Here is a 144,179-nt window from a genome sequence, read left to right as displayed (position 1 = left end):
GGATTTCCCCGAACTTGTCCTCTTTTTGAGGACATGTCCGGGGGTCCGGATGGCCTTTCTTTTTTTTTTTTTTTCTTTATCTTTATTCATTTTAAAACTTTCAATAAGTGTAATACAATATACAATATACAATCAATTTTCATTTAACATCACTTAAAGCTCTTACAATATTCCTTCAAAACAATTACCCTCCCTTCCCTCAGTTTCTCACTCAAAAGACCTTAAGTATCCTCCCTCCCCCTCCCTCTCCCCCCCGGATGTGTACAATCAACAGATGAAAAGAAAAATATTATCAATCTTTACAGTATTTTTCTAATGGTTCCCAAACCTTCCTAAATTTCTTTAAATGCCCCTGCTGTATGGCCAGGACACATTCCATTTTGTAAATGTGACAAAAAGAATTCCACCAAAAGATATCATTTAAACGATCCCAATTTTTCCAATTTTTCGTAATATGTTGTATGGCAACCCCTGTCATGATGAGTAAGAGTTTATTATTATTAGATGATATTTGACTCTTAACTCCCATTGACATCCCAAATAAAACAGTATCATATGACAATGCCACCGGATTTTCTAATAGATTATTAACTCTTTTTGAGGACATGTCACTTTGGGTTTTGAAAAGCTTCAAACAAATCACTGTTGGGCAGGAGGGCATCCGCGTATGTACGGATGCCACGTGTGACGGGATTGTGTTGCTTCTGCGCATGCGTGGATGCCCTCTTGCCCGACGAGAGCAGGCAGCGGGGAGCGCAGCTGGGGGCGGGGCTAGAGCGTAACGGAGCAGGGATGGGTGGAACTGGGCGGGCCTGGGGGTAGATCTAGGGGTCCGGATTTTCCTAATTATTACATCCTTTTTCCAAATGATCCTTTCTCTCCCTATGCATCACTTCCGATACAACAGAGGAAAGGCCCTGGTGAGGTTGGCAGCAAGCAGCCTGTTTACAATGTTTCCTCTGCTGGCTAGCTGCCCTCGCTGCTTTGGGAGGGTCCGCAGATAAGAAATACTGACTTAATTTGGGGAGGAGGGTCAATCAGAGGCAAGACCCACACAGGGGAGGGAGAAGGTTGTTGGGATCAGGAGCAGGATGACAGGGAGATGTCATGGGGGGGAGGGTCAGAGAGTGAGAGAGGGCAAACCCGGAAAAAGGGAGAGGGAGGGGAAGCGGACAGATGGCAAATTGCAATTGGGTGTGGGGAGAGCAGAAGACATGGATGATGCACCCACAGGATAAAGGGGAGGGAAGGGGACAGAGATGGATGCTGGACCCATAAGTGGGGGTGGATGACAGTGACCCAGACCAGAAAAGAGGGTTGGAAGGGACATGCTCTTCTCATTTCTTTTTCCAACCATATACTCCAAGTACTATTGAGTACACGTTTAGTGCCTTGCACAGAGTGAAAACTTGGTTGTTCTCAACAATGACAAAGGAGCACTTGAATGGTTTGTGTACGTTAAGTGTGCATCAAAAGCTGGTTCAGGAAAGAAGGATAGAAATAGAAAAGGAAGTTCTGGAAATCCAAAATGATGTGTTAAACATGAATAGAAACAGAATGCCTAGCGTTAAACCTACACCTTACCCTTATATCTTTCCCTTGTCAAATTCAGCATTCTTTGTATTTAAACCGCTGCTCTATCTTGCATCATATATTAATCACCTGCAAATGAAACCACACTCCACTAAATGTTCTAATTATGCAATTTTGTGTAACATGTTCTGTATTATGTATGCAATCTTGTAAACTGTTCTGAGCTCTTCTAGGAAGACAGGCTATAAAACTGAATAAATACATTAAAAAAAAGTTTAGCACAGACAAGAAAAATTGTTTTACTGAAAGTTGAAGACTAAGTTTAAAATAAAAACATTTTTTCAATAGACCAATTTTGTCACGTCCTCCAGCCTTACACCCATGTATTCAAGCTCGAGTCCATTCCTAGTGTAGTTCTCTCAAAGATCATTTGGCTCGTATCCTGTCTATGCCCATGTCAACCTATATCCAACACTATGGGCTCCTTTTACGAAAGTGCGCCAGCGTTTTTAGCGCACGCACCGGATTAGTGCGCGCTAGAGCACGCGCAAGCCAAAAACTCCCGCCTGCTCATGAGTAGGCGGTAGCGGCTAGCGCGCGGGGCATTTTAGTGCACGCTATTCCATGCGTTCGGGCCCTAATGCGCCTTTGTAAAAGGAACCCTATGTAGTAGTCAGGCTGGATGCACTAAAACACAGTCGGTAACACAGTGTGGATCGCTGTGGCTGATTTTTTTGGGCTGATTCTGAAACAGAGACTGATGCTCAAACAAGTTTGCATGCACATGACTTGCACAGAGGTTCGCCGTAATCTCCATCCCGTCCGATTGATCATTCTGAGAGCGGCTCTCACCCGTGTGCAGAATAGTCCAGTTGATATAGCGGCAATGTAAGCCTGTGCCAGATTTGCTACATCAGCCGTAAGCGTGGATTATTGTAGATGTTTTGGGCGTGCATTTAAGGTGTCGGCCGCATTCTTGTCGCAAAGCATTATATACACACGACCATCGAGGCCGTACGGAGGGTGCGGAGAGGTAGCAGCATGCTACGCAAATGCAGGGCATTAATGAAGATGATGCAATATAAAATTCTAGCCCAACTTGTACATATTTTAATCACGAGGAATGAAAATTTTAGCCTTCTCCTATTGGCCCCATCTTTTCATTGCCCTTTCTTCTATATTATATGCTGTATTATACGTATTAGACGCGCCTTCAACATTCATGCTCACAACGCGCATATGACACATACATACGTCCCTGCTATTGTAAAAACTGTATTTATGGCATCAGTGTCATAAATATTATATTAATCTCAGGACTGAACTATCAGTAATGCATGTAAGCGACTGGTCTTGACTAGCCACTTTTTTCGGGTCGTTAAAAGTGATCACTTTTTTTTGTGCATCGGGAAGCCATGTCAGAGCTTCAATCTCTGCTAATTTACATGGCATTTCAATATTAATCAGCTTATTTGCATGGCTGGATCGGAAAATGAGCGATTATGCTGAAAACCACGCAGTGAGCCATTTTGTGCACTGGGTCGGCAAATGCGAGAGAGAGGATGTGCAGGAACCTGGCATATGATAGAAGTATGTGGCTAGGTCAAGCTCTGAATACCAGAGACATCCTGCTGCCAGATGTAAAACCCTCTAGTGGTGATGCAATTATATTACAATTAAATGTATGTGATGTTATAACCATGGTCAGATGTTTCAATAGGTTACCCCCTTCAATTCGCACCAACATAGAAGTTAAACATTTAAATATTTGTATTTATTTGTAGCAACAACAACAAAAAAAACCAAATAAGTGAGGATGCAAGAAAACTAAATAAGTATGTCCAACAATTGTTGTTATCAGATGTTTAAACAAGGAGAGTGTGGTGTAGTAGTTAGAGCTACAGTCTCAGCACCCTGAGGTTGTGAGTTCAAACTCCACTCAGCTCCTTGTGACCCTGGGCAAGTCACCTAATCCTCCACTGCCCCAGGTACATTAGACAGATTGTGAGCCCACCAGGACAGATAGGGAAAATGCTTGAAGTACCAGTATATATAACTGCTTTGTCTATGGTTTTAAAACTACAAAAAGGCGGTGTACAAGTTCCAAACCCTTTCACTAAACAAGGTAAATTAAATTTAATACAAATGAATAGTAAGGCTAATTTACCATTCATGCGTGATCAAATTTACACTGATTATACCATTATAATTAGTGTTCAAAACTCAAACAAACATGTCATGCCTTTGAGCTTACTTTGTTCCAGGACAGGGGTGGGAAAACCTTTTGACTTGTAAGCCACAACGGGTTCTTAAATTTGACAGAGGGGCCGTACCAAGAGCATCTTTCTATCCCTCCATCCACCCCATCCCCCTGTGCAGCAGAACCCTTGCCCAGTTTCCATCCTTCCCTCCCTCCCATCCCTTGTGCAGTAGAACCCTTGAGCACCTGCCCCCGCTGCGCAACCGAACCCCCGCTGACCCTCCATCCTTCCCTCCCATCTGAATCCCGCCGACCGTGAGCCCTACATACCTCCCTCCAGAGCAGTGTCGGGCAGCATTCTAAGCAGGCTGCTTCACGGCCTTCTCTCATCGGGGCCTTCCGTGTACCGAGTTACTGATGACATCATCAGTGATGCAACAGAGGGAATTCTCCAAAGAGAGTAGGCTGTGAAGCAGCTTGTTTAAAGTGCTGCCGGCCTGACGCTGCTCTGGAGGGAGGTATGTAGGGCTCGTGGTTGGTGGGGTTCGGATGTTCGGTAGGCTGGATTAAAAAACTAAATGGGCCGGATATGGCCTGCAAGCTGTTGTTTGCCCATGTCTGAAGGATATCCCAAAACCACAGGTAAGTACTTGACTAGGTGACACAAAACCAGAGAGCAGCGGTAGCATCCCTCCCCTGGCCTCTTCTCCGCCTCCCACTTCCCTTCCCCCGTACTTCTAGTTGTTCACCGCCGCAACCAACAACTTCATCGTACTCCTCATGACCACTCTCCCCGTCACTTCCTATACATGGCATCTGGAAGTGATGTCAGCGGGAACCGACGTAGTCGTGAGGAGCTCGTTGACAATGTTGCTCGCAGTGGTGAGCAACTAGCGGTGAGGGGAAGAGAAGTGGGCATGCATGTGGCAGGGAGAAAAGTGGGACGAGGCAGGGATGGAAAGGAGGAGGGGTGCCACAACATCAATGTGTTCCTCATGACCACATTGGCTCGCCCTCTGATGTATTTCTTATGTGCAACACCTGGGAGTGACATCAGTGGGAGCCGACGTGGTCATGAGGAGCACATTGAAGTTATTGCTCACGGCAGTGAACAACTAGAGGTATGGGGAAAGGGGACGAGAGTGTGGCAGGGAGGAGTGAGAAGAGGCAGGAGGATAGAGGGGAAGAGGAATGCCATTGCCCCCACAATGATGGCACATGAGGTGGACTTCCCCCCACCTTCCCCCTTAGTATGCTACTGCCAGAAAGTGTTTTTCAGTCCCAAAGTTCAATAAAATACAAAAAAGTATGTATATATATGTGTACACAAAAATAAAGTATTAAAAAATCCCTGTCTTCACTGGTATCACCACTTTCTTGTGCTAGGTACTGCTGAGTTGTTGTCCTGCCACCTGTCTGGAACCAGTAGCTTATCTGTGAACAAATGAAAGGAAGCAAAACCCTAATCTCCCTAGATGAATTCAGACTAATCAGTGTCTTCCTAGGCTAATATCATGTATTTCTAACTACATGTACAAAAGAACAAATAATTCTTTTATCCCTAAGCTGACCCTCCCAGGAACTCCCTTCCCATAAAATGCTTCTGTTATGAAATCAGCTCACAGAGTATCAACTCACACATTATCTGAACCACCTCAGCTTTATCTGACTATCCAACTATCTTTGTTTCAGAAATAATGAAACTCCTCAGAAATTACCTCACAGCCCACACTTCCTCACACATAACCTGACAGTGCTGTATATCAGAAATACTGACTGGAAACAGCTCTGCACCACAGAACCTCAGAATTTCAAGAGAAGAGACCACTCTTAAAGTTTTAGACCTTTCAGTTCTCAGAAGAACATTTAGCTTTCAAAAAATAGTTTCAGATCCTCCAAAAAAGGTTCAGTAGATTTGTAATCAGAAAAGACTGCAGGAATGAAATCCAGCAGAAAAACAGCTAAACACCAAATTAAATACAAAACAGTTTGCCTTAAACACCAATAATACTACGCAATCTGAGTTGAATCAGTGGTCTTACACAGTGAAGGGATTAAAACTCTCTATTTCCCAGTACTTAGGCCTAGATTCACTAACCTTAATGACTGTGACCACTTTGCGACCCCCAACCCGATTCACTACCCTTCCTCCCGATCTGATCCGCACCAGATCCGATCCGCGCATGCAAATGAGGTGAAATGTAGGAAGGCAGCAATTACTAAATTACTAAACAATTACTACAGCAATTACTGTGATTACTAAACAATTCAGGAACACCGACTGGGCTGGCCGATCCAAAAAGAAGCGACTGCTGAGGACCAGTCGCTCACATCCTTTGACTGAAATAACATCTCCCTTATGCAAAAACCAACACCACCCTTTGAGCCTGTGGTTTAAACCCGTGGGTTAGAAGCATGTTCTGTTCCTGGCTGCAGTGCGTGTTCTGTTTGCCCCCCCCCCCTTGTTTTGACTTGCGCATGTGTCGGGATCGCTCTGCAGTGATCCGTGGGGTCATTGTGTGGGACATGCCTCCGATCGCGTTCATTTGCATAAGGACTGGTAGTGAATCAGTCGGCCTGCCACGGATAGGATAGGATCGGTGAGCTAAGTGAATCCAGTCCTTAATACTTCTTTTTAGCAACAGGAGTCATAAAAATCCAGTTTAAATTCTGAAATACACTTTAAAGTTCTTGTCACTTTTCCTTTGAAATATAACTCCAAATTTAATTTAGAAATCTCAATAAATCATGAGAACCAGCAGGTATCAGATAAATACTTGATCGACAACTCACATAAACTCGGCTACGTGTATTTTTTTCTACAGCTTTCTCAATACACACCTTAGTTCAACAGCTCATAAGCAGGTTTAATTTGACATGAAATATTTTTTGAAAAATATCCATTCCTTCCACACACAGACAAACTCCAGAGCAGACCTAGAAACTTTCACTCAGCAGCCTCGCCATTTTGCTGCCTAAGCTCTCTACTTTCCTCTCACAGTAATGGTTCTGGTACTCTTAATAATAGAGACTATTATGTGCAGAGCTTCCTGTTGGAGACTGTTTCTCAGCTCTATAATCTCCCTGCAGCTCACAGGCTCTGTGCATGGACTCATCCCCCGGGCAGCCATCCTGCCTCTCCTCTGTGCTTTCAATTTATTATTTTCTTTTTTCCTGATACACTGACATACATGTTGCTCTCCCAGAAGATATTACTGTGATACTGAACATCCACACATGCTCCGAAAGGCACTGCCACCACTATTATTTCAAGTCTTCAGGGTGGGCCCTGCAAGATAGTAAAAGAGACTATCCCAGCTCACCAGTGTGATTCTCTCTCTGAAGAAGCAGGCCGGACATATGCATCTGCACCAAACATGCTCGCTGGAGGAGGTCTGGGTTCAAATGCAGAAGAAAGCAGGGGGCATTAAATACGTCATGAGTTTATCTTGGGCAGACTGGATGGACCATACAGGTCTTTTATTTGCTGCCATGTATCAAGCCCTCACATATGCTGCCACAATGAATAATTGTTTAGCCACATGAATGCATACACTGCAGACTCGGCCTCAGCAGTTAGTAGCCCATCTAGTACCAAGCTGCCAGAGTAAGATCTGCCTTCCCTCATATGCTAGAAGGTGCAGTGTGGACATTATCAGCAGCTAGTGACCGATTCATGACACCTCACTGCTGATCTCTAAACAATCTCTAAGCAATTTGCAACACTGATTCTCTCCACTCACTCCAGGAGTAGATAAACATCTCACTGGTTGTATGGGCCAAATAAGTCAATCCTCTGACTCACTGTTTTGGCTGCTGGCCATTCCAAAGACCTCCCCCAGGGCAGCTACCAAACCACTACCCTCTATAAACCCTCTCTCAAGCAGCTAAATGTGAATAGGGCAAGGTACTCGGGCCGCTGCTGTTCAATGTGTTTATAATTGATCAAGAAACAGGGATGAAGTGCGAAGTAATAAAATTCGCAGACAACACCAAACTATTTAGTGGAGTTGGGACTAAAGAAGACTGCGAGGAATTACAAAGGGACCTGAACAAACTAGAAGAGTGGGCAATGAGATGGCAGATGGAGTTTAATGTAGAGAAATGTAAAGTCTTGCATATAGGGAACAGAAACCCGAGGGAGGGCTGGTAATGGGTGAAAGTACCCAAGAAAAGGACTTGGGGTAATAGTGGACAACACAATGAAGCTGTCGGCACAGTGCACAGCAGCCTCTATGAAGACGAATAGAATGCTAGGTATTATCAAGAAAGGCATTACAACCAGATCGAAAGAGGTAATCCTGCCGTTGTATCGGACAATGGTGTGCCCGCATCTGGAGTACTGCGTCCAATATTGGTCGCCATACCTTAAGAAGGATATGGCGATACTCGAGAGGGTTCAGAAAAGAGCGACGCGATTGATAAAAGGTATGGAAAACCTTTCATATGCTGAAACATTAGCGAAACTGGGGCTCTTTTCCCTGGAAAAGCGGAGACTTAGAGGGGACATGACAGAGACTTACAAGATCATGAAGGGCATAGAGAAAGTGGAGAGGAACAGATTCTTCAAACTTCTGAAAACTACAAGAACGAGAGGGCATTCGGAAAAATTAAGAGGGGACGGATTCAGAACCAATACTAGGAAGTTCTTCACCCAAAGGGTGGAGGACACCTGGAATGCACTTCCAGAGGGTGTGATAGGACAGAGTATTGGGGTTCAAGAAGGGACTGGATGATTTCCTGAAGGAAAAGGGTATAGAAGGGTTAAGATAGAGGATTACTATACAAGTCCTGGACCTGATGGGCCGCCGCGTGAGCGAACTGCTGGGCATGATGGACCTCTGGTCTGACCCAGCAGAAGCACTGCTTATGTTCTTAACCATAGCAGCCATTGGGCCCTGTCACACCAATGGCCTTGCCATCTTTGGACTGGACTGTCCATACTCCACTCGGGAGCTGCCTCCTCCATCTGGCACTCCCAGATTCTCCACAATCTTTGTTGCAGGCCACCCCGTCTGCTGCAGCGCCGCTCTGGCCTGTGACACTGCAACTCCTTCTGGTAACTCTTGGCAATCTTTGTTCTTTTCACCATTGGAAGGCCCAGCCTACCACTGCTCTTATTCGCATTGCAGTTTTCAGTATCAGTCGGGATGCACTCCCTCTGATTTGAGGCTTCCAGTCCCAGCCTCATCTGTTCTCTGGTTTTCCCCTCACAGGGCTCCTGAAATGGTTCTGGGTGAAACCCCAATTCAAGACTCATAGATTTCCCTTTTTCCGAGTACTTTACTGTAATGCCCGTTATCTGTTTTGGGGTGGCACCCTCACAGGCTCAGGGTATTGGTATTCTTGTTGACAGTTCTACAGAACTTTGGGATCCAGGCCTGGCCATTTTCTACCTGCTGGTCAGGTCACCCTTTATTGGTTGTGGCCCTTTGCATTCCAGTCGTTCCCTTGACGCACACCTGCTTGTCCCTGAGCCACCTCAAAAACAGCTCTCACGAATGCTCCATGGCAGTCATTCCTGGCCCATGGCTCTGGCCGGACCCAAATTCTTTCCAGTTTTCGACTGGCCATGCGCAAGGCCTCCCTCTTACCTTCAGCTTGTTCTTCCAGTTATCTCTTTAAGTCTTCTATTTGCAAAGCCATCTCCCTGGTTTGAGCCAGGGCATGAACTCTTTGCATTTGCTACTTCTGGGTAACTTTTCTTTTTCTTATCCAGAAGCTGGATCTCCAGCTGAGCGCTTATCTGCACATTCCTCTTCTGCTGGATAGCCATACACTCTAGTTCTTTTAGGCCCTCTCCCTTAAAGACTTCTGCCTTTGTTAGTTTGCTTTGAAATGTATGCACTAGACTAGAGAATGACAGAGGGACAAATTTGTCCCCGTAGGAACTCATTTTCCTATCCTTTCCCGGTGAGTTCTTTTCCTGTCCCTGCCTCATTCCTGCAAGCTCTGTTCTCATCTGCACAAGTCTCAAACATTTTAAAATCACAAGTGTACGAGGCTTGTGCGGTTAAGGCAGAGCTTACAGGAACGAGACAGGGGGAGCGACAAAACTCACAGGGACGGGATGGGGCAATTGAGTTCCTGCGGAGACAGGGACAAATTTGTCCCCATGTCATTCACTAGTATGCACTACGTTCTCTAGTATTGGCAGCTTTTCTTGGTGCTCCTGCATATTGACACTATCTGCTCTTATCTACACCTGTAGATTCGCCAGTTGCTGGGCCAGCAACCAACACTTCCCCCTCCGTATTTGTGGGGTTTAAGGACAGAGCCGGCCTGCGAATACGGAAAAACCAGGAATAATATGTGGGCCGGTTCTGCCCTTATCACCGGCTTCCCACGGCTATTTTTAGCCCTGTAAGCCCCCCCCCCTTAAGTCATACCTGATGGTCTAGCGGGTTTTCAGGTAGGAGCGATCTTCCCACGCTCCTGCCCCGTGCAGATCACTCACAGGAAATGGCTGCCTTGAGCTCCCGTAGTCTCTCGAGCCATTTCCTGTGAGTGATCTGCATGGAGCAGGAGCATGGGAAGATTGCTCCTGCCTGAAAAGCCGCTAGACCACCAGGTAAGACTTAAGGAGGGGAGGGGGGGGGGGGCTTACAGGGCTAAAAAAAAGCTTGAAAAATTAAAATTTATTTTTTGGTCAAAAATCTCGAATAACTGGATCTGTAGATACGGAATTCGCAAATACGGAGGGGGAAGTGTATTCACTTCTGCCAGCCATGCGCACTGCAGATGGGATACATTTTCTTTTTCACAGGCCCCCTCCATCTGGAGGCACAACTCATGTATTGTATTCTGAAGCTTGGCATTCATGTCTTCTAGATCCTGTATCCTTGCTTTCAGTGTTTCACAATAGAGAATGACACAGTGACAAAATTCATCACCGTTCCCGTTCCCGTCCCCGCGGATAACCGCGGGAAACCATCTTCATGTCATTCGTTAAAGAGAGAGGGAAGAATCAAGAGTATGAATGGCCACAACCACTGACCCACAAGCTTTGCTTTGAAGAATGCTGGTATAGAAGGATTGAGATTGAAATAGACACTAGAAAATGACATGGGATTATTTCCTGCGGTTATCCGCGGGGACAGGAACGGTGATGAATTTTGTCACCGTGTCATTCTCCATTTCACAACTTGCCTATTCTTCAGTCATTTGCTCCTGCAGTTCTTTCTCACATTTTTTTCATATACTGTGTACTCGTCAGTGCATGATATAAATTTCTACTTTTATTTTTTTTTATCATTTTGGATATTTTGAATTTATAGATGCTGTACCCCTGACATGGGCACATTTTTTTTTTTTTTTTCTCGAAACAATGGCCGTGTTGGGTTGTTCATTCAATAAACTACTTTGATCCTGCATTGTGCTGCCTCTTCATGCTCTTCTGTTGGCTTTGCTGTGAAATTTATTTGTAATTCTTCTTTACGGAGAGGGTGGTGGATGCCTGGCATGCGCTCCCGAGAGAGGTGGTGTAGATGAAAACGGTGACGGAGTTCAAAAAAGCGTGGGATGAACACAGAGGATCTAGAATCAGAAAATAGTTTCAAGTTTATTAGGATTTGATATACCGCTTATCAAGGTTATCTAAGCGGTTTTTACAATCAGGTACTCAAGCATTTTCCCTATCTGTCCCGGTGGGCTCACAATCTATCTAACGTACCTGGGGCTATAGAGGACTGAGTGACTTGCCCAGGGTCACAAGGAGCAGCGCAGGGTTTGAACCCACAACCCCAGGGTGCTGAGGCTGTAGATCCAACCACTGCGCCACACACTCCTCCAGACTTGCACGGTCTGTGTCTGTATATGGCCGTTCGGTGGAGGATGGGCTGGGGAGGACTTCAATGGCTGGGAGGGTGAAGATGGACTGGAGTGAGCTTTGACAGAGACTTCAGTAGTTGGAACCTAAGAACAGTACTGGGCAGAGCTTTGGATTCTTGCCCAGAAATAGCTAAGAAGAAAAAAACAACAACAAATTTTTAGATTGAATCAGGTTGGGCAGACTAGATGGACTATTCAGTAACATCTGCTATGTTACTATGTTGCACCAGCAATTTCTTTGTGCTTTGTAAACATGAATTGCTAGCAGCTCGTTTTGTTTGCAGTGAAACTTACCTGCTGATGAAAGCAGAAACTTGTCACATAATACCACAGGAATAGGAATAACATCTTTATAAATACATACTCCATGTCAACAAAGCACTGCTATTTTGAGCCCTGTCAATCTGACAGGCACTGGGTTTAAATGTTTTCTTTTTTCAATGACAAGGGATATTGAAGTCTTCACCAGCCCATAGTGATTTGTCAAGTGAAGGGGTGACACAAAATCAATGGATTAACTCAAGCTTTCACCTTTTACATTTGTACATTTTTATTGACAAAGAAAATATTGAGGAGTAAATATTTAGCTGGCAGTGGTTAGGTTTTTTTTTTGTTGTTGTTGGTTTTTTTGGGGGTTGGTGGGGGGGGGGGGTTGCATCCACACCATTATTGTTCAGATAGATACTCAATGCCGGGTCACATCCAGGCACTGGCACTGAATAGAGTAGCCCAAGAGCCCGTCTCGAAGGGCGTAGGATAACACGGGGCTGGGAGCCCCGTGTTGCCTTCGAGTCAGGCGAAGGGTTAGAGGGGGAGAAAAATGATCGGGTTGCTAGGAGCACATCGGGAAACATGGTGCGTGATAGGTTAGGGGTGGAAGGGGCGGAGACATAGGAGGTTACAAAGCCGGGACTCTGGAGGACTGGGTTCTTTTCTGGTCCTCCAGGGCGGTTTTTCGGTCTTTCTGGCAGTTGTTGAGGCGATTTTTGGTGGTTGGAGGACGGGATGGAGTTGGAAGGTGGTGTCGCTGATGGAGACGCAGGGGTTTTGGCAGAAATTTCGTTACTGGCCGGAGACTCATTTTCGGAGGACACAGACGAGCAGGTGGGTCGGGATCCAGGGGTAGAGCGGGTTCGTCCGTCGCGCCGCTCCAAGGAAGTTGCACTGTCGGCGCTTGCGGGTGCAGGTGTCTTGGGGACGCGAGGGGGGAAGTCTGGAGTGTCAGTTCCGTCGGTTAAGGCAGGGCGCAAGTCGGGAACGTCGAGCAGCTCTGTAAGAGCTGTTTCGGCAGGCCGCAGCTCGGGTACCTCGTGTGTGGGCGGGGCGTCAGTGACGGTTGCTTTGCCTATTACAACCAGTCCTGCTACTGTTTTGCTGCGACTTTCGGGCAGGGGGGGGGCTGAGGCAGCGGAGAGTCGGTCCTCTGCTTTTCCGAGTTTGGAAGTGGGGTCTGAGCAGTTGAGGGTTGAGCCTGGGGCTGGGATGCAGCAGGTTTCTGGCGGGTTGCCGACTAGTGGGTCCCCTAGTATGGTTGGTTTGGGCAGGGGGGCGGATTGCATGGGTTTTGGGTCGGTTCCGGTAGCGGGGCCCTCTGGAGCGTGGTCTGGGGTTTTTCCTGGAGGATGGGGTCCTGGATGGGGTTCTCCGGGATGGGGGCAGGGTTCTTCGGTTAGTGGAGTAGGACCTTCTGCTTCTCATTGGGGAGGGAGTCCAGGTCCGGTAGCCCTGGGCTTTATGCCCGCGGGCACCTATGGCTCGGGTTGGGGAGTTCCTGTGGGTATGACGGGAGGTGTTTTGCCTGGTCCTGCCTCTCTTTTTACTTGGTCTCCACAGGTGCCTTCCTTTTTCCCTGGTGGTCGGGAAGTTGGAGCCTTGGATGTCGGCGGAGCTGGAGTGGCGGAGCGACCTAGTGTATCCGGTTCGGAGCGCAGTTCGGCGCTCGGTGGAGTTGTGGCTGCTGGCGGCGGCGGCACCGGTTCTCCTCTTCTCTCCTCTATTTTACCTGGGGTTGATGTTCACGGCGTCTCGGCTTCCACTTCTGGTATTGCAGCACCGGCGGGGGCTGCTGCCAGTGGCGTCTCAGCGGTCCGAAGTACTGATCCTGGATCGTCTTCTTCTCAGGGTAATGTGGCGCCTGGGCAGGTTGCTCTTGCGGGGAGGGCGAGGGGTAAGAAAGGAAAACGTCGGCGCCAGCACCGTGCGTCGTCTTCCTCGTCGTCGGGGTCCTCTTCGTCCGATTCGTCCACTTCATCGTCTTCGTCCGCTGGTCGTGCTGGCGGGTGTGAGGCTTCAGCAGGCGGGGAGGGTGGCGTTTCTGCGGGTGGTGTTCGGGGTACACCTGCGTTAGTGGCTCTTACCGAACTTTGGGAGAAGGTGCCTAGGGTATTGCGTCGAAAAATCCGTCGACGGTCTTGTTTGGATATATTTCGCCTCATGGAAGGCAGGGCGCAGAGGCGGGGTCATAAAAAATCCAAAAAGGATCGTAAGGAGGTAAAATCTTTTCCGGTTGCCCGGTCTATTCTTAATTGGATGAGGGCCTTTTTGAGACTGGCGAGCGTGTGGGGGCGCGCTAATCCGCAGGAGTATGGCTTATTATTGTCTTATGCGGATACAGTTCTTGATGCATATCAGCGGTTCGGTGGCTGGGCTTGGTTAAATTATGATGAGGCGTTTCGGGACAAAATGGAGGAAAACAAGTTCATGTCCTGGGGCACTCAGGACGTGAACTTGTGGCTTACTCATATGGCTTCCAAACCTCAGGCGGGTCCGTCGGGACGAGTGGGTGCGGGGACAGTTGGCGGTGGGCGGCCCTTTCGCGGGGGGGGGGGGGGAGGATCTATGCCGAGTTCCGACGTGTGTTGGAAATTTAACAAGTCCTCCTGCCCCTTTTCGGACTGTAAGTTTCGACATGCATGTTCCGTCTGTAGTCAGTCCCATTCAGCCCTTAAATGTCCTAAGCGGAGTGGTATCCCAGCGGGACCGGTTGGGAAGTAATGGTGGTCAGTGGTTGCCGACTCCTATACGGGTGGCGGACATGCGTTTTTGGCTTGAGAGGTATCGTCCGCGGGAATCGGCTGTCTTCTTGGAATCGGGTTTTACGTCTGGTTTTGTTATCCCTTTTCAAGGTTCTATGGTTGGGGGGAGAGTTCAAAATGCTTCTTCGGTTTCCCAGTTACGGGAGGTGGTGCGGGTCAAATTGTTGGAGGAATTGCACTTGGGTCGTATTGCGGGGCCATTTTGTGACCCCCCTTTTTCTCAGATGATCATATCTCCGTTGGCGGTCATTCCTAAGAAGGTACCGGGTCAGTTTCGTCTCATACACAATTTGTCTCGACCACTAGGTCTTTCGGTTAATGACGGTATTCCGCGAGATATTTGTTCAGTCCGTTATGCGTCCTTGGATATTGCATTGAGGCACATAGTTGCGGCTGGGCGCGGAGCTCTTTTGGCGAAGGTGGATATCGAATCGGCTTTTCGGTTGTTGCCGATTCATCCCCAGTCTTTTCCTTTATTGGGTTTTCGTTTTGAAGGTTCTTATTTTTATGATCGCTGTTTGCCGATGGGTTGCTCAATTTCTTGTGCATATTTCGAGAAGTTTAGTACTTTTCTGCATTGGGTGTTGGTACAGCAGGTGGGTTTACACTCGGTAGTTCATTATTTGGATGATTTTTTGTTTGTGGGAGCTGGTCATAGTAATGATTGTGAGCGTTTGAAAAGGACTTTCGAGGATATAGCAGCGTCTTTTGGTGTTCCTTTGGCACGGGATAAGTCCGAGGGTCCTGTTTCTTCTCTAGTGTTTTTAGGGATTGAATTGGATACTGATGCTATGGTGACTCGGCTTCCAGCGGAAAAGGTACAGCAATTGCTTTCGCGTATTGAACAAGTGCTTTCAGCCCCAAAATCGACATTACAGGCGGTTCAATCGTTGTTGGGTTCCCTTAACTTCGCATGTCGAGTTTTGCCTATGGGTCGGCCTTTTTCTCGTCGTTTGGCCGCTGCTACTTCGGGCGTGCGTGACCGGAGGCATTTTTTACGGCTCTCGGGTGGTGTGCGTGCGGATCTTCGTATGTGGGCTCTTTTTCTCCGAGATTTCAATGGAACGCTTCCCATGCAAATGCCTGAGGTGAGCAGTAAGGATTTGGCTTTGTATTCAGATGCGGCAGGTGGGGTAGGTTTCGGGTTATTCTGTGGTGGGGATTGGTGTGCAGAGCGTTGGCCCGACGCGTGGGTGGCTTCTGGTATTACGAGAAACATTACCTTATTGGAATTGTTCCCACTGGTTGTGGCATGCGAATTGTGGGCAGAAGTTTTTCGCAATCGGCGTGTAGTTTTTTGGTGCGACAATTTGGGGGTAGTGGAGGTTGTGAATCGGCAGGCTGCGCGTTGTTTGGCAGTGAATTCTTTGATACGTGAGTTAGTGCTGCGCTGCTTGCGCTTAAATTTATATGTGCGGGCGCGTCATGTTCCGGGTTTACAAAATGGTATTGCTGACTCCTTGTCTCGTTTTAATTTTTTGCAGTTTCGGCGGTTGGCGCCAGAAGCTCGAGCGGAGGGTTTGCCGATGCCAGCTCATTTATGGACCCTGGTCAAGAAGGAATCTGGGAGATGCTCCGCTTGTCAGTAGCTGCGTCCACATGGTCACATTATAACTTGGGATTTCGGACAGTAGCGGCTTTTCTGGCCGCTCGTGGTTGGTGCCCGGGTGACGTGTCGGAATCGTTATTGGCGGACTTTGTGTTGTCGTCTTTTCGGGCTCAGGTGTCTTGTGGAGTCGTGCGTGGCCGTTTAGCCGGCTTTGCCTTCTTTTGTAGGGCTTTAGGGTGGGCTTGCCCGATGTCTTGTTTTCTAGTACAGCGTATGCTGAGAGCCATGCATCGCGTTCACCCTTCTCCTCCTGATTCCCACTTGCCTATCACCCATGAGCTTTTGCTGCGGTTGCTAGAGGCTTTGTCAGTTGTTGCCAGTTCGGCCTATGAGGCTGGCTTGTTCCGGGCCGCTTTTGTCACAGCCTTTTTTGGCGCTCTGCGAGTGAGCGAGTTATTGGTGTGTCCCTCGGCGCGTTTGGGTTTTCGTGGGCTTTTGGTTTCTCATGTAAGTTTTCACGAAACGACTGTGCGGCTTCACATTGTCAGTTCTAAGACAGATCAGTTGGCCGTTGGTCATTGGGTGGTTTTGCATGCGGTAGCAGGTTGTAGTTCTTGTCCCGTTACTTGTTTACGGGCTTATCTTGCGGTGCGTCCGCTAGAGGGTGACATTTTGTTTGTACATGAAAATGGCTCTCCTCTTACGCGCTATCAATTTCAGGCGGTGTTGCATTTGGCTTTGGGGCGCTGTGGTGAGGACCCGAGTTCTTACGGGACTCATTCCTTTCGAATTGGTGCGGCCACGAGTGCTAGCATTGCAGGCATGTCTGGGGAGGGTATTCAGCATTTAGGACGTTGGGTTTCAGACGCATTTCGGGGTTATATTCGTCGCGGGGGTCCCGGATCGATGTTGGGCAGTAGGAGGGGAGCTCGTTCATTGTTTTAGGGGAGGCTTGCTCTTTCTGTTTCGGTGTGTAGTCATTTTGTTTTTTGTATTGCAGATTCCAGTGGCCGCAATTTCTCCTTGTGGATCGTTGGTCACTCCTTCGTTCACTGGGCGGCAGAGCGGGCGTTGATTCGCCCCGGTGGTCGTCATCTTGGTCTGGGTCAGCGGGGCCTTCGTGTTTCCTGGTGGGGCCAACGCGGGATGCGATGGAGTCAACTGCTGTTGCTGATGGAGCGTCTCAGAGCCCGACCCAGTCATCCGGACATGTTACTTATTCATTTAGGGGGAAATGATGTGGATTCTTGCTCGGGGAAAGATTTGATTAACACCATTAAGGACGATTTACGGGTTGTATTGGATTGGTTCCCTAGTGTTTTGTTAATTTGGTCGGATATTATACCGCGCCCTCGTTGTCTAGCGTCACGTCGTTGGACACGAGGGTTGGCGAAGCTTAACAGACAGGTGGGTAAATGGGTTATGTGTCAGGGAGGGTTGCAGTTGTTGCATGACTGGGTGGATGTTTCGTGTACCGGGTTGTTTCATAGAGATGGGGTTCATCTGTCGGTGGTTGGTTGGGATCTCCTACTTGATGACTTTGCATCGGGTTGTGAGCGAGTTTTGGCTTCGCGGTGAGAGTCGCAGCTCCCTTGGGGGGGGGGGGGGGCCTGTAAGTATACAGTCCTGTGGCGGATCTCCCGAGCTACTGGGTGCTGGGGCTCATCCGGCGATGAGTGGAGGACCGGCTGGGAGCCGTGTCTTGGGGGATATTGACATGGTTAAAGGGGCATGAGGTAATGCCACCCCTCGGACTCTTGCTGTTTATGGCGGGGTTGGGGGCCATTTATGGATGGTTACACCGGGTAGCTCGGGAGGAGCTGGCAGATTTTGTTATATGAAGTTACTGTGTTAAAGATGTTAATTTATGCAAATAAATTTGGTTTATATTTTATATTTTACTAATAAATGGAGCTGCGGCTAAATTCCAAACTGGTGTGGTTTCAGTTATTGTTTCTTAGGATAAGGGGAAGTAGGGTTGGGGGGGGGGAAAGACAATAGGGGCTCTCCAGATCCCGCTGTTAAGAGTAGCCCAAGAGCCCGTCTCGAAGGGCGTAGGATAACACGGGGCTGGGAGCCCCGTGTTGCCTTCGAGTCAGGCGAAGGGTTAGAGGGGGAGAAAAATGATCGGGTTGCTAGGAGCACATCGGGAAACATGGTGCGTGATAGGTTAGGGGTGGAAGGGGCGGAGACATAGGAGGTTACAAAGCCGGGACTCTGGAGGACTGGGTTCTTTTCTGGTCCTCCAGGGCGGTTTTTCCCCGCCCACCCACCCTCTGGTAGTGGCTTTTGTAGCTCGGGTAGGCGGATCTCCCGAGCTACTGGGTGCTGGGGCTCATCCGGCGATGAGTGGAGGACCGGCTGGGAGCCGTGTCTTGGGGGATATTGACATGGTTAAAGGGGCATGAGGTAATGCCACCCCTCAGACTCTTGCTGTTTATGGCGGGGTTGGGGGCCATTTATGGATGGTTACACCGGGTAGCTCGGGAGGAGCTGGCAGATTTTGTTATATGAAGTTACTGTGTTAAAGATGTTAATTTATGCAAATAAATTTGGTTTATATTTTATATTTTACTAATAAATGGAGCTGCGGCTAAATTCCAAACTGGTGTGGTTTCAGTTATTGTGTCTTAGGATAAGGGGAAGTAGGGTTGGGGGGGGGAAAGACAATAGGGGCTCTCCAGATCCCGCTGTTAATCCAGGTTTTTGCAGCTGGCTACTTTTTATCTAGTTATTTCCAAGAATAACAGCTCATCCTTAGCCTGTCTTTAACAGGAGGACAATCAATCCATCTCCCTTGGAAGGAGCAATGGTGGCTATGGCAGTCTCATCCATGAGCCTAGCTGGCCAGATACTGGGAGGGGGGAGAGTCAGAGCAGCTTGAAGACACTGGAAAGCACCAAAGAAAGGGACCTTTGACCTGCCTGAGCAATCTTCTTTAAAAATACATCAGTGGGAAATCTGATGGGGAGAATTTCCCTTTTCCCTGGGGAGGAGTTTCGGGCAGACATATTTATGTGGGCGCTTCCGAGGCTCAGGATCTTTCCTGCTTCTTGGAGATGGCTTGGTTACGTTCATTCATTGTTAGCTGAGTTTCCAAAATGAGCATGGTGGAAGGAAGCTTACTGGCCTAAGATGATCCACTCCCTGCAGAGATTTCCTTGTGCACTGGTGACTCTTTGGGTTAACAAACACACACACCTTGTACTCTTTGGCCCTGATACTGTATACGACACCTAAGTCCCGCCTACAGATGTGCGGGACTTAGGCATCCAAATTAAGTAGTTAATAAGCAATTGAATGGCCTTAACAAACAATAATTGGCACTTGGACATCCAAAGGATGTGGATGCCAGTTCAGAGACGCGTCCACAATTTTGTGGATGCCCATCGGGAAAAGCTGTGCCTAAGGAATTAGGCGTGGTGTAGGCGTGGCATAGGAGAGGCTCTGATGTGGATGTCTCTTGACTGATTTACATATCACTGAGCGCCCTAGTGCATCCATAATACATTGTAGGAAAATGAAAAGCAGGTCTACTTTCGAGCGAGATTTGGGCTGCAGATAGACATGAGTTCTGTGGACGGGACATAGGAAGGCTTTTGATGTCTCCAATGCGATCTGCTAAATAGGTTTCTGGGATTTTATTTTTGCTTTATTAAGCTCAAAATACATTTAATATCGCAGCACATAAACAGGGCATATGAATACAAAGAAATTGCATACAAAACCTTCTATTTTTGCTAATTATAGGAAAAGATCCATTTACTGAAGCATAGTACATAAAAAAATAGCTTTATATTTCTTGCTAAAAAACTACCCTTTTTTCTGATTACAAAGTGCTGCAATGAGCTCATTCTTGAAAGAGGTGCATTAAGCAAGCAAAGCACTTGAAATATCTATCTATCTTTCTATCTATATATATCTATAATAATAAAACCCTAGAGCGCACATGCGCTTTTGAAACTCTGTGATTCCTGGCACCGTGAGGTGTGCCTCCGTGCAGAATTCAATTTTCAAACACGGAGGCAGGCCAGAACACGAAGCAACTCCTCCCTCGCCGTCACAAACCGCCAGAGGAGGTGGAGGATCCTCTGCGAACTCCAGCCGTCTCCCTCTCGAGCGCTCGGTCCTGTGAGCACTGCGGTTCCACTCACGCTCCTCACCTCCTCCCGCCTCTCGATTCCTGGAACGCCAAGATGACGATGGGGCTGCGGCTGCGGGCACTGGGCCGGCAGCGGCAGCCACCTTCACTCACAGAGAGCTGGGACATGGGGAGCCATGACGGAGGAGGGGAGGAGGAGGGAGGCGCCATTGGTCAGGCCAAACGAAACTGGTGCGAGGCTTACAAGTCCATGGGCGAGAAAAGCCCCCGACTGATGCCTCTGAATGTTGGAACCTGGCATCCGGCAGCAACTTCCAGTGGCCGCAGCACTCTAAACACGCTGCTTCACGGCCTTCTACTGCCCTGATTTGCTCTGCCCAACACGGCAGAGCAAATCAGGGCAGTAGAAGGCCGCGAAGCAGCGTGTTTAGAGTGCTGCGGCCGCTGCTAGAGTCTGCACGTTTGTCGGGACTGCGGGAAGGGAAGGGGGCGGGGGGGCGGCAAGGGATTAGAGACAGTTAGGGAGGAACTGGAGGGGGAGAGGGAAAGGGGGCTGCTTTGGGGGAGGGATGTGCTGGGAAGCAGACAGCTTGGCTTGGGGGGAAGACAGAAGGGGGCCATGGAGAGACAGTCAGAGAGGAACTGGAGGGGGAGAGGGAAAGGGGCCTGCTGTGGGGGAGGGGAGTGCTGAGAGCCAGACAGTTTTGCTTGGGGGGGGGAGAAGACAGAAGGGGGGCCACAGAGAGACAGTCAGGGAGGAACTGGAGAGGGAAAGGAGGCTGCTTTGGGGGGAGGGGTGTGTTGGGAGGCAGACAGCTTTGCTTGGGGGGGGGAAGACAGAAGGGGGGCCACAGAGAGACAGTCAGGGAAGAACTGGAGGGGGAGAGGGAAAGGGGCCTGCTGTGGGGGAGGGGAGTGCTGAGAGCCAGACAGTTTTGCTTGGGGGGGGGAGAAGACAGAAGGGGGGCCACAGAGAGACAGTCAGGGAGGAACTGGAGAGGGAAAGGAGGCTGCTTTGGGGGGAGGGGTGTGTTGGGAGGCAGACAGCTTTGCTTGGGGGGGAAGACAGAAGGGGGGCTACGGAGAGACAATCAGGGAGGAACTGGAGGGAGAGAGGGAAAGGGGGCTGCTTTGGGGGAGGGGTGTGCTGGGAGGCAGACAGCTTTGCTTGGGGGGAAGACAGAAGGGGGCTACGGAGAGACAATCAGGGAGGAACTGGAGGGGGAGAGGGAAAAGAGGCTGCTTTGTGGGGAGGGGTGTGTTGGGAGGCAGACAGCTTTGCTTGGGGGAGGGGAGACAGAAGGGGGCCACGGAGAGACAGTCAGGGAGGAACTGGAGGGGGAGAGGGAAAGGGGGCTGCTTTCTAGCACCCGTTAATGTAACAGGCTTATATATATCATAGATAACTTCATTTTCAAAAGGTTTAAAACAGAAAAAAGAAATACAGACCTCCTCAGCATGGCTTGTAGCTCATTGCAAATGGAGGTGTGCTGCACAAATTAGCTGCACAATAGTGACCTCATTGTGAGATCATCAAGGTGCACCTGGAAGGTAGAATGCCACAAGTAAAATAGGAATATGCTGGGGGAGCTGGTTTGGATTTAACCTATGACTTTTGGAAGATGGGAATAGGGTTTTTACCCATTGAGCCACAGCAGTTTCCATAAAGGTGTTTCTTCCTCACATGCTATATGATACCTTAGGGATCTGCTAAGGTATGATGTCCTCAAGTATATCACAGGCACCTGAAAGCAGAATTATACTTTATTTTAAAAAATTTCTTTCATAAGTATATACTAGAATAGATGACGTGTACATCACGTATGCAGGTCTGTCAATCTTATGAGCGTCTGTGTGTGTAAGGATACAACCGCCCAAACAAGCATCATTCTTTGAAGTGACTGGTCCTTGAAAACTAACAGCAAGTAATTTTACTTTTATTTTTTAAACCGTAGTTAACCTAACTTGAGCAACAAAGCAATCAAGGCTTTGTTACCATTTGGATCTTCTTTTCTTTTCGAACTTGGATTTTCAGCTTTGACAGAAATTAAATCGAAAAAAAGAGAATGACTGCAGATGGTGGATGATGAAATGTGTGTTTGCTTGTTGATTATTGAGCCGTGTTTTGAGTTAATTTGCAGTTAAAAACAAGCACATCGCATTGATTAGCAATTCTATTCTATCTACTTTAGTTTCACTGTTGTTACAATTACCCATACATAACTTAAAGAACTTTAAATAAATAACTGTCATATTTAAATTTTTTGTTGTCAATTATAATATGCCACGAAAAACATTTGCTGCGTCTAGTGTGCCGGAGCTAAAAAGGTTTGAGAGACACTGCTTTAACCCATCTTTCTCCTCCCCCACCTCTTCTGTTTTGTCTAGCTGTAACTGTCACAACAAGCCAGTGTCAGTGTTTACCTGTTGTCTCTATTGTAAAATGGAAAACATACACTAGCTTCTTTTATGTTTAAATGATTTTTATTATTCCAGCAGTAAGAAGCACACTAGCTTCTTTTAAAAAAATGAATATAGTATTTATTTACAAAGAAGAAAGATAATACTTCACCGTGGGAAACTGAAACTGCATCCTGCTTCTCAAAGACCGGGAAGCCCTCAATGGCCAGGCACGGAGCTCTCCCACGGGAACCCTCTGGGCGCTAGGCGACACATCCATCCCACAGTTGAACTTCAAAGATAGCAACATTCACATGCAATGTTTGCCTTCCAAACACACTCAGGATGGTACCTAATGTTACTTGTTCCCAAAATATGAGGTTACATCTAGGTTATATAGAATGAACAAAAACAAGATATTTATATGTGCAAGTTCTCAAGCTTCCCCATACCTTCTTTTCTCTATACATAAAATCAATTCCCCCTCCATAGGGCCTGTTTTAGATGAGCAATAGTAAACAAAACTTCCATCAGTTCATGAGGGTAGAAATACCAGTTCTTGTGGCTGTGATTTTCTCTGGCTTGGCTGCTAATCTTTCCTTAACGGTTTGCTTAAATGTCTGTAAAGTATGTTTAGAGCAGTGGTCTCAAACTCAAACCCTTTGCAGGGCCACATTTTGGATTTGTAGGTACTTGGAGGGCCTCAGAAAAAAATAGTTAATGTCTTATTAAAGAAATGACAATTTTGCATGAAGTAAAACTCTTTATAGTTTATAAATCTTTCCTTTCGGCTAAGTCTTAATAATAATATTGTAATTTATAGCTAAAGAGACATATGATTAAGAAACTGTTTTATTTTGCTAGTACCTGTCGGGCCGTGAGTTTGAGAGGATGTTGTACTGCTGCTGTTTGATGTGAGGTGATTTATTCCTTTGATATGCTGGTCCTTGCTATGCATTATGTAGTTTGCAAAATGATAACTAATTCATATATTTTCCTATGGAGGTGAACTCTATAAATATTGCAATTCATGTAAATAAAGCAGACACTTCTGAAACCATGACCCCTGATTCCTATCTAACCCCCTTCTTTTAGCATCAATAGCGGTGGTAACTGTTCCGATGCTCAGAGAATTCCTATGAGTGTCGGAGCAGTTACCGCCGCTGCCAGCGCTAAAACCTGCGCTATGCGTTCGTAAAAGAAGGGGGTAAATTAATTGCTAGCATTGAAAGAAAATAATTATGGTTTCCATTAACACAAATTCCCAGTCTATTCTAAAAAGCATAAAAGGTCTGGTGGACCTTCTCCAGGGAATTATTCCCCCTGCTGTCTACTGCCCCATCAGAATTACTTAGAACCCAGAACCTCATGCATTGTATTCATGTTTGCCCCATTACACAGTTATATTCATGACCGAGAAGAACATAGACAAGTTTCTGTAACTTCTTGTGCAGGTGGTTAAAAATTCGCCTACACAGAACACCCAACAGATTAAAAATCCAAAAATGTGTTAGTGGTCTTTCGTGTACAGCTTCTTAACGTGATCATGCGAGCGCTGAAGCGGAACCCAGACTGAAACCTGCCAGATGTTATTCTTTAATTTGCATACTGCAGCAAGGGAGCTTATTTTAAAAAGTAGAACCTATACAGTGGCACAATAGGAAACATGATGAGAGCAGTACAGTAACAAACAGATATCACGATTTCAAAGCCTCAGGGATTCAGTGTTGAAGACGATTGCGTAGATGTCCATACATAATCAATCTAAGCTCACACTTCTTGAGCACTCACACTGATGTGAATCAAGGGCCTCCAGGGTAACGGAAAAAAGTCAATAAATCATTCCAAAGAAAAATTTTACTCTTCAATACCATTTTGGTAAATGATGCCCCTAAACCAAGCCCCTATCCCTCTGGCATACAGATCCTCACTCACCTAAATGTTGCTCTATTGACTCTCCTCTTGATTCACTTCAGAAAGCATATTAGAGGGACACCGTCCCTCAGTGGCATACAGTGAGGGCTTTCAGGAAATTCAGTGAATTCCCAGCTCTACAGCCCTGCTTTTTTATTTTTTGTTTACTTTATCCTTGTTGCAGTTTGAGTTGGCAGCCTGCTCAACCAGTCAAATTGCATCAAACAAAAAGTAACACCCCTCCCCCACCAAAAAAGCAGGGCTCTTGGCCTGGGGATTCACTGAAGACAGTACTGATCTGAATTTGATTGGCTGAGCAGCATCTATCTGTTGCCTATTCGACCAATCAAATTCAGAGCAGTGCCCTTGGGGCCTTTATGAGGTGGGGCGAATCCCCTGAAAGTCCTGACCACAAGCAACTACTACCCCTCCAAGTAGAAAGGAAGAGATTTTTCTTTTCCACTCCAGCAGAACACTTGAGATCACAGTCACTTTGGCTGTTGCTCCCTGCGGACTCCACATCCTCTCTGGTCCACCATTATTCCTCTAGTCACAATATTCAGGACTCAATAAGCCCCCTACTTTCTATTCATGCCCCCCCTTCAAAATGGGCAGTCTCTTCTCCAAACTTATATCACTTAACAATCAACCTTCTCATGCTTGTAAAATTCCCTGTTTTATATACATAGGACTATTGAAAATAATAACTTATATAATTTCCACTCTAATGTTACCAGTTATAACTTAATGAATTAAATTATGATGCATTAACTTGATGTCCTAACCTTGTGCTGGTTTTAATCTTGTTTAAAATACAGTTGGAAATTTATTTTCTAGCAATCAACCCATTTAGATATATAAAGTAAGATGGAAGCACACGTTACCTTTAGAGCTTTATTTACAATGCTTGCAATCTTTTGTTTCCTGTTCCAATTATTTTATGAAGATATGGTCCAGAGTTCTTGAAGTCAGAAGGACATAAATTGGGCAAATTAGACGGGCCTTACAAAAAACATAGTCGGTTTTTGTGCTTTAGGAATGGGTCAATTAATAGGTTTGTCCGTGGGTGGTAATGGAAGGACTTTTGCTATGCCGAGACATGCTTTATCATGATCATAAATTCTAATGTCTAAGGACGGAGACTGAAATCTTAAAAGTGCTTTTGACTATTATTAAAAATCTCAGTTCATAAAGCACAGCCAAACCTATTCTAAATATCCAATGTTTATAATAATATTTGTTTTACAGTTACAGTTAATTTTATTTGATATACCGACATTTTTAACAAAACAGGGGAAATGTACGCAGACCAATTAACTAAACTAGACACACGAGGATAGACAAAGGTAGGGAAGGTTTACAATGTCGTGAGGGAAAAATAAACAAACAGAATAAAAACAAGAGGGTAAGTTAGGAATGAGGAAAAAAGGGAAAGAAAGAAAGAAATAAGCTTAAGATAATGACTTACTAGTCACAAGCAATTGGGGGGAGGAATTGTGAAGCCGTAGAAAAGAAGATGAAATTACGTTAGAGATGTGTGAGTAACCAAGGATTTTAATCGATGATGAATATAGTAGAGGATTACCCGTAAAACTAAGGGCTCTTTTTATCAAGGTGCGCTATGGGGGTTAGCGCGTCGGACATTTCAGCATGTGCTAATCCCCGCGGCAAGCCAAAAAACTAACGCCTCGTCAATGGAGGCGTTAGCGACTAGCATGGCAGGCGGTTGAACGCGCGGTATTCCGTGCGTTAACCGCCTACCGCACCTTGATAAAAGGAGCCCTAAAAGTATGACCAGGAAGACTCAATGCGCATTTAGTTGAAGAAAAGATCATGGTAGATGTTTTCTGAGAATTGATTTTTAGTCTACTCAAGGTAAGCCAGTCAAAAACCTCATCTGTCTCTTCTCTGTTTTAATGTATAGCGTTGCATGTGTCTAGTAGCGCTATAAACCGCCTAGAAGTCGCAAGATTGTTGGCGGTATATAAGAATAAAGTTATTATTATTATTATTATTATAAAAATGAATAGTAGTAACATAACATAGTAGATGACAGCAGATAAAGACCTGAATGGTCCATCCAGTCTGCCCAACCTGGTTCAATCTAAAAATTTGTTGTGGGGTTTGTTTTTTTCTTCTTCTTAGCTATTTCTGGACAAGAATCCAAAGCTCTGCCCGGTACTGTTCTTAGGTTCCAGCTACTGAAGTCTCCGTCAAAGCTCATTCCAGCCCATCTTCACCATCCCAGCCATTGAAGCCCTCCCCAATTAGTCTCAACCAGTTCTAGAGGCTAAATGAAGGTCAAACCAGTGCTTGAAGGTCAACTTCATCCTCCTCTTCCCTAATCCTGCTGGAATATGCCATGGGGCTAGTGATGTAGAAGGTACAATGGTTGAAGCACCTAGAACAGGGATGCCCACACTTTTTTGGCTTGCGAGTTACTTTTAAAATGACCAAGTCAAAATGATCTACCAACAATAAAATTTTTAAAAACACAAAGCACACTGTATGCAGAGAAAATGTTAATTATCATTTATATTCGGTGGGGTTTTTCAAAGAGGTCAAGGCAGATGACTTTAAAATATGCAATGTCACCTCAGTAACAACTATACAAAAATGGACACATATACCCCCTCCCTTTTTACTAAACCGCGATAGCAGTTTTTAGCGTAGGGAGCTGGGCTGAATGCCCTGCGCTGCTCATGATGCTCATAGGCTCCCTGCACTAAAATACGCTACTGCAGTTTAGTAAAAGGGGGCCATAGTTCAAAATATAGACAGCAGATATAAATTTTCAAAATGGACACATTTTGATCACTAAGGGCTCCTTTTATCAAGCCGTGCTAGCTGGGTTAACACGCACGACGTTTCATCACGTGTTAACTCCTGCTCTGGCCTAAAAATTACCGCCTACTCAAGGGAGGCGGTAGCGGCTAGTGTGGCTGGCAGTTTAGCGCGCTAAACCACTAGCACATCTTGATAAAAGGAGCCCTAAATTTAAAAGAAAATAATTTTTCCTACCTTTGTTGTCTGGTGATTTTATGAGTCTCTAACTTCTTCTGACTGTGCATGCAATATTTCTTCCCTCCTTTCTACCTCCTGCATGCTTCGACTCCTCCAGACCTCATTCCATTCCCCAACCAACATCTCTGTCCTTCCATGAGTCCAACTTTTTCTTCCTCTCTCCCTGCCTGCCCCCTGCCACACTCCATTCCCTCCCCTTTTCCTTCCTCTCTCCCTGCCCCCTCCCTTTCTTTCTTTCTGTTTCCCTGCTCCCCTTTCTTTCTTTATCTCTCTGTCTATCTTTCTGTCTCCCTGCCCCCCTTTCTTACTTTGTTTCTCTCTGCTTTCTTTCTGTCTCCGTGCCCCCCTTTTTTTATCTCCATGCCCCCCTTTCATTCTTTCTGTCTCCATGCCCCCCTTTCTTTCTGTCTCCCTATTCTGCCTCCCTGTCTTTCTGTCTCCCTGTCTTTCTGTCTCCCCATTCTTTCTCCCCAAGCCACCACCGGGGCTATCATCTGGGAACAGGCCCAAAACCACCGCTGCCGTTGCCGGCAAGTTCTCCCTGTTTCCCAACGCCGCAACAGGCCAGCAGCCTTCCCCCCTCCCCCCCCCCGACGTAAATTCTGACGTCGGAGAGGAAGTTCCGGGCCAGCCAGGCAGAGAATGACTGGCCCAGATCTTCCTCTCTGATGTCAGAATTCACGGCTGGGGGGGGAGGAGGCTGGCTTGTCTGGAGCTTCTATAGTCACTGCTGGCCTGTTGTAGCATCGGGGAACAGGGAGAATGCAAAAGCAATGCGAGTCTATCGTGGAGCCCGGGATGGGCTCCGTGATCGACTTGCATTGCCTTTGCGATCGACTGGTCGATCACAATCGACCTTTTGGGCACCCCTGACCTAGAAGGATGATCTCCTCCTAAAGTGAGTGAGGGTTTTGTGGTCACAGCCCAGTTAAGATGAGACAAAGGGAGAGAAGGTGGGTTCACGCAAGGCCATAACTAGACATTTATACAATTTGGTGCAAGATTTAAAAATGTGTCCTTCAGCCATGTGCGGGCAGTGCAGCCACACAGGGTAGAAGGGAGGCAGGGGCTCCAAAATTGAGTCCTGCCCACTGCTTTCCCTGCTTGGTTGTGACTCAGTGGGTGAGAGAGGAGCTCAAGGGGGCATGTCATGGGGCGTGTTTCCAGCTCAGGACAGCCCTGCCCAGTGGCGTAATGGTGGTGGTGGTGGGGGACCAATCCGGGCACCATCTTGATGTGGGCACCAGCACCACTCCTCTCTGTCTCCCCCCCCCCCCCCCGTTCCTTCCCATTTCTTCCCCGAAGCATGCACGCCTTGAATTTCCCGCCACTGCACCTCTAGCTCTTTGCTGGCGTGAGTAGCAGCTCCAACCTGCTGCTTGTGCCAGCCTCTGTGCTCCCCTCTGACATTACTTCCAAGTCACGTGACTAGAAAGTGACATCAGAGAGACAGCCAACGCTAGCGTGGGCAGAAAGTTAGAGATGCTACTCGTGTGGGGGAAAGGGAAGGGGAGCACGCTTGGCAGAGGGGGCAGGGAAGGAGCGGTGGGTGGAGAAGAGGGTGAGGGGGGCACCACCCACCCTTGCTACGCCACTGGCCCTGTCTTCACCCCACTATGAGGGAAATTCTAAAACAGAGCATCTGGGAGGAGCCTATTCTATAAAGGAACAAATAGGTGCCTACTTCTTTTTATAGACTATTAAGTTAAGCATTTGAAAGCAATAATATTTCTATTTTCTGGTAAGATGGATGGTTAAAATTTTCCAATATATTCCACATCTCTGAACTACTAAGTTTTAAACATATCTTATGGAAATCCATATCATTCTCGCAAAAGCCCTTTTATTTGATTTCTTAATTTCTGTTGCATTGAAATTGATTGTTCAAAATTGGAAGCATAACACGTCTTACGATTTATCTATTGTGGAATATTATATTACTCTATAGAAAATATGAAGATATTGTTTATAAATATTTACCTCCATTTTGTTCTCGTGCTAGTAAATGGAAAATTTGAGATGATTTCTTAGCATTGCCCTTAGTTTCTATTTAACTATGTATTGTCGTTATACACTATGGGGCTCCTAATCGAAAGTTAAGTACAACTAAAAATCCGCTGAAGTCAGCACTTGGACGATCTAAAAGACAGGTCGTCCAAGTGCCAGTAATCGAAATGGCTTTTTAGACGCATCCGGTGACTTTTTAGGCCTCTAAATCCTGCTGTGCGCCCAGAACTGAAAGGGGCATTTTAGAGAGTGATTAGGGCGGGATGTGGGTTGAACTAGACTTAGGGCTCCTTTTACGAAGGTGCGCTAGCAGTTTTATCGCATGCACCGGATTAGCGCGTGCTGTAGTGCGCACTAGCCGAAAATCTACCGCCTGCTCAAAAGGAGGCGGTAGCGGCTAGCGCGCGGGGCAATTTAGCGCGCGCTATTCCGCGCGTTAAGCCCCTAGCTCACCGTCGTAAAAGGAGCCCTTAGTCATCCTGCAGGGATAATCAAAGGTTTGACGAGACTGCCTAGACGGAACTAATACATTGTGAGTTAGATGATGTAAAGACACGTATAAGTGCCCAAAAGTTATCCAAAGTGACCAGAGAATCACTGCAGGGACAAAGTAAACACCTCCCCCCCATGTTCACTGACCCTGTTGCACCCCCACAAAGTTCAGAATAAAAACATACATGCTTACCTCTGGAACATCAGCATTTAGCATAGGAATGCCTAGTAGAGCTGCACAGAGGTGGCTTAAGTAGTCTGGGGGTGGGCTAGTGAACCATAGAGAGGAGGACCTAGGCCCATAAGCCACTCTAACCACTACATTCATGATGGAACATGTGAACCCAACAAAAAAAAAACAACCCAAACCCTACTCTACTGCCATATAGGTTGCACCTGCAGCCATAAGGGCTATTGGGGTTGTAGACAGGTGGGTGTAGTGGGTTTTAGGGATGTTTTGGGGGAGTTCTGATGAAGTTCACAGCAGTGCCCTGTAAGGTACCCCACTGCTCTCTTGCCATGTCTGGGTGGCATGTCCATCACAATGCTAGCCCCTCCCACGTCCAAAAGGTCTTGTTCTGGGCATTTGGGATTTGGATGAATTTTTGGTCAAGAATATGGTATATAGATAGATGTAGGGGCAGTCTGGATGATCAAATGCATGAACATATAGATAAGATGATGTTTGAAAAAAAAATACTTGAATGTACTTTTCGAGAATGGACATTGTGCCGCTGCCGACTTTGGGCGACAAGCACCCTACATCCAAATCGGACTTAGACGTTTCTTTTGATTATGTCCCTCCACGTAATTGCTCATGATTTTTCAGGTTATAATTTTCTCTTGTTTACTTTGTTGCTCAATACAGTTGCCAGTTGTACTTAAACCATCTGTTCATCCTATCTGATTGTCATATGTCTTGAATATTACATATCATACACTTTTGTCATACCTTACAATGTAACACATTTGTATTAAGAAAACGTTTCAATAAAAATGATTTTTTAAAAAAAGAATACTAATCTAAATGGGTGTAAGTATATTAAACATATAGGCATGAGCACATACTCCAGCCATAGAGCTAGTGTAAGTAACTGTTAGTGCCCATGCATTGTATACTATATAACAAGAACTATGAGGACCTACTGGATGCTCATTTATCCCACCCCACTCCCTACAATCACAGTTTTGTGTAACTTATACTTGGATCTTACAGAATACTATAAGTTTGAGCCCCACTCATGCACTGCCTAAGCTCAAGCGGAAATCCCTTGCCATTACATGCCAAGGACTAGATTCAATAAACGGCATCCAAATTTGGGCGCCACAAAAAAAAATCTGCAAACGGTAGTCTGACTTGGGCAACATTTATAAAATAGCTTGTAGGGCCGGGATCTGCGCCTAACTGTTGGATGCGAAGATTTACATCAGCGGGAACCTGGTATAAATCCTCATGCATAAATTAGGCGTAGATCCCCTGAATTCTGTAATACTGCGTAAATCTTAGGGAACACCCTGACCCATCCGTGCCCCTCCTGTGGCCATGCCCCCTGTTTAGGCGCATGCGCACATTTATAGAATAGTGGTTAGCAATATGCGCACGCAAATTCAAAAGGTTGCCAATTAACACCAATAATTGTTAGTTGCCAACTATTGCCGCTAATTGACTCATTACTCAATTAAATTATGTATGCAAATTGGGCGCACAACCCAAATATGCCACCTATAGAATCTCAGGGCGAAATGCCATTATTATTCTAAATACTGCACACTATTTTGTTTTTATTTACATGTTTATTTTTTTTTCCAAGTATTTCTTTACAGTCCTTCAATATAGTCTCCCTGCTTTGCCACGACCGAGTCCCAACATCCGGGAAGCTTCAATGATTCCATCCAAGACACCATTTTTGTTCAGTTGCCGAATGGCTCGGGTAACAGCAGAAGAAAGCTCTTCCAGAGATGCAAAACGATGTCCACGCATAGGTTGTTTCAACTTTGGAAAAAGGTCGAAGTCTGGTGGACTCATGTCTGGACTGTAGGGAGCATGAGGTAACACCTCCCAGCCGTATTTGTGTGGTTTTTCAATGATGACATTCCCTAGGTGCGGGCGAGCATTGTCGTGAAGAATGAGTGGCCCAGCCAAAAGCAACTGAAGTTGGGTTTTGTGCGTTTTTTCTGTGCATTCTTTGCAAAAAATCATGATAATACACTGCTGTGACACTTCTTCCACATGGAACTTTGTCTGTGATGATGATGCCTTCATGATCATAAGCAAAAATCATCATTGGTTTGACTTTTGATTGAGCTCGTCGAAAATTTTTTGGGTCGTGAGGAAGATGGAGCTCTCCCCATGCTGAGCCCCTCCCTCGCTGGATGGCTGCCTCAGATCTTGCGGCCAATGGAGCACAAGGCAGGAGTGAGCTTTTCGCGCTCCAACCTGGCCCTGTGCCACTCCCTGAATGGCTGCCCATCAATTCTCACGAGTCCCTGCGCTAATAACTGCTATTGTGGTTTAGTAAAAGGGGGGGTTAAGTATTAAAATATATTTATTTATACTTTTACCTAAGTAGTTTGCTCAAGTGCTTTGAACAAAACTGGTTTTGGGTACCACAGGCATGATTACAAGGAATTTCCAAGTGCACCTGGATAAATTGCCTGTCCAAGTAATATCTTATGAATGCCACTGGGAAGGAAGCTCATTTTTTGGCATGATGCAAGTACCAAGGAAAGCATTAGTAGTAAATTTGAGAGATTGAGACCAAACTCCACTGCCCTCCCTGGTTTAGAAGTAAAGTCCAATACTGTGAAGTCAGAAAAATAACCCATTTGGAAACATTGCCCCTGCAAAAATCTGCCAACTCTCTTAGCTGGTAAAAAAACATGCTTTGGGTTCTTTGAATTTGTGTGGCTGTCAGGTCCTATTGTTTTTGTTTTGACTACAACTTCTGTTTGACACTTCCACCCAGAAATTTCCACGCAAGTGATTAAATTAGTCAGCCTAATGTTAAGCCAGCCATGGGTTATCTTCGGTATGTTAATAGGCACCAGTTGCTCTGAGGTGGACTCAAAAAGAGAAGATTTTTAGGTTGAAAAAGGTAGAGTATTCAAGTACTTCTTGAATGGGCTAAAGGAAAAGATCTATGGTCTTTTCTTCACAGCAGATGGCATATCTCATCCATTTAAAATCACAAGATCTTCTTTTATTTAGATAGATCTGAGACTTCTCAACAGATTAGCCAAAGCAGTGTATTACTTACTGTACATCCTTCCCAGTATCTGGGCTCTTAGGGAGGGACATAGCAATATGCACTGGCCACAAATACTCCGTTTGTTGTTGATCCATTTGGCTTCTTTTTCTACAATTTTCAGACAAATATGGACTATGTGCATAGTTCATAGGTTAACGTGTGCTCTAAATTTGTGAAGGCACATTAACAAAGCAAAAGCATTCTAATGAATGCACAACCCTAGGACAAAATAGAGTAACACTCACTAGTTCTGTTTGCCTGAAGTTGGAGACGTTCCTAATTTGCTTGGTTTCTAATGGGACAAATTTCAAGCACATGGATACACAATCTGTTCTGGCTAAAAGGAATCTAGGAGGGTCACGATTTCCTGAGCATCTGTCTTCGGTCTGGCTCTTCCCTCTCCCACACCTTTGCCTATTACCATCTCTCACTTCCAACTTCACCTCCCAAACATTCCCAATACCATATCTAAACGATTTATGTGTAGTTTTGTAAATACCTGCAAACTTCAGATGAGCTCCGTTTTCTGCAAGTGGCAGTACTCCGCTCTTTTTAGCTGCATCTCCTGCACCATTTGGCAAATCTTGTTTGTGATTTGTGTGTTAAAAAAAAATAAAAATAAAAAATAGCCATGCTACTTTTGCTCCTTCCAGCCTCTTTGACTTCTTCCACGATCCATTCAAACACGGGCTGTTTGCAGCGCTCTTGTGAGAGCCAGGAGGAACCTGCACGGAACTACATTACCCACATTGCAGTGCGTGCTTTCACTTTGCACAGGCTCTGTTCTGGAGCTTATTGTTTGGGCAGGGACGTGGGCTGATGCCATTTCCTCATTCAACCGTGCAGGCTCTGCTTGGAAATTCACGAATTCACGTAGAATTTGCAGGTGGTGGTGATGAGGGGCTCTGCAGTTCCAGAGAACATCACAGAGCTCTGATGGGAGACGTGGAAACATGACCAACCCAGAGAACAGGGGCAGCAGGAGCTGGGAGGAAGAGGAGGACGACGATGAAGAGACAGAAGGAGCTGGGCTGAAGTCTCTGGGGTAAAATCAAACAGAAACTTGGCTTGCTTTAATTTTAGTTCATCTTGGTGTCTTACTAGAGCCCATTTCAGTTTGCTCCATGCTAAATCACAGTGCGAGTTACTGTGCTTTTTTTAAAAAAAAAATCTTTATTCATTTCATATCTTAAAATCAAGTACAGTAAATGATGTTTTAACAATTTAACATTTAAAAACACTTGAATTCTAACATTTGATCGTATCATTCTAAAATATTGTAACCCCCCTCATTATATATATTATCTATTTCTTTAATAATCAAATTTTCCCTCCCCCCACCCGGAATTTGGAGACTCGGTGTATGGCAGGGTGAAGGCAGAGCTCCCTCCTTTGAACTTGTATTAACAGAAATTAATATATGTTATAAGTTCAAATCTTTCAAAATTTGGAGGAAATATTAATAAGATGACTTCAACTCTATACTGTGCTTTTTTGATTGTCTTGACTACTAGGAGATAATATTAAAAAAGAAATAACTATAGCAACACTTATTTTAATAAATGAGAAGGATATTGCTAAGTTCTATTTTATGGTCTGTGGAAAATAATATGACTGAAGCTGAAACTGAAAAACTACATGTGTAACTTGAAGATTTTTCTGTGACATTTTAAACATTTTATAAACCTGATTTTCCTCCTTTATGCAACTTTACATCCTTCTGAATCAGTTATTAAATTTCAAACAAGTGGGTGGATAACAATATGTGATGATTGTTGATCTGTTTAATTATAAAGTATTAACAAGATTAGTAAGCATTACTTTTTCAGTTCAAAAATTTTATTGGTTTTAGTATATAAAAGTCCCATAAATGAATGTTAACATGGCAAGAGACATGCACACTGCATCAATACAGATTCACAAAATATTATCTACATAATATAATACAGCAGGCAGACCCATGCCTATCAAGAAAGAGGAGAGTAGCAGCACAACACGCAGCCAAAAAGGATTGTAAAATCCAAAAAAAAGAGAGACACCGGAGCCATACACCTAGGAATGTGTCTGTTAATCCTCAACAAGTTAAGTATCTACATCTATATATATAAAATCGGAGGTATGTATGTGTATGTATGTATGTATATATGTGTGTGTGTGTGTATGTGCCGCGATCACGCAAAAACGGCTTGACCGATTTGAACGAAACTTGGTATGCAGATCCCTCACTACCTGGGATGATATGTTCTGGGGGTCTCGCGGCCCACCTGCACACGTGGGCGGAGCTACAAACAGAAAATCAGATTTCACCCATTCATGTCAATGGAAAAAATGTAAAAAGCTGCCATTCTCACAGTAATTCAAAAACGGCTTGACCGATTTGAACGAAACTTGGTATGCAGATCCCTCACTACCTGGGGTGATATGTTCTGGGGGTCTCGCGGCCCACCTGCACACGTGGGCGGAGCTACAAACAGAACATCAGATTTCACCCATTCATGTCAATGGAAAAAATGTAAAAAGCTGCCATTCTCACAGTAATTCAAAAACGGCTTGACCGCTTTGAACGAAACTTGGTATGCCGATCCCTCTCTACCTGGGGTGATATGTTCTGGGGGTCTCGCAGCCCACCTGCACTCGTGGGCGGAGCTACAAACAGAAAATCAGATTTCACCCATTCATGTCAATGGAAAAAATGTAAAAAGCTGCCATTTTCACAGTAATTCCAACTACCTGGGGTGCTATGTTCTGGGGGTCTCGTGGCCCACCTGCACACCTGGGTGGAGCTACAAACAGAACATCAGATTTCACCCATTCATGTCAATGGTAAAATTGTAAAAAACTGCCATTCTCACAGTACTTCAAATACGGCTTGACCGAATTGAACGAAACTTGGTATGCAGATCCCTCACTACCTGGGGTGATATGTTCTGGGGGTCTCGCGGCCCACCTGCACACGTGGGCGGAGCTACAAACATAAAATCAGATTTCACCCATTCATGTCAATGGAAAAAATGTAAAAAGCTGCCATTCTCACAATAATTCCAACTACCTGGGGTGATATGTTCTGGGGGTCTCGCGGCCCACCTGCACACCTGGGTGGAGCTACAAACAGAACATCAGATTTCACCCATTCATGTCAATGGTAAAATTGTAAAAAACTGCCATTCTCACAGTACTTCAAATACGGCTTGACCGAATTGAACGAAACTTGGTATGCAGATCCCTCACTACCTGGGGTGATATGTTCTGGGGGTCTCGCGGCCCACCTGCACACGTGGGCGGAGCTACAAACATAAAATCAGATTTCACCCATTCATGTCAATGGAAAAAATGTAAAAAGCTGCCATTCTCACAATAATTCCAACTACCTGGGGTGATATGTTCTGGGGGTCTCGCGGCCCACCTGCACACGTGGGCGGAGCTACAAACAGAACATCAGATTTCACCCATTCATGTCAATGGTAAAATTGTAAAAAGCTGCCATTCTCACAGTACTTCAAATACGGCTTGACTGAATTGAACGAAACTTGGTATGCAGATCCCTCACTACCTGGGGTGATATGTTCTGGGGGTCTCGCGGCCCACCTGCACACGTGGGCGGAGCTACAAACAGAAAATGAGATTTCACCCATTCATGTCAATGGAAAGGATGTAAAAAGCTGCCATTCTCACAGTAATTCCAACTATAAAACACTTTCTATGACACTATAACCACTAGGGACATCGGTTCTATTCTACCACGGACACCATACATATAGAGTTTGTATGTTCTAACTGTGTTTGTAACTGTTTCCTTCATGCACCCCAGTTCATAATGTTATTACATTACATGAGTACTCACATATGCTGAACTAGGAACACAGGTTCCATTCTGAACCGGGAAAAAACTGCATGGAGTTTCTTTTCAACCTGAGTTTCCACATATTGAGTTGTTTAAATCAATACTGAAACTTTTGGATGCCACTTATTCCAACATATCTTCCTTTTCAGTTTAAGAGATTGCAAATTCCAGTGAGACTTGCATTCTCTATCACAATCAACAAATCACAGGGACAGACTATTACATACTGTGGAGTGGATTTAAGATCCCCCTGTTTTTCCCATGGACAACTCAAGGGACTCAAGGGTGGGTTCACCCAAGAATTTATATGTTCTTGCTCCTGGATGTGAAACTAAAAATGTTGTTTATAATCAAGTTTTGTGTTAGTTGTATTGTATTCATTTTGTCAAATATTTCACATTATAATTTGAATATTGTACTTTTTATAAAGCAGTTAAAAAATAATTTCATTCACCACTATAAAGTATCTTTATTTGAATCCATTTACAGTGTTATTGCTATAATTAAATACCCGTGCAACGCCGGGGCATCAGCTAGTGGACTATATAATACAATGCGCTGTTAGTTATTCTGAACTGACATTGTGTTGGGTCTGGTTTCCTTTAGTCCAGTGTTCTTCAACCACCGGTCCTTGGACCGGTGTAGGTCCGCAGAAATTTTCTGCCGGTCTACAGGGACGTCATGTCCATCGGGCAGAAGACAGTGTTCTTCAGCCGCTGGTCCATGGTGCGATCAACACAGCATCTTTGGGCCGGCTCCCTGAGTGCTGCAGTGTACAAAGCCTTGGGAAAAGGCTCCTACGCACGTCCTTCACCTGAACCGGAAGCTTTCTCTCTGATGTCGCAACATCAGAGGGGAGGCTTCCAAATGAGGTGCGGGACGCGTGCGAGGAGCCGCTGCCCACAGCTTTGTGCAATGCAGCACTCAGGGAGCTGGCCCGAAGATGCCGCATTGATTGTGGACCGGCCCGAAGATAACGCCGGGGGGGGGGGGGGACAGGCCAGAAGGCAAGGCATAGCACGGAGGGAGAGAGACAACAACGGTAGGGGGAATGTTTTTATTTTTTTTATTTAGTGATTGATTTACACCTGCTGTCTGTTCAGGAAGAAATGCATTTGTTTCTTTTCCTCTGGGGTTGTACTGCATTCAGAGTCTTGCATCTTAGGGTTGTACTTTTACTTTTTGGTCCTGCATTTGCATGGGGTTGTTTTCTGGTAGGAATGAATGTTGAAAAGCATACAATGTGCTTTGTGTATTTTAATTTTGTGGTTAACCATTATGTGTTGTTAATACGATTATATTGTGTGTGTGTATATGAAAAATGAATGGAAAAAAATGGTGTTACACAATTAGTACTATTATGGGGGCGGGGTCTGGGGCGGAGATTGGGTGGAGATGGGCATGACTTAGCCCAGTGTTCTTCAACTACCGGTCTGCGGACCGCTGCCGGTCCACAAAATAATATTTTTTTCCACCGGTCCATAGGTGTCAAAAGGTTGAAGAACACTGCTTTAGTCTGTAAATACTGAGGCCCTGATTCTACATAGTGCGTCCCGATTTTAGGCAGCTGAAGGCGTCCTACAGCTGTCTAATCAGCCAATTGGGATGCACGTTTTTTTAAAAAAATGCTCCCCAGGCAGGCTTTCTATATTGAAGGCGAGGCCCGCAAGAACCTTGGCGGCCCTACGTGTCTCCCTAGTAGAGGAAGAGACGCTTACAATGTAGGCCAACAAAATGCTGGTCTACATTGTAAGTAGACGCGGCCACTATACTTATTGCGGCAAGGGATCTCTCTGCTGCTATAAGTATACCGACCGCCCCCCCCCCCCCCGACACTACCGATCGCTGGCAGGAGGGTGCCCAATCCCTCCTGCCAGAAGATGCCCCCCCCGACACTACCAACCGCCACCCCGACACTACCGACCGCCCCCTCCGACACTACCAATCGCTGGCAGGAGGGTGCCCAATCCCTCCTGCCAGAAGATGCCCCCCCCCGAAACTACCGACTGCCCCCCCAACACTACCGATCGCTGGCAGGAGGGTGCCCAATCCCTCCTGCCGGAATACGCACCCCCTCCGCACCCCCCCCCCAGCGCTAACAGCCCTCAAACCTCCCCCCAACCAAACTAACCTTTCCTTGTTGGCCAGACGGGACTTGCCTGTCTAGCCGGCAGGCCCGTCTCGTCGAAATGAGGCGGGCCCGCCCCTTCCCGGCCCATCCTTCCGAAGCCTAAGGTCTGATTGGCCCAGGTTCTAGAAGCCTGGACCAATCAAGCCTTAGGCATAGCGGGTCCGCCCATCCCCACTAAGTCTAAGGCCTGATTGGCCCAGGCGCCTTAGAGCTTGGGCCAATCAGGCCTTAGGCTTCGGAAGGATGGGCCGGGAAGGGGTGGGCCCGCCTCATTTCGACGAGACGGGCCTGCCGGCTAGACGGGCCAACAAGGAAAGGTTAGTTTGGTTGGGGGGAGATTTGAGGGCTATTAGCGCGGGGGGGGGTGCGTCTTCCGGCAGGAGGGATTGGGCACCCTCCTGCCAGCGATCGGTAGTGTCGGGGGGGGGCGGTCGGTAGTGTCGGGGGGGCGGTCGGTAGTGTCGGGGGGGCATCTTCTGGCAGGAGGGATTGGGCACCCTCCTGCCAGCAATCGGTAGTGTCGGGGGGGGGGGGGGCGGTCGGTATACTTATAGCAGCAGAGAGATCCCTTGCCGCAATAAGTATAGCGGCCGCGTCTACTTACAATGTAGACCAGCATTTTGTTGGCCTACATTGTAAGCGTCTCTTCCTCTACTAGGGAGACGCGTAGGGCCGCCTAGGTTCGCCTAAGGCCCTTAGGCGAGCTTAGGTGTCTTGCGGGCCTCGCCTTCAATATAGAAAGCCTGCCTGGGGAGCATTTTTTTTTTTAAAACGTGCCTCCCGATTGGCTGATTAGACAGCTGTAGGACGCCTACAGCTGCATAAAATCAGGACGCACTATGTAGAATCAGGGCCTGAGTGCTGGAAATGCATCCATGCACCAGTTTTATTTGTTTATTGACATCTATAAAATCTGATCACCTCTTTTTTTTTTTTTAATCAACTAACCCCACCTGGTGTGCAGTATCAAATACAAAACACATTAAGAGCAATTTGATAAATTAGCACGTGGGGTTAAGTGACTCAACACTATGCGCTTAACAGCAATTCTATAATGGCATCTTATGCTACAGAACAGTGTAAGGCAGTGGTCTCAAACCCGCGGCCCGGGGACCACATGCGGCCCGCCAGGTACTATTTTGAGGCCCTTAGTATGTTTATCATAATCACAAAAGCAAAATAAAACAGTTTCTTGATCATATTTCTCTTTAGCTATAAATTACAATATTATTATTAAGACAGCCAAAAAGAAAGATTTATAAACTATAAAGAGTTTTACCTCATGCAAAATTGTCATTTCTTTAATAAGAGATTAACTATTTTTTCTGAGGCCCTCCAAGTACCTACAAATCCAAAATGTGGCCCTGCAAAGGGTTTGAGTTTGAGACCACTGGTGTAAGGTCACAGTGATGTTCCCATATGTAGACACACCCTTTTATACTATGTCAATCGCAGGTTGTAAGCTGACACCTGTAATTTTTAGTATTCTATAAACTATATGTGTAACTCGGACACACAACCGTGGCTTTCACATGCTCCACCCACATTTACTCCCCTTGCAGTTAAGTACTCCCTTATAGAATAGCATATGCTGCACATAGGTGCCTGTAAAAAAAATGGCACCTTTGATGTGCCTACGTGGCATCTTCCTCAAGGCACCACTTTAAAGATTTGCACTTAAAGCAGTGGTTTCCAAATACTGTGCCACAGCAGTAGCTGCCCTGCCACACCTTTTATTTTTATTTATTCTGTTTTCTATACTGTTCTCCCAGGAGAGCTCAGAATGGCTTACATGAATTTTATTCAAACACTCAAGCATTTTTCCCCAAATTCCCGGGCTATGGGGGGATTAAGTGACTTGACCAGGGTCACAAGTAGCAGCGTGGGTTTGAACCCACAACCTTAGGGACTGAGGCTACAGCTTTAACCACTGTGCCACACTCTCCCTCCCTCCCACTTTGACCCTCACTGCAGCTGTTTCAGACCAGCAGCAGCAATATAAGACAACCATTGAGGAGCCACACTGTGCATATTCATGGCTCCTGGACCTCTTCCCGCTGACATCACTTCCTGTTCTGGGTAGAGCCGGAAGCCATGAATATGTAGAGTGAGGCCCCATGGTGGACTGTCCTTTGTTTTGTGAGGGTGGTGGCAGGAGGGATGTCAGTCAATGGTTGGAAGGATCAGAGTGAAGGGATAGACGCTGGATAGAAGGATTAGGAGAGAAGGGACAGAGTTGGATGGAAGTAGGGAGAAAGGGGAGGACAGATGCATGATGGTGCGGGAATGCTGGCATCAGTGCCTGAAGCATGAAGCCAGGGCAGTAGAGCTCTTCAGATGGTGGGGCTTGGGCATCCCCGCCAGCAAAGGCAAGACTCAATTCTGTCAGGTGGGAGTGTGGGGGAGACCTGAAATGTGTGACAGGGGCATTGTAAACTGAGAAAGTTTGGGAACCACTGCCTTAAAGACTGCAATATTTTTGCTACATCTCCATTGAATGAATCGGCTTCATTCACAGCTATGTTTTCAGTCCAGTGATTTTGTCCTGTTGTTTTTTTGTGTGTCCAGCTCAATCGGAACTAGCCTCAGAGCAGCAGCTGACTGAGTTTCAGAGGTGCCAACTGCCAGGGTTCAAGTTCAGCATTCCTGTTGCCCTGGATAAAGATTTAAATGTTAAGGCCTCTGGGGCAGGGAAATAACCTGAACATAACCCGCCTTGAACTCAGGTTTGCAAAACATGAACCAGTAATTAAATTCGGATCCACCCATAACTCTGCAGCTGTCCCAGGTTTCACCCCATACCTCCACCTTCCACCTGTCCTAAGCTGCTATGGCAGTTTTAAGCTCTGGTTCCCTCCAGATGCTCTGTGGTGGGCATCCTGCCCATGGTCAGTGGGTACTGGCTGGACCTACACCCCTGTTGGTGGGGATGCTGTGAATGTCTGCTTCTGTAGCATGCTGAGTTAGCCTAGAAGTAGAGTATAACCACACTGGTTCAACTAGATTAATTTCATTCATGTGCTGCATCAAATTGTCAGTGGTTGTAGTTGTAGTATCTGTGTTTAAGCTTGCCTCCAACACAGAAACCAGTTTGGCAAGATATAGTTTGGTTTCATGTGGGCTGCAGGTAGATGGAAAAAAATGAAGTTAACAGACTGCAGTTCCTTTTTTAGTGGCTAGTACTAGATGTATCTATGTATCTGTTCAGATCCTCTATGCCTTGCCCAGCCTTTGTGGTCTCAGTAAAAAAATAGAACAATACCCAAACGAGAACATTTTAACCCTCAAATTTCCAGTGTAGAGCCACAGGACATATTGTAGGCTATAATTACCAAGAGGGTCTCCTAATGTTTTGAGGTTAGGCATGGTTGGTAATTTCCCCTTGGTCTCCATTAGTTCTATACTGTATACCTCCATCCCACTACCCTCTGGCTCCTCTCTGCAGCTTGAGTTCTCGAGCAAGGTCTTGGGCATCATCATTGATTCCACATTGTCCTTCAATGACCACCTCCAATCCTTGGTAAAAAAAAAAAATGCTTTTTCAGCCTTCACATGCTGAGGAAAGTTAGATCCTGCTTCCATCAAAAACATTTTACCCTCCTTGTCCAATCCATCATCCTCTCCAGATTGGACTATTGCAACTCTATCTACTTAAGCCTAACTAAGAAAAACCTCCACAGACTCCAATGGATTCAGAATGCCGCGGCCAAGCTCATCTTCACTAAAAGTAAATTTGACCATGTCTCCCCGCTCCTGGCCAAGCTCCACTGGCTTCCGATAATCGCCAGGGTCCACTATAAATGCGCCTGTTTAACTTTCAAAATCCTATATGGTATCCTCCCTCCCTTTATCCCTCTTTCTTGGAATTCCTCAAACCCTAATACCACCAGATCCTCCCACAAATTAAAACTATCCTTCCCCTCGCTAAAAGGCATTTCCCACACAGGAAAGCTAGGGACCTCCCTCCACTTCAAAATCACTGAGCTCTGGAACAACCTTACCTCCCCTCTTCGGAACTTGAGCTCTCTCCAAGTTTTCCGCAAACATCTGAAAACCTGGCTTTTCTCAAAAAATGTTAGTCTCCCTCCAACTTAGGAATCAAGGAAACTCTTATATCTTGGCATCCCAAGTCCTCTAAATTTTCTTCACACTTCTACCTCTAACCCTCTGTTGTAGTTCCTTCCTATTTCTCCTACTGTAAACCGCGTCGAGCTCTACGAACGTGGAGATGATGCGGTATACAAACCTAAGGATTAGATTAGATATATATATTGCCACAACACAATTAATGCACTTTTGAAACCTGAATGATTGCATATCCCAATCCAAATAGTTTAACAGTAACCATGTGACTTCGTCTGATGTTTGCAGCAGGTTAAATAGTTTCAGTAGCTCAAGAGTGGTTAGAAACATACTGGTGTCACTTACAGTGATGTGTTTATGAAGCAGAAAGCAGTGATTTAGGGTAATAGTCATATCTACTAGTAACAGCCAAGTGGGAAGAACATAAGAACATAAGAATTGCCATACTGGGACAGGCTGAAGGTCCATCAAGCCCAGTATCCTATTTTCAACAGTGGCCAATCCACGTCCCAAGTACCTAGCAAGATTCCAAGTAGTAAAACAGATTTTGTGCTGCATATCCTAGGAAAAAAACAGTGGATTTCCCCAAACCAACGCAATGATGGCCTATGGACTTCTGTTTGAGGAAATGATTCAAACCTCTTTAAAACCCTGCTAAGCTAACTGATTTCACTACATTCTCCAGCGACAAATTCCAGAGTTTAATTACACATGTGAAGAACTATTTTCTCCAGTTTGTTTTAAATCTACTACTTAGTAGCTTCATCGCATGCCCTCTAGTCCTAGTATTTTTGGAGAGTGAACAAGCAATTCACATCTACCCTTTCTACTACAGTCAGTATTTTTCAGACTTCGGTAATATCACCCCTGAGCCGTCTCTTATCCAAGCTGAAGAGCTGTAGCCGCTTTAGCCTTTCCTCGTAGGGAAGTTGTCCCATCCCTTTTATTATTTTTGTCACCCTTCTCTGTACCTTTTCTAATTCCACTATATCTTTTTTTGAGATCTGGCAACCAGAAATGCACACAGTATTCAAGGTGCAGCCATACCATAGAGCGATACAAGGGCATTATAATATTTTCGTCTTTGTTTTCCATTCCTTTCCTGATAATTTCCAACATTCTATTTGCCTTCTTAGCTGCCACCCCACATTGATCTGAGGGTTTCAACGTATCCAGAACAATGGCACCTAGATCCTTTTCCTGGGCAGTGACTCCTAACATAGAACCCAGCATCACATAGCTATAGTTTGGTTTCACCTTTCCCACATGCCTCACTTTGCACTTGCTCATATTACATGTCATCTCCCATTTCGACGCACAGTCTCCCAAGATCCTTTTGCAATTTTTCACAATCCTCTTGCGATTTAACATATTTGAACAACTTTGTGTCATCAGCAAATTTAATTATCTCGCTAGTTATTCCCATCTCTAGATCATTGATAAAAATATGTTAAAAAGCAGAGCGTGATTCATGGAATTCTTTCCAATTCACTCTACACTTGTGTATATCCATGTGGGAGCTTCTGCATCCTGTCCCAAGATTCTCCAGAAATGCAAACATATAGTCACTTGGCCCTTACCTGAAGTAGGTGAGCAGGGAGAAGATGGATGACCTTTTTGCACATGGAAAATTTTTATCAAAATGAGGGTTAGTTTTTGTTTCTGAATTGGAGATTTTGGTGCCTTTCTTGGATGGATAGTGACTGCTAGGCTTGGTCTGGCTCTTTCTTTCTCTGCTTTCTATAGAACTATCTCCCTATCTACCTTCGTGAAGAAAAATCCTTTATTACATTTTAAGCCCAATTAAATGCATTTTACTTCTCTCGAGCATTCTGCTCATTTTTTTTGTTGTTGTTTACATCATGGGGACTTTATTTCTTTATTTTTCTCTCTTTCCTTATTTTCCTTGCAATTCTTATTGCAATTTACCATATTGTTTTTCTCTTTAAATGTAATAGTTTGTCTTGTATTGTTTTATTCCCTTATTTTATACTTATTGTAAACCGCTTAGATTTTAACATTTTTTTTGTTTTATATTTGTGGTATATTAAATAAATTGAACTTGAATTTAATGGACTGCATCAGTTTGAGGGACTTTCCATCAGACAGTTTTGTGTTTTTTGAAATGTTGACACTCTTAATCTCTTCCTTCTTCTGGTTTGATTTCCTTGGCTTTGTTCCACAAAAGGTGCTTAGTGTCCCCTCTGAACTTGTTTTGGTCTGTTATAGTTGGAAAAGAGTTTGCTGTTTTTACTTTGATGTAATTTCTGTGACGAGCTATGCCATTTTGTTTCAAACCTAATTTCTCAGTTTTAATCTACCAAAGCCTATCAAGACCCCTGAGGAAGACAAAGTTCTGCCGAAACACAGCCTGTGTAGGGTCCGGTTTCAATTGTCATTCTTGAGAGCAATTGGTGTAATGTTGAAATTTTTTATATACTATATGTTGTCTATATTTTAAGATTTCTTTTATGTTTTGAACACACTAAACTTCTTAATTTTACAACTCTTGTGATCTCCAGGGACTTCTGTTTCACTTTTTGTTGTTTTGGGTTTATATTGAAGGAATTGCCTCAGTATATGTACCTTTCGTATCCTGCTTTAAGGCTTTGGGTATATCAATCGGAGAACTTGGGACACATTATATGGGAGGCTGGACTTTTTAGCTTTGAGACTTTTGGTATGTTACAGATGAGTGGCATATATAGGCCTTTAGGCAGAATTATTGAGCTGGGCAAAGGATTGCACTTCCTCCTCCCGATTCGCGGTTTTAGGACTCGCGATTTAGATTATTCACGATTTCCTAAAACCGGAATCACCCCCCACCTCCCTCCCGCCTCCTGGACCTCCTTGGACCTTACCTGGTGGTCTAGTGGTCTTTCGGGGCAGGAGTGATCTTCCTATGCTCCTGCCCCATGCAGATCACTCATCCAAAATGGCTGCCTTGAGTTCCCGTCGTAGTCTTGAGAGACTATGGGAACTCACGGCAGCCATTTTAGATGAGTGATCTGCATTGGGCAGGAGCATAGGAAGATCGCTCCTGCCCCGAAAGACCACTAGACTACCAGGTAAGGTCCGGGATGCCGGGGGGAAAGCGAGAGGGAGGCGGTGGTGGGTCAGAGTCAGCCCAAAAGTTATTTGCGGGCCGGCTCTGTCCCTAACCCCTGCGAATATTGAGCAAGGAGTGTATTAGCTGTCAGAAAGATGATTTGGCTCTTGCTCATAATTTTATGTATACAGTATATTCACAAGCTGTAGGACTGTTGCAACACCTTATGCACTATGCAGACGTGATTTTTCCCATTAAGACAGCTCTAGATTGCAGTTTCAGTTTTATGTAATTTCCCTTTTCCTTGCTTGTGCTTGGCAAGGAAATTGTACAGCTTTGAGTGACAGAATTGCCAAACTGATGGGTTTGCTTTTAGGGAGGGGGGGTTGCTTGTTTTATACTGAAAGTGGAAGAATTTATTTAAAAAATCACAGCTGATTACCTAGCACTGAAGTATTCAGATGTAGCTGGAGCTTGAAATGAGTTGGACAGTCTCTTTTAATTTTTTTTTCTAGTGATCTCAAACTATAAACATTTTATTGGTTTGAGGCAAGGATTATCTGTTGTCCTACAGAGGCACGGGAAGAAGGGATCGCTGGGGCTAAAAATGCTACTAGAATAGAGATTTTCTTGTGATATTTTCTGAACTCATCTCATTCACTTTTCATTTCAGTAAACATTAAATATTCAAAGTTAAAAGTGATAAGGAAAGAATTAACAAACTTTTATCATGCAGAATAATATTCAGATGAGACAATATTCAGCTGCTGCACATGTGACTTTACACAAAAAGATGGGAAAAAAGGTGAAAAACAGCACTATAACAGCCTGTAGAGCGCCACCATGTCATTCAGCACACCAGGAATAAACTCCAAACAGTAATACTGTGGATGAATAAGCACTTCAGCACTACAGTCACAGATTTTGCATAATGAGCAGAACAAAACTAAAACACTTAGCTGCCAGTAATGTCCAGGTTTTCTCCAAATATCCACACTCTTATACCCGGACTTTGCAGCTAGTTGACCCGATGGGAAGATCTCCTTTTCGCTTTGATTCGCTGCGTCAGGGGTATCACTTCCACTGCATCGCACACAATATATCAGGACCCACCGTGCACATCAGGCTCCCATTTCACTTTCTAAATCACTTCTGGCGCAAAGAGACACCGCAGTCACAGGCTGATAAATTCTTAAAAAGCTCCGCCTCCTATTACCACTCACCAATCAAACTGCATCATGAGCCAAAGAAGGCCGCCCATTCAGTCCTGGCATTTAGTCCATCAGAGTGAACCAATTGCAGCGTATAGATCCACCGCTGTTCCTTCTGTCGGAGCTGACGCCTCCAATCTCCCCGACAGACTGAGTGAGGAATATGTTCGATCACAATGCATCACAGTGCCCCAAACTCATGATGAGCCTCTGAACAAGCTGCTGTTATAGTGCTGTTTTTCACCTTTTTTCCCATTTTTTTTGTGTAAAGTCACATGTGCAAGTGTTTATCTTAATGAAGTGGAGTTTTTTGCCAGATGAAGCAGAACTTTTTCTGCACTTCGTTTTCTTTTTTTCTTCTTTCTTTTGCCTTTTTTTCTTTTGTGTTTTGTCCACTTGTGTTTGAGTGACTGTAAGGTGTGGTTGGGTGAAGCCTTTCAGTGGTGTAGAGCACTGTTCTTCAACCGCCGTATCGCGGACAGGTCCGCAGAAAATTTCTGCCGGTCCGCACAGGGCCGGCGAGATCAAGTCGGCAGTTAAATTTCCTGCAGACTGCGGTTCCTGCCGACTGCTGTTCCTCCCAGCCTCAGGCGATCAAGACAGACTGCCTACATCGGGGCCTTCCCTCTGTGAGTCTCGCCTGTTAGGAAACAGGAAGTTGAAACAAAATAGGCGGGACTCAGAGAGTGAAGGTCCCAACATTGGCAGCCTGTCTTGATCACCACCACTGCCGAGTTGCTGAAGAGAGCCACGGAGAAGTTGCAAGTAGAACGGAGAGAGCTGTAGATACAGGTGCAGGTGGAGGGAGATGGTCAGCATGTGCGAGCAAGATCCTAGGAAGCCTTCACAGTGGCTGTCTCCCCTCCCACCAGCTCTCCTACTTGCCAGGGCAGTGATTTACTGGCAACTTCCTGCAGGCAAGTATTGAGAGCTGCTGGAAGGGGAGGAAGCCACTGTAGGAGGTTGGGAAGCTGCTGGATAAAGGGAGAGCTATTACTGGACTTGGAGGGAGTTAGAAGGAGAGATGCTGCTGGGAGGGGAGGAGGGAAAGGGATGGGAAGAGAGTTAATATTGGATAGAGGGAGGAGGGAAGGGAGAAGGAAAAAAGGAAGGAGGGAAGGGAGAGGGAAAAAAGGAAGGGGGGAAGGGAGAAAGAAAAAAGGAAGGAGGGAAGGGAGAAAGAAAAAAGGAAGAAAACAGCTGGCAGGGAGATTACAGGAGAGGAAGGGGGTCAGGGTGGAATGGAGAGATCAGATGAGGGAAATGGGAGAGAGAGGAATGAGAAAGTAGAGAGACATTGATGCTGGAAAGGGGGTCAGCAGAGAAATGAGAGAGGGATAAAGATGCTAGATCTGGTGTAGGAGAGATAAAAATGAAGAAGGCAGTGAAGCTGGAATAAATGATGTAAAAAGGAGAGAGGAGGCACAGGCTGGATGGAGAGGGGAGAGGGGCATAGAAAGAAGGCAGATACATATGGAAGGGGGAGAGGGCAGACTTTGGATGGAACACGCAGATGCTGGATTGAAGAGACAGGGCAGACGCTGGAAGGAAAAGAGTGAAAAGAAGAGGAAAGCAGAAACCAGAGACAACAAGGTAGAAAAAAAATAATTTTATTTCTATTTTGTCATTAGAATATATCAGATTTGAAATATATATCCTGCTAGAGACATAACTGGGGACTGCAGTATTCTGTTAGCATGATATTTTTATGTAGCATTCTATAATAACTTGGCTTGTTCAGTTTTCTTGATAGTAGAGGGGATATATGTGAAGGGGAGGGGAGACAGGGGTTTTGTTGGTCCTTGCTCTGTATCTTTGTATTTATAAAATCACAATTGTTCAGAATATTGTTTCTTTTTATACTTTAATAAAATACATTCAATATAAATCATAACTGCGGCTTGTGCAAATGGGATCAGATGGTTTGCAGGGACCGAGCTCGCGGAGATGGGGGGTAAATGGGGTTTTTAAATTTTAGTCCTAGTAGTTTGCCGGTCCACAAAATAATTCTTTTATTTCTGCCGGTCCATGGGTGTAAAAAGGTTGAAAAACACTGGTGTAGAGTCCCCTGTCAGTTCCATATAGGGTATTGATTAGAGTAAACAGAATAATTTACAGACCCTGGTCCTTAGGTGTGTGTGTGTAGTTGACAAAATTTGACCCCATTTTATTCTCTAGTTCCAAGTCCATAATGCTTTGTAGCAGAATCTATGATGACTTGGTTCTAACCTCATATTCGCACAAAAAGGTTGCTCAGGTTGTGGCCCTGCAGTTCTCAAACCACCAAACCAGTCTTGTGTTCAGGATATCCACAATGAATGTGAATGACAGTTTTGCATACAATGGAGATGGTGCTTTTATAAATGTATCTCATGCATATGCTTTGCATATAATATAACTAGACAGGTTTTTTATTTAAATATACTGTATTTTTATTAAATAACACAAATCTTAACACTATATTATACATTAAACATAAATGAATCCATATTGCACTTTCAGTTACTAAAATCTGTATTATTCAACAGTACAATAGAAGAAAACCTGGAGCTTGTACTCAGTCCATTCACGAGTCTTTTCTGATTAAAATAAAGCTGTTCCACATCATAGTCTGTGTGTATTATTTCATTTCTCCAGTATTCGCCAATGTTCCAACAAGCATAAATTGATTCTTAGACAAAGCTGTTATAATGCCTTCTCACTCCAATTCAGACTGTGTCCAGCCAGCCCGACGTAGCACCACGTTTCGCTATTACAGCGTCTTCAGGAGCTGAAACTGTGACAGGTTTTCAACTTCTTTACTGCTTCATTTCATTATAGATTAGCAAGTGCACAGGTTCACAAGACCACTCTCCCCTCAGACAGGTTTACAAACAGTGTGTTATTTTTGGAGAATGACTTGTTTTTTTTGTTTTTTTTAAATCACTACAATAATGGGTGCGACAGTAGCCCATCAGTTTTTGGCGTAAAGTTTTGAGAATCTGGCTCTGAGTGACATGCCTAGGGTCACAAGGAGTTGCACGGGGCTTGAACCCACAACCTCAAGGTGTTGAGGCTGTAGCTCTAACCTCTAAGCCGCTCCTTCCTCCATCTGTGGTCTTTACACTGTTATTGCTCTTACTAGTCTTTAAGCCCTTTAAATTAACGGGTGCTAGAATAGATGTCTGTCTGTCTTTCTTTCTGTCTGTCTCTCTGGCCCCCTGTCTGTCATTCTTTCTCTCTCTCTATCCTTGGCTATTGTTTGTCTGGGGAGGGGGAGGTTTCTTTCTCTCTTTCTCTGCTGTCTGTCTGTGTTTATTCTATCTGTCTCCCTGGCCCCCTGTCTTTCTTTCTGTATGTCTCTCTGTCTTTCTCCCTGGCCCTCCTGCCTACCTGTATTTATCTGTTGTCTCTCTGGCCCCCTGTCTGTTTGTCTTTCTTTATGTCTGTCTCTCTCCCTGGCCCCCTGTCTTTCTGTATGTCTCTCTGTCTTTCTCGCTGGCCCCCTGCCTACCTGTATTTATCTGTTGTTCCATGCCTGACTGTCTCTCCGTGACCCCCTTCTGACTCTCTACCCCCTCCCGAAAGCAAGGCCGTTACATTAATGGGTGCCCTGTGCAGCAGCATTAGCGTTTCCTCTACCCCCTTTCCCTTCCCGCGGTCCCTACAAAGCTGGTGATTCCAGCAGCGTGTGCAGCAGTCTTCACACGCTGCTTCGGGCCCTTCTACTGCCCTGATTTACTTTGGCACGTCCCTGATGACATCATCAGAGACGCGGCAGAGCAAATCAGGGCAGTAGAAGGGCCCGAAGCAGCGTGTGAAGACTGCTGCACACGCTGGAATCGCAAGGTTCGTAGTCGGGTCCGCAGGAAGGGAAGGGTGGGGTGGCAAAGGACTCGGGTCCCGGGCGGCGGGGTCAGTTTTTTGGTTCATCCCGGGGGGGGGGGAGGAGGCGCTCTTTGTACCCCAGTCCCGGCTTGTGGAGGCGATCGTCGGCTGGCTGGGAGCAGGCTTGTGGAGGCGATCGTCAGCGTGTAAAGAAACTTCTGTATTGTGAGGTGGAGAGCAGGGAAGCTTGTGTGGCGCGCATGCGCACTCGTGCCGTCGCGACGGATCAGGGAACACGACTTATGAGTGCGCATGCGCGGCCTAGCATTTTATTATATTAGATGTGGAGCATGGGACCACCTTTTCCTGCAGCACACTGTACCATTTTGGCTAGAAAGCAGCTCAGCACTCTTCTGCCTTGAGATCAATTGATCCCTTTTTTTTAATCAGCTTAATGAAAACATTAGTAAATTTCAGAAGTACATATTTGTCATACAAGAGGGCAATTACACAAGATGTTGTTTAGTAAAAGAATGCACATAAAGCTGGAATTACCAGTTCCTGGAGCAGCAGGCAGCCTGAATACAAAAGCCAAAGTGTTACTAGCAGTTGCGGTGGGTGTTAACCTTACTCTGACTCATACCTGTTTAAAATACACGTACCAGATCACCAGCTAGTTTGACTGTACTAATTTCTTATTCTGCAAGGAATTTATACACAAAATTGCAGAATTCATGTGTTATAGACTATTATTCAAACCTGCAAAGGCTCCCACATTCAATGGGACACTCCTGCTTTGGCGGGATATCTTCTGCCCCTCCCCCCCCCCACAGTATTCCTACTGCTAAAGCTGAAACTCCTGCTGAGGAGCAGAGCACAGTTTTTCTCATATTTCTTTCCCCTTCATAACACCCCTTTGTGGTCTGCCTACTCCCCTCGTATATTCTCAATCATATATACACACACGAGGGATCTTCAAAAAGTTTTCACACTTTTATTTTTGTAACTCTCTTCATCCTACTAACTTCTTAATGCCATGAGAAAAGAATGTTTTTGGTTGAGCTTGAAAATATGAAAATTGCTGAAACGTTTACTATTTCCGGCCAGCAGGCGCACAATTCAGGAGCACGGCGGTCAGGGCCAAGCTTTACACGCTCCTGCTTGGGCCTGTGCCGCTTTCCAAATGGCTGCAGGCAATTCTCGCAGGTGGGAGGGCGAGCGGTGCTAAAAGGTAGTGTGGCGTGAGGGGAGTGTTTTGTAATTATATTGGGGGGGGGGCGAGCGGTGCTGAAAGGTGGTGTGATGCGGGGGGGGGGGGGTGTTTTGCAATTATACAGGGGAAAGGGGCCAGCAGGAAAGGTGGAGTGGCTGGTGCGCGAGGGGGGGAGGTGTTGCAGCTTTGTGGGGGATTCAAATTTTGCACCTTTGCTTCATAAGACGTACCCAGATTTTCACCCACTTTTGGAGTGAAAAATACGGTAAATTAACTTGCCTCTTCTTTGATATTTCTGGGTCATAGACTGTAAAGTCCACCTGGTATTGTCCTAGGTTCCAAATGCTGAAAGTAGAGACAAGGAGCACGAGTGTGGACAAGGGAGAAAGTGTGGAAAGAGCAGAAAGTGTGGACAAGGAAGAAGAATGATATGACCAAGGAAGAACCGAAAACCCTGCAGAGGGTGGGTGGGCTAAGATGATGGTGCTGCCTGCAGTGTGTGCGCTGGGCAAAACTAGGCCCAGCTATCCAGGCCCTATATTCTGCCTATTAATTCCCACTCTTCAGGATTCATACTGTATTTAGGGAAGGACTAAGATTACGCATATGCTCAGAAAGGAGCCAAAGCGTCTGCCTTTGTAAGAGTATCCACTGGTGTTGGCATGAGGTGCCTAGAGCAGAGATTGAGTTTCCAGCAGTGGTGATCTGATAGGTTTGAAAGCAGACTAGTTGGCAGAACGTACTCTAGGCCATCTTAAACTTTTTGTCCCATTACTGTTCATATGGGTAATGTATTTGACATACTGCCTGTCACTGGTACAATTTTTGAGTAACCAGTGATTATTGGGTGGGGTGGGGGGACCCTGAAGAGGTACTGATAGGGATTTTGTATATGTTTCTGTTTTGATTGTTTTCGTGTATTTTATGTATGTTCATTGTAATCCACCTTGGGCTAGGCAGACTAGAAATATACAATAAAGTAGTTTACATATACTATATTTTATGTACAGATATTTTTGCTGTCTCTAGTGGATCACAATCAAAGATTTTGTACCTTGAGCACTGGAGGATTAAGTGACATGCTCTAAGTCTCAAGGAATGTAAACTTAGGCACTGTATTCAAATCAATTTGAATGAAGAGTGAGGCTAATGTAAAATATAGTTCTACAGGGAGAAATTATCTCACTGCATTAATTGCCTTCATTCAGTTTTATATTCATTAATAGTTCATGGTTCCTCAGCGGGCCACCACATACTCAATTACTCTCATAGTGTGTGGCTTTATGCTCCCACTCCTCATTGGACCCAATTTATTTTTTAGTTTTATACTTATTTGCAATTTTATAGGTGTATATTCACTACTAAGAATACTTAGCTTTAAGCTGTTGGCTTGTTAGCAAGACGCTGTGCATGGGAGTTTTTACGAAAACACCAACATGTTTCGCCCGTGTATATTAATGGGCTTTCTCAAGGCTCCAACTCCCGCTCATAAACATTCAGCCACCAAAGCGCCAAAGCACGGGCGAAACATGTTGGTGTTTTCGTAAAAACTCCCATGCACAGCGTCTTGCTAACAAGCCAACAGCTTAAAGCTAAGTATTCTTAGTAGTGAATATACACCTATAAAATTGCAAATAAGTATAAAACTAAAAAATAAATTGGTTCCAATGAGGAGTGGGAGCATAAAGCCACACACTATGAGAGTAATTGAGTATGTGGTGGCCCGCTGAGGAACCATGAACTATTAATGAATATAAAACTGAATGAAGGCAATTAATGCAGTGAGATAATTTCTCCCTGTAGAACTATATTTTACATAAGTCTCAAGGAGACATAGTGGGAATTGACCTTGGTTCCTCTGGTTCTCAGCCCACTGTGCTAACGTTTAGGCTACTCCTCCACATAAGGTTGTGAGAGCATTTGGGAATTGGAAAAATGTCTCTTAATGGCTTGCACTCTACTGAAGCTCCCAATGAGCTTATTTTAGATGAATGACTGCAGTGGCAGGTGCAGTTTACACATGGATAAAATTGTGTGGTAGCCTCAAGGGTGGCCCTATAATGAGGCCAACTTAGGCAGTGGCCTCAGGCCGCACACTCATGGGAGTGGCATCTTTGCTGCCGGCCAGCCTACCTGCTGATTCAATCCCTGCCACACCTCTTCCCCAGCATCTACTCTTCCACTCCCTCTGACTAGCATTTCTGATCCTACCCCCCCCACCCCACTTCTTTAAAGGTATAAATAAACATGTAGATAAAGGTGAGCCGGTTGACGTATGTAGATTTTTAGAAAGCTTTCTACAAAGTTCCTTATGAGAGATTTCTGTGAAAGTTAAAGAATCATGGGATAGGAGGCAATATTCTGTTTACAAGTTTATTAAACTTTATATACCGCCACAATGCTTAAAGCTAACAGGCAGTGTGCAATAAAATACTTAACATAGAAAATTGAAAACCACTCCATTATATGCAGCAAAATAATTCAGAATGGGCACTGCCGTAAAGCTATAAACTATATCAAAAAGATTTAATTGAAATGTGCTGTTGGTAAGTTTTGGAGGGAACACCATTCATTCAAACAAAACTGAGATGTAAATCATAAATAACATGTGGAGAAAAATAGACTTCAATACTGTGACTCATGGGCCCATTAGGTGCCCGTAGGAGCTTGTGTCATCCTGGGCCTGTCAAAAAAAAAATCTCCATAATGAATAAATAATAATCACTTACAACCAATATTTTTATATATTTCTTTTTTCAGTATATGTTTGATTAGTTTCAAAGCTCCACACCAATAAACTTGAAAATGTAAATGGCTATAACTGTGCACAACGTGTATAAATCAATGCCAAACCTAGCGTGGAAACATTGAGTCACTTTTAAGCACTGCCCCAGAGCAAAAACATTTCATATCATTTATCTCATTAAACTAGAACGTTTAACCTGGATTGGCTACTGCTGGATGCTGGGCTTGATTGACCTTTATTAGATTCACCTGGTACCTGATCTGCTAAAGGCAGATTGAGGGAAGATGTACTAAAAGTTTTGTCCTATTTTGTGTGTTTAGGAAAATGTTTCATACGTGGGGCCCTAAGTTATAAATAACTGAGCGTAAGGTGCAGTTTGTTTGCTCTTACTTCTGGTTACACAGAGTTTTTATGATCTGTGTGTGTGTGTGTGTGTGGGGGGGGGGTGGACTGTTCTTTATTTTCTTTGTTAGTTTTGGCCAAAAGCCATCGGTTATATTTTTCATGACACAGTTTTGTTTCTTTTAGCTTCTTGAGTTTCCCATTTTTATGCTCAAGTTTGAATTTCTGAGTTTGTGATTCTTGTTCTGAATCTGTGAGGTGAAATATTCTGCCAGTTGTGCAGGGATCGATTATGGAACTAAACTGATCTGAGAAAATCTGAAGAAACTCATCTCATGTGTGTTCACTCAGATTCATTCACCCACCTCTTCCCTAATTTCTGTAGAGCTCCCAATCCAGGAAACAATAATAGTCAGATTCTACTGCATACTATTTAAAACTAAAAACGGAGACAGCCCAACCTACCTGAACAACCGACTCATCCATAATACCTCAACCAGACATAGAAAAACTCACAACCCATTCACACACCCACCAATCAAAGAAGTTAAACGAAAAAAACTTTACGACGGCCTCCTAGCCACCCAAGCAGCAAAACTAGATAACCAAATCTCCAAACTACTGACAACAACCACAGACTACAAGTTATTCAGAAAAGAAATAAAAACCATACTCTTCAAGAAACCCCTGAATAAGTCTTAACATCACAAACTCTTCCTTCCTCCTACCCTCTTCCTGACTCTTCGAAACTACCTGCCCTATTCTTTACCTTCACTAGTCATGACCACTGATCTCCTTTTGTAACAGACCTACCATAAATCTTTTGTAATCCACCTTGAACCGCAAGGTAATGGCGGAATAGAAATCTCTTTTTTTTTTTTTAATTTATAGTTTAGCAACCGTTCTTATTACAAGACAGTCAAGAATGGGATTTTACAGTGAATAACCATTTAAGAAAATAATAATAATCATTATTTGATCAACAAAATTCCCATCTAGCCCACATTAAGAAAGGGCTAACTCCGGAATAGAAATCTCTAATGTAATGTAATATGCAAGATGGAACATTAAAGAAGGAAGTAATAGCAGTTCGTTAGCAACAGCAAAGCCGGGCATTCTGTCCTCATGGCTGTTGCTCTTTTACTGTCTGCATGGTGTATGTTTACATCACAAGCTGGAGCAGCTTGATATAGGTGCAGTTATTACATTACATTACATTACATTAGTGATTTCTATTCCGCCTGTGCCTTGCGGTTCTAAGCGGATTACAAATTAGAAGATATCTGGACATTACCGAGAGAATTATATAACAATGATTCATGTAAATTATATGATATAGTAGAGAATTACAATTTAGAAGAAATCTGGATTTTTCCGATGGAATTACATAGTGAAGATTCAAGTACTTACAGGATACAGTGGAGAATAACAATATATTTGGGTAACAGAAAAAGATTACCTAACATTGAAGGAAGAAGTTTATTGGATACATGTGGTAGATGCTTATTTAGGAATCTGAATATTTTTTGGTAGGTATGGTTCGAGGGGTTGACTAATGTGTTATTCACGGGGGAGAAAGCATTTACGAATGGGAGGAGATTAGTAAGTAAGGACGTGTTTTTTGAATAGAACTGTTTTGATTTCATTTCGAAACACTTTGATGTCTGTTGTTTTGATCATCAGTTTGGTGATGGTGGGGTCAATTTTCGTTGCCTGTGCCGTAGACCACCAGAAGAACTAACGAATCGATTCTGGAAGAGATCAAACCAGCTTGACCAAATGATGAAGTTACGACTGACTTATTTTGGTCACACCTTCAGAAGAGAGCGATCACTGGAGAAGGACATCACGTTTGGGAAGATTGAAGGAACTTAGCAAAGAGGGCGACCTGCAATCCGATGGCTGGACACAACCATGGGGATGACGCTGGAGGACAAAACTGATTTCTTTTTAGATCCGCAATTCATCAAGTCGCTAGGACTCGGAAGATGAGTCGATGGCACCTAACAACAATACGGAGAAACAAGCACAGCTCTCCTACACTATTATGACTCCTGAAGAAAGGAGATTACAAGCTGCATAAAACCTGCTTTACTCATTTGGAATCTTGCCGGGCACTTGCGACTTCAATTGGCCACAGTTGGAAACTGACTACTGGGCTTGTTCGATCTTTGGTCTTTCTCAACTAGAGCAAAGTGGTGTGGTAGCTATGTTAATCCACTTTTAAAGGTAATACATAGAAATAAAATGAAAAGAAAATAAGATGGTACCTTTTTTATTGGACGAAGTACATTTTTTGATTAGCTTTCAAAGGCAATACCTTCTTCTTCAGATCAGAAATGAACAAATGTTGGCATTCCTGCAATATTCCAAGTTGCAAACTGTGCCAGCACATCACAGGACTCTACAGTCACTCACCTGGGAAAACATAAGAGCATAAGAGGATCCTTCACATTTTCATTTGACCGAATACAAATACTGAGTATATAAGAATAGCCATACTAGGTCAAAACCAACGGTTCGTCTAGCCCAGTATCCTGTTTTCAACAGTGGCCAAGCCAGCTCACAAGTACCTGGCAGAAAGCCAAGTAGTAGCAACGTTCCATGCTATCGATCTGAGGGCAAGCAGTGGCTTCACCATGTCTGTCTCAATAGCAGACTATGGACTTTTCCTCCAGAAACTTGTCCAACCTTTCTCAAACCTAGCGTCACGAGCCGCTGTTACCGCATCCTATGACAACGAGTTCCAGAGCTTAACTATTCTTTGAGTGAAAAAATATTTCCTCCTATTTGTTACCAGTGAGATATGCATTGTGTGGCCGTGACCACTTCTTGTTCTTCAGACACCTTGCATCTCACTGCTCACTGTCTTCATGTACCTTAGTGTACTGGAAAGAAGAGCTAAAAAGTATTGGGGGCTCTTCTCCCAAGCCTTTAATGTGCTGACTGACCATGGAACTCACTATTTGCCTGAACTAGCTTGCTGCACACTCTGTAACTTAGACCAGTTCCTCACATCTTATTCAACAGTACTTATTATATTGCCTTCAGCCAGTGGCTTAGTAAGGGAGGCGGGGGGCGGATCTCCCTAGGCTCCGTCTTTGCAGGGGGCACCGGCACTTCTCCTCCTTTCAGCCCCTGCATACATCTTTAAATGTTTGCCGGCACTTGCTGCTCACGCTGGCGTCGACTCCCTTCTGATGCCACTTCCTGGTCGCGGGACTGGGGCGTGATGTCAGAAGGGTGGAATATGCTGCTCATGCCAGCGAACATTTCAAGAGGTATGCAGGGGGCAAGGAAGCGTGGAAGGGGTGCCCGAAGAGTGGGGAGGCGCACAGTGTGATGATGCTGGGTGCCACTGCCCCAGGCACCAACCTCCCTTGCTAGGCCACTGCCTTGGCCTTCTATTTATCGCAGTGACTTTGTACTATCCATCTTGTCCCATCTACCCTGTTTCCCTGAAAATAAGACTTATCCCGAAAATAAGCCCTAACATGATTTTAAAAGATGCTTCTAATATAAGCCCCACTCCAAAAATAAGCCCTAGTTAAGATTGAGCCCCAAACCCCCCTCTGCCCCCAAATGTACCCAACACTCCCTGACTCAATCCCTGACACTAGTGCTGCCTGATTTGCTGAAAAAATTGAACTCATCAATTCAGCAACCCCCAGCTTTAGGAGGCCTCGGAGCGGAGGTATGTCAGTCTCATGGTGGGAGGGTCGGTGGAGTTTTCCTGTACAAGGGGGATGGGAAGGAGGGATAGAAAAATGTTGCACAAGGGGATGGGTGAGAAGGGAGGAAAGATGCTGCACATGGGGGAAGGGAAGACTCTATGGCCTATTCAGTCTGCTCATCCCGACCCGTTGCTAAGCTCCACAGCAGGGCTGCCCAAGTCCAGTCCTTGCGATCTACTGGCAGGCCAGGTTTTCAGGATATCCACAATGAATATGCATGAGAGAGATTTGCCTGCACTGCCTTCTTGGTATGCAAATCTCTTTCATGCATGTTCATTGTGGATATCCTGAAAACCTGGCCTGCCAGTAGATCTAGAGGACCGGACTTGGGCAGCCCTGTTCGACAGTATAATGCATCTTCGTTAACCTTAAGCATAGTCTTCTGGTAAGATTTCTAAGAAGTCCAAGCAAACTAGCAAACGTGATATACATATGATTTGACTTCAGAAGTTGTCATCCAAGCAATGACTTGTGTTGTGCTAAGGGTGATTATCAATCTCTTGTCTATGTTAAAAGGGTAAACTCAGTAGCGTCAGATTTGGTTGTGTCTTTTCAGGGTCATGATGGGTCTGTTTCATTTTGTGTCTGTCAGCACAGGATAAGTAGCCTTGCAAGAAGTCGAGGCAAGGGATTGCAGAGTGCAGCATTCCGAGATGTTTTTAACATTCTCCAGATATTCTGTTTATTGGCAAGTATGATGAATGGATTAGCGTATGCTGCTTTATTTCCTGGAAATACTCTGTGCTTGAATTGCACGTGATCAGCCATACCTGCCTGTTCTTTGGTTAATGATTTTATAAAGATCTTTGCAAGGATAGATGGTAGGACAACTCAGTGTAGGCTTTTAAGTATTTGAATTTGCCAAATTTGGGAGGGGCGATATGAAATGTATTGCCCTTGATTGAAAATTTTCAGAGCATATAGTCCTTGCATTCAGTAACATCAATGTGCCCTTTTACTCTGTATTGTGCATCAGGGTGCTATAATGTCTGCAGTATAGACTAGTGTCTGGATTCTTTTACCCTATCTTAGTAAGAATCTATATCATGCTTGTCCTTTTTTTTTTTAAGTTCAAGAAACTTTTATTGAAATTTATCAGAACAAAAATCATAAACATAAGATGCATAGCAATGCATGCCAAATATGGTAACCATCTTAATAACAACATAGTGATATAATCAATGCGGTTACGAATCATTCTTAAACCAGAAAGCATCAAATGCAAAGTAAAACAAAACAAAAACAAGTAAAATAGAGGGACAATTCAAAAAGGACTAGGGAGGTAACAAACCTATAAAGCAAACAGAATAAAAAAACATATCAGTATGATCATATGGTCATGTGTGATATAGAATGAGAATAAGACACAATAAACCAATTGAAACCATAAACATAAGCAGATCAACATGGATGTCATTAAGGGAATAACATGTTAAGGATTTAGAGTCCTGCCCTCAAAGCAATCTCTCTGACATGAACACACTCAAGAAGCTTCACCAAATGCGCCTTGATTACAACTTCAAGCTTAGTAAAAAGGCGGGAAACGCCATTTTCCTGCAATCTGCCAATTACTATTGCGACAAAAATAAAAATGATCATGCCCTCGCAAGTTACTTGAAAGTTCAAGAAGAAAGACTAAACATCCATACCATTCTGGATCATGCTTGTCCTTAATCAGTTTTATCACTAAATACAAAATGGAAAACATCTCGGTGCTACTTTTTCTTCTTATTTGTGCACAGTTTGAATAAACATAAAAAGCTGGTAATCGTGATTCCCCCCCCCCCCCCTACATTCTCACAAAGTTCCTGTCTCAGAGGATATTTAACTACATCTGCATTGACATGGGAACTTAAACATGCCAGAATTGTTGAGAAATCCCTGTTAAAATGGCTATTGGCTCTGCTAGTTGTCAACCTGTGCCTAACCTTCCTGAAACTGTAGGGTAATAATCTCCTGTGTGTTTAGCAGAGGGCTGCCGACTGCAATTATTGACAATCCCTAGTGGACCTCATTGGTTCACATTCACACAGCCAAACTTTTGGTTTTTGGCTGCAGTTTTGGTTTTGTTTAGGCAGTTTAAGTAGTTTTGGTTTTGGCCGAAACCTAAAAAAAGAAGTTTTGACCAGCCTCTACTTTCCTGGTCTCCCCTCCCCCCCATTCCTATATACTTTGCACCCATAATTTTCTTTTGCCCTGTTCAACACTTTTCTTCCTTCTTTCTAACTTTTTCCCTCCCTTTTTTAAGATGTCTTGCTGCCCTTCCCTAAACTCTTGTTCACCCATTATGCTATTCTGTTTCCTCCCCCACATCAGCTTCTCCATTCCCTTTCCCACAGATGCACAGTCTCCAAGTTAAACCCTTGTATCTGAGACATTGCTCAAATGTGTGGTTTAACAAAATAAACCCACAGAAATATGCCTGAAAGTTTATTTTAGTACAGTACCAATGAAAGAGGAAGAGAAACCAAGTGTGTCTTCAGATGGTGGTCCTTCTGTAACTTTATTCTGGAATAAGTTTGTCTAACAGTTTTGTTTTGAAATTTGAAAAGAACTTCAGTTGTCATAGGATATATTTAAATGGATTTATATAAACTGTGCATTTGAGATGACAATTGTAATGACAGCCTCCAATTAATTGTTGTCTGTACAATCGTTACATCATTTATGTAAGCCTGTAAAGCATAAAAAGAGAGGCCAAGGCCTTCAAAATCCAAAGGAAGGAAACAAAAACAGACTGATTGCAAAGAGTAGATTTTTTTTAAGTCCAGGCTTTATTTACTGCAACTCTTGAAGGTCTAAAATTAGAATTAACTTGACATGACTGCATTTTGCCCTACTATGGGTTGCATCAGGTATGGTTACTGCGGATGGGCAGACTAGATGGGCCATTTAGCCTTTATCTGCCATTACGTTTCTATGTTCTGCCAAATGAATACGGTACCATAAAACAAATTAATAAAAATTAAAAACATCCAGAAAAATCTATAAATGACTATATGAAATACATAAAACTAATAATAACATAAGATTATATGTAAATGGAATATAAAACAGTAAATCATCATAACCAAATATAACAAAATTATATAAGATGATAGCACATAGCCAGATGGAAAAAAAAGATCTGCCTAATCTTTCAGTTAAGTGCAATACTTCAAGTGGATCTAAAAGATAAAACACCCAATTGAATATAGTAGCTTTTAAAAACCAAATGAGAATTAAGGTTACATGGTATTGCAGCAGTGATATTTTATGTTACTTCAAAGATTTAATCATCCATCTAAAGATTTTCTGGCCGATTATTCAAAGCGATTTAGCCAGCCACTGACTGGTTAAATTGCTTGGTTGGAGCTAGCTGTTTATTTTCAGCAGCAGTTAACCGATTAAGTGCTGCTGAAATTTGCAGTTAGGCCCAGATTCTGTAATGGACACTGTTTTCAGTGACCACTTTAAAGGCAGTCACCAATTTATTCTTTCTTTTCATACTTGATGGTAAGGTCGGGTCTTGGTAAGAAGGGGAGGAGGGGGTGGAACTAATGAGCTCTCGGGCAACCCTGTTGGGACTAGTGTGATACTGACTTATTTATGCTTTTGTTCATTGTTCCGGTATAAGGGAAGGTCTGATGTTGGGTAGGGGGAAGGAGGAGAGGATGGGTTTTAAGGTAGGGTTCAACTGTTAAAATGATTGATGACTGGAAACTTTCTTTTATTTATGATGTTGATCATTGTTGTATACCTTATGATCTGACCTGTTGATTATGGTTATGTTGGTTGTCATTAATAAAAATTGTTTAAACATAAAAGTGGCCACCACGTGTCAGTCATGTGATGTCCACAAAAATTCCGGCAAGGAACAACCCCACGCAAGGCAAAGGAGAAAAAGGTGTGGGATGGGACAATGGATTCTCCACCAAACAAACAAACAGTTTTGTACAGTTGGGTAGCGTGTCTTGGATATTCTGACTTCCTTGGAACTGGATTTCATGTTCATATTATTTGTGTAAAAATCCATAATTCATCAACAGAGATTGATTCACAGTACCTCTGATGAAGGTGCACTTTGTGCGTCGAAACATAGTACTGTGTTGGGTTTTTATCACTCATTATGGACATCAGTAAACAATATGGGGCTCATAATCGAAAGAGAAATACATCCAAAAACGGGCCTAAGTCGGCACTTGGATGAACATTTCTCAAATACGTCCAAGTGCCGATACTAAAAACGGGTTTTGGATATATTTCTAAACGACCTAGGCCTTCATAGTGCCGCTGAACGACCAAAGCTAAACAGGGCATTTCGGGAGGAGTGTCGAGGGCGGGAGTTTGGCGGGATGTGGGTCGGCTTAGACTTAGTGGTAGAGCATGTATAACCGAAAGTTATACAGCTCAAGATCGACGGAGCTTGGACGTTGTGACTTAGACCATGTAAAACATGGTCTAAATCACAAAAACCCACCTAAACTCACCAGATAAGCACTGAAAACTTATAATACAGACCCCCACTCATTACCCTAGTGATCACCGACCCCACCATAAAAATTTTAATCACAACTTTAAAATTTATCCTCCAGACCATCATCACCTGGCTGCCTGGCATAGGAAAGCCTAGTCGTCGAGCACAGAGGCAGCTTAAGTCATCTTGGGGGTGGGTTAGGGACCCATAGAGAGGAGGACCCATGCCCATAAGCCCCTGTAATCACTGCATTGATACTTAAACATGTGCACTCCCCTATACACCCCCAAACCCTTTTTGACTGGCATATAAGTGGCTCTTGAAGCCATAAGGGCTAGGGGTGGTAGATAAGTGGGTCTAGGGGATTCTGGAGGTGGTTTAGGGGGTTCACCATGACCTACAAGGGAGCTGTAGTGAGGAGAAGACATGGTACCCTTTTTGTGAAGTTCACAGCAGTGCCCTGTAAGGTACCCCACTATTTAGGTGCCATGTCTAGGTATGCAATCCATCACTTTGCAGACCCCCTCCCACGTCCAACAGGGCTTGTTCTAGGCGTTTTGGACTTGGACAAAAAGTTGGACGAAAATGTGGTATAAAGATGGACGATTTAGCGACTTGGACGATCAGATCGGCAGGACGTATAATTAGACGATTTTCTAAACGAAAAAAAAGTTGGACGTATTTTTCGAAAATGTGTCTTAAGCTGTTTTTTACTTTGGACGTCTTGCGAGATGGATGTAAATGGCTTAGACGTCCCTTTCGATTATGCCCCTCCACATTTTTATCCTTCTGACTTCGTTTGTTTGGTGGAGAGTCCATTGTCCCATCCCTCTCCTTTTTCTCCTTTGCTAATCAAGTGATGGCACAAGGTGCAGAATCACACCTCCGGCAAAGGTAAGAACATAAGAACAGCCTTCCTGGGTCAGACCAAAAGTCCATCAAGCCCAGTAGTCTGTTCTCACGGTGGCCAATCCAGGTCACTAGTACCTGGCCAAAACCCAAAGAGTAGCAACATTCCATGCTACTGATCCAGTGCAAGCAGAGGCTTCCCCCAGTCCTGCATTTCCAGCGCTTACCTTTGATGTGAATTGTGCCTCCTCAGGTGAATTAGGCTGCTTTAACGTCACTTCCCTCTGCCATGACCCATCCGGCACCAGCAGCAGTAATAAATTGCTGCAGGCATCAGGACATGTGCAAGGTATACTAGGGAGAAACAGGGTTGAGAGATAGGAGGGTAGATGTCAGAATGCCCTGGAGGAGAGAGTGGGGAGATGGATAGGCATTTAAAAAAACTATATTTTTGTTTTTTAATATCTGCATGGTGGGGGAATGTGGAAGGGCCCATCCAAAATACTGGATCTGGCTATGCCACTGCTCCTAATCCAAGTACTCTGTTATAAAATTACCCTTTTGCAACTCAGTGACTATAATCCCTTCAATAGTGAGTTCATTCCCAAAACCTTCCAGACATTAAAACTGCATCTAGTAGAATGGAACCTGGATTGTGTCACAGTGGTCATGTGAGGGACTCCTATCTTTGATAAAGAGTCTGGCTATATCAGCAAAGACTGAGCATTGCTGATATAGGCCAAAACAGCACAAACTATGATAGAAGATATAGTGTAAGTTTTCAGTATCAACTAGTCTTTTTTCCCTGTCTGGATTCACTGAAGCTTTTGATGTGATGTCTTCTCAGGTGGTACCATGGCAACCTTTCTCGCCATGCTGCAGAGGCCCTCCTTCTGTCCAACGGAAGTGATGGAAGCTACCTCTTGAGGAAAAGTAACACAAACGATGATCTCTATTCCCTCTCTGTGAGGTACTTGCACATTTAAAATCGCTGCCCGCTTCTTGGGGTACATCATGATAACCTTTATGAGGCTGCAAGATACAAGATAGAGGTGTAAATAATGTTAACTAAATCTAGATGTTAACAGTTCCAGGTATCAGGATTCCCTACATAAATTTTTTGCTACCTGTCTCAAAGATTTGCCCTTGCCATTGATAAGACACTCGTTGGCTCCAACAATTGCAAACCCAATAGAAAGCAGTGGATTTTGATTATTTAGGTATGATGTTTCAAAAACTGTTGGGGGAAGGAAAACAAGGCTCATGTGAGAACTTGTTTGATGACCTTCTTGGCTGTTTAAATTTTGAAAATATTGAATGAAAGCCAGAAAAGTTAAGTTATCTGCTTCCTTATTTTTCCCTTTAATACCAATAGGAAACTTATTTGCAGGAAGCAGAGAGGTCTTGTTAAATACAGATATGACAGAAAAATGAATAGAAGCCCAGTAGTGAACTCATTACTTGGGTGACACTTGACAATTCCCTTATGCATGTAGCTCATGTGATCTAGTAAATGCCATATATGAGGACTTCTATAGCAAAGGGCGTTCAAATTTGTCTGTAAAGTGAGGGCAGATGTTAAATGCTAAGGCCTACTAGCTGCCTTCAAGTCCTTTGAGCCACACTGTGCATTCCTTTTCATATAGAAAATAAAATGCTGGCTCCAGAGGCTTGAATTCAGCCCTTAAACTGGCGGGGAAAAAGGCACTGCGACTCCAATGCTTGAATTCATTTCAGTATGTTTCAAGTGAGGGGGTGATCTGGAATTCTCTGTATCGGTGTCTCAGATACTACCTATTTGTGTTCTGTATTTTGCACTTATATTCTGGCATTCTAGCCACCCCCTCCCCCACCCCCTCCGGCAGGACAGCCTGAGGCAGCTAAGATCCCAAACTACAATTCAAAACAAGTCATAATTAAATATGTAATGACAATGACAATTTTAATAGCAGATTTTAATTTAACAGCTAATAAAACACCAAGCCCCAAATAAGTCTTGCCTACTAGGTAGGCAGTCACATGTAACTCTTTCAAATGTGCAATGATGTTTCTGCAATAGGGGGTATGGTAGCTCAGGGGCTTGTGGGCAAATGACTTAAGTGTATTCTTTTTACTTTCTTCCTTTAAGGGCAATAGATTCTGTGAAACATTTTCATGTAGAGCACACAGGATCTTCCTATAAGTTTGGATTCAATGAATTCTCATCCGTGTCTGAGTTCATTAAGCATTTTGCAAATCAGCCACTGATCGGGAGTGAAACAGGTAAAATATTATTCTACTTAATTTTGTGTAACCACTACATAATTTTTAGGTGTTTGGTGTTATAGAGATTTATTGATTTGAGTATTTTTTTTTTTTACTGTTTTAAGAAGGTATGTTTTATAAAATGTAAAATTGATTGTTATCTGCCTTGAACTACTTTTGGTTAACTGGAATATAAGTACTCTATATTTAATTGAATTTAAAATATATGATTAAAGGCAATTCTTTGCTTGCCACTTGTCTGTCTCCAACAAACAGAACAACCAAACTAGGTATTTCTCTTTTTGCAGATAACTTTACAATCTTGATGTTTTTAGTAATAGAATAAAAGTCCTCAGTAGCCCTTTTTTACTAAGCCACAGTAGAGGTTTCTACTTCGGCCCAGAGCGCTAAATGCTCCATTGCTTCTCCTACGCTCATAGGAATTTTATGAGCGTTGAAGTATTTAGCGCTCCGGGCTGCGGTAGAAACTTCTACCGCAGCTTAGTAAAAAAAGGGGGGGGGGGGTGTAATTTTGACCTCTGTTTGGGATTATTGATATTTTTGTATAAGTTGAAAACCTAAAAAAAATCCTTCCTCTTACTTTTTTTTCCTTTTTATTCTTCTTAAGTAAATTTAGCCCATCGATTCAAGAACTCATAAAGAGCAATTCTGTAAAAGGAACTTACTTTTAAGTGCCAATTGTATGTACTAATAGGCACACTTGCACGCATGAATGATGTCACAAATTGTAAACCGCATTGTATTGACTACTTGTATGCCTAGGGGCCCTCGAAGAATTAATCCTGCCCTGCATGTAATAATATATAATAGAGCAAACTTAAGGTTTCTAACAATATTGTTATTTTCTTGAGCTGCAGATAATGTGCATAAGAGATTCTGATTTGAAATGATAGTCTGGGTTTTTGCATAACAGTCTTGTTCTCCTATCCTTTTTATAGGAGTATTTTTTTTCCCAACTGTTAAGAGCAAGCCAGTGATATGAGCTGAGCTTCTGATCCCAATAGTGGTTCACTGACCTGATTGGGAACAACAAAACTCAAATTTCTGATCAACTGACTTTCCCGCCAAAATTCAAATTGGTGGACTGCCCTGTTCCCAATCAGGTCAGTGAACCCACTATTTACAAAGTCACACTGCAGACTTCAGAGCATTCCCTGAAGAAAGCCACAGCATTGTGGTTGAAACGTCGATTTCTACCTGACAAAGACGCAGTGAGACCCAGAAACCTGCAACAAGCACAATGCTAGCTGCGGAAATCCTGAGAGAACATCTAACCCAGCTCCACGGGGAGAACTTCTTTAAACCTACCAGAGACTTTTTCCATTCTATGGACTTTCACAACAAAACTCAAATTTCTGACCAACTGACTTTCCCGCCAAAATTCAAATTGGTGGACTGCCCTGTTCCCAATCAGGTCAGTGAAACCACTATTTATAAAGTCACACTGCAGACTTCAGAGCATACCTTGAAGAAAGCCAGAGAATGGTGGCTGAAACGTCGGTTTCTACCTGACAAAGACGCAGCAAGACCCAGAAACCTGCAACAAGCAATTTTATTTTTATTTATTTATTTTTGTAGTTCCTAACTTGAGCAACAAAGCACTCAAGGCTTCCGTTTGGATCTTCTTATCTTTGTGAACTTGAATTTTCAGCTCTGACAGAAATTAAATTGAAAAAAAAAGAGAATGACTGCAGATGGTGGCTGATGAAATGCGTGCTTGCTTGTTGACTTTCGAGCCGCGTTTTGAGTTAATTTGCACTCAAAAACAAGCACATCCATCACATTAAATAACAATTCTATTCTACTTTAGTTTTACCATTGTTACAATTACTCATACATAGCTTAAAGAAACCTTAAATAAATAACTCTCACATTTAATTTTTTATTGTTTTTGCAATTTTGTAATTTCAGTTATAATGTGCCGCATGAAACATTTGCTCTGTTTAGTGTGCCGGAGCTAAAAAAAAGTTTTGAGACCCTGATGGCAGAAATATCAGGGAGCTCTGAGCACAGGGCAAGATTTTTCTATTTATTTTATTTATTTATTTAACAAACCTATATCATGCCTAATAACTTAAGCAGGTTACAAAGATACATACATAAAATTCAAGTAAAACATAAAGGGGTCCTTTTATTAAGGTGCGCAAACCAATTTAGTGCACGCTAAATGCTAAGGCATCCATTATATTCTATGGCCTCCTTAGCATCTAGCGTGTGCTAAATTGGTTAGCGCACCTTAACAAAAGGTCCCCCCCCAAAAAACAAATTATAAATTAAACACATAATATCAGAGAAGAGACAAGTTAATTTAATCATGTATTTTTAATGGATATAACTAATGGGCAGAATGGCTGGACCGTTAGGTCTTTATCTGCTGTCATTTACTATGTTACTTATATCTGCTACTCCCTATTAAACAGTGCTCTTGTCTATTTAAAAAAAAGTTTCCACAAATAGAGTTGTCTTTAAATGCTTTTTAAAATGCTGGTGTTATCCTCATCTTCAATTATCCAATCATGTAATTTCCACAATTTCACCCCAGCTACTGAAATGGCCTCGGTCCTAGTATCAGCATATTTCACCCCTTGCAACCTAACCATTGGCAAACACATCGCTCCTTCAGATCGTAATGAGCGATGAGGACAATACTACTACTATTAATTATTTCTAGAGTGCTACCAGACATACACAGTGCTGTACAGAGTCACGAAGGAGACAGTCCCTGCTCGAAAGCACTTACGATCTAAACCGACAAGACAGACAAAAGGGATGCCATGTTGGGTGATAGTTAGAAGGGATAACTAATCTGCTGGCTAGGTTGGTGAGCAGTGGGGAGTAGGGATGTGGACTGAAGGCTGTATCAAAGAGGTGAGTTTCCAGTCTGCTTTTAAACAAGGCAAGGGAAAGAGCATGACAGATGAACTCAGGTCATTGATTCCAGGCGTACGGGGCAGTTAGATGAAAAGAATAAAGTTTGGAATTGGCAGTGTAGGAAAAGGGTACAGATAAGAGCAGCTTATCTGAGGAACGGAGTTCTCGGGGAGGCGTATAGGGAGAGATAAGAGCGGAGAGATACTGAGGGGCTGTGGCATGAAATCATTTGTAGGTTAGTAATAGGAGTTTGAACTGTGTGTGAAGACGGAAAGAGAAATAAGCTAAATGATCTAAATTCACAAACAGTGATAATAAATATTTAGAATTGCTAAAAACACTTTCTATTATCCATTGTATGCTAACAATGACACCAAATCATTATAAATCCAGTTTTATATGATATCATTATAAATATAGTTTTATATGATATTCTTCTATTTAAATAGGGGGGGGAAGCCTCCAATCTGGAGCAAAAGTACCATAACTCACAGTGCTCTTGATTATAATAATAATAACTTTATTTTTCTATACCACCAACACCCAAAGAGTTTTAGGTGGTTCATTCATTGGCAAAGATATTATGAAAACTTAATGTATGATAAGATAAACACTTTCAATATTGAGTATGGTACTGTCCAGTGATGTAAAACTAGTACAGCATAGGCCAACTCAATCAAAAAATGAAGGAAAAAGCCTCAGAACGGGCCCTCCCACCTCACCAAAACGGCTCAAAGAGGTGGTCGAGCAATTACCTCACTGGCAAAAAAACCTTCACTATGTGTTAAAGCCTTATGCTGTACTGTATTATGCCATTGAAAATTTAAACGATAGAGGAAATATTTCCACTTATCTTCACTGATCGGTACACCAACGGTGGCCAGCGTTTCACAAATACATGCTGCCTCAGGGTGTGTCCCGACCGATCAGACTTCTTTCAAAGCGGATGCCAAAACTTCTTTCCTCCTCTTTCCCCTGTGATATCCTTCAACTGACTCCCCCAATTCCTGTCTCTCCTAATGTACCCAAGCATCCTTATGGCTTTGGCTGTCACATTTTCCACTTGTTTGGTCACCTTAAGATCATCAGATATGATCGTGCGCCCCCAAGTCCTTCTATTCTTTCACACACAGAAGTATTTCATCCTCTATACTATACCGCTCTCTTGTGTTTTTGTAGCTCAAGTGCATGACCCTGCATTTTTTAGCATTGAATCTTAGTTGCCAATATCTGGACTTTTCTTTAAGCTTTGCTAGATCCCTCCTCATGCTGTCCACGCTCTGTGAAGAATCTAAGCTATTACAGAGTTTGGTATCTAAAGGGCCTGGGATAGGCACATGGGATCTCTCAGAGAGAGAAAGAGATAATGGTTATTGCGGATGGGCAGACTAGATGGGCCATTTGGCCTTTATCTGCCATCATGTTTCTATGCACAAAGAGACAAACCTCGCAAGACAGCTCTTCCACAATATCACTTCAGAAAGATGCTAAAAAGAGCAGGCCCAAGAACCAGTCCCTGTGGCACACCACTGATAACACCTTTTCCTCAGTGTGAACTCTATTTATCAGTACTCTGTCTCCATTCACTTAACCAGTTTCTAACCTAGTCAGTCATTATGGGTCCATTCCGAGGGCACTCATTCTATTTATCAGTTGCCTATGCAGAACCATGTCAAAGAATCTCAATATAAATCCTGTTTTAAATAGTACCCGACACTCTCTTCTTCCTCCTCCCACCCTCTTCCTTTCTATGGTTAAAAGAATGCCTGGAGATAACCACTGCATGTACTCTTTACCACACAAAAAATAGGTGGAGAGACAATAACATATATAGATTTCCATTTTCAGAACTAGGCACATTGGGGGTAATATTCAACCCACAGGGTGGTCAGCATTTTTTTTAAAAATACTGATAGCAGTGTGCATAATTAGCCCCAGATATTAGTGCATGCACCCTGAAGGGTCTGCTGCTCTTTGCTTTTGCATCCTGTTGATTGGTCTACAATAATTTGCTGATTCAGCCTCAAAATATCACAAAGTCTGTATTGCTCAAAGTATTTTTTTGATGGAATCTGCAGTCCTGCACCACATCATGTCAGTATGTGTATAACTCTGAAGGATAGATTTTGGAAAGGTGGTAGTAATACAGAACTGAAGTTTCTTCACATCAATACAGAAGTCAAAAGGAGAAGTAACAAATATTATAGGTGAATGTTGGAGACTAAGAAGTGACATCATTCGGCACAAAAAATGAGCACATGGACCTTGATTAAGTGTACATATTGCACTAATGTTTAGCACAGGAGTGTCCAAGTTCAGTCCTCAAGAGCCTCAATCTAGCCGGGTTTTCAGGGTTTCTCCAGTAAATATACATGAGATTATTTGCATGCACCGCCTCCATTATATGGAAATGGATCTCATGCATATTCATTGCAGAAATCCTGAAAACCTGACTTGGCGAGGGCCGAGGTTGGTCACCCCTTGTTTAGCTCATCTGCTGAATCCCCTGCTCTAAATGTCACCACATGCCACAGAATTCAGATAAGAATTTAGAAAAGTTAATGACTAGCCACTCAGATTTGCTGATTACAAGAAAGGGTTAGATAAGTTCCTGCTGAACCAGAACATACGTAGGTAAGGCTATACTCAGATAGGGCACTGGTATTTGACCTAAGGGCTGCCGCGTGAGCGGACTGCTGGGCACGATGGACCACTGGTCTGACCCAGCAGCGACAACTCTTATGTTCTTATGACTCCCAGCTGTGCTCTTTTAACTTTACTGTCACTTGCCTGGAAAAGACTTCATGAGTGAGTGTTTCAGGTTACCATTTTAGCCACATTCTGATGCAGATTAAAAGCTCATCTACATTTTTTTACATTGCGATTCTTCTCATCACATTTTACTGGCATCTCTTGTCTTGTATGCATATCATGACTACATTGTAAGCTGTGTAGAGCTGGGACTGTCTGTACAGTGCAGTGCAGTATATATGTGGTTGTATTTTAGAAACAATACAAAAAATTAATCCTATTCAAGCCTTGAAACAATTTATATGCCACAGTGAAACATTTCCTTCTCTGTGCTTTGAGGCTGGCTTGAATTCTTTTGTAAATGTCTATTGCCAGTTTAAATACTATGTGTAATATCACAGAGAAAGTGTACTTTAAAGTCCACCAAAATAAAAACAGGAAGAGCACCAAAAAATATACCTAGAGGAGTTCAAAATGGAGGTTGTGGCCATGTTTTGCCCAAACCGGCTGCTTCAAGGGTCATAACCTGTTGCACTAAAATGAGCTGAGCAGCAGAGTTGAAGCAGATAAGTGCATTATTTCTGAGAGTTCACAGTTTAAATGCAATGAAGAGCTGTTTGATTTGGGTGTTTATAGAAGTGTCATGACTGAGAGAAGCAGAGGGAAGTGAAGTGGAGTATACAGTAATTCCATTTATGGTCTCAACTTTACACCTCTGAGCACTTTTTGAAGATTATACGTGCAGTAATTATTTAAGTATTGTTGGTTTTTCCATAATTACATTGCACTAAAATGAGTGTCACCAAAATTATCTTCCAAGGTGACATGGTGATTCAACATAACATGCCCCATTGAGCCATGTAAATTCATAGTTGGTATTGCATCATTCTCACATCAATGCGTTTCTTTTAAAAACAACCGATCCACAATGCACAGCTGCTGCATGAAATTTTTGATTCACTCGTTTTACCGCAACAGTTTATGACCCCTGATGCCGCCTGTTAGGCAAAGTGTAATAACTCTTTTTAGTGTTATTCCAGTTTTTACTGTTTAAAATATCAAAAGTACCAAATTTAAGAGTTGGATAAAAGACCTACAGTATATTTTTTTAGAATATTTTGCTGGACATATTTTTGAGGTGGATTATTGTCCCCTTCAAAAGTCACAGGGGGTGTAAAAAAAAAATGCAGTATTTCAAAATTGTGCCTAGAAACTGTCTTTAATAGGTTTTCTGTGCATTTTTGCTCTTGCTTTTGCTAGGAATTTAAATTTTGCCTTACTTGCCTATAAGAGACAACAATATCATGTGTTGTTAGTCTCAAAAACTTGCATGTCCTTAATATGTTTCTTTTTGAAGTTGCATTTTGCTTAGAAATGCCTGCAGCAGCTGAAGAGGGACTTGGCATGCTTCACCCTAATTTTATCCACTCAATATGATAATGCACCGGCTAGATATTACATCCCCACATTTATAAAAGGATGAATATGTGAAAAATATTTTGATACTCAATCCTCAGAGGGAAGATGTTCCCGTTGGCTCAAGTGAATAAAATTCCCTGAACCCACTCTTCACGGGATCTCATAGGATCAAAATATATCATCGTATGCAAGATATTTATTAAATTTTAAATAATTCGAATAATAAATGTGAACTTGTACTTAGCTTATAAAGTTCTCTTTTTTTTATCTCATTATATTAAAATAGGAGCGCCTCCACCAACATGTCCATGTTTCATGTACTTTCCTCAGGGTCGAGGCTCCCTTATTAATATTTTCTTGTGAGATTCGCTCCTCTCGATGTGAGATCTCAAATGAACGATCTCACATCGAGAGGAGCGAATCTCACAAGAAAATATTAATAAGGGAGCCTCGACCCTGAGGAAAGTACATGAAACATGGACATGTTGGTGGAGGCGCTCCTATTTTAATATAATGAGATTAAAAAAAGAGAACTTTATAAGCTAAGTACAAGTTCACATTTATTATTCGAATTATTTAAAATTTAATAAATATCTTGCATACGATGATATATTTTGATCCTATGAGATCCCGTGAAGAGTGGGTTCAGGGAATTTTATTCACTTGAGCCAACGGGAACATCTTCCCTCTGAGGATTGAGTATCAAAATATTTTTCACATATTCATCCTTTTATAAATGTGGGGATGTAATATCTAGCCGGTGCATTATCATATTGAGTGGATGAAGTTGGTCCGGCTACTCGTATAGCCATTTGAAGAATTTTTCACCCTAATTTTAGGCATGTTATAGTGTAAACACTGAGTTCAAGTCTTTAAACACTCTCCCACACAGCTTAGCCTAAATGTCACCAGGAAGCATATGTTCCTCCCACACTCGGCAGATCATATTTAATTAGAGGCTTTATAAAGCCCCCTGAAAGCAGCGTGACTCTTGAAACAAAGTGTACATCAAAAATACTGTAAATCTGACAAAAACAACTCTCTTCAGATGATAACTTTTTTTGGAACTCACTGGCATATTGTCAGGATGGGCAAGTGTTCTATGTGAGGCGAAACATCTGTCTTTTTGGTTGTATAAAAATGACTTTACTCTCATTCTGTCTTGTGAAAAAGATGGCAAACATTCAGTCCAATGCTGTGTTGCAGTATGGATTAATGACTTATTTCACAGATATTGATATTGATATTGCATTTTTCAGATATAAGAACATAAGAATTACCAGTCTGGGTCAGCCCAAGGGTCCATCAAGTCCAATATTCTGTTTCTGCAGTGGCTAGTCAGGTTGCAAGTACCTGTCAAGATCCCAAAAAGTAGATAGATTCCATTCTACTTGCACCTAGGGAGAAACAATGAATTTCTTCAAGTCTACATAAGAACAGTGTACAGTATACAGTTTTCTTCCAGAAATCTTGCCAAACCTTGTCTAAGCATATCTACAATAAATATGTTTGCAACATTTTCTAGCAACAAACTCTAAATTTTGAAGGCTCATAAATAAGTGGCCTAGGTGTGATTCAGGTTCATCTTTCTGTTTTCCTATGAATGATTTGAGAATAACAATTATACCGATTTTTTCTTATAGCTCATCCTTCGTTATAGTGGACTAATTAACAGTACAAAGTGAAAGGATTTCCAATGATTTAACTTATATTGTTGAGTATTAGTTGGGGTGTTTTTGTTTTTTTTTTGTAACTGTTTAAAACAAATCATTTGTTTGATTACGAAAATGGAAATTAATAAAATAATTAAATAAATAAATTTAAAGCTCAAGCTGAGTTACAGCTTTCCCTATCTTTCTGCCTAGAATGGCTCAAGAACTTGTTACCACCTAGGTACCTAGGAGGAGCTCCCAAGTTATGGTTGCAAACTTCTAGAAGGGCACCTTGTGGCCTCACTGCCCAAACCCACTGTCACATCAAGAGTCTATATCTAGTTATTAATAAGATTTGGATTTATAGACAAAAGTCAATGTTGCAGCTTTGTACATATTTTCTAATAGGATCAGTTCGTAATATGACTACCCTGAAGGCAAAAGTAAAATTGCAACCTGGAGATCATTAAAAGAGAAAAGTAAATGAACTTTTTCATGATACAGAACTAACTAAGGCTAGTAGGTTTTAATTTATTAGGGGAAAATCTTGATGATTCTTCTGAGACAAAATAGTGAACGTCAGGTGTCTTATGGCCTCTTTTACAAAGCCATGCTAGCGGCTGCACTGCGCTAATGGCCCCGAAGCCCATAGAGATTTAAAGGGCTTCGGGGCTGTTACTGCACGGCTTTGTAAAAGAGGCAGTTAATGTATAGAGATGATTGTTTTGAAGGCAGTTTTCTGGAAGTTCAGACAATGATATTGCTTGAGGCTGACCCAAATATTGTGATTGATGTAGTGGTTCATTGGTAGAGCTTATATGCAGCTGGAAAGTGGCTCCTGGTAAAAGTCTTGGGGAGAAGGACCTGTTTCTTGCCTTTTGTAGGCAAACATGGTCACTTTCATACCTGGCAAGTTAGGAGGAGGAAAGAATGAGAAGAATAAATCTCTGGCCTAGGTCATGAATGAAGATTTTTACTTGGGCTTTCTACCTCTGCCTATAAGATGAGTGACAGCCATTGGAATGGAGGATGTTGGAAGAGGACAGTGAGCTGAATAAATTTTAGTCTTGATTCCGATGCAAACCTGAGCAAAAATTCAGATTCAGTATGTTTTTGGGTTCAGTCAAAAATTCCAATTCATTTTCAGATGAAACAGAATCTGCCTCCTCCCACCCCTGACCAAAAACATTGACCACAGTCTGTACCCTCTGACCAAAAGTGCCATCTTGCCACAACCTGTAGGCCCTCCTGGGGCCTACTGCAGAAGCTCTGGTGGTCTAGTAGCCTAGCAGGGGGCAGGAATAATCTTCAGTCACTCCTGCCTATGTAGGCTCCAATTTCAGATTGGCTGCCGTGTCCTCCTGTGGCACTCTCATGAGAACTGGCTTGGGCAGGAATCATTGGGGGGGGGGGGGTCATTCCTGCCCTGACTAGGCCACTAGACTAACAGACTACCAGAGTTCCTAAGGTAGGTCTGAGAAGGGCCTATGAGTGGTGGAAGGCGCTTTGTCAAGGAGCCTTTGCCATACCTGTCTCATTTTTGATTTTGGTTTTGACCAAAACTGCAGCAAATTTCAGCTGCAGATTCAGTTTTGGTTGACCTTTAAACCAAATGGGATGTTAGTTTGAAGGGCTGTAGCAGAGAAGAGCTTATTGCTGTCATGGGGAAATAAATGGAAATTAAAACCATTCATATTTTGAGGTGGTGCAATCTGCAAATGATGCTGCGAATGTTGCTTTCTTCATGGCACATCTTGCTGTGTAGTTAGTTGAGCTCTAATCTGATGAGCTCCCATTTCATTTTGCAAAGCATATATTGAAAAACAGTAGAATAAAATCACTATAAGATGAAATGGAAAAAAGAATAAGCCAAATTTTAATATTCAGTGGGACTTAACTGTATAGTGCCACCGAAGCACCGGAACACATTGCCAGAGTGAAAACATATTTCCTCCTATTGGTTTTAAAAGTATTTCCCTGTAACTTCCTCGAGTGTCTCCTAGTCTTTGTAATTTTTGACGGAGTGAAAAATCGATCCACTTGTACCCTTTCTACTCCACTCAGGATTTTGTAGACTTCAAGAGCCCAATATTCAACAGGATAACCAGAGTAAAATTTGAATGTCTAATATAGACATTTCATACTCTACATATATTCTGCAGTGCTATACATTTAGGGCTCCTTTTACAAAGCCTCGGTAGAGGTTTCTACCGTGGGCTGGTGAGAAAATGATGCTCAAATTTGCGCTAAGCACCACTAATTAGGCACTAACAATTATTGGTGCTATTTGGGAACAATTTAAATTTACACACGCATCTTGCTAGGCACTATTCTATAAAGATGTATGCATTAATTTTTCAGCTGAAAAGGGGGAATGGCCACAGGAGAGGCATAGGTTGGATTATGGGCTTTGGCTGCAGCTATCAGCACAGTATTAGGCAATATGAGAGATGTGCATGGTCAAGAAAAATGAACACACAAAAAAAAAACCCTTGTTTAGGGATCAATTTCTACAAGATTTAGAGCTCCTTTTACTAAGCTGCGCTAGCGGTTTTAACGCATGCACCGGATTAGCGCGCACTAGCCGAAAATCTACTGCCTGCTCAAAAGGAAGTGGTAGTAGCTAGCACACGTGGCAAATTAGCGTGCGCTGTTCCGTGCATTAAGGCCCTAGCGCGGCTTTGTAAAAGGAGCCCTTAATATAGGTCTTGGAAACTAGTATCATTGGATTGTTCTGAATTTTCATCTTGTCTCCTGATATGCTAACGTTCTGGTCTTTGAGAGCTTCCAATAAAGTTAAATGGTTAAGCAGTAAGGGAGGAAAAGGCTGCTAATGAAAACACATCTATTGGATTTCATTATGAACACACACTGTTGCATTTTAGCCTACCAGATCACTGTCACAACATTATTTTGGGTCTCACTGCAGGCACTACATTTTACCAGGCAAACTATGGAATTGGTTGCATTCATGTTGCCGGGTAAAGAGGAATGGGGCTTGATATACTGGTTTTTTTCTGTGTGGTTTACACAATCAAAGTGGTTTACACAGGTCAATGAAGTGTTAAGTGACTTGCCCAGAGTCACAAGGAGCTGCAGTGTGAATTGAACTCACAACCTCAGGGTGCGGAGGCAGCTGCTCGAACCATTAGGCCTCTCCTCCTTACCTCAGGAACACTCAAAATGAGAGCATGGATAAGCAATTGGCTTTGACCCAGAAAGACAACTGAAACCACACCTTGATATACCCTGCATCCTGCATCTTTTTCAGGGATGCTGCAATAGCTACCTTTGATGTTACATGGTGACCTTGGCAAGAGAAAGTCTGATATAGTCTGGGCATTTTCATTGCTCTAAAGTTAAGCATAGAAACAAGATACAGTGACCCCTCCCCAAACAAAGGAAGGACCTAGCCCAGAGTTAATAAATGTAACTTTTCCAAAATAGATTACATCCATCCTCATCATGGTTTTCATACTGTAGGAGTGTGCCTCAAACTTTTTTTAACTCTGGCACACTAAACGGAGCAAATGATTTTTGCGGCCTAAATGGAGAAAATATATTTTTACAGCACCTTATAATTGAAATTATAAAATTGCAAAACCAACAAAAAATTAAATTTGAGAATTATTTGTTTAAAGTTCTTTAAACTAGGTATGGGTAATTGTAACAACGGTGAAACTAAAGTAGATAGAAAAGAATTGCTAATCAAAGCAATGGATGTGCTTATTTTTGAGTGCAAATTAACTCAAAACATGGCTTGACAGTCAAGCAAACATGCATTTCATCATCCACCATTTGCAGTCATTCTCTTTTTTCCGATTTCCAAGTTTGCAAAGATAAGAAAATCCAAACGGTAACAAAGCCTTGATTACTTTGTTGCTCAAGTTAGGATAACTACTGCATAAAAAAATAAAATTAAAATGACTTGCCATTAGTTTTCAAGGACCAATTACGTTAAAGAATGATGCTTGTCCGGCAGTTGTATCCTTATGCACACAGACGCTCATAACATTGACAGACTTGCATACGTGACGTACATGTCATCTATTCTAGGGAATTTTTTTTTAATAAAGTAAAATTCTGGAATCTCTCATAGCACACCCAGAATCTCTTTGGGGCATATCACTGTGCAGTGGCACACAGTTTGAGAGACACTGCTGTAGCAGATATATATTCTAAGGTGATTAATCAAGTCAATAACCCAAACCAAAGAAAGACCCTGTATTTTTCCACAGGGATTTTGTACCATAAACTTTTGTTATGGCAAATACTAAATTCTATTTTTATGTATACTGCTGAATACAAATGGGCCACATGAATATAAGTTGACTTTGTCTGATAGTTTTATAATTCATTTTCTGTGGTTATTTTGTGTCACGTAGAGGAAGGTCAGATTTCAAAATAAATTCCCCAAGACATAGAGTTTTCACAATGTTGGCTCCTGTTTTTCCAGGGACTCTGATTGTGCTGAAAAAACCGTACCCTCGAAGGGTAGAGGAGCCTTCTATCTATGAATCCGTCCGCGTTCATACGGCCATGCAGTCGGGGCGGACGGAGAGTGACCTCATCCCCAGTGCTCCCTCGGTGAGTTATCCAGCAATCGCCATGAGCCACTCAAATAACTGAGATGGATTTATAGAGCTGCAGTCACAAATGATAGGTTTTCAGTATATATATATCAAGGATCATCTCATTGTGGAAGAAGCCATAGTGAATGCAGAAACCCTGCAGTGTGAAATGTCAGCACAGTGAATGGTCTATGAAACTTAATTAAGAGAGATGGTTCATTAAAGATCATGTTACAGTTTTTTCTTGGATTGAAGTAATATAACATTTAATATTCTATACCAGGGGTGTCAAAGTCCCTCCTCGAGGGCTGCAATTCAGTCGGGTTTTCAGGATTTTCCCAATGAATATGCATGAGATCTATTTGCATGCACTGTTTTCATTGTATGCTAATAGATCTCATGCATATTCATTGAGGAAATCCTGAAAACCCGAATGGATTGCGGCCCTCAAGGAGGGACTTTGACAGTCTTTTACACAGTAGGATTGAAAATAGATTTCTACCTGTGTACAGTGATACATAATACATAGCAGCATAGTAAATGTTGGCAGATAAAACCCTGCATGGTCCACCCTGTCTGGCCATCAAGGTGGCCAGAGTTGAATCTATCATTCTGTACAAGTTCCACTTCTTCCTGATTGATCACTGATATATATAGGGGGGAAAACTGCCGGTAAAAAAGAAGTTGACTGTCCTGGGAGTGTGCTTAGATAGCTGTTTGACAATGGAAAACCAAATATTAAAAATAATCAGGGTGGGATACATGCAACTTCAAATGCTTTATAGATTGAAGCCAATATTACCAACACACGGTTTCCGTACTGTGGTTCAGACATTGATCCTGAGTAGGGTGGATTATTGTAATTCACTATACCTAGAAGTTGTGCAAGGGAAGTTGAGGGCTTTGCAAATGCTTATCAACTCCGCTGCAAAATTAATCACGGGGGTTCCTAGGAGTGCCCATATAACTCCTGTGTTGAAGAAACTACACTGGTTACCTATGCAACAAAGTTTAAGATTGTTGCGATTATGCATCAGACATGGTATCATGCTTCCCCAAAAATCTTACAAGAATTTTTTCAGATCTATAAACCGAGAAGAGAGCTTAGAGATGTAAATGGGATGAAATTAAGTTTGGAGGATAGAATGTCGACTATGCATGCTAGGATCGGAGCATCAATGATATCTGTGGCTGACGTACAACTATGGAATGCCTTGCTTGGTATCCTGCAGTTTTGTATGGGGAGGATGAATGTTAAGAAAATGCTGAAAACTCAATTGTTTGCTAATGCCTTCTTATGCTATGACTAGTCTTTAAGCCCGTTACATTAACGGGTGCTAGAATCCCTCTCCCTAACTCTCTCTCCATGGCCCTCTTCTGTCTTCCACCCCCCCCCCCCCCGAGCAAAGCTGGCTGTCCCCAGCACACCTCCCCCCCAAAGTAGCCCCCTTTCCCTCTCCCTATCTCTCCATGGACCCTTCTGTCTCCTCCCAGAGCAAAGCTGTCCCTAGCATACCTCCCCCCCCAAAGCAGCCCCCTTTTCCTCTCCCTATCCATGGCCCCTTCTGTCTCCCCCCAGCACACCCCTCCTCCCAAAGCAGCCCCCTTTCCCTTTCCCTCTCACCCTGGCTCCCAGTATTGATCCCCTTCTTACCCTCCCCTCCATCCCGGCGTCTTCTGGCCTGCTCCTCTTCAAAGCAGCCTGCGATCGTGGCCGGCTTTAGCGAACCTTGCAGGCTGCTCTCCAACTCGGTAGCACGTTCCCTCTGACGCGATCCTGTGCGTCAGAGGGAGCGTGCTACTGAGGTTGGAGAGCGGCCTGCAAGGTTCTTTAAAGCCGGCCACGATCGCAAGCTGCTCTGAAGAGGATCGGCGGCGGCGAGTGAGGTGACACGGCGAGGACGCGGGCAGGCAGCGAGTGAGAGGCAGCGGTGAGTGAGGGTGGGCGGTGACGCACCGAGGCAGGGCGAGAGTACAGTCACGCGCCTTCAGCCCCCGCATGCGCCGTGAGGTTAGAATGTTGCCACAGAAGCACACCTCATGGCGCCACACCGCACGAATTTTCGAGAGCGCATGCACGCTCTAGCATTTTATTATTATGGATGTATTTCAGTTGACAATCGCCTTCTATAATTTTTCTGACATCGAAGTATGATTTAAAGCTTGTTTGTACTTTGAACTGATCGAATTTGTGCTCTATCCCTATTATAACAGGGATGATTAATGATGTTGTCTTGATATGTCTATGTTATACGTGACAATCGGAGGGAAACAAGATGCTATGTATGTCATATGGAAACCGCATAGTTGTATGTGGCATATAAATTTTTAAATAAATAAATATTCTATAAACGGTGTCTTAAGTCCAAAGCACCATTTAAAAGCAGACTTAAAAGAAAATTCAAGGCACCTACTGGCACCTAAAAAAATGGTGCTAGAACCGCGCCTCTGGAGGTGCTTTATGGCACAACTAACACCGTTGTAGGCATAACTAACACCGGAAGTGGCATTAGGTACTGCAAAACGCCTACGTAGGTGTGATTCATGTCAAAGGTAGGCACTGAAAATATAGGCCTTGAACTCTCTAGCCTGTATTTCTGGCACCTACCTTTCCCAGAGGCGCGATTCTCTAAACCAGTGTATCGCAAACTGTGTGCCACGGCACACTAGTATGCTTCCTGAGATTTCAGGTGTGCCACAATATGCTGGGGAGGAGGCGAGGCGCTGGCTGACTGCCTACAGGACGTGCCTCTCGCGGTGAGAGGCACGTTTTGTAGGCAATCAGCCGACGCCAGCGCCTCTCCACTCCGTGCATCTTCCCTTCCGGCACGCTCCACTGGTGGTTCAGGGCCCATCTGTAGGGCCTTCGCACATGTGCGGATGTTGATGTAATGATGCCACACGCGTGATGTCATTGCATCGACATCCATGCACTTCCGGATGCCTCAGGTCGCAGCCACTATGTTCAGTGTGCTGCGGCTTGACAGAGTTTGCGAGACACTGCTCTAAACCGTGCCATCGCATGATTGACATGTGATCGGCAGCTGCTTTTAAGGGAGCTACCGACAATGGTGCCATTGAGAGAATCCGGGCCTTAATCTCTGTCTCTCCCTGCCAGTTTTGGGGCGCTGCTCCTACTTTTCAACTACTGGAGTTTCCATCAAAGCTCCAGTAGTTGAAAAGTAGGAGCAGCACCCCAAAACTGGGGCGCTTCAGTTATGAAGTTATGAACTGGGGCACTTCAGTTATGAAGCCATTTAAGTTTTGCTTTACTTGGATTCCATCCTTTTTCCATAACTTCTGTGTTTATTTTACTCATTCTTAAATTCCGTCACCTTCTGATGTTTTTATTTATATACCACTTATATCCCATAGTGGTTTACAATCAGGTATTTTATCATATTTCCCTATCTGTCCCGATGGACTCAAACTCTATCTAATGTACCTGGGGCAATGAGGGGGATTAAGTGACTTACCCAGGGTCACAAGGAGCAGCAAGGGATTTGAACCCACAACCTCAGGGTGCTGAGGTTGTAGCTCTAACCCCTGTACCACACACTTATATTATGGCCTTAATTATGAGATGCTGTTGCACAGTTCATAATTGAAATTTAGTCATTTTCCCCATTGAAAACAAATATTTAGAAAAGGTGATCTCTATTTTTCTTTGGTACATGCAAATCAGTCTTTCTATCTAAGGATTTCCAAAATGGCAGAAGTAATCCAGACATCTCCTGAAGTTTGTGGATAAAGAAGTTGATGTTTAGAAATGCTCACTGTACCACCATGTATTAGGTCAGGGCTTCAAGTGTTGGGTGCCTCAACCAAGTCTAGTCTTCAAGATGGCCACAATGAGTATACAATCATCTCATATTTGTACGCATTAGATCTAGTTTGCCTATTTTAGGGGTACCCAGAAAATCAGACTTGGTCAGGGGTTCCAAAGATAAACTTTTGGAAACACTGCTTTCAGGCATCCCTGACAGATTTTCCAGATGAAGCTATTAAGTAGGAACTAGGGAATGGGGAAGTATGCACAAAAAAATTTCTCAATATTTTTCCAGAAAACATTTATGTAAATAGACATGTCAAGCAACAACTGGTAAAGACTGTTCTTTTTTGCCTTACTTTCCAAGACATCCACTGTGCTGACACCAAAAATTGAGAGGGGAGGGAAATAGATTTTTGTCACTTTGATATCTAGATTTATAAAATACACAGTGGCGTACCAAGGGGGGGGCGGGAGGGGCGGTCCGCCCCGGGTACCAAGCCCTGAGGGGGTGCTCCCGGTCCGGTCCAGTTCCCCCCCCCCCTGCGCCGGGTGTCGCGTCTGGAAACAGCCTGCAGCAAGATCGCGATGCCAGAGATCTTTGCCTGCTTCGACTGTTTCCTCCGCCACGGTCCTGCCCCTCCTCTGATGTCAGAGGAGGGGCGGGACCGCGGCGGAGGAAACAGCCGAAGCAGGCAAAGATCTCTGGCATCGCGCGATCTTGTTGCAGGCTGTTTCCCCAGGGCAGTAGCGTACCAAGGGGGGCGAGGGGGAGGTCCATCCCGGGTGCCGCCTTAGGGGGGGGGTGCACAGCTGGCCCGGTCCCTATCGCGCTCCTACCCTCCCAGCGAAAGCAGCATCGGCGCCATTATCGAAAAAGGTAATGGCGCCAGGCCTTGGAACACCAAGGCAGACCGCTTCTCCCCCCTCCCAGCCGAAACCCCGCTGACCATCCTATCTCTCCTCCCCCAAGTGAACCTTTCCGACCCTCCCAGCAAAAGCAGCAAACCTCCCTCCAGTAACGCGGCATCAGGAGGAGAAAGCCGCGAAGGAGGTTTGCTGCTCTCGCTGGGAAGGTCGGAAAGGTTCACGGAGGGGGGGGGGAGATAGGAGGGTCAGCGGGGGTTCGGCTGGGAGGGGGGAGAAGCGGACTGCCTCGGTGCTCCATTACCTTCTTCGGGCAGCAGCAGCGTTTACAATTCGCTGCTGTTGCCGGCTTCAGGCCTTGTTCTCTGCCTGGTCCTGCCTACTTCCAGTTTTCATGAAGACAGGACCCGACAGAGAGGAAGGCCTGAAGCGGGCAACAGCAGTGAATTGTGAATGCTGCTGCTGCCCGATGAAGTTCAGGACATCGGGGAAGGAGCAGGAAGAAATCGGCTGCTGGCTTTGTGCGGGCTAGGGGGAGAGAGAAAGAAAGGAAAAAATAAAGAGGGGGGGCCAGGGGAGAGAGAAAGAAAGGCAGAAAGAAAGAGGGGGACCAAGGGGAGAGAAAGAAAGGCAGAAATAAAGAGGGGGTCAAGGGGGAGAGAAAGAAAGGCAGAAAGAAAGAGGAGGGCCAGGGGGAGAGAGAAAGAAAGGCAGAAAGAAAGAGGGGGACCAAGGGGAGAGAAAGAAAGGCAGAAATAAAGAGGGGGGCCAGGAGGAGAGAGAAAGAAAGGCAGAAATAAAGAGGGGAGCCAGGGGGAGAGAGAAAGAAGAAGGACCAGAAGAAGGACCAGAGACTCATGAAATCACCAGACAAAAAAGTAGGAAAAATGATTTTATTTTCAACTTAGTGATCAAAATGTGTCCGTTTTGAAAATTTATATCTGCTGTCTATATTTTGCACTATGGCCCCCTTTTACTAAACCGCAATAGAGTTTTTTAGCGCAGGGAGCCTATGAGCGTCTAGAGCAGCGTGGGGCATTCAGCGCAGCTCCCTACGCTAAAAACCGCTATCGCAGTTTAGTAAAAAGGGAGGGGGAATATTTGTCTATTTTTGTATAGTTGTTACTGAGGTGACATTGCATAAAGTCATCTGCCTTGACCTCTTTGAAAACCCGCGGAATATAAATGATAATTAACATTTTCTCTGCGTACAGCGTGCTTTGTGTTTTTAAAATTTTATTGTTGGTAGATCATTTTGACTTGGCCACAAAGGTAAGGGGGAGGGAGGGAGGGGAACTGCTGAAAGACATCTAGTAATCCTTGTAGGCTTGACTGCAGGGAATTATTTTTGTAAAATCATGTTTTGTTATGTGACTGGCATTATCTAGACTTTAATTTCTATGAATGAATAGAATGAAAATGATATAAAATTACTTGCTTGTTTTTATGTGCGTGCGCTGAAGGAAAGTGGAGAGAGAGTGGGCTGAGGATGCTGAAGGGAAATGGGGAAGAGAGTGGGGAGAAGACGCTGATTTATAAATTGACAATTGTACAGAATATTGTTTCTTTTTATACTTTAATATAAACAATTCAAGGCTTGTGTGGATGGAATCAGGTGGTTTGCGGGGATGGGGACCGAGCTTACGGGGATTAGTCCAATAAAATGGTATTTTTTTATTTCTCATTATTTGTTTTATTTTTATTTGTTAATTTATAAAGTGGTGATTGTTATGTATCAGGTTTTTCAAATTTACATCTACTGTCTTTATATTTTGCACTGTATTAGAGGACATGTGTTACTGTTTTTTGTGGTGTTGCATTGTATCCAGGGTCTGGTTTCTTGGCGGATCAGTTTAACTTTTGTCTACATATTTCTATTTTTAGTTTGTGATTATTCCATTTTGGGCGAGGGTGTATCTCTGTTCTGTGTGTTCTGAAAAAGACATAGTTTTCAGTTGGCATTGACTACAGGACCAATTGACTGTGCGGGATCTGGCTTGTTTAGTTTTACAATGTATGTGTTGGTGTTCTAGTGCTCACTGCAATGTTTAAGATGCAGCCTTTTCCTAGGTACACTCTTGTGGTGCGATATGTAGATTGGTACTAAAAATCATATTTTTCATATAGATGGGGGGGGGTGTCAAAAAATGATGGGCCCCGGGTGCCACATACCCTAGGTACGCCACTGAAAATACATTAAAGAAGAAGAAACTCCTTCCAATGCAAGGTCTGATAATACAGCATGCAATCACTTTCTTAGTCCTCAGGCCCTGTAAATAGATTCTCAGGACTTTTCTAAAAAGATTCATAAGATTATATTTGTATGCATTTGGCCTGAGAACCATCAAGCTTACCAGTAAAGTTCCATAGAAAACAAGATGAATCTTGTGTAATAGAATTGATGTGGACATAAAGTTGTTTCTCTTCTCTCATTCTTTACAGCTGGGCACCAAAGAAGGATATCTCATAAAACAAGGAGGCCGTATAAAGGTACTGTAGTGAAACATGTTATGTTATATGTAAACTTATATCCTGCTGAATCCTCATTAATTAGAGTTCTAGGCAGATTATAAGCAACATATTGTTACATAAATTTAGCGTAGAGTTAAATATTTTACAAAGAATTATACATGCCACATAAAGTTATCAAATTATACATACAGTCTGAGGTAATATATCATAAATAGCAGCTGACCATTAACATTGTCTTTATTTTGGGTGATTTGTATTATTAATCTGAGTCTCTTTGGACTTCCTGAAAGGGATTTCTTAAAAAGTCATGTTTTTAGATTTTTGCAAAACAGTGTGGGGCTCATAATCGAAAGAGAAATACATCCAAAAACCAGCCTAAGTTGGTACTTGGACCAACATTTCCCAAATACGTCCAAGTGCCGATAATAAAAACGGGTTTTGGACGTATTTCTAAACAACCTAGGCCTTCATAGTGCCACTGAATGACCAAAGCTAAACGGGGCGTTTCGGGAGGAGTGTTGAGGGCGGGAGTTATGCAGGACGTGGGCCGGCTTAGACTTAGTCGTACAGCATGTATAACTGAAAGTTATACAACTCACGATCGACGGAACTTGGACATTGTGGTCTAAGTCACAAAAACCCACCTAAACTCACCAGATAAGCACTGAAAACACATAATACAGACCCCCACACACTACCCCAGTGATCACCAACCCCCCCCCATAAAAATATTAATCACATCTTTAAAATTCAGCCTCCAGACCATCATCACCTGGCCGCCTGGCATAGGAAAGCCTAGTCGTCCAGCACAGAGGCAGCTTAAGTCATCTTGGGAGTGGGTTAGGGACCCATAGAGAGGAAGACCCATGCCCATAAGCCCCTGTAATCACTGCATTGATACTTAAACATGTGCACTCCCCTATACACCCCCAAAACCCTTTTGTACTGGCATATAAGTGGCTCCTGCAGTCATAAGGACTATTGGGGTGGTAGATAAGTTGGTCTAGGGGATTATGGAGGTGATTTGGGGGGCTCACCATGACCTATAAGGGAGCTGTAGTGAGGAGAAGACATGGCACCCTTTTTGTGAAGTTCACAGCAGTGCCCTGTAAGGTACCCCACTATTTAGGTGCCATGTCTGGGTGTGCAGTCCATCACTTTGCAGACCCCTCCCACGTCCAACAGGGCTTGCTCTAGGTGTTTTGGACTTGGACAGAAAGTTGGACGGAAATGTGGTATAAAGATAGATGATTTAGCGGCTTGGACGATCAGATCTGCAGGACATATAATTGGACGATTTTCGAAAGTCAAAAAAAGTTGGACGTCTCTTTCTAAAATGTGTCTTAGGCTCTTTTTAACTTTGGACGACTTGCGAGATGGACGTAAACGGACTTAGACATCCCTTTCGATTATGCCCCTCTGTGTATATACTGTGGTTGTGCGAATTTTGATGGGAAGTGAGTTCCACACTTTTGCTGTTTGGTAGTTGAATGATTTGCTGTGAGATTTCTTGTATTTTATATCTTTCAGAGTTGGGAATGACAGAGTCAGGCTGTTAAAGTTATCTAATCTAATAGTTCAGTAAATCTGGAGAAGCTATTAAGGACATCACCATATAGCGTTTTAAATGTTATGCAATATAGTTTGAATTTTATTCTGTTCTCAGTAACCAAATCTTGATTTGTAGTTTGTGAGTTCTGCAGCAGAGTTTTGTATCATTTAGAATTGTTTTTCATTTAATTTCACAGAGATACCTGAGAGTAGAGCATTGCAGTAGTCTGTTAGTGACAATATCATTGACTGCATTAATACCCTATGGTGCTGTTGGAAGAAGTAGGGTCTTTCCCTTAGTTTTTTGTAGTGCGAGAGAGGATTTTTGGACTGAGTTGTTAATATAATCTTCAAAACTTACCCCCCCCCCCCTTTTATCAAGCTGCACTAGAGGTTTTCAATGCTCACAGGAATTCTATGAGCATTGGAGCATGTACCGCACAGCTTGATAAAACAGGCCCTTAATGAGCTATCTAAAGTGACTCCCAGTACTTTAGAGCAGGGGTGCCCAATACGTCGATCGCGATCGACCAGTAGCTCAGGAAGGCAATGTGAGTCGATCGCGGAGCCCATCCCGGGCTCCGTGATAGACTCGTGTTGCCGTCCTGATCTACGGGCCAATCAGCCTTCCTCTCCAGTGTTCTCCCTAGGGCCTTTTAGCTGGGCGGTCTGCCCAGCTGTCATCTGCCGCTGCTGAACATTAAAAAAACCCCCAAAAAACCGGCTTGGAGATTTCAGCCCGTAGCGAACTTATGCTCCGGGCTCTAATGTGTGCGTGCCGGCTTCTCTTCTCTTCCCTCCGAAACCAGAAGTTATGTCCGGGGGGGGGAGGAGAAGGGAAGCCGGCACGCACATGTTGAGAGCCCTGAAGCAAGTGTTCGCTACGGGCTAATGCGGGAGACAGGTTAGTGAAGCATTTGTTCTTCTTCCTGCCGGGTCCTGCCTACTTTCTGTTTCCGCGAAGGCAGGACCCGGCAGCATTTCCCCAAATAGGTTGATCACGATCTTGGGCTGATCAGCCTTCCTCTTCCCGACGGCAGAATTGACGTCGGGGAGAGGAATGCTGGTTGGCTGAAGCAGGGAGAGCTTGGGGCCTGTTATTGGTGGCATTTGGGTCCTGGTCCCCGATGGCAATGGCAGTGGCAGTGGCTTGGGGGAGGGCAGGGAGAAAGAAAGAAAAAGGGCAGGCAGGGAGACAGAAGGAAAGAAGAGAAACAGAAAAAAAAGAAAGGGAGGCAGAGAGAAAGAAAGGGCAGGGAAGAGGAAGGAAAAGTTGGGGGAAGGAATGAGGTCTGGAAGAGAGGAAGCATACAGGCTAAAAGAAGGGAAGAAAGATTGTATGCACAGTCAGAAGAAGAAAGTGCAACCAGAGACTCATGAAATCACCAGACAAGGTAGGAAAAATGATTTTATTTTAAATTTAGTGATCAAAATGTGTCTGAATTTATATCTGCTGTCTATATTTTACACTATATATTTACACGGCTCTTCCCCCTCCTATCTAAATAACCGCTTAAACCAAATCTCCACCTCAAGACACAGAAGAACCTCGAACCCTTTCGCCTTCCCCCCACTCAAAGGCACACAACGCAAGAAAATGTTTGACAACCTTCTAGCAACACAAGCAGCAAAAATCAACCATTCCATCTCCAATCTTATGACAATATCAGACAACTTCAAAACATTCAGAAAAGAAATCAAAACCCTGCTTTTCAAAAAATTCATCCAAATATCTTAACCCCTCCTCTTTTACCTCCAGAAGATTCACCTACCTTCAGATAACCTTCCCCCAAATTACCCACCTTAACACCTTCCAATTAAACAAATACCATAAATAGATTGTAACCTACCCTCTCTAACTGCATTCCATATGTATTTTTCATACAGTTCTTCACTGTCAGTTTAATTTCCATCCTATAAATTCACATAGAATTTTTCTTTTTTAAACCATCTTTAATTTCTCTTCTTTATTAATTTCCAGGTACTTTAGTTAGATTGTGAGCCTTCGGGACAGTAAGGGAATTTTTTAAGTACCTTCTTACTTCTCATTTATAATCTTAATGTATATTTTCTTCAAACCGCTTAGAACCTAACGGATGTAGCGGTATATAAGAAATAAATTACATTACATTACATTACTAAGGTCCCCTTTTACTAAACCGCAATAGAGGTTTTTAGCGCAGGGAGCCTATGAGTGTCGAGAGCAGCGCTGGGCATTCAGCGCAGCTCCCTGCGCTAAAAACTGCTATCGTGGTTTAGTAAAAAGGGAGGGGGATATATTTGTCTATTTTTGTATGGTTGTTACTGAGGTGATAGTGCATAGAGTCATCTGCTTTGACATCTTTGAAAAACCCTGGAATAGGAATGATAATTAACATTTTCTATGCGTACTGTGTGCTTTGTGTTTTTTTTAAATTTTATTGTTGGTAGATCGTGGTCATTTAAAAAGTAGCTCGCAAGCCCAAAAAGTGTGGGCACCCCTGCTTTAGAGGTTTTCTCAGTGTTGAAGCTGGTTCCAGTTGTCAACATAAGAACATAAAAATTGACACTGCTGGGTCAAGCCAGTGGTCCATGATACCCAGCAGTCTGCTCAAAGACCAGTGCCCTAACTGAGACTAGCCTTACCTGCGTACGTTTTGGTTCAGCAGGAACTTGTCTAACTTTGTCTTGAATCCCTGGAGGGTGTTTTCACCTATAACAGCCTCCAGAAGAGCGTTCCAGATTTCTACCACTCTCTGAGTGAAGAAGAACTTCCTTACGGATTAAGTATGTGTATTGCCCAAATCATAATAATTTGGGTTTTTCAGTGTTTAGTTTAAGATGGTATTTCTCCGCCCATTCTTGCATTCTAGATAATATTGTAGTCATGCTTACTGCAGTGGTTAGTAGAAAGACATCATCTGTGCATGAGAAGAGCCATTCCACTGGTTTGAGGTTTGAGTTTAATGTAGTTATGAAGATGTAATATAATAATGATGAGATGGAAGATCCTTGTGGTACTCCACATGGTAGAGACCAGTAACAATATAAGAATAGCCTTACTGGGTCAGATCAATGGTCCATCAAGCCTAGTAGCCCGTTCTCACGGTGGCCAATCCAGGTCACTAGTACCTGGCCAAAACCCAAGGAGTAGCAATATTCCATTCTACCGATCCAGGGTAAGCAGAGGCTTCCCCAAGTCTTAATATCAAACTATGGACTTTTCCTCCAGGAATCTGTCCAAACCTTTCTTAAAACCAGCTACGCTATCCACTTTTTCCACAACCTCTGGCAACAAGTTCCAGATCTTAACTATTCTCTGAGTGAAAAAAAATTTCCTCCTATTGGTTTTAAAAGTATTTCCCTGTAACTCCATATTTTAAGACTCTGTAGCGTCTTTTCATCAGGAAGCCTTGGAACCATTGTAATACCATTCCGGAGATTCCTATTTCAGCTGGTATATTTAGCAGCACTGTGTGATTGACTGTGCCAGATGCTGCTCAGACATCAAACTGTAGCAGTAACATTTGTTTACCTGTGCTTAATACTGATCTAACTCTCGATGTCACATCAATCAAGCATGTTTCTATATGGTGTTCATTTCTGAACCACTGTTGGGAATAGTAAATTCCATTTTGAAATATTATCTTTTAGTTGGGTGGTGACTATAAACTCTATCAACTTTATCATGAATGGTTTGCTTGCTACCGGTCTATAGCTTGCAAGTTGGGATAGGTCTAAGTCTACTTCAGGGATAGATGTAAATAGAATTTCCCCAAATTCCTCTGAGAACCATCCTTGCTGTAGTGTAGAATTAATCATCTTGACTAACCAATTCAGTACTTCTTCCAGCATATCTCGGTATAGGTGGGTTGGACCTAGATCCAGTTGGCATTTTGTTTCAGATAGCCTATTCACCAGAGGTCTTAATTCTGTTGATGTGACAGTATTAAACACTGTCCATATTGGGGGCGTGGCTTGGAACACGCACAAGATGGAGGTGTGATCACATTGCTCTGCTCTCCCAGGCACTAATTCTGAAGAATTTGCTGTAAAATAAAGTTTCTTGTATCAAAAGAACTTACTATAAAGTCGGAGGATGGCAACTTCAAGGCAGACGAAACTTGAGACGGCTTTTGTGGGCACTGCTAAGCGTGTCAAGCATGATCATGTGACACCAGCAAAGACTGCACTCCCGGATGAGAAAGAAATTGATAAAAAAGAAGTGATGATAGCGCTGGAAAAAATACAGCAGATGCTACAAAAGAACACAGATTACATACAGGAAGTAAAGGAAGAGGTTGTCAACATAAATAAGCAGTTGGAATTGGCAAACCAGAGAGTGACAACACTGGAAAAAAACTGGAAAATTATGAGAATCGTGGACGTCGGAAGAACATAAAAATGATTGGGAGATAATCCCATAAAGTTTCTGGAGACTTTAATACCAAAGCTTTTTCAGCTGAACTCAAAACAACCTCTTGAAATTGAAAGGGCACACAGAATTCCGTTCCAACGGTCAGAAAGTCAGTCAAAGCCCAGACCGCTTATCTTTAAACTGTTAAGGTTTCAGCAAGCCTTTGATATACTGAAGTTGGCAAAAGTAGACAAAAATTTGACATATAAAGGATCAAAATTATTATTTTTGCCTGACTTTGCAAAAAACAGCAGCAGTGAGGCAGCAGTTTCTTCAATTAAGACCACAGCTTAAAGAAAAAGGATATAAATACGGTTTATATTTCCCTGCAAAAATGAGGATTTCCTATGGGAGTAAATCACTATATTTTGAGGATCCAGGGAAGTTGAAAGACTTTCTGAATAACTCTGAACCAATGACTATGTAAGGAAGAAAAGGTTTAGACATAAATATATTAATAGGAGTGGAATATAAAAGTAAGACTGGAATAGAATGGATGGAATGCTAAGGATTTATGAAAATGTTACATTTCTTCTTTTATGTATGTATGTAGTGAATATGAAATTGAATGAAATGGTTTAGAACTCTAATATAAATATATTTAAAGAAGCATATTCATAAATAAATTAAAAGAAATATAGATATTATGCTGTGAAAGTGGGAGGAGGGAGGAATATGAGATGAACTTAAGGAGGATTTATAAAATATGTAAAGTTTTGAAATGTTCATTTATTAATATTGAATATGGGGGAACTTAAAAGATTTAAAAGAGAATTGATAAAAAGGTAAAGGTGGTATTTGACCATTTTGGAAATTGGGTTATATAAAAGTATGGAAAAATAATGAAATAAATGGTTATGTTAATATTTAAAATATGTCATGGTAGTAAGATATAAGTTGGGAAAAAGTACATTTATATGTGGGAGACAATGTATAAATGCCTGGGTGGTGGAAGTGGTTGCATATCCTATGTGTGGTTCAAGTTTATCCATAATGAAAGGAGGGGTGGAAGGGATATGGGGAGGGGGGATATTTAAGAGTAAGGGGAAACAATATATGTGTAGTAGGGGATATTATATCATATTCTTATATTTTATGGATGTTATGGGAAGGATGGTGTCTAAACAATTTCATTTATATAAACTGGAGTGTCAATGCTGGAATTTTATTGAGTTGAAAGATGGAGACTAAATTCTACTCTTTAAATGTCAATGGCCTGAATCACCAAATTAAAAAGGAAAAAAATGTTAAATTTCCTTAAAAAGCAACAGGCGGATGTATATTTCATCCAAGAGACCCATCTGTCCACAATAGAATCTAGAAAGCTGGAAGGGGGATGGATTTCAAAAGTATTTTTTGCTCCAGCAAATGGGAAAAAGGCTGGAGTGGCCATTTTAATTAATAAAAAATGTACAGCTGATTTTAAGATGGTAGAAATGGATCCATTAGGAAGGTGGGTACATATTGAAATGAGCATGGAAAATAATACCCTGGACTTATTTAACATCTACGCTTCTAATACGAATCAGATGGAGTTTTTTAAGAACCTATTACAAATTTTAATGCCACTGGCTGCTTCTAATTTAGTGGTGGCTGGAGATTTCAATGCTGTAATGGATTCAATTATGGATAAAAATCCAAGTAGAGTTATGAAATCATTAGGGCTAGATAATTTGGTAAAATCTTGTGATTTAATAGATATATGGTGTATTCTTCATTTTAATGATTGGGAATTCTCTTTTTGTTCACAGGTCCATAATTCTTTTTCAAGAATTGATTATATTTTTGTTTCAAATAATTTAGCGAAAAATGTAATAAGAGCTATTATAGATCCTATTCTCTTATCTGATCATGGTGCTGTATGGATTGAGTTAAAGGATGGTGAAAAGGATTATTCTAAGCCGGTTTGGAGATTTGATAATTCTTTAGTAGTAGATTCAAATTTTACTGAAGATTTAAAAAGGTGCCTGAGCCAACTAGGGCCTAAGGCTCGCATTGAAGTGGGAGCAGGACAGAGGAGCAGGAAGGTTTGACGGGGCACCCCTTCTGCTCCCATCTTAAAGGTACGGGAATGGGGACCAACAAGGGTTTGTGTGCAACAGCCCGACCGGGGGGGGGGGGGCAATGGCATCAAGGAGTGGGCATCCCTCTTACGATATCAGTTTGGCAGCGGTTGCAATGGCAGGAAGGAGTGGGCATCCTTCTTGCCATTTTTTTGGTTCGGGGAGGGAGGGGGCGCGCTTTGTTGGGGAGTGGGCTTTTTCATTTTTTTTTTAATTGGGCAGATAATTTGCATGTGTAATATATGCAAAATATCAGTGCCATTAAAAAAAAAATGAAAATAAACCCCCACAGGCAGATCTCTCGGTAACAGCAGTCGTGTTTTAGAATTGTAAAACCCGATGCAATATAGCCAAGCAAATGTTATTGAATAAATTGCTTGGCTATTTTGCATGGGTTTATACAAATTTGCATGGCTGGATTGGAAAATGATTGAATTCTTCCAAATTAATGATACTAATGATATAAATATGGAAGTATTATGGGATGCGTTTAAAGCAACCATGAGAGGTAATATTATTTCATATTCAGCATACATTAGGAAAAAGTTTACGAAACAATTTGTTGATTTGGAAAAGGAAATTAAAGTATTGGAAAATAATTTAATTAATAGATGGGAGTGGAATACTTTGCAATTATTATTAAAAGCAAAAGTTAAATATAATGAGTTATCCTCTAAATTTGTAAGGAATGATTTATTTTCTCAACAAACTCAATACTATGGAAATTCAAATAAGGCGGGTAGGATGCTAGCAAATTATCTTAAAGCAAGGAAAAGAAGAACAAAAATTGTTGTAATAAAAGATAAAAATGGAAAATCATATAATAAAATTGATCAGATTCTAAAACAATTTTTTAGTTTTTATAAAGACTTGTATTCTTCTGAATCTTACAGAGATAGAGAAAAGGATGGATTGGAATTTTTAAGTTCACTTAAGGGGCCTCAAATTCCTGAACATATAAAAGGAAGTTTAGAAGAACCTATATCTTTAAAAGAGTTAGAAACAGCATTGAAGTCTCTTAGAGTTGGATCCGCTCCAGGTGGTGATGGATATACGGTAGAGTTCTATAAATTATTTCAAAATACTTTGTTACCCTATTTGTTAAAATTATATCAATACCAACTGAATAAAAGTTGTATATCAGGTACTATGGCAGATTCATTAATTATTGTCTTACCAAAACCAAACAACGATCATACTTTGGTATCAAACTACAGGCCTATTTCATTAATTAATGTAGATGGTAAACTTTTAGCCAAAGTTTTGGCATTAAGATTGGCTAAAGCTCTCCCTTTTATTATTGATACTCACCAAACAGGATTCGTTGCAAGAAGACATTCTTCCAATAATACCAGACTGGCTTTTCATACTTTAAATTTAACAAAAGATATTCAGGATCCGGCATTCTTAATTTCTTTGGATGCAGAAAAAGCCTTTGACAAAGTTGAATGGTCTTTTATGTATCAAGCATTAGAATGGTTTGGTATAGGGACTGGTTTTATTCAAATGATTCAGACATTGTATAGCTCCCCTGATGCTAGGCTATATATTAATAATAATTTATCGGATAGATTTAGTTTACAGAGGGGGGTTAGACAAGGTTGTCCTTTGTCTCCTTTGCTTTTTGATGTTGTTCTGGAACCCTTGTTGATAGCTATTAATCAGGCAAAGGAGATACAAGGAATTCAGTTTTCAAGTTGGGAATATAAGCTCTCCGCTTATGCGGATGATATTCTGCTTTATTTGAGGAAACCAGAGACTACAATTCCATGTTTGCTTGAATTGATTGAAAAATTTGGAAAGTTTTCTGGGTACAAGATTAATTGGAGCAAATCGGAAGTGCTACCACTTAATGTACATTGTACCAAAGGATTATTTGATTCATTTACATTTGTTTGGAAAGAAGATGGATTAAAATATTTAGGAATCAATATCAAAAGTAATATTGAGGATACAGTAAAGGAAAATTAAAAACTTTTATTAAAGAAAGTAACGGAAATGTGTGAGCAATGGAATCCTTTATATTTATCTTGGTGGGGGAGAGTTCAAACAATTAAAATGATGATATTGCCTGTGGTTTGTTATCAAATGAGTATGATACCAGTTTTTTTTCAGGGGTCATTTTATAAAAAGTTGAATGGTATTCTTACAAAATTTGTTTGGTTGGGGAAAAGACCTAGAATTGCTTTAGTAAAGTTACAAAAAACAATTGTGGAAGGGGGGGTAAATTTTCCAAATTTTTATAGGTACCATCAAGCCTATATTTTAAGACAGGGTATGTATTGGGTCCTTACAGAGCTAATGGAGAATGTCCCAGACTGGTTGTATTTAGAATGGCGACTCATGTTTCCTATACATTTGGTTCATCTTTTGAGTATACCAATGCCTAATAGATACAAAGGGAATAGAATTTTGATTGATACTTGGAAGACTTTGAGATATGTTACTAAATTATCACCTATTCCAATTTTTAAATCATTAAATCAATCCATTTGGCTAAACTCCAAGATTAAAATAGGCGGTCATAAAATTCTCTGGAAACAATGGATCATTGCAGGAATAAGAACTTTAAATGATGTTATTTCAAATGGTAAGCTGCTTAGTTTTTCACAGCTGCAAAATAAATATGGTTTTACTAAGTCACAAAGTTTTAAATGCTGAAGCAGGCTATTCAGGAGGGGTTCCCTGAATGGAAAGATCTTGATACTCAATATAGTTTGGAAATCCTATGTTTCCAGGCGGATTTCTTGGGTCACCAAGCCGCTAAGTGGTATAAATTGATATATGGTTTTACAAATAAAAAACAAAAAACGGGTCTAAGAGACATTTGGAGCATTGAGATTAAGCATCAAATTTCTGCTTCTCAATGGCCACGAATTTGGTCTTGGAGAATTACCGTATTTTCGCGGATATAACGCGCGCATTATACGTGTTTTTACGTACCGCGCATACCCCTCGCGCGTTATATGCCTGAGCGCGGTATACAAAAGTTTTAAAACATAGTTCCCGCCCGATGCCCGATTCACCCCCCCAGCAGGACCGCTCGCACCCCCACCCCGAACGACCGCTCGCACGCGCTCCCACCCACACCCGCATCCACGATCGGAGCAAGAGGGAGCCCAAGCCCTCTTGCCCGGCCGACTCCCCGACGTCCGATACATCCCCCCCCCCGGCAGGACCACTCGCACCCCCACCCCGAAGGACCGCCGACTTCCCGACAATATCGGGCCAGAAGGGAGCCCAAACCCTCCTGGCCACGGCGACCCCCTAACCCCACCCCGCACTACATTACGGGCAGGAGGGATCCCAGGCCCTCCTGCCCTCGACGCAAACCCCCCTCCCCCCCAACGACTGCCCCCCCCAAGAACCTCCGACCGCCCCCCAGCCGACCCGCGATCCCCCTGGCAACCCCCCCGACCCCCCCACCCCCCTTCCCCGTACCTTTGGTAGTTGGCCGGACAGACGGGAGCCAAACCCGCCTGTCCGGCAGGCAGCCAACGAAGGAATGAGGCCGGATTGGCCCATCCGTCCTAAAGCTCCGCCTACTGGTGGGGCCTAAGGCGCGTGGGCCAATCAGAATAGGCCCTGGAGCCTTAGGTCCCACCTGGGGGCGCGGCCTGAGGCACATGGGCCCAACCCGACCATGTGTCTCAGGCCGCGCCCCCAGGTGGGACCTAAGGCTCCAGGGCCTATTCTGATTGGCCCACGCGCCTTAGGCCCCACCAGTAGGCGGAGCTTTAGGATGGATGGGCCAATCCGGCCTCATTCCTTCGTTGGCTGCCTGCCGGACAGGCGGGTTTGGCTCCCGTCTGTCCGGCCAACTATCAAAGGTACGGGGAAGGGGGGTGGGGGGGTCGCCAGGGGGGTCGCGGGTCGGCTGGGGGGGCGGTCGGAGGTTCTTGGGGGGGGCGGTCGTTGGGGGGGAGGGGGGTTTGCGTCGAGGGCAGGAGGGCCTGGGATCCCTCCTGCCCGTAATGTAGTGCGGGGTGGGGTTAGGGGGTCACCGTGGCCAGGAGGGTTTGGGCTCCCTTCTGGCCCAACTACCAAAGGTACGGGGTGGGGGGGTCGTGGGGGTCGCCAGGGGGGTCGCGGGTCGGCGGGGAGGGCGGTCGGAGGTTCTTGGGGGGGCGGTCGTTGGGGGGAGGGGGGTTTGCGTCGAGGGCAGGAGGGCCTGGGATCCCTCCTGCCCGTAATGTAGTGCGGGGTGGGGTTAGGGGGTCACCGTGGCCAGGAGGATTTGGGCTCCCTCCTGGCCCGATATTGTTGGGGAGTCGGCGGTCCTTCGGGGGGAGGGATGTATCGGACGTCGGGGGGGGGGGGCATCAGGCTTTCAGGATGGGGACAGACCTTCAAGGGGGGACAGTGCACGGAAGTCAGGGGGGGTAAACGGAGAGTCGGGACAGCGCACAGAAAGTCAGGGCGGGCGAAAGGAGCGTCGGGCAGCATGCGCGGTATACCCGTGAGCGCGGTATACCAAAGTTTTTGTACATAGCATCGTGATTTCTGCGCGCTATACCCGTGCGCGCGTTTTACACGGGTGTGCGTTATATCCGCGAAAATACGGTAGATGTACAGTGTCAGCATCTATGAGACAGACTTGGTTCTTTTTGTTGCATAGAGCTCTTTTGACTCCAGTACGTTTACAAAAGTTTGATAGCTCTAGATCTAATAAATGTTGGCACTGTAATCTAGAAGCAGGGACTTTGGATCATCTAATTTTTTATTGTCCTTGTATTAACGCCTTCTGGAAGTCAATTTGGTCTCAAATTAATTATTTTCTAGAAAATCCAGTTGCTATGTCATATGATACAATTTTGTTTGGAACAATGATGAGAGCAAAGAGTCAAATTTCAGCAAATAATAATAAATTACTAATGATTATGACAGGAGTTGCCATTCAGAATATAACTAGAAATTGGAAAGATTATACAAGACTTAACTATACTTTTTGGTGGAATTCTATATGTTATATTTATAAAATGGAATGAATTCTTGCTATGCAAAAAGGAAATTATAACAAGTTTAAAAAAATTTGGGGGCCATTGATTGAATATTCGAATGATTAGACACTTTTTTTTATAGAAGAATAATATGATATGGGATTGGGAGGGTATAATGTGTGAGATTCAAATAAAATGTTGATATGTGTGGAAGGGAAGGGGGGAGGGGGGATAATATAAGATTTAATATTATATGAAGTATACAAGTGAATTGTATGAATATTGAATGATTATTGTATACTTGTTATGAGATATGAAAATGAATAAAAAATTGGAAAAAAAAAAAACCACTGTCCATATTCTATCCACTGGTATAGCTAATGAATTGCTTTCAGAAACAATATCCTCTAGTTGATTGTCTGCTTTATTATCAAAGTCTCCATCTTATTCTCAAAGTATGATGCTAGTGAGTTGGGTGTGGGGAGAGTTAAGTTTGAGGCAGTTGTTGCTGTGCAGTCTGCCAGTTTTGTTAGAATTTTGAACAACATAAGAACATAAGAATTGCTGCTGCTGGGTCCATCATGCCCAGCAGTCCGCTCACACAGCGGCCCTCTGGTCATAAACCAGCGACCTGAGACTAGCCCTATTGGCGTACATCCTTGTTCAGCAACATCCTTAAGTCTGGTTTTTCTAGCCCAATCATATCTGATTAGTATTTTAATTTATTTTGTTTTGTTTCCTTCATGTTTCTCCAAGTGCTTGATTTCCCGCTTTTCTCCAAGCTCTTTCTTAGCTTTTAGCATTCTCTTTTCAAGCTTCTCAGTTCTGCCAAGTATCATGGTTTCTTCTCACTTCTAGGTACTTTCCTCTCTACTAATGGAGCTATTAATTCTAATGCGATTTCTATGGATTCCATCCATTTTTTTTTTTTTTTTTTTAATTTTGGTACAGGTTTGAGTCTGTCATTTGTAAAGAGGATCCCAGCATTTCTCAGAACATTTGGACATCAATTTTCCCCCTAGATTTAATGGATTTTCTTTTTGGTCTTGGATTGGTGTGTGATGTTTCGCAGTTTAATGTGAATCTACATATAAAGTGGTCTTGATTGTATTAGTGGTGACCATTCAATAAAGAACAACAGTTTTGGATCATTTGCTATGGCCATGTCTAGTGAGTAGGGCCAGTTGTATTGTATAGAAATGAGAGGTTGTTGAGGTATCAGTTAAGTTCCTTTATATCTGCATTTAGATTGCTTTCTAATATAGGTTGAAGTCACCGAGCAGTGTCAGTGAGGAGCATGTTAATTTATGTATATATTTTTTTTAAAATTATTCTGCTTAAATCTAAGCAGAAAATCTTGAATACATCACAGCATTACAAAACTGTTAGCTGTCAGAATATTCTTTAAAACCATAAAGGACAAATATACAATTCAAAGAAATTGCTACAGAAGTCACTCATTCTAATAAAATGCTTTAAAAATGAGTTTTCAGGAGTTAAAAAAAAAAAAAAGATTTCACATTATTACACTACCCTAAACATAGAAACATGATGGCAGATAAAGGCCAAATGGCCCATCTAGTCTGCCCATCCGCAGTATCCATTATCTCTTTCTCTCTCTGAAAGATCCCACGTGCCTATCCAGGCCCTTTTGAATTCAGACACAGTCTCTGTCTCCACCTCTTCTGGGACACTGTTCCATGCATCTACCACCCTTTCTGTAAAAAAGTATTTCCTTAGATTACTCCGGAGCCTATCATCTCTTAACTTCATCCTATGCATTCTCATTGCAGAGTTTCCTTTCAAATGAAAGAGACTCGACTCATGTGCATTTACATTACGTAGGTATTTAAACGTCTCTATCATATGTCCTCTCTCCTGCCTTTCCTCCAAAGTATACAGATTGAGATCTTTAAGTCTGTCCCCATACGCCTTATGATGAAGACCACATACCATTTTAGTAGCCTTCCTCTGGACTGGCGATCTTCGGAGGGGGGGGAGAGGAGGGGGGATGTGTTCCAGCAGGAGGGATTGGGCACCCTCCTGCCGGCGATCTTCGGGGTGGGGGGTGTTCCGGCAGGAGGGACTGGGCACCCTCCTGCTTGCGATCTTCAGGGCGGATGAGGGGTGTTCTGGCAGGAGGGATTGGGCACCCTCCTGCAGGCGATCTTCGGGGGGGAGGGGCGTGGAGGATTTGTTTCGGAAGGAGGGATTGCACCCTCCTGCCAGTGATCTTCAGGACAGGTGGGGGGTATTCTGGGCATGAAGGATTGGGCATCCCTCCTGCATTTATTTTTTTTTTGGGGGGGGGATTGGAAGCCACAGCTGCTATGCTTATCGCAGCAGGGAGATCCCTTGCCACGATAAGTGTAGCGGCTGCATCTACAATAACCGGTGCATCTACAATAACAGCTGTACGCCTTTACAATAGGTAAAGGCGTACAGCTGGAATGTAAAGGTGAATGGGATGTGTGGGTCAGATGCCTCAGTGACCATGCAGTCTTTGTTCAGAGTTACTATCTAGACAGAGAAGCAGGGCGTGCACCAGGAGACGCTGTTCATAAAAATTTATCCAAGTGCATACATAAAGGTGTCTATAACATGGAGGTCGGTTACAGAATCGGGTTTATTTTAGGCGGCCTTAGGCCCAGTTCTATATAGGACACCCGTCGGCTTCTGAGACCGGGCATCAAATACAGAATCCAGGCCATAGTGCACAAGAAAATGTAATACTGCAACAAATTGTAATTGTAAAGCAGCACAGAGAAACTGAACTACTCGTATTTGATGTTTCTAATTATTTAGAACTTATGCCTGTGGGCATATCCTTTGGGCGGGGCCTTAGGCATATGGGCCGGGTTGGGCAGTGATAGGCAGGTTGCTGGGGCCGCTGAGCTGCAGCGATCAGCTCAGCGGCCCCTTTTTCAGCACTTATACCTGCTTTGACTTGGTCTAAGTCAAAATGTATAAGTGCCGACTAGGCAACCTGTCAAAATCTTTGGTTATACCTGTTGTATGCCTAGGTCTAGGTCGGCCCGCCCACCCCCCGCCCTTTCCCCGCCTCTAAAAACGCCTCTTTTCTCTCTGTGCGTTTAGAGGCAGGGGAAAGGTCTAAGCTGGTTTTAGATACGTCTAAAACCAGCTTTGATTATGGGTACTTGGACAATCAGGCTTTTTGATCGTCCAAGTACCCATTTAGACCACTTTTTAGACGTTTTTTTAAAAATTATTATTATGAGCCCCATGAACATCCATTTTGCTTGATTTGTTTTATTAGGGTTATTTTGCTTTTGTCTTTCAGAGCTGGAAAACAAGGTGGTTTACATTACATCGGAATGAGCTAAAATATTTTAAAGATCAGTGGGTAAGTTCCTAGAAGAGACACAACCCAAGCTCATCAATAGCTATTTCATTTCCAAATGAAATGTCCTTTTTCTATATAAGATCCAGATGGATGATTTTAAGAAGGTTTTGGACAATTTCCTGGAGGAAAAGTCCATACTTTGCTAGTGAGACAGACATGAGGGGAGCCACTGCTTGCCCTGGATTGGTAGCCTGGAATGTTACTACTCCTTGGGGTTTAGCCAGGTACTAGGGACCTGGATTGGCCACCATGACAACAGGCTACTGGGCTTGATGGATCTATGGTCTGACCCAGTAAGGCTGTTCTTATGTTTTTACATGTCAAATCTCCATTTACCCCCAGAGATGCCAAGTCTCATTCATTAAGTGTATCACATTCATTTGAAAGCTTTCTCACTCTTGCACTCTTTGAGACCTATTTCTCACCCATCAGATCTTCGCTACCTGTTAAAGAGTTGCATAAGAACATAAGAATTGCCACTGCTGGGTCAGATCAGTGGTCTATCGTGCCCAGCAGTCCGCTCCCACTGCAGCCCCTAGGTCAAAGACCAGTGGCCTAACTGAGACCAGTCTTACATGCATGCTTTCTGGTTCAGCAGAAACTTGTCTAACCTTGTCTTAAATCCCTGGAGGGTGTTTTTCCCTATAACAGCCTCCGGAAGAGCGTTCCAGTTTTCCACCACTCTCTGGGTGAAGAAGAACTTCCTTACATTTGTACGGAATCTATCCCCTTTTAACTTCAGAGAGTGCCCTCTCGTTCTCCCTACCTTGGAGAGGGTGAACAACCTGTCTTTATCTACTAAGTCTATTCCCTTCAGTATCTTGAATGTTTCGATCATATCCCCTCTCAGTCTCCTCTTTTCAAGGGAGAAGAGGCCCAGTTTCTTTAATCTCTCGCAGTATGGCAACTCTTCCAGCTCCTTAACCATTTTAGTCGCTCTTCTATGGACCCTTTTGAGTAGTACCGTGTCCTTCATGTACGGTGACCAGTGCTGGACGCAGTATTCCAGGAGAGGGCGTACCATGGCCTGGTACAGTGGCATGATAACTTTCTCCGATCTGTTCGTGATCCTCTTCTTAATCATTCCTAGCATCTTATTCGCCCTTTTCGCCGCTGCTGTGTATTGCGAGGATGTCTTCATCAACCTGTCAACCAACACTCCAAAGTCTCTTTCCCAGGGGGTCTTTCCAAGTAACGCCCCGGACATCCTGTATTCGTGAATAAGATTTTTGTTACCGACTTGCATCACCTTACACTTATCCAAGTTGAACCTCATTTGCCATGTTGCGGCCCATTTCTCAAGTGTGTTTATGTCACGTTGCAGATCTTCACAATCCTCCTGCATCTTTAATAATAATAATAATAATAATAATTTTATTTTTCTATACCGCCATAGTCAGGCGACTTCTAGGCGGTTCACATTGTAAGAAGGCTGGACAGTCAGCGAATGATAAGGAGCCTAAAGTAAAAAAGTTACATAAACAAGGTACATACTAATTTAAGTTCCATGGGTAAAGAATACATGAAAATTGGAGCTTCCTGGGAGATTGAATAGCGTTTACGGGGGGTTTGTTTTAGTTTAAGGGAGGTCTGTTTTAGTCAATGAATTTGTCGAATAGGGCGTTTTTTATTGCTTTTCGGAATGCATTGTAAGTCAGTTTGGGTTCATTTATGCAGTTTCGCAACCAGACTTATTGTCTATTCGCTTGGAACTTGAAGGTTCTATCCAGGAAGGATTTGTATCTGCAGCCTTTGGGTAGGCAAAGATGTTTTTGTTTCTGGTAGTTCGTGTGGGGTTGTGCAGAACGAAGTGAGTTTGTAGGTAGGAAGGTGCTAGTCCCCAGACTTGTTTGAAACAGATACATGCAAATTTGAATAGTATTCGCGCTTCTATTGGTAACCAGTGTAGTTTTTTGTAGTAGGGGCTGATGTGGTCTTTTTTTCTCAGTCCGAAGATTAAGCGAACAGCGGTGTTTTGTACTAATCTCAATTTTTTTACTGTTTTTTTGGGGAATACCCAGATAGATGATGTTACAGTAGTCAAAGAGGGATAGGATCAACGATTGCACTAGCAACCTGAAGGATGTTGGTTTGAAGTATTTTTTTATGGTCCTTAGTTTCCATAGCATGTAAAAACATTTACCACTCTGTCGTCTGCAAATTTAATCACCTCATTCGTCATACCAATTTCCAGATCGTTTATAAATATGTTGAAGAGTAGGGGTCCAAGCACCGAGCCCTGCGGCACTCCACTGGTGACGCTTTTCCAGTCTGAGAATTGTCTATTTACCCCCACTCTCTGTTTCCTATCCGCCAGCCAGTTTTTAATCCACGTGAGTATTTCACCCTCGATTCCATGGCTCGCAATTTTTCGAAGTAGTCATTCATGCTAAAGGCCAGTACTGGGCAGACTTGCACGGTTTGTGTCTGTATATGGCCGTTTGGTAGAGGATGGGCTGGGGAGGGCTTCAATGGCTGGGAGGGTGTAGATGGGCTTGAGTAAGTCTTAACAGAGATTTCGGTAGTTGGAACCCAAGCACAGTACCGGATAAAGCTTTGGATTCTTGCCCAGAAATAGCTAAGAAGAAAAAATTAAAAAATTTAAATTGAATCAGGTTGGGCAGACTGGATGGACCATTCAGGTCTTTATCTGCCGTCATCAATTATGTTACTATGCGGAACCTTGTCGAACGCCTTCTGAAAATCCAGATATACAATGTCGACCAGGCCACCCTAGTCTATCTGCCTGTTTACGCCCTCGAAGAAGTGCAGCAAGTTCGTCAAGCAAGATCTTCCTTTGCTGAAGCCATGCTGGCTGGTCCTCATCAGATTGTGTCCATCAAGGTGCTCAATGATGCGGTCCTTTATCAGTGCCTCTACCATCTTTCCCAGTACCGAGGTCAGACTCACCGGTCTGTAGCTTCCCGAATCACCCCTCAAACCTTTCTTGAAGATCAGCGTAACATTCGCCACCTTCTAGTCTTCCGGAATCCTTCTCGAGTTGATCAACAGATTGGCTATTAGTTGAAGCAGTTCAGCTATAGCCCCTTTCAATTCCTTGATTACCTTCGGATGGATGCCATCTGGTCCCAGGGATTTTTTATCATTTTTAAGCATATCAATCTGCTTGCATATCTCTTCTAGACTAACTGTCAAGTTCATCAACCCTGTCAGTTTCCCGTCTTCGTTTCCCGCGTATAGCCTGTCAGCTTCCGGTATGTATATCCTCTTCAGTGAACCTTTGGTCCCTCCCTTTTTAAGGGGGAGCTCCGGTGGATGACGTCGGGGAGTGGGCGGAGCTAACTTTTGCCGCTTGCACAGGGACAGAAATCTCCTCTGTTCTCCACTGCCCTGCTGGAATCTCCTCCATCCATGCCCATCCCAACCGGCGGAATGTGACAATTAAGCGTGGCCATTTAAGCATGGCCAGTTCAGTGTGGCCCTTTAAGTATGAACTTTTCACTGTGGTCCTTTCAGCACGGGCTGTTTTATCACGTTCCTTTCATCACGATTGTTTCAGTGGTCATCTGGTCAGTTTGGGCAGGTTTGGGGCACTTAGGTGCAACTAAAACAGGTCTAACTGCCAGTGTCTAAGTTCCATATAGTTTCCAAGTTTATTTGTCATTTGATATACCATCTATCCAATGTCTAGGATGTCCTAGGAAAGCTTTGATTATTGCTGCAGGACGTCCAAGACTAAAACCGCCCAATGTCCACTCATAGCACACCTCCCAACATATTCCTTTGAGCTCTGGACATGTGGAGGGGCATAATCAAAAGATACTGTGTCTAAAGTCTATTTTCAAAAAATACGTCCAAAATATTTTTTTCAAAAATTGTCTAATTATACGTCCAGCCATTTGATCAGCCAGATCGCTAAGTCGTCTATCTTTATACCCCATTCTCATCCAAAAATTAATCCAAGTCAAAAACTCCTAGAACAAGACCTTTTGGAAGTGGGAGGGGCCAGCAAACTGATGGACTGGACACCCAGACATGGCAACATAGTAGTGGGGCACCTTACAGGGCACTGCTGCAAACTTCACAAAAAGGGTGCCATATAAACATCTCACCAGAACTCCCTGATAGGTCATGGTGAGCCCCCCAAACCTACTAGACCCACCTGTCTACAACCCTAATAGCCCAAGACTACTTAAGCCACCTCTGTATTGCTCTACTAGGCTTTCCTATGCCAGGTGCTGATGTTCTGGAGGCAGGTTTGTATGTTTTTATTCCTATTTTTATGGTGTTGTGTGTGGGGGGGAGAAGTGTGTGGGGGTCTGTACTTTGTGTCTGCAGTGGTTATCTGGGTACTTTGGATACCTTCTAGGCACTTAGACCTGTTTTTACATCGCCTAAGTCACAACGTACAAATTCCATCCAGGCAGCCTAGTTAAACTTTCGGTTATACTTGCAGTACAACTAAGTCTAGGTCAGCCCATGTCCCGCCCAAATCCCGTTCTGACCACTCCTAAAATGCCCCTTTCAGCTCTGGGCATATAGCATCACTGAAGAGGCCTAAGCTGTTTTTAAATACATCTAAAATCCGTTACGGTTATCGGCACTTGGATGACTTGTCTTATTAATTGTCAAAGTGCTGATTTAGACGGGATTTTAGACATATTTCCATTTCGATTATGAGCCACACAGCGTCCTAGAAGTGCTGCTGGACATCTAGAAAGTTTGTTTCGATTATCAGCACTTGGACGTCCCAGCTATTAGGACGTCCCAAGTGCCGACTTGGGCTGGTTTTTGGACGGTTCAAAGTTTTGTTTATGAGCCTCATAGAATGTGACATATTTGTGCCATCATACTGCTACAATTTGGGGTTTTGCCAGATACTTGTAACTTGGTTGGTCTCCATGAAGACGGGATACTAGGCTAGATGGACCACTGGTATGACCCAGAAAGGCTATTCTTATGTTCTTAACATATGCTAAATGTGAGTACACAGGGAAGAAATAAAATACATATTACCATATTTCTACTATCTTGCTCTATATCTTATTCCCCCCCCCAAAAAAAAAAACAACAACATTTAAAATTGTGCCTCAGCTTCAAATATAGAAAAAAAAATAAAAAATCTTGAGACAAGACCTCATAAATTTCCAATATTTTCCTAAAGGACCTTATTACCTGTAAAATCTCCACCCCTCCCAATTACTTAAATGCTCTCCATCTAACATTGGTATCACATAGCTCAGATTCAGATGGAGGGGTTGGATGGGAAAATGACAAAAGGTGGAGGTTTTGACAGCTAGCTCTGAGCTTAAACCTGGGAAATCCCTGGGGTTGTATGGGCTCTGAAAGTCTGTAAGGAAGGTCGCTCCAGGTATTCTAAAGGCAGGCTGGAGAGGTGGGAGGGAGGTAAAAATTCTTAGAATCAGCTGGGACAGGAGGCAAGAGGGATTACTGCTGTCCCGGCCCACCGCTGGACCACCAGGGATTTAATAGGTACGCCAGGGAAGGGGAGGGAGGTAAAAATTCTTAGAACCAGCTGGGACAGGAAGTGAGGGATCACTGCTGTCCTAGCCCACCGGACCACCAGGGATTTAAAAGGTACACCGGGGAGGGGGAGGGAGGTAAAGGTTATTTAGAGTTGGCTGGGACATGAGACGGAAAGGATCCCTCCTGTCCCGGCCCACTGTTGGCCCACCATGTCTCAAGACAGGCCCAGCAGAGGCCTGCAACAGGTTCAGGAGAGGGGCAGATCAGTGCTGACCCGAATATAAACCGAGACCTCCATTTTTTTGGTCCCAAAAATCTCGATATATACAATAATTAGTTTTTTAATATTTCTGTTGTTCTGTTATATTCAAAATGTAAAGCATCTTATGTAAATCAGTTAAACTCTTACTTTAATGCATTTTGTGAACATGTACATGGGTGTTAAGACTTTCACAAGACACTGTATAAGATGCCATTTTAACACACACTTTATTTTCTAGACCACAGAGCCAATTCGAATGTTAGATTTAACGGAATGTTCAGCGGTACAATTTGATTACTCACAGGAACGAGTCAACTGTTTCTGGTAAAGTCTTTCTTTGGCCTAGGGTTTCATGTAGCAGTGCAATACCTATGGAGGACTGAGAAACATTAGTTTTGCGAATAGTCTCTCTTTGGTTAAAATTATTACCTTTTTTGCAATATCTCTTGCTTAATTACAGTGGCGTACCAAGGGGGGTGCTATGTCGGAGGGGGTGGACCCGGCAGACGCAGTCATCATGGGACCTTGCTGCAACTCCCTGCATCTGCCGGGTCCACCCTCTCCGACATAACTTACTTCTTCCGGGGCAAAGCCTGCAGACGAGTCATCGCGGGATCTTCCAGCACGCGGCTGCCGACTCTGCTTCAGAGCAAGTACGTTGAAGTGGGGTGGACCGGCAGCTACTGTCATTGCGGGAATGGAGCAGGACTGCTGGAATGGAAGAGTGGTGGAGGGACAGAAAGGGGGCAGGGTGGTATGTAAGGGTTGTGCTGATGGAATTGATGTACAGGGAAAGGGGAGAGAGACATAAGGGGGAAGGATAATGGATGGAATTGGATTGGAAGGAAAGAAAGGGGGCAGATGCTGATTGAAGAGGGGTGGATGGAGAGAGAAAGGGCAGACATTGGATGGTAGTGGGGAGGGTAAAGGGGGAGCCTATGCTGGATGGAAGTATGGATGGGAGAAATAAGGGAGCAAATGCAGGAAGGAAATGGGAGGAGAGAAAGAGGGGAGCAGACGATGGAAGTGGACAGAGAGAGGAGAAGGTACTAGATGGAAGGGGTAGAGAAAGAGGGCACATAATGGAAGGAGGGGATAAATAAAAAGAGGGCACATGAGGGGGGGAAAAGGACTGAGTTAGGGAAATACTGGAGGGGGTGAGGGAAAGAGGTGGTAAGCTGTAGGTAGACAATAAAAAAGGAAATTGATGAGAGGGTAGTAAGAACGTAATCTAGACGGATGCAGAAAATAAATTGAAAAGGAAAATGAGGGAAAAAGGGAAAGGGATTGCAGAGGAGAGGTGTGGGAGAGGGAAGGAGAGGAGAGAGATGCCAGACCAATGGGGGTGAAAGGAGAGATGGAAGGGGGAGGCATACAGTTTCTGGAAGGGGCATAGAAGGAGAGAAGATGCCATATAGGGGCAGAGAGACAGCAGACAGTGGATGAAAGGAAGAGAGTAACAAGAAGATGAGGAATGCAGAGACCAGAGAAGACAAATGTAGAAAAAAAATGTATATTTATTTATTGCTTTAGGAGACATGTGTCACTGGTTCTGTGGTGTTGCATTGTATGCAGAGTCCAGCTTCTTGCTGGTTCAATTTAACCTTTGTCTATGTATTTCTATTTTATCCCCCCTTTTACAAGACTGTGGAACGTTTTAGCGCCAGCTATAGTGGTAGCAGCTCTGATGCTCAGAATTCTATGGCTAAAATGCACACTACAGTTTTGTAAGAGGGAGGGGTTAGTTTGTGATTACATATTCCATACTAGGTGAAGGTGTTTTCTGCATTCTGTGTGTTCGAAAGACATGGTTTTTTGTTAGGATTAATTGCAGGATTGATCTGTACTAGTCTGGCTTGTTTAGTTTTACAATGGGTGTTCCTGTTGTTGTCTTGTGAGACCACAGGAACTCATAGCACGGCTCTGCACAGGGCAGGAGTGTAGGAAGATCGCTCCTGCCCTGCGTCACCGCTAGACCACCAGGTAAGGTCCGGGGGTGGGTCAGAGCCGGCTCAAAAGTTATTTGTGAATTTTCCCTATTCACGGACCAGCTCTGCCCCTAACCCCCGCGAACAGGGAGGGAGAAGTGTATGTGACTAAGTAAGGGATGGGCAGCCATGGTCCTTGAGGGCGACAGTCCACTTGGGTTTTCAAGATTTCCACAATGAACATGCACAAAAGCGTGGGACAGGCAAGTGGGATTTCTTAGGGAAAGGAGGAGATAGTGGATGCTGTGGATAGGCAAACCTGATGGGGCCATTTGGCCTTTATCTGCCGTCATGTTTCTTTTTTTTTTTCAGTTCCAAAATGTTAGTGACATTTTATATAGTAACATACAATAAAGCAGGAGAAACATATTAAACAGATTGCTCCTAACACAAAGCTTAGGATATTAAAAGACAAAATCCTTGAAATGAAACTCCCCACCCCCACCCCACTCCCCCCATCCCATTTGTAGAGGGTAAAAAACCAACATCCATCCACATCTACATGCATACATCTCCATTCTTTCACTATAATTCAATTACTATCTGCAAACTCTTGTATGGGCGCCCATAATGATCTAAATTTGACCCCTTTACCTCTCTTCTCCATTATGACCACCTCATAATTCCCAACTAAACACACTGAATTCCACCAAAATTAGAAAGATAACAAGGATGCATTTTTCCAGGTTTTCAAAATGGTTTGGATTGCTACAGCAGTAAGTATAGTTACCAGTTTTTTTATGAATATTAGCGATATCAACAGAAGCAAAGAGGTTAAAGATCACTCCAGCATTTGGGAAGGAAACATTTATATGTAATAATGTTTGAATGTGATTCTACCCCTGTTGCCAGAAATTATGAAGCATAGGACACAAGACCAACATAAAGGAGAATATTCTGAGTTAATTTTGTTTAATCTAACAGGAGTCCATATTACACGTTTGATGACAAAAAATAGTTTCTATGAGATTGATTTGCATGTGTTGCGTCCATTGTTTGCAAATGATCTCATTCATATTCATTGTGGACATCTGGAAAACCCACCTGGGTTGTGGCCCTTGAGGATCATGTTTGCCCATCTCTGAACTAAGGTAACCCCTTATGGATGTCCCACTTGTCCTCTTAAATCCTTTCCAATATTGCCAAGTACAGTATTTACCGTAATGCAGAGTGTTGCTGCTATGACCAGCCATATGTAGGCTTCACTGCCAGCCAGTGCCCCATGTGATTGTCAATGGCTTGAGAATGGAGGCTGAAGCAAGATATTGGTGTCATATTTAAAATAAAGGAGCGATTGATCTGCCAGACTTTTTTTTCTATCTGATACTATATTTTATATAGCAAACTGTGACCTTTTTTAATGTAAAAATTACAGTTCGTGTGTCACTTGCTATTCACAGCTTAGTATTTCCAGTCCGGACGTACTACCTATGTGCAAAGACAGGAGCAGAAGCCGATGAATGGATTAAGATTTTACGGTGGAAAATTGTAAGTAAAGTGAAACCATCATAGGGGAAAAGGGGAAGAGAAGGGAGTTCATAGGTTTGGACCCAGATATACTACATGCTGCTATCTTTATGATGTAAAAGCGTGGAAATTTGGGATCTTTTGCCACTTGGTGAAATCTGGCTATGCTGTCTGACTTTTTTTTAACCTAGGAATGCAGAATACACAAAGTAGTACCTCATCAGAGATGTCCCTTGTCACACTTGTGATTGCTGAACAAAGCTGTGAAAGAGGTGAAGGGAATGAAGCAAAAGGGCATATCTGGTTGCAGAATAAGGAAAAGAAAAAAAATCCAGTCATGCCAGAACAGGAAAACCTAAGAAATGACATACAGAGCCAGAGCAGTGGTCTATTGAACCTTTCATCCTATTGCTCAATCCTATAGATACAGTGATGTGAGATTTTCCCCCATTATTGCATATATGTAATCTAATCTTTAAAGAAAATGTAATATTAACAAAGGGAACTTTAATAAAAACATAACACTGTTTCTAAATGATTACTTATTTATTTAAGGAACAAATTTATCCAACACCTATATCACTTGTGTGAAAAAGTTTAATTTAAATTACACCATTTGGCATGAAAGATCTTGTATGGAGAGGCTCCTGATAGTTCAGTAAACCTGGAGAAACTATTAGGCAGATCTGTTGAACATCGTAACTCTGATGCTTTGATTTTATCTTTTTCATCTCTAAAAGGTGTAAAATGCAAGATGACTCACTGCAAATCATTTAACTATCACATTGCAAAAATGTGGCATTTACTTTCTATAGAGATTCACATTAACATTATGGCCCAGATTCACTAAAGATAGGGAGTCAATCGCTGTTGACCGATTCCTGACTGATTTTAAAACAGCGATTGATTCACTATCTTCTTTGCATGCAAATGATTTGCACGGAGGTGCAAATCATTTGTATGCAAACTCCCGATTCAAAGTGATTGAGTCGGGGCAGAGCACTGACAGTAGTGACAGGAGAAGCCTCCTGTCACTGCTGTCAGGGCTTCTGCCAGCTTTTAAAATTCTGTTTTTAATCGGGTTGATATTCTGCGTCTTTTACACACACAAAATATCAGCCCAATTTAAAAAATAAATAAATTGAAAAAAGCTCCCACCCCCTCCCGACAAGTGCCTCTTCCCCCCTCCCTCCCCGAACCAAAGAAAAAATGCCTCCCCCCTCCTCCGCACCGATGCCCATCACCACTTCCAAATTTGGCAGGAGGGATTCCCACTCCCTCCTGCCACCAGATGCCCCCTACCCGTCCCGTTCCCTCCCCACCCCCTCCCTGTAAAGGAGCAGGAGGGGTGCTTTAGTGAATCTAGGCCAGTGATGGCTAACCTTTTTGAGCCCGAGTGCCCAAACTGCCGCACAAAACCAAAGAATTTCCTCAAAGTGCCAGCACGTCAATTAAACCTTAATAACAAGATTTTAGTATCTAAAAACTCTTTATAAAGTTGCCTGAACTATGTAACATCATTTTTAAAGGTTGGAATCTTTGTATTGTCAGAGAATCAATTTGATTCACAATCCTTTGGTTTTCATTTCAATTTATTGGCAATTTATAATGTTTTAATGATTTCATTCAATTTAATGAATTTAGGAAGAATTTGATTCAGTTACACAATATATTTTAAATGTATTATTCACATAACATGTCAAATGTATCCTGAGTAAAAAAAAAAAGATAAACTTCTTAAAACTGTTAACTGTGTCAAGACTGGTGTGTATTCCCAAAGAGTCTATACATGTTTTTTTGTAAAATTTACAATCAAATTAGAAAATAGTTAAATCATTACATTTCTAATAATATGATGTAAAGAAAACAAAAGAGCTTTCAATTAAACCAACCATTTTTATTGGAAATTCCAGATTGGAATACAACAGGGCCATGTAAAGTCCCTTTTTTAAATAACATCTTTAAATAATATTTAAATAACTTAGAAAGTGTCTTAACTGCAAACTGAAAACACTGCTTCATGTAAACATATGCATTGGGCATGCTCTGAAAAAAATTAATGTGATTTTTGTTGTTGCATGCATGCTGATAACTTGTCAATCCTTGGCTCATAGTGCGTTAATTTCAGAGCAACACATGCAGCACTCATGTCATCCATTAATCTGTTTCTAGCATCAGATTTTATATGATTCAAAGCCGAAAACAGCTGCTCACAAGCATAGGATGACCCAAACAAAGTAAGAAGAGCAATCCCAAGTGCTTTCATGGACTTAAAATTGTCTGGCAGAGAATTCCACGCTTTTAGGATTTCATTTTCAGAACTGCTAGCAGTGATTTCATTTGTCACCTTTTCACACTCAATACGTTCAAGAGCCGCACGCAGGTCATTGAATTTACTTTTCCTGATAGAGCTTTCTTGAAATTCCAGTAGCTCCATTTCCAAATTTTGAATATCCAACCACTGTAAGCAGGAAAGATCAAGATCTTCAAATGTGGACTTTTCTGGGGAAGTTATAAATGAAAGGGTTGTCTCCATCTTACGGAACTGAGAAAATCTTTTACTAAAATTCTCCTTTGCTTCGGCTACAATGGTGGAATATGCTTTGTGGATTTCCTGGTGTTTTTTATGACTGTCCACAAATGTTGTAGAATTATCCAAATGTATTTTTAGGTTGGGAAAATATTTTAGCTGTCCACTCTCAAGGTCTTTTTCAAAAACATACAATTTTCTCTCAAAAGCTTTGATGTCACTAAACATGCTTTCTGCTGTTTTTCCCATGCCTTGTAATTTTTTGTTTAGTACATTAAAGTGGTTAGTAAAATCTGTAAAGAACATGAGGTTGGTAAGCCAGGCCATGTTGGTGAGTTGAGGATAGTCTTCCCCCTTTTCGTTCATAAATAGCCTAACTTCTTCCAAGCAGGCCACAAATCTCTCTAACACTCGTCCACTGCTCAGCCACCGGACATTATTGTACATCAGTAAAGTGTTATATTGTGCCTGAACCTCATCAAGAAGGGCTTGAAATTGTCAAAAATTAAGAGCACGCGCCATGATGAAGTTCACCATTTTTGTTACATCTTTGAGGACATCGTCAAGTTTTTTGCTGCTTTCTTTGGCGCAGAGAGCCTCTTGATGTATTATGCAGTGAAATTGAATCAGTGGATGTTTTGCTTCCTTAGCAAAGAAGTGAATGAATCCTGATGTTGTTCCCACCATGCTAGGTGCTCCATTGCTAGTAACTGAAACCACTTTTTCTGGACTTATGTCTAGTGATGAAAAAGCCTCCATCACAGCATTGTGGATATCTATCCCTTGTGTTCTTCCAAGCAAAGACAGCAGTTTTACCAGCTCTTCTCTCATGATGTCACCAGTAGCATAACGCAAAATGAGCGCTAGTCTTGCATGGTTAGTAATATCTGTACTTTCATCCAAGCACATGGAGTAGAAGGGTGCTTTTTGTAAGTCGCAAGTAAGCTGTTGACTAACATCAGCAGCCATTCGCAGAACCCTATCTTTTGCAGTATTTCTGCTTAGCGGCATCTCAGAGATGCGCTGCACAATTTTATCCTTGTTTTGGAAATCATGGAAGAGTGAATTACTCCCAGCCAAAATTGCCTTTTTGATAAAATCTCCATCAGAGAGGGGCTTACCATGTTTTGCCATGCACAGTGAAATTTGAAAGCTGGCAACTGTAAGATGATTAGTTTTTGAAAGATAGTTGCTAAAACTAAGAGACTGGGAGTGATATTTCTTTAATTTTCCTACAAGGAACTCTTTTCTTTGAGCTAAACCAAGTTCAGCAACACTGTTATGGTTGGTCTCAAAGTGACGTTTGACACTTGATGTGCGAGACACAACACTTTCATTACACATAATACACAATGCTTTCCCACTGCGTTCAATCACTCCATATGTCTCTGTCCAGGCCTCTTGGAATGGTCTTCCACTATCTGTTTTTGCTTTTTTTGCTGTACTCATTTTTTTTGTTCAAGACTTCAAGTCTACAAAAAAATAAAATTTGTATAATAAAAAAATCTAATGAAGTGCTGTATACAAATCCATCCCCATAAAAAAATATGTGATTGGGGAATTTTACTAATTGTAGACATCTGTTTTGGTCAAAAAATATACTGTCCGGGTGAAAACCGGACTTGTGCAACCTGAGTGTATGGGAAAAGGACTTTTATTTTTCATTATTGGAGCCTTTGTTATTTTATTATGATGTTTACAAAAGCACTGTGAAGGGCCACATATACAGTTTACTGTTTTTTGCTATATTGAGTTTTCCATAAGGTACAGCGCAGAGGATTAGTGTGTTGGTTGTTCACAGAGAGCCCAGCCCTCCTCTCAGCTTACTGAACTTCTCTATGCAATCATCATAAGCAGCTTTTTTATTTCCTCGAATTTAGCATGTCCCCCATGGAAGATACAGAGGTTTTTACAGAGGAGCACATTATTAGACACATTAACATCCCCCCTTATCCTCACCTCTCTAGCATGGGAGCACTAGGAACTGTTCTTGATTACAGATGTCACATGTGGAGTCACACTACAGCCTCACTGAGTTCCTGTGACAGACTCAGTGTGAAGCTTCTCTTCCTCCCCCCACTTCCCCCTCACACACTGCCTGGCTCATAGGATACTAAGGGGAAGACAGGCAGGCTAAACATCCACTCACAGGACTGCAGCCAGCACAGGAGGATGGGCCGCGGCCCACCGGGACAATGCCCGGTCCTCCCAATGGCCAGTCCGGCCCTGTTGCCAGGTGAGCTGCAAAGCAGACACCGGCATAATCGCCTCCCGCCGCGCCGCATATCTTAATTGCGGACTAGAGAGTTGCGCGGGGACAGAACTCCCACCATTCCCCGCCAAAGTCTCACCCGTCCCCACCCGTCCCCGTGAGGAATCCCACCCGTCCCCGTGAGGAATCCCTCCGTCCCCGCGAGGAATGTCCTCCGTCCCCGCCCGTCCCCATGAGGAATCCCCTCCGTCCCCGCCCGTCCCTATAAACTTCAGAAATAGTTATTTCATTTAATTATGCTACTGCATTAAAGGCTCTGGTAGAAACCCATTTACAAATAAGCAAAAAGACTTTATTAATTTGGAAATATTAATTGGGAAGAATACACACTTTGTAAACGGGTTTCTACCAGAGCCTCTTTTGTTTATAAATTTTTATCAACACAACTAATATACTACTTTATCCTGAAGCAAAAAGAAAAAAAGAAATAGAATTCTTTTCCTACCTTTGTTGCCTGGTTTCTGCTTTCCTCATGTTCTCATTCAGTTCCTTCCATCCACTGTCTCTCTTCCTTCTGCGTCTTCCATTTGCTCTGTTACTGTGCCTCTCCCTTTCTCCCCCCTTCCAAATTGGTCTGGCACCCATCTTCTTCCCTCTGCTCCCCCCATAGTCTGGCATCTCTGTCTTCTTCCCTGCCAGCGTCTTCTCCCCACTCTCTCTTCCCCATTTCCTTTCAGCGTCCTTCTCCCCCCCCCATCTTCCCCATGTCCTGTCAGCGTGCCATAGGTTCGCCATAGCTGATCTAGGCCATAGTGAGCTTTAGATTAGATTAGATAGTGATGGCTGCAATCAAGCCTGACCATGTTCATTGAGCTAAATCTAATTAGTAATTAAATTTGGTTAATTGAGTAACTAAGGAGATCGGTTACTTTTTCACATGAGTAATATGGTTGTTTGATGTTTGTTCCTTAAAAAATGAAGTTGTAATAATTTAGAAACATAGAAACATGATGGCAGATAAAGGCCAAATGTTCCATCCAGTCTGTCTATCTGCAGTAACCATTATCTCTTCCTCTATCTGAGAGATTCCACATGCCTATCCCACGCTTTCTTGAATTCAGACACAGTCTCTGCCTCCATCACCTCTTCTGGAAGACTGTTCCACACATCCACCACCCTTTCTGTAAAAAAGTATCTCCTTAAATTACTCCTGAGCCTCTTAACTTCATCCTATGCCCTCTCATTCTAAAGCTTCCTTTCAAATGAAAGAGACTCGACTCATACGCATTTATGCCACATAGATATTTAAACATCTCTATCTTATCTCCCCTCTCCCACATTTCTCTTGTTTCCTTTAAGTAATATTTCATTTTGTTTAAATATCAGAAACCATTCAATATGACATATATACAATAATAGGGGAAATCAGGAGGGGGGCTTTATCACATCACTGTAATAGGTGGTGATTGATAGGTCCACCTGGATAATAATTATTAGGCCTTCAGAGACTTGTTCAAACATAGAAACATGATGGTAGATAAAGGACAAACGGCCCATCCTGTCTGCACATCCATTATCTCCTCTTCTCCCTAAGAGCTCAGTTAACACCAGAGCAAATATAGGGATTCAAGCTCAGCCTCATATGGTCCAGATATATCCCAGTCTCTTTACACCTCTGATTACTGGATGCCTTGGCTTTCAGTTCAATTATCCCAATACAGGAACCCAAGAGCTCTCTCATAAGATCCCAAGTACAATGAAAAACAAAAGTTTGAAAGATGTGCAGAAAAATTGCTTTGCTTTTTCTGTAATGAAAAACAGAACTAAATACTGCAAATACCTAGCAGTGCACGGTAGTATTAATAGTCCAGAAAGTTGAAAGGACTATGGCCTCAGAATCGGAGCCCACGCATAACAGTCACAGACTGGAAGTGATCTGCGCGGTGTATTTGCTCCTGCTCCAATCATCGGCCCACACACCTGCAATTTTTTAAAGATTTTTTTGAAGCATTTAAAAGAAATTACCACCCCTATGGGGTTGTATGCAGATAAGTGCAAGCCAGGATATATATATAAAAGACCAAAAAAGCAACTTAGCTTTATAATTAATTGTACAGAGAAGAACCGTCACTAGTGTTCATATGCCGACGCGGCCAGCGTTTCGCGGAACTTTACTGATTTAAGTCGTCCGCTGCGTCAGGGCCACCAGGACATTCAAAAAAATCAAGGCTTCAATTACTGCACTTGGTCACAAGATTTCAAAGATTTCAGTGCTTTGAAATCTTGTGACCAAGTGCAGTAATTGAAGCCTTGATTTTTTTGAATGTCCTGGTGGCCCTGACGCAGCGGACGACTTAAATCAGTAAAGTTCCGCGAAACGCTGGCCGCGTCGGCATATGAACACTAGTGACGGTTCTTCTCTGTACAATTAATTATAAAGCTAAGTTGCTTTTTTGGTCTTTTATATATATATCCTGGCTTGCACTTATCTACATACAACCCCATAGGGGTGGTAATTTCTTTTAAATGCTTGAAAAAAATCTTTAAAAAATTGCAGGTGTGTGGGCCGATGATTGGAGCAGGAGCAAATACACCGCGCAGATCACTTCCAGTCTGTGACTGTTATGCGTGGGCTCCGATTCTGAGGCCATAGTCCTTTCAACTTTCTGGACTATTAATACTACCGTGCACTGCTAGGTATTTGCAGTATTTAGTTCTGTTTTTCATTATATATTTATATACTGCTGGGTGATTAGTTTTAGGTTATTTGCTTTTTCTGTCACATTTTTGTCTCCATGTTGGGTGAGGTCCATCCAAGAAGAGTACTTTCTCAGAAATTCTCACTTCTTGAAATCAATTTCTTCCCAGTTATTCCTGGCACTTCTTACTTTTGTCATGTTTAAGCTCATGCACCCATTCACCAAGATAATTTAATTTTTCTATTGCAGTCACAAATAAAAAAGCAGCATCCAGAACAGCATGGAGGTACAGTGAGCCCATGAAATCCTCCAGTGGCTGGAAGAATCACAACTCACAGGCCACCCATGTCTCTTTGGATACAGCCATGGTCAAACCCCTCAAAGGATAGGAGTGGGGGGAGCAACATAGTGACTGATGTGTGAAAGCTGCTTCAGCATTACTTCTGTGCCAGTTTCTGACGCTTCTGAATGGTTTGGACTTGTGATGCTCTGGAATCCCTCACATCAGTATCCAAGACTACCTTCATCAGTTTCTTACCCACAAATTCTGAGGAGGAGTTTAGTGGTCCATCTAAGAAATGGTCATTGATCCAGAGGATAAACACAAGGGTTGGACAGAAGCTGTTAATTCACAGACATTAATTCTCTGTTAAAAACCTTTTCATATAAATTGCATTTGATCTCTTTGACTTACATCTATATGACAAGAACATTCATGACATTCCAGTAGTAGTAAAATTGTGGAAGATGTTTCTCAAAGGATTCCTGAGGTGACTCTTGAACCACAGAACTTAAAAAAAGGGCTGGGCATGATAAAATGTCAGCTTTGTGAATCTAACATATAAGCTTTGTGAATATTGTAAAATATATTATTTCTTTCAGATTTGATGTTGTGCTGAACAGTTTTCTTGATATATTTTAGAAGCTGATTTCTTTCTTTTATCTCTGTAGTTCATATCTTTGCTCATTCTTTAGGGGCTATTTATTATTTTAGTTGGAGCAAAATAGGACACTTTCCAGGTGAGCATGTTTGTGATACAGAGCTGTATAATCTGCTCTATATATATCTACAGCTAATAAAAAAAATATAATAACCCACAAAAATCTTACGTGTTGTAGTTTTAATGATTCTACAGTGGTATTACTATGTTTTCTTTTCTTTTAATTTATTTATTCATTCTAAAAGGAGTAGGAAAAGCCTCAGATATAGGAGCAATATATCTCTTAACAGAGAAACCACCATTTATTGTATAGGCGATTAAAGCTTCAGCTCTAATTGTCGGCATAAAAACCTTCCCCTCCAGTCAATCAAATGTAAATTGTTATAGATAATCCACTTGTCTTAATATAATGAGAATAAATAAATTAAAACAAAAAACAATAATACCACTGTAGAACCATTAAAGCTACAACATGTAAGTTTTTGTGGTTTATTATAATTTGTTGTTGATATATTGACCACAATAGATACTTTATAGATTATTTAATGATATCACTGCTCTCTATATATCTACCACTAGTATATACTACTCTCACACTGATAATAAAATCTCCAGGTAAATATACACACACATTTTTCATATACAGATTAGTGCTGATTTAATTGCTGTTAACGTGTGCAGTCACTTGAAAACCTTAACACCACTAATGCTGAATGCCCTGAGCTGAATTCAGTATCTACCCCCTGTAGGCCCACATCCACACTCCCTGCCCATGTCAGCATCTGGTTAAAAATGACAGCTGCAACCTCTAGAGGTGGTCTATACCAGTGGCTCCCAACCCTGTCCTGGAGGACCACCAGTCAGTCGGGTTTTCAGGATAACCCTAATAAATATGCATGGAACAGATTTGCATGCCTGTCACCTCCATTATATGCAAATCTCTCTCATACTTATTCATTAGGGTTATCCCAAAAACCCGACTCGCTGGTGGTCCTCCAGGACAGGGTTGGGAACCATTGGTCTAGACTACCATTACAGATTACGGCTGCTGTTTTGAACCGAAAGCCAGCACATGCAAGAGTGACTGGGATCACTTAAGTCCATCTTACCCTAGACCACCAAGGAATCCTTAAATGTGAATCGCTTGTTTACTCTTTCCAAAAATACTACTACTACCGTATTTTTCGTTCTATAAGATGTACTTCCCCCCCCCCAAAAGTGGGTGGAAATAAGAGTGTGTCTTATAGAGCGAATATAACCAAACCTGCCCCCCCTAAGAGAGGGATGTGTGACATCACAACCTATACGTCCCTCCTACCTCTGGATCAGAGTCTGGGTGTAAGGAAGAAGCTCCTGCCTCCCAATTGGGTGAAACGATCGCTTAGCAAAAGGAGATGCATGGCGCAGTGTTGGGATGCCCTAAGGGGCGGGACCCGGAGTTCAGATTGGCTGCCTTGTGGTCAACAAGCAAAGTGCGGCAGTGGGCAGTTGTGGGGGGTGAAGCTCAGCATTGTGATTGGCTGTTTGTTGGATCGTAGGCGTGGAGCAGAGCTTGAGAGCGCAGCTCTGAACTGTCAGCTGCAAGCGCTCTTTGTGTGTGGGGCAGGGGAATGAAGTAGGGCAGAATACCGGGCCTGTGAGCTGAGCCACGTGGTGAAGCCCCTCCCCCCCCCCCCGGAGACTTATGTAGGAACTCGGAGCAGCCCTGCACTCGATGCTCTGAGGCCAGCAGCATTGGATGCCCCGTTGTCTGTTCCCCCCTCCACACCCCCAGCACCTTCAACCCTGGCTCGCTTCAGAGATGGCCAGAGGGTGGGCGGGCATGGACTTGTCCAGTGAAGGCAGAATGAACTGGGGTAGCCCCAGCACCGACTACATGATGTGCTGTCAGAAACTTCTCTGCAAGGGCAAGGTATCCTTTTCCTTGGAATTGGGGGGGATGGGGTGCACCAGAGTTCCAGATCCTCCTCTCCCCTCCCCCCTGGGGTCTGCATACAGGCAGTGTAGGCTGGCCATTCTCACGGAAAAGTTGAAATGCAACTCTAGATGTCAAGATTGACACGTGCAATAGGGTCTTGTTTTTGGTTGTTGGGCCCCTCTTTGGCCTCTGGCCCTCTCCTGCCGCAGACCGCTGGGAGGAAGGTGCCTATCTTCAGCTGCCGGGATGGAGGGAGGGAAGGGAAGAAGGAGACCCTGGCAAGTGAGTTATCAGAAGACAAAGAGAGCCTGGGACCACAAGATTTGAATAATGATCAGGCAACAAAAGGTAGAAAAATGATTTTATTTTCTGTTTTGTGATTACAATATGTCAGATTTGAAACCTGTATCCTGCCAGAGCTGGTGTTAGACAGGGAGGGGGGACAGGGTACAGAGCCTGGCAGGGAGGGGGGATAGGATGCAGAGCCTGGCAGGGGGTTAGATGCAGAACCTGGTATATGTTAGTACACAATTTGGTTCAGAATTTTTTTTTTCTTGTTTTCCTCCTCTAAATCTAGGGTGTGTCTTATGGAGCAAAAAATATGGTATTAGTTCTATAGCGCTACCAGATACTTGATGTGCTGTACATTAAACACACAAGAGATGGTTGCTGCTCAGAAGAGCTTACAATCTAATTATAACAGATACATTGGGCAAAAAGGGGAAATCTATACTAGAAGGCAAGTAATGAAGTTACTATGTAGTGGATTTAAAACAAATCAAAGAAAATATTTCTTCACACAGCATATAATTAAACTCTGGAATTTGTTACCAGAGAATGTGGTGAAATCAGTTAGCTTACCAGGGTTTAATTTCCTAAAAGAGTAATTTCCTAAAAGAGAAGTCCAAAGGCCATTATTGAGATGGTGTGGAGAAATCCACTGCTTATTCCTAGGATAAGCAGGATGAACTCTGTTTTACTACTTGGGATCTAGGTAGGTACTTGGAACCTGGGTTGGCCACTGTTGGAAAGAGGATGCTGGGTGATGGATTTTTGGTCTGTCCCAGTATGGCAATTCTTATGCCTATGTGTATGTTTGTGTGGGTGGAAGGGGGGAGGTTTACAGAGGGGATAGAGGTCTTCTGGAAGGAGATGGATGCTCCTTTGGAGAGGACCTTTCAAGGGATTATTCAGGAAGGGAAATGCTTTTTGGGAAGGGGTCTTCTGGAGAGGGTCTTCAGGGACAGCAATAAATAATGTGATTAACCGCAATCAATTTTTTTTTTAATTGAGCAATTTATTGCAGGCGGTAGTTTTTCGGCTAGCGCACGCTAATTTTGTTCGTGCACTATAAACGCTGGTGTGACTTTGTAAAATGACCCCTAAGTCTATTCCTTTCATTATCTTTAATGTTTCGATCATGTCCCCTCTGTCTCCTCTTTTCAAGGGAGAAGCGGCCCAGTTTCTCTAATCTCTCACTGTACGGTAACTCCTCCAGCCCCTTAACCATTTTAGTCCCTCTTCTCTGGACCCTTTCAAGTAGTAATATGCCCTTCTTCATGTACGGCGACCAGTGCTGGACACAGTATTCCAGGTGAGGGCGTATCATGGCTCGGTACAGTGGGATGATAAGCTTCTCTGATCTATTCGTGATCACCTTAATCATTCCCAGCATTCTGTTTGTCCTTTTCACCGCCGCTGCCGCACATTGTGCGGACAGCTTCATTGACTTGTCGACCAGTACTCCCAAGTCTCTTTCCTGGGGGGTCTCTCCAAGTACTGCATCGGACATCCTGTATTCGTGTATAAGATTTTTGTTACCGACACGCATCACCTTACACTTATCCACGTTAAACCTCATTTGCTATGTTGCAGCCCATTTCTCAAGCGTATTTATGTCACATTGCAGGTCTTCACTACTCTGAATAACTTCTTATCATCTGCATATTTAATCACCTCACTCATCATACCAGTTTCCAGGTCATTTATAAATATGTTGAAGAGCACCGAACCCTGTGGCACTCCACTCGTGACGCTTTTCCAGTCCAGTCCATTTACCCTCACTCTCTATTTCCTATCTGCCAGCCAGTTTTTAATCCACGTGAGTATTTCACCCTAAATTCCATGGCTCGCAATTTTTCAAAGTAGTTGTTCATGCGAAACCTTGTCGAACATCTTCTGAAAATCCAGATATACAATGTCAACCGGGTCACCTTTGTCTATCTGCCTGTTTACTCCCTCAAAGAAGTGCAGCAAGTTCATCAAGCAAGATCTTCCTTTGCTGAAGCTGTGCTGGCTGGTCCTCATCAGATCGTGTCCGTCAAGGTGATCAATGATGCGGTCCTTTATCAGCGCCTCTACCATATAGCAGTGTATTGTTCCAAAGCCCTCCTGCTTCATACCATGGACAGATCAGACTACTACCATAACTTAACAGCAGTCTATCTTTAATTAGCACTTATCAAACTTTCTGTGGCTACAATCCCATTATTACAACCACAAAAAGCACATGACCCATGGTGGCGCCAGGCCCATGACTTTTCTATCGACAGCCTTCCCAGGTTCTGATCCCCATATGCAATCAGTCCCATAGTATGGAAAACCCTGCACTAGGCACAGTGTCACTACTGATGGGTTAGGCTAAAGGACAGATGCCTTCAGATGGACAAAATATTCCTTTTCTTATAATCATTTAAAAAAATTCACATAATGGTAAATTTGATCTAGAAAGAGCATATGTTGGAATTTTCAAAAATTTTCAAAAGAGCAAATGAGAACAATAATTTCTCTGTAGGGGATCCAAGAGCAAATAATTTAAAGTGCTATAGAAACATGGGGTCTGATTCTATTAATGGTGCCTAACTCAAAGGTGCCGCTCCATGCAGTTAATTAACCACCAGGTGTTCTTTATAGAATCACACCTAGCAGTGCCTAGGCATGCTTACGTATCGCTTGGCATCCCTGTGATATGCACCAGTGTATTAAACCAGGTTTGGCCTAATTTACTGGCGCTTATCTACAATGCCTAGTGACACCTAAGTCGACCACACCTATTCTCCACCCCTAGCCACACCTACTTTTCAGGTAGGCATTGATAGGTGCCATCTGGATATCCACATGCAACCTAAGTTGGCCATTAAAAAATGTTTTTAATGGGTTTTAAATGGCATGGTTGGCAGTTAACTTACATCTGAAGAGGTCTCTAAAAAAAGGAGGATGGAGTCTTGATATGGCCATCCCCTTTGGGAAATAAGTTTAAGATAAGTACTTATGAATTTTCAATAAATAAAAAACATTTGCCATATATAAGCAAAGTATATAGCAGCTTGAAAAATAATGGACTAAATGAAAATATATTGGTGAAAAATATGCTCTCATAGAAAATATCTTGAGAAACTCACGTGATGGTCCATTGATAAATTTGAGCATATGAATTAAGAAAGGATATCTTTAGTGATTGTGAGCGGTCAGTTACCACACCATTTAACCCAGTGTTTTTCAACCTTTTTATACCTGTGGATCGGCAGAAATAAAATAATTATTTTGTGGACTGGCAAACTACTAAGACTGAAATAAAAAAAACAACACATTTCCACCCCTTCTCCGCAAGCTCGGTCCCCGCAAACCATCTGATCCCATCCGCACAAGCCTCAGTTATGATTTTATATTGAACGTATTCCAGTGCTTTCCCTCTTTTCCCCATCTTAATCCAGCAGATACCTTCCATCACCCTACTCCCTCCATTCCTTATTCACATTTTCTCCTTGTCTCCCTATTCCCCCTTCACCATGTCCAGCATATCCCCTCTGTCTCCCTACTCCCTCTACCCATGTCATAGAAACATAGAAACATAGAAAAAGCGGCAGAAAAGGGCTATTGCCCACCAAGTCTGCCCATTCCAAGTATCCCCCCCCTGAGTTTACTCCCTTAAAGATCCCACGTGAGTATCCCATTTTTTCTTAAAATCTGTTACGCTACTGGCCTTTATCACCTGGGGTGGGAGTCTGTTCCAATGGTCCACCACTCTCTCGGTGAAGAAGTACTTCCTGGGATCGCCATGAAACTTCCCTCCCCTGATTTTCAGCGGATGCCCTCTGGTGGTTGAGGGTCCCATGAGCCAGAAGATATCATCTTCTGACTCGATGCGTCCCGTGATGTACTTATACGTTTCAATCATATCTCCCCGTTCTCTTCTTTCCTCAAGTGAGTACAGCCGCAACTTCTTTAGTCTTTCTTCATACGTGAGATCCTTGAGCCCCATGACCATCCTGGTGGCCGTTCGCTGAACCGACTCGATCCTCAGCACGTCCTTTCGGTAGTGTGGGCTCCAAAACTGCACACAGTACTCTAAATGAGGCCTTACCATGGCTCTGTACAACGGCATCATAACCTCAGGTCTCCTGCTGACGAAACCTCTACGGATACACCCCATCATTTGTCTTGCCCTGGAGGAAGCCTTCTCCACTTGATTGGCAACCTTCATATCCTCGCTAATGATCACTCCTAGATCGCGTTCCGCCGTAGTTCTAACCAAGGTCTCACCATTTAGTACATAAGTTCTACAGGGGTTTCTCCTGCCCAAGTGCATTATCTTGCATTTTTTAGCATTGAAGCTTAGCTGCCAAGTTTTTGACCATTTTTCCAGCAGTAGTAGGTCGTGTGTCATATTATCAGGTAATAAGCATCTGCCTACTATGTTACAAAGTTTGGCATCGTCGGCGAACAGTGATACCCTTCCTCTAAGTCCTTTCGTCATATCTCTTATGAATAAATTGAATAGGATCGGACCCAGGACCGATCCCTGCGGCACTCCACTGATCACGTCCGATGCTTTGGATGGGGTACCGTTTACCACCACCCTCTGAAGTCTACCGCTCAGCCAATCCCCAACCCATGTAGTTAGAATGTCTCCTAATCCCATCGATTTCAGCTTGTTCAGTAATCTTCGATGAGGGACGCTATCAAATGCTTTACTGAAGTCCAAATATACCACGTCCAGTGACTCTCCGGCGTCCAGTTGTCTGGTAACCCAGTCAAAAAAGCTAATCAGATTAGATTGGCAGGATCTACCCCGGGTGAACCCGTGTTGGTGTGGATCACGCAGTTTTTCTTCATCTAGGATTGTGTCAAGATTCTGTTTAATCAGTGTTTCCATGAGTTTACACACTATAGACGTGAGACTCACTGGTCTGTAGTTTGCTGTCTCTGTCCTGCAGCCCTTTTTGTGGAGTGGGATTACGTTGGCGGTTTTCCAGTCCAAGGGGACCCTTCCTGTACTTAGGGAAAGATTGAAAAGAACAGATAATGGTTCTGCCAGGACTTCCCTTAACTCCCTGAGCACTCTGGGGTGTAGGTTATCCGGTCCCATGGCTTTGTTTACTTTGAGTCTTGAAAGTTCGCCGTAGACACTACTGGGCGTAAATTCGAAATCCTGAAACGGGTCTTTCCGGTTATCTCCCGTCTGCAGCTGTGGACCAGCTCCCGGCTCTTCGCGGGTGAACACTGAACAGAAGTATTGGTTTAGTAATTCTGCCTTCACAGAGTCTGATTCTGCAAAGTTACCATCCGATTGCTTCAGGCGAACTATCCCATCTTTGTTTCTTTTTCTGTCGCTAATATAGCTGAAGAAAGATTTATCCCCTTTCTTAATTTTCCGTGCTAGCTCTTCCTCCATTCGGAGTTTGGCCTCTCTGACTGCTGTTTTGACAGCTTTAGATCTGTCTAGATAGTCCTCTTTTGCCCCCTCTCTGCCTAAATGTTTGTCCAACATCTTACTTCTGTCTTCATACTCCACCCTCCTGTTCAGCATTTTCCATGTCTCTGCAAGGTCCAGCATCTGTCTTTGTGTCCCTATTCTTCCAACTCCCACCTAGTTCCAATAACTATCCTCCCCCAAGGGGATCCACCATCTCCCTTCTATCACACCAATCCCCTTCCTCCCACAACACGCAGGAATCCAGCATCTCTTATTCCCTCCCTTGGCTGCTGGCCCCAGAGTGATTCGTGTCACAATGGCTGGTCTCACCATAATTGACACTAAATTGGAAGCAGCCTGGTTCTTAACTCGCATCAGTTTACTTACATTTCCCTTGCCCAGAACTCTGAACAAAGACAGAAACTGCGGGACCTTTCCTCTTGCCTGCATTGCTATTTGCTATAAGCTCTGCCGGTCTCAATCCTGCCCCTCAAACACAGGAAGTCACTTCAGAGGGGGGCGGGATCAGGATCGGCAGAGCCTATAGCGATGCAGGCAAGAGGAAAAGTCCCGCGGCCTCTGTGTTTCTTTTTGCTGTCCGCAGCCGATCCTAAGCCCTGGAAGGGAAAGGGGAAGAGATGCAGACGGGAAATTTAACTGTGTCGATCCGCCGGCCCTCCGCAGACTGGCAGGAATTTTCTGCGGACTGGCACCGGTCTGCGAACCGGCGGTTGAAGAACAGTGATTTAACCCATTAAAACAATTAAGTTGCTCATGAATTTTAGTTAGGCATTGCTAGGCATCTGTGATTAGGGTGCTTAACCTAGGCACTGTTTTTAGGATCAGGCCTACACTCTCTCACTCACATACACACACTAGAGGTGTAGCCAGGCAGCCCTAAACTAAAAATGGCAGGCATCTCTTGCTTTCCCTCCCCTCTCCCAGCTTGTGCAGTAGCCTCTCTCTTTCACTCCCATCCCCACCCCAGCCTAGCTCAAAGGTACCTGTAATGAAGTTTCTAAAGATGCCACTAGGTCTGTCCAATGGCTCTGGATTAGCCCAACAGATTTATCTTGACAGGTTGATCTTCTAGAGCCAGTTCGCAACTGTAAAACACCATCCTACTAACTACAGAAAAGAGGAATAACATGGGTGGAGGGCAGAGGCATAGCTAGGTGGGGTGCAAGGGGCAAACCACTCCCTCAAATGGATTTTGAATAAAATGGCACCTGTGCAGATTAGCTCTTCAACCTCACACTGAAGCTGATTTTACAAAAGGTCTGCTCCCACTGACATCAAAACCTAGCTATACTTTTGGTCAGGGGTCTCCAAAGTCCCTCCTCGAGGGTCGAATCCAGTCAGGTTTTCGGGATTTCCCCAATGAATATGCATTGAAAGCAGTGCATGCACATAGATCTCACGCATATTCATTAGGGAATGCCCTGAGATCTAAAATTGGTTGGAGACCTCCCATCTTCTTTGCTACTAGAAAATAGCGGGAGTAAAACCCTTGGTTTTGTTGATCTACAGGAACTTCTTTGATGGCATTGAGGAGAAGAAGGAAATGAACCTCCTGAAGAAGAGAGGATTGGAAGCAGACTCTCTTGGAGGAAGATCCAGAAGGATGGTGATGGAATGTGGAGAGTAACCCTCCTGAATGATTTGTAGAACCCAGAGATCGGAGGTGATGAGCTCCCAATGATGGAAATAGAGTTGAAGGCAACTTCCAATTGGTTGAGGAAGAGGCTGAAGCAGAGGGATTGTAACTATGTGTTCGATGAACAGGTCAAAAAGACTGAGTTGACTTGGCAGGGGCAGCAGGTTGGGCCTTGAGAGGACACTGCTGATTTTGCTTTTTCTGCTGAGGCCTTACTGGAACAGAACCTTTGGCTGAAAAACATCTCTGATAAGAGGAAGAAGGCAGCCTGAAAGGTCTCAATAAGGAGGGCTTGGACTTGGGTTTCACCAAGGTGTCCCATTGAGTCTCATGTAGTGTGAGCTTTTGCCCAGACAAGAATGTTGGCTAGTGTCTTGAAGGTTAATGTCCATGTCAGAGACTCGAAGCCACGCCAGCCACCTCATGGCTACAGACATAATAGAGGCCCTTGTAGTGAGCTAAAAAAACACTGTAAGCTGAGCGGAGATACTTCCTCAACTGAGTGGTAGTGCTTACAAAGTGCTGGAAACCTTTGAGTTTATGTGAAGGGATATATTTTTAATACCCAGGAAACTGCTTAATGAGATGTTTCACGTAGCATGAGAAATAGAAATTATAGTTGACAGCTCTATTGGCCAACATGGAATTCTGATATAGCCTCTGACCAAATCTGTCTATAGTACGGCCCTCCCTATGTGGAAAGACTGACGCATAAATTTTCGATGGAGTAGATTTCTTTAAAGTAGACTCTACCACTAGAGACTGATGAGAGAGTTGAGGTTTGTCAAATCCTGGAATGGAAATTATCTTGTAGAGGGAGTCCAATGTTTTGGGAGCCACCGGTACCGAGAGAGGAGACTCCCAGTTTTTTATGAGTCTCTCTGAGAATTCCATGTAGAGGTAATTTGAGCATCTCCTTAGGAGGCTGGTCGTAGTCCAAAGTCTCTAGGAATTCTGCACTGAATTTAGAATCAGCCTCCAATTTAACAGAGAGGTCCTTTACCACTTGTCGAATAAACCGAGTGAAGGAAATCCTCTTAGTAGAAGAAGAAACTGCAGCTGGAGAATGTCAGAGACTTTGATGCAGGAGAATCATTTGCCTCGGTAGTGGAAGGCGAAGGATGTGAATTAGTCATCCTGAAGATCTGAATCCAGGAGTACTGGTGAACAATGCTTTGACTGGTGCCGCTCTAGTGTCGGGGTCACAGAATGTTTACGCTTACAAGAAGCCTTACCCGACTTCGTCGGACTCCTGCCAGAGCATTGAGAAGATGAGGAATGATGCTGGGAAAATGGAGACTGATGTTTGGAAGATCGATGCTTCGATGCAGGATTGGTAGTACTGGAGTGGTGCCGAGAGTCCTTGTGGTGCACCGATGGAGCATCGACGGCACCGGCAATCCTGGTAGCATTAGGCTCAGGCTGGGCCGGTACTGGAGGAGTCAGTGTTGGGAGGAGTAACTGAAACTGGTCCCCAAATTCCTGTGGCAAAGCATCGAGCTTTTGCCTCAAAGTAACCACCGGTACATGTGGCTTCGTCACCGGTACTACAAGTGCTGCGACGCGTTCCGGAGGATGACTCCAATGATGAAGCACCCCTTTTTCAAAGAGGTTTATGTGTTACAATGTTTATGTCAAGGATTAAGGCATAACAATAGAAACTGCTTTTGTCTTTTTTGTTTTACCATATGTATACGTAATATAATAAATGACGGCAGATAAAGACCCAAGTGGTCCATCCAGTCTGCCCAATCATACATGTTCCATAAATTAATTTAGTTGAAATGGTCCTTTTTCTTAGATATTTCTGGACCAGAAACCCAGAGCCCTGCCCAGTAGTGTGCTTAGGTTCCATCTACTGGAGTCTCCATCAAAGCTCACTCCAGCCCATCTTAACCATCCCAGCCCATCCTCAACTGAATGTCCATATATGGGACACGGGCCATGTAGGCCTGCCCAGTACTGGCCATAGTTCCTTCAATGTATACCCATTATTTTCTGATTAAAGATCCTATGTGTTCATCCCACGCTTGTATGAACTCTGTCACCATTTTCTTTTCCACCACCCCACTCGGGAGTGCATTCCACGCATCAATCACCCTCTCCATAAACAAGAATTTCCTAACATTACTCTTGAATCTACCACCCCTCAACCTCAAATTATGCCCTCTGGTTTTACCATTTTCCTTTCTCTGGAATAGATTATGTTCTATGTTAATATCTTTGAAGTTATTTAAACATCTGAATCATATCTCCCTTGTCTCTTCTTTCCTCTAGTCTAGGTAAATATATTCAGGGCTTCCAGTCTCTCCTCATATGCCTTCTGGAACAAACCTACCATTTTTGTTGCCTTCCTCTGGACCGCTTCAAGTCTTTTTATGTCCTTCGCAAGATATGGTCTCCAAAATTGAACACAATACTCCAAGTGGGGCCTCACCATCAACCTGTACAGGGGCATCAACACCTTCTTTCTTCCACTGGTCACACCTCTCTCTATACAGCCTAGTATCCTTCTGGCAACAGCTGCTGACTTGTCACACTGTTTCTTCACCTTTAGATCTTCAGACACTATCACCCCCAAGGTCCCTCTCCTTATCCGTGCATATCAGCCTCTCACCTCCCAGCACATACGGCTCCTTCCGATTTCTAATCCCCAAATGCATTATTCTGCACTTCTTTGCATTGAATTTTAGTTGCCAGATATTAGACCATTCTTCTAACTTTTGCAGATCCTTTTTCATGTTTTCCACTCTCTCCTCGGTGTCTACTCTGTTACAAATCTTGGTATCATCTACAAAAAGGCAAACTTTTCCTTCTAACCCTTCGGCAATGTCGCTCACAAACATATTGAATATCAGCCCCGGCATCAATCCCTGAGAGACTCTGCTATTCACCTTTCCCTTCTCTGAGCGAATTCCATTAACCACCACCCTCTGGCCATCAACCAGTTTCTAATCCAGTTCACCACTTTGGGTCCTAACTTCAGCCCATCAAGTTTGTTCAAGAGACTTCTATGAGGAACCATGTCAAAGGCTTTGCTGAAATCTAAGTAAATTACGTCTAGCAAATGCCCTTGATCCAATTCTCCAGTCACCCAATCAAAGAATTCAATCAGATTTGTCTGGAACGATTTACCTTTTGTAAAACCATGTTGCCTCAGATCCTATAACCCATTTGATTCTAGGAATTTCACTATCCTGTCTTTAGGCAACACTTCCGTTATTTTTCCAATAATCAAAGTGAGGCTTACCGGCCTGCAGTTTCCCGCTTCATCTCTGCAACCACTTTTGTGAATAGGGACCACATCCGCTCTTCTCCAATCCCCAGGAACCACTCCAGTCTCCAAAGATGTGTTGAACAAATCTTTAATAGGACCCGCCAGAACCTCTCTGAGCTTCAATATCCTGTGATGGATCCCATCCGGTCCCATCGCTTTGTCCACCTTCAATTTTTCAAGTTGTTCATAAACACTTTTTTCCATGAACGACATGGTATCTACTCCATTCTCATATGTAACTTTGTCAGAGAATCTCGGTCCTTCTCCAGGATCTTCTTCCATGAACACAGAACAGAAGTTTTTGTTTAACATGTTTGCTTTTTCCTCATCACTCTCCCCTGATTGTTGATTATGCTATAGCAAAGAAATACACCATGGTTTAATATCATACCTTAAGGTTCATTGTGAATTCAAATTCAATAAATACATAAATTTTGAATCCATAAATGCAAACAATCCAAATTTCAAATATTTATAGAAATCTGAAATTTATGGAAACAAATCTTGCTGTTCCTTACATGTGTGTACATACATACTTTTCTAACTGGAGGGTGAAATCAAACATATCAAGTTTCCTTTCTACCTTATGGGACATACTTATCATTATTGTAGGTCTAGCTTAGGTATACATATTCACTAACCACCTATTGCTCTTAGGTATCTCAAACAGGTTTCCTGTATACAACATCATCTACAGGATTTTTGTTTTCCTATTAGGTTACATATATACACGTGCCATTGGAGGTTATTAGAAAGGTAGCTTGCTTTCCTTACACCTGTATTCCAATGCAGAGTCAACAATAGTCCTTCTTCATGAGCTCATATGCTGCATCAATACAGACTGTATTTTAATGGATGACCTGCAGTTTCCATTGACATTAAGGACATTTGAAGTAGTGTTCAGCACTTTTCCAACATTGTGCTGTAATACTAAAGAAGCTACAGTGGACTAAGGGACTTTTGACTCCATGATACCTGTTCGTGTCCTTTCTTTGCCTCTGCCATTGTTCAGTGAACATCTGCCTTTTTCATATGTTTTTGCATTGTTTATTCATTTAGTCACTGTAATGCTTCATTTTGTGCATTTTAAGATTATGATGCTGCATGCTGGTTCATTTATCAAGTTCATTTGAGTAAACACACACCGTTGTTTTCTTAGCTATTGTTCCAAGTTGCCCAACCCCTTTTACAGTTGTCTATCTTGGAAAAGTTGGGATTGTGAGAGTTCTGTGTGCATAGTATAACAGAATTGGTGCCAGCTTCTGGAGGCTTATCAAGTTTCCAAGTTTATTTACATTTTAATATACCGACCGTCAGTGTGTATCTGGCTGGTTTACAAAGCTAAAGGCATAAAAGTAAATGTAAAAAAGAAAAGGTGAAACATAAAGTGGATGAAGACGGTGACACACCTGGACTTGAGGGAGCGGGGGAAAGGAAAGTTTATAATTACATCATAAAAATAATAAAGTAAATGGAGGTATGAGGGGAGGGGAAAAACATTGAAAATAGGTGTCACTTCATAGAACTTAGATTTTTTTTGGGGGGGGGTATAGAAAAGAGTCCTAGTAACCTACATACATATTGTGCCATTACATATACTTACTCCTCAAGCACTGGTTCCAAGTGGATCAGGAGCACTGTATGTGTCCCCTGCATACGACTCTTATCAGCTTAAAGATTTCTTACAGTTGAACACAGCAGGCTCAGTGGTAGATGGCCTATGCAAATCTCTGCTTCATCTTCAAAAGTCAGACTTTGGTTTACAAATCACATGCCCCCACTGTACTGCTGTACCTTAGTAAACTAGTTATTCCCTATACAATTGTACCCTCCGTTCAGCCAAGAATAACCTTCTTTGTCTTCCACCCCTGAGAGCCGACTTTTTTCTTCCTGGAACGCTGTCTTCCGCTACATAGGTCCTAAACTCGGAAATGATCCTTTTTCTCAGAATTCAAGACAGCACTAAAAACGCACCTGTTTATACAGTCTTTTGATAATTACTTAGCTGATGGAACCATTTACTATTTTTTTTCAATGCCATTCTGTGTCTGATTTGTATAATAGTATTCTCTATCTATAGCAATGCAAACTGCTTGAATTTGTTATACAATGTATTATTCTGTGTTCATAGCAATGTACACTGCTTTATTGCCTTATAGGCTACAAAGGCAGTATATCAAATGTTAATAAAGATAAATAAATGAACTCTGAATTATTACATCTGATGGTGCTTTAAGCTACAGGTTCAGAAAAGGATCAACACTAAATCTAACCAACATACTGAGGAACAGGTATACAAGTTCAAATAGTACTGCTTTGATGAAATACAACTTGGTTTTGTCCTGTAAATTGAAGCAGGTAAAAAATTAAGGCCCCCCTCCCAAGATATCAATTTTTCCAAGTTACAGTTTCTCAGCATCTGACTTACATATGTGCGAGATCTTGAATATTATAACTGAAGCCCTTGCTCCACTGGATAAGGAATGTTAAAATGTCTCAAAGAAGGAAATACAGAACTGTCTCCATAGTTTAAATGTGACTATTCTGTGAAAAAATTGGTTTGCTGGCCAGATTAGTGCTGGACCCCGACTTGCTTATGTGTCTTCTTCTAACACAGAAATGCTTTAATTCTGGACTATACTACCCACCAATGGACACACTAAGCTGCCCTTTTACTGTAGAAGGTGAAATTATGTCTTACCTCATAATTTCCTTTCTTTTAGATGCACTTTTAAATAAGAGCAGGTCTCCAGTTTAAAAAAGAAAATGCAAACCGGCAGCATATTTGAAGGCAATATTTTCAACAGGTTAATTTTGCACATCATGATAGAAGCTTCAATTCTGTGCTTTGTCACCCGTGCCATTCGCCCCTTTATGATGTTGATGCCAATGCCCATGAAGTTCTGGAAGAGTGAAGGCATGCTGCTGTTGGCCTGAAGAGAAAGTCCAGTTAAGACGCTGCAGAGGCTAGGGAGATGGGAAGGAAATGAAAGAAAGAGATGCTGCTGGTGGGGGAGGAGAGAAAAGGGAGAATGGCTGTACATGGATGTGTGGAGCAGAAGGGAAAACTAGATGGTGCATATGGAGAATGGAAGAAAGAGAGAATTGCTGGGCAAAGTGGTGGAGAAGAAGGAGAAATATTGGATGTTTGGGTGGAGAGAGAAGGGTGGGAAAGATGGGAAGGGATGCAAGAGGGAGAATGAAGGACATGTTGGAGTGAATGGAAGGAAAAACACAGCATGGTGCTAAAAGGGGAAGACAGAAGGAAAAATGTGCATGGGGCTAGTGGGGCGAGGCAAAAGATACTGCCCAAGGGCCAGGAGATGAGAGAGATCGAAATGTTGGACATGGTTGTAGAGAAGGTGAGAGAGATGCACTCTCTTTGCAAGGGAGGGAATGAGAGGGATAGAGGGTGGACAGTGAGCATACTCTCCTATCCCCATGATGCACATAGGGATAGGAGAGAGGAAGAAATACTGTGTTAGGAGTGGGCAGAGGAAAAGAGGAAGATGGATCCAGGGGTAGAAGAGAGTGAGCATACTTTACAGTTGGAGGGAGGGATGACGGAGGGAGAAATGCTGGACCATGGTAGGAGGAACCAATAGACAGCAACTGCTTGAAGAAGAATTTGCAAAAGAAAGGAAAGGAGAAAAAAAGAAAAACTGGAACTAACTTGATGGAAAATAAAGGTTAAAAAAAAAAAAGAATCTGTTGACTGAAATACATTAGCTTTGGGCAATGTCTTTTAGCTTGTTCTGAGATCGGGGCAGGCAGAGGAGAGGGCTGAGGAGAGAAGCAGAAGGCAGGACAGAGGAGACACGTGGAGGCAGAAGGGAAGGAGCAGGAGAGAGGCAGAGGGTGAGGGGCTGAGGCGAGAGTTAGCTCCGCCCACTCCCTGACATCACCAGCAGCAGACCCGGAGCTCCCCCTTAAAAGGGGAGGGGCCAACGGCGCGCAGCCATTCGGCGCGCAGCGAAGGCGAGCGGCAAAGGCGCTCGCCTTAGCGAGAGCGCCTTTGCGAAGGCGCCCAGGCAGCCCAGCAGCAAAAATCTAAGGTACTTTTCTTCTCTTCTCACTCTTCTCTCTCTCTACTCTTTCAGCTAGCTGCGCGCCAGGCACCACTCATACGCTCCGTGGGACATAGGAACAGGATAGAAGAAATGGAGGCAGTAGGAGCCCAGCAGACGTACCCAGTATATTGCATCGAATGTCATATGTATGACTACCTCCCCTCCGGGAGGCGGGCGTACATATGCAGTCGATGCCAGGAACTGGATTGCCTGAAGAAGGAGGTTGGGAGACTGCAGGTTCGAGTACAGGAACTGGAGGGACTCTGCACCATAGAGGAGCAGTGCTGGGCAATGGAAGACACCGCCAGAGAGGACCACATTACAGAACAAGTTAGGGAACTCGAGAAGTTCATCGAGGAGGCCTGCAGGATGGTGGAGGCACAGGACCACAAGCACATCAGGAGGGAACTAACAGACGGACGACAAAATCCACCAGACGCCATGGGAGTAGGACCTTGCGGAGAATCTGGACAGGCAGATGAGGAGGAGACCCGACAGAACCCGGAGGAGGGAATAGAGGACTGCATCACCGATACAGACCTGAGACCAGAGAGACAGTTGAGGAAGGGGAGATCTGCTATCGTGGTGGGAGACTCAATCCTGAGAGGAGTGGACAGTCACATAGCTGAAGGGAGAGAGGACCGTCTAGTGACATGTCTTCCGGGGGCAAGAACGAAGGACGTCACCGACAGAATTGAGAGGATCCTGGAAGGGGCCGAGACGGAGGAGACAGCTGTAGTAATCCATGTTGGAACCAACGACGTCAGCAGGAGGGACTACAACAGGACTGCACTAACCGATCAGTTCAGGATCCTGGGGAGGAAACTGAAACTGAGGGCAAGGAAGATAGCCTTCTCAGAGATCCTGCCAGTACCTAGAGCAGACGTAAGGAGGCAGAGCGAACTACAAGCAATAAACGGTTGGCTCAGGAGATGGTGCGAGGAGGAGGGTTTCCTTTTTGCACGGAACTGGACAACTTTCCTGGGAAAGAATAAGCTCTATAGGAGAGATGGACTGCACCTGAGCACGACTGGGACAAGGATGCTAGCACGCAACGTCCAGAGCGTCATTGATTTTGCTTTAAACTGAGGAAGAGGGGAAAGCCGACAGTCGATCTGACACATCGGACAAAAGTATCAAGTAAGGATACTGAGCAGGGACATTGTAAAAGAGAGCTGGGGACTGAGTGGGAACTTTTGGGAAAAGGACCTAAGGATACAACACAGGGGCCCAGGGCCATGGACATAGAGCAAGGACATTGTAAAAAAGGGATCGGGACTTAGAGGGAACTTTTGGAAAAAGAACCTAAGGACGCAATGCAGGGGACCAGGGCCAAAGATATTGAGCAAGGACACTGTAAAAGAGGGCTCAGGTCTGAGTGGGAACTTTTTGAAAAAGGACCTAAGGGAGAATTGCAGGGGTCTTGTGCACAAATAAAACTGGCAAGCAGCACTAATAGAGAACAACGGAATCCAGAGGGACAACCAAAAACAGGGGAACAGGCTGAGGACGAAACAGACACACCACAGGAGGAGGATGACCGAGACGAGGCTTGGGGTCTGGCAACTCACGAGGGGGCCAGGAGCGCCAAACCACGAGGAAAAACAGCAAGAAAGGCGAACAAACGGGACTTACTTTGCCTATACACTAATGCTAGGAGCCTAAGGGCTAAAATGGGAGAGCTGGAAATCCTAGCCAGCAAAAAGGGCCTAGACATAATTGGAGTCACAGAAACGTGGTGGACTGATGACAATGAATGGGATGTGGCTTTACCAGGATTCAAACTCTACAGGAGAGATAGGTCACACAAAAAGGGTGGAGGAATAGCGCTATATATAAAAGATTCCATACCTTCAACCAGAATGGAAACAACAGTAAGGGCGGACGACTTGGAATCACTATGGGTTAAGCTACCAGGAGGAACTGGAGCAGACATAAAATTGGGTCTGTACTATCGCCCACCTGGACAAACGGAAGAAATCGACCAGGATCTGGAGGCTGAACTGAGGCAGGTATGCAAAAGCGGAAGTGTGGTGGTGATGGGAGACTTCAACTACCCGGGAATAAACTGGAGTATTGGGCACTCAAACTGCATGAGGGAGACCAAATTTCTGGAGGTCACGAGGGATTGTTTCATGGAACAGCTGGTCAAGGAACCAACACGGGGTGATGCCACTCTTGACCTAATCCTCAACGGACTAGGGGGACCCGCTAAGGAGGTGGCGGTACTAGCCCCACTAGGAAACAGCGATCACAACACGATCCAGTACAGGCTAGAAATTGGATCATCAAAGGTGAAAAGAACTACAACGACTTCACTTAACTTCAAAAAAGGGAATTATGATGCCATGAGGAAAATGGTGGGAAAGAAACTCAACGACAGCGCAAGGAAGATGGAGTCCGTAGAAAATGCCTGGACCATACTCAAGGGCACAGTGAACCTGTGCATCCCCAAGTACAGGAAAGGGTGCAAAAAAAATAGAACAAAAAACCCAGTGTGGATAGCAAATGCAGTGAAAAAGGCGATAAGTGACAAGAAAGCATCATTCAAAAAATGGAAAAAGGACAAAACAGAGGAGAACCAAAAGGACCACAAAAAACACCAAAAGGAGTGTCATCGAGTGGTTAGGAAAGCAAAAAAAGAATATGAAGAGAGACTGGCAGGGGAAGCAACAAACTTCAAATCATTCTTCAGGTACGTTAAGGGGAAGCAACCAGCAAGGGAGGAAGTGGGACCCTTGGATGATCGGGACAGAAAGGGAGTGGTAAAAGAGGAAAAGAAGATAGCTGACAGGCTAAATAAGTTCTTCACGTCAGTTTTCACGAGGGAGGACACAACCAACATTCCGGAGCCCGAGGAGATCATAAAAGGAGAGCAGGATGAAAATCTGGTCCAGCTAGAGGTGAGCAAGGTGGATGTCCTCAGGCAGATAGATAGGCTAAAGAGCGACAAATCGCCAGGTCCGGATGGCATTCACCCAAGGGTACTCAAGGAACTAAGGAACGAAATAGCTGAGCCACTTCGACAAATATGCAACCTATCCCTAAAAACTGGAGAGATTCCGGAAGACTGGAAAGTAGCAAATGCCACGCCCATCTTCAAGAAAGGCTCAAGGGGAGACCCAGGAAACTACAGGCCGGTGAGCTTGACCTCGGTCCCGGGAAAGATGATGGAAGCACTGATTAAAGACAGCATCTGGGAACACATCGACAACTATGGGCAGCTAAAGTCGAGCCAGCATGGCTTCTGCAAGGGCAGGTCATGCCTCACGAACTTATTATACTTCTTTGAGGGGGTAACCAGCCAGGTGGATAAAGGGGAATCCATAGATATCTTTTACCTTTACTTCCAAAAAGCCTTCGACAAGGTGCCATACGAAAGACTACTAAGGAAGCTATGGAACCATGGGGTGCAAGGGGAGGTCCACCGATGGATCAAAAACTGGCTGGCGGTCAGGAAACAGAGGGTTGGAGTAAAGGGACATTACTCAGAGTGGCAATGGGTCACGAGCGGAGTTCCACAGGGGTTGGTGCTGGGACTGCTCCTATTCAATATATTCATTAACGACCTGGAAGCAGGAACAAAATGTGAGGTTATTAAATTTGCGGATGACACCAAACTATATCGCAAGGTCAATAACATGGAGGACTGCGAAGATCTCCAAAAAGATCTGACAACACTGGAAAAATGGGCCAAAAAGTGGCAAATGAGTTTCAACATAGGGAAATGCAAGGTCATGCATATAGGGGAAAAAAAAACCCGATGTTCACTTACAAAATGGGGGGATCAGCGCTAGGGGTGAGCGACCTTGAAAGAGACCTGGGAGTAATGGTAGACACAACAATGAAGGCGTCGGCGCAGTGTGCCACGGCCTCAAGGAAAGCAAACAGAATGTTGGGTATCATTAAGAAGGGTATCACGACCAGGACAAAGAAAGTCATCCTGCCACTGTATCGTGCTATGGTGCGCCCGCACCTGGAGTATTGTGTTCAGTTCTGGTCGCCGTACCTCAAGAAGGACATGGAGGTACTTGAGAGAGTCCAGAGAAGAGCAACTAAGCTAATAAAGAGCATGGAAGACCTCTCATATACTGGCAGACTGAAAAAGCTAGGGCTTTTCTCCCTGGAAAAGCAGAGACTTAGAGGAGACATGATAGAAACCTTCAAGATCATGAAGGGCATAGAAAAAATAGACAGGGACAGATTTTTCAAATTAAGGGGATCAATAAGTACAAGGGGACACTCAGAGAAATTGAAAGGGGAGAGGTTTAGAACAAACGCCAGGAAGTTCTTTTTCACATAGAGGGTGGTGGATACATGGAACGCGCTACCAGAGGATGTGATAAACAGGAGCACGCTACAGGGGTTCAAAGAAGCTTTGGATAGTACTTGGAAGACAAAGGGATTGAGGGGTACAGATAAGAGTAAAGGTAGATTTTAGGGATGGGATTAGAGGTAAGTTACAAAATTAATCAGGGACCACTGTTCAGGCACTAGGCCTGATGGGCCGCCGCGGGAGCGGACCGCTGAGCAAGATGGACCTCTGGTCTGACTCAGTGGGGGCAACTTCTTATGTTCTTATTGCATGTCTTAAAAGAAAATGCATTTTTATTTTTATTTCTCCAGTGTTGAAGTATTTGCTATAGCTCAGGGGACCAAAGTCCTCCTTGAGGGCTACAATCCAGTTGGGTTTTCAGGATTTCCCCAATGAATATGCATGAGATCTATGTGCATGCACTGCTTTCAATGCATATTCATTGGGGAAATCCTGAAAACCCGACTGGATTGCGGCCCTCAAGGAGGGATTTTGAGATCCCTGCTATAGCTGGTGGGGGATCCCCAAGCACCACCAGCTGAGGACCTTCTCCAAATGTGGCTGGAATTCCCTTCTACCAAGCATAGTTGATGGTAGCATCTGTGGCTTAGGGATGTTGCTGCTGCCTGCCAAGCTTGATAAAAGGGATTTTTGGCCATCTTCAGAGGAAGTCTTCAGCTAACTTAAGTTGAGGGTCCTCATCAGCTGGAATATCTATATTTTATACTTACATTAGAGGCTCTGGCAGAGACCCATTTACAAAGTATGTATTCTTTCTATTTAATATTTCCAAATTAATAGTGTCTTTGCTTATTTGTAAATGGGTCTCTACCAGAGCCTCTACTTCATTAGCATAATTAAATAAAATAGTTACTTCTGAGGCATATGGGAACAGGAGGGGATGGAAGAGATTACTTGCGGGGACAGGGACAGATTTGATTTCCAGCAGGGATGAGCGAGGATGGATTTGATTTCTGTCCCCGCACAACTTTCTATTGCATTTTCTGTACCTTTATTTTACCAGTAAGTTAAATATTTTTTCAATGCCAAGTTAGTTTACATTTTGTCAAATTTGATTCATCTAACCCCAACGTCACAACAGATTTAATATCCATTCAGATCATATATGCTACATATACAGTCATGTGAAAATATTATAACATCCCATGAAATATTCAGTTCCTTCTTAAGAAATGTTCACATATCGATGTCAAATCTTTTATTATTTATCTTTGGAAAAGAAAATGATGTAATTGCAGGTAAACAACAAAGATTTTCCTTGATTTACTCATGAAGCAAAAGATATCCATAAAAATGTGCATTCTGAGGAATAAATTAGGACATCCTACAGCCTAATAGCTAGTGTTACCCCCCCAACCCCCCTTTGGCTGAAATAACTACAGTGAGATGCTTCTTGTAGCCATCTACCAGTCTCTGACAACAGTCTGAGGAAAGTTTGGCCCACTCCTCAATGCAGAATTCTTTCAGCTGTGAGATGTTTGAGGGGTTTCTTGCATGTACAGCCCATTTCAAATCACCCCACAGCATCTCAATGGGATTAAGATCAGGCCTTTGACTCGGCCACTCCAGGACTCTCCATTTCTTAGTTTTCAGCCAGTCCTGTATGGATTTACTTGTATGTTTTGGGTCATTGTCGTGTTGCAGGGTCCAGTTCCGCTTCAGCTTTCATTTTCTTACAGATGGTCTTACATGTTCCTCAAGCACCCTCTGACACACGGTAGGATTCATGGTGGATTCTATGATGGTGAGTTGGCCAGATCCTGCTGCAGCAAAGCATCCCTAAACCATGACACTTCCATCTCCATGCTTCACAGTTGGTATGAGGTTCTTTTCCTGGAATGTTGTATTTGTTGTATGCCAAACATGTCCTCTTTTCTGGTGTCCAAATAATTCAATATTAGACTCATCTGTCCATAGAACACTATTCCAGAA

The 144,179-nt window shown here is 43.4% G+C and overlaps 1 protein-coding gene across 3 annotated transcripts; it reads left to right on the top strand.

The window, feature by feature from the left end:
* The first annotated feature begins 34,113 nt into the window (after positions 1–34,113).
* Positions 34,114–121,236, top strand: DAPP1 (dual adaptor of phosphotyrosine and 3-phosphoinositides 1). 3 transcript variants are annotated; one of them, XM_033957144.1, is made up of 9 exons: positions 34,114–34,379; positions 65,644–65,766; positions 66,925–67,058; positions 80,211–80,341; positions 87,404–87,451; positions 103,685–103,747; positions 109,696–109,781; positions 112,846–112,933; positions 113,104–113,441. In XM_033957144.1, exons 1-9 carry the CDS (start codon positions 34,288–34,290, stop codon positions 113,158–113,160), a joined length of 822 nt encoding a protein of 273 aa, XP_033813035.1. In that variant the 5' UTR covers positions 34,114–34,287; the 3' UTR covers positions 113,161–113,441. The 3 variants fall into 3 exon arrangements, with proteins under 3 accessions (XP_033813035.1, XP_033813052.1, XP_033813042.1); XM_033957151.1 differs by lacking the exon at positions 113,104–113,441 and adding an exon at positions 120,603–121,236 and having other exon boundaries at positions 34,115–34,379; XM_033957161.1 differs by lacking the exon at positions 103,685–103,747.
* The last annotated feature ends 22,943 nt before the right edge of the window (positions 121,237–144,179 follow it).

The sequence above is a fragment of the Geotrypetes seraphini genome, chromosome 1, assembly GCF_902459505.1.
Source record: "Geotrypetes seraphini chromosome 1, aGeoSer1.1, whole genome shotgun sequence".
NCBI lineage: Eukaryota > Metazoa > Chordata > Amphibia > Gymnophiona > Dermophiidae > Geotrypetes > Geotrypetes seraphini.
Note: the sequence above shows the minus strand (reverse complement) of the source record. Positions and strands in the feature narration are given on the sequence as shown.

What these genes read in the sequence shown, in the direction of transcription:
- DAPP1 (XM_033957144.1), top strand. Translation starts at nt 34,288, where the DNA reads ATGACCAACCCAGAGAACAGGGGCAGCAGGAGCTGGGAGGAAGAGGAG. An exon ending in GCTGGGCTGAAGTCTCTGGG is followed by an intron (nt 34,380 to 65,643) that starts GTAAAATCAAAC and finishes ATGTCTTCTCAG; the next exon opens with GTGGTACCATGGCAACCTTT. An exon ending in CTCTATTCCCTCTCTGTGAG is followed by an intron (nt 65,767 to 66,924) that starts GTACTTGCACAT and finishes TCTTCCTTTAAG; the next exon opens with GGCAATAGATTCTGTGAAAC.